Here is a 144,179-nt window from a genome sequence, read left to right on the forward strand (position 1 = left end):
GCTGTCCCAGACCATCCTTCTCCAAGCCATGGGAGAGTTTCCATCGCCTTTACCACTTCCCACCCACAGGGCAGCCCAGTCCTGACTCAGCAGGGAGATAGTAAGGGAAAGTTGAAGGAAGAGAAATATAAACAGGAGGGGTCATCTGGACCCACCCACAGACACCCGCTTCCCAACTACCACAGGGATAACGGGCACAGGAAGCTGGGAGCTGTGGCCCTTGGGAAGAGTTGCGCAAACAAAGTTGGCACCAAATACTGCCTTTGTTCAGAGATTTTTGTTGTTGTTGTTGTTAAAGTCAACCCTCTTATAAACAATTCAGAATGTTTTCACCCTTGGGAAACCATGTGGCTGCTTTCCTGGTTTATCCCATTACAATGAGCTCATTTTAGAGAGGCAGTTTCTGAATCCATCCGCTAGAGCAGGACCACCATGCTAGCGCGGGTGGTTTGCAACTTGCTCAATGAAAGCATGAATGGACCAAGGTCTCTGTATTTAAAAAAAAAAAAAAATAGTACCCCCAACTTAAAATAGTCTTCTAGACCTCATTTAATAGAGTCCCTGTCCATTCAGGGACTTTAATAAATAACCCCACAATTAATGACGTGTTTATCGGCAAAGCCACTTACCTGAAATACACAGTGGTTGATGTTCTCTCTGGGCATTAAGTTTATTTATGAGAGAGAAACACTTGGCCTAAGGATAGAAATAGAGCAGCAGTATTCAACTAAATTTGCAACTGTTCTCCCCCAGGAACCTCAGGTATAACCTATTTTGGGAAGAGTTCAATTTGAGGTGATATGGAAATCTAGCCCAGCATGGAGCTTGCAACTATTTAAAAAAATTTTTTTTAAAAAAGCCCCTCTCCCTTACAATGCTACTGTTGGGAGACAGTTATACTGTTATAGCATTTAGTAAGTGGATGCCCTTATCTATTTTTATGTGGAGTTATATTCAGAGAATAGTATGTAATTATTACACATCCATAGTCTTACATCAGATCCGGTCACATCTTGCTGGAGACTTTCCAGTTATTTTCCATTTGCAATTTGAATGGAATCCAAATGTCTCTATAGGGCCAACCAGGCCTCAGTGGGCCTGACCCAGTCCCCACCAACCTTGCCACCTCGCTTAGGCATACATGTTTTCTTTCACATCCTCCATATCCAGAGATCTTTTCATGGGTCATGCTCTTTCTTCTTGTCCCTGTTCTTCTCAAGGCCAACTCTTCTCCTCTCCTGGTTCTGGGCTGCAATGTCATCTACAAGGCCCTTTCCTTTCAGTCCCCTTGTCACTCTCCACCTGTTTAACTCTTCCACAACACATAGCTAACTAAACTTCAGAGCCTAGAGTTTTGTTTTGTTTGGGATACAAACGATTGAACTCAGGGGCACTCAACCACGGAGCCACATCCCCAGCCCTATTTTGTATTTTATTTAGAGACAGGGTCTCACTGAATTGCTGAGTGCCTTGCTTTTGCTAAGGCTGGCTTTGAACTCGAGATCTTCCTGTCTCAGCCTCTGGAGCCGCTGGGATTATAGGTGTGCTCTACCTGCCTGGCTAGAACCTGGAGTTTTAATAGGATCTTTTTCTTTCATTAAAGAGTAACCAGCATCAGGTCAGGAAATATTTATTTTATTCACCTGTTTTATAGGCACTGACATATAGTAGATACTGGATAAATCACTGTTGAATACTGAATGGATAATGAACCATATTCCAAGTCTTTTTTACCTTTCTTTAACCCTACCCCAAACTCCAAAATCCAATTGAAACATTCTTCCTCATCCACATGCCCATTTTTCCCTTTATAAAATCTTCCCTGGGGCTGGGGATGTAGCTCAAGCGGTAGCACGCTCGCCTGGCATGCGTGCAGCCCGGGTTCGATCCTCAGCACCAAATACAAACAAAAATGTTGTGTCCGCCGAAAAACTAAAAAATAAATATTAAAAAAATTCTCTCTCTCTCTCTCTCTCAAAAAAAAAAAAAATCTTCCCTGAGCTTCCCATTTTTTCCTGATTAGAGACAAGGCTTATTGAGTGCCAAAGATATTCCTAGACTACAGTGGGTACTAAATAAATGTTGCTATCATTAGTAATACTATGACCACTTCTTCCAATCTATTGCTAGAGCTATGTTTCTCAAACATCAGTTTTTCTCTCACCACCTTCACAAGCATTCACATATTCCCAGTACCATCTTCCTACTTTTGATGTCATGATTTTTTTATTTACGCAACGTCTTCCTTCTTAAATTAACATATTTTAAAGGAAAATTTATAGAAATTAAAAACTCCTTTCATTTATCATAAAAAGGAGCAATTATAAAAATTAACATATTGAAAATAAACAATATACTCTTCTTTTTTCTTCCTAAAGGGAGATGAGCAACTGTTAGAAAAGTAACAACCCTAATATATTAGTGACAACACTGATACGAAAACTATAATCGTTCTCCATGATAGTCAAAAAGACTGAAAATTTTTGAACGTCTTCCTCACTCCATACATCAGTTATTATTTAAAGCCAAAATTATGTCCTTCTAAAATCACCCTATATACTATTCAGCCTCTCTGTCATATTGTACTGTTACACTGTTCACTTGGCATTTAGCATTCTCCACTTTGGGTAGTTACATGCTCATGTCTATATTTCAACTCACTGTTTTGTTTCTTTTTATATCTACTATGGTTCTTAGGTTGAAACCTTGCACAGAATATAAATGCAATTTCAACTGAGTCTAATTCTTTGAGTTTTGAACCAACTTGATAAAAAAGACAATTCTTCCAATGTTCAGAATATTTTTTTAAAAGGTAGCTTTGGACGGGGTATTCAGGTATTCTCTCTTCCTTTTCCCTCTGCTCTTCTGATTTCTCACAGATATGTACCTCAACCATCTCATCCAACCCCTGTATTTACATACCAAGGGAACAACTAGGAAGAGGGACCATATAAATGTGTTCCTTATATGCATGAGTATACCTGAAGCAAGCCCTCTAATTTATTAGTAAAATAAAGGCCAAACAAAATGAGGAAAAAAACTGAATGTGTGATTTATTATATTTAAGATTGGTCTATAAGGCTTAAATATGTCTGTCATAGTTAACAGCAAATGAATGTAACTTTACAAAATCAGAATTTTGATACAGTACAGGACTAAATGTGGCAACTATGCATCGGAAAATTAATATTTCCTCAATGCAAATATCAAATCTGCAGCACCATTTAGAAGCTTCCACTAAAAACTCAAGCTGCAGTATTTATTACAAGCTCTACTCGGAACACAAGACTACCTAAATCAAGCATTAGAGAAAAACAGTGGAGTCATTCACACTTAATATGTCAGATTTGGTACAGGATTAAAATACTAAGCTTTTTTAAATGTCCTGGTTTCAAATTAATAAATATAAACACAATATAAAAATATACACCAGTTGATAAGGCTATACTGCAGATGATCAGGAAGTTAAATCTCGCTCTCATATGTATGCAGGTATGTCTTAAGTGTCAGAATTTCAGGGTAGCTGCGGCTGGTCTTTCGGAAGAAATCCAAACTGGTGAGATGTTCAATGTCCCGCACTCGAGCTGTGTGCATCTTTATGAGTTCTTCTACCCATTTTGACTCATCCTCTGAGCTCTGTAATGGAAATAAAGCAATCAGAGTCAGAATGTTCCAGAGGTGGTTCTCTAAAGGGTCATTCTACTCCAAGTCCACAAATGACCTCTACACACTCCTGCACACAGCGCTAAAGCATGTCGCTCCTTCTTGACCTTCCTGTCACTCGGCAGCATTCCTGTTGGTAATGCACCACAAATACCTGGCCTTGGCTGTAAACATTTTCAACAGCAATTAGCTGTACCAAATAAATGAGACATGCGGTATGAGAGGCACTCTTCTCAATAGGTTCTCAGAATGTAAATCAAAATTAGGAAAACCATAGACTCTGGAGAATTCAATAACTTGGTTCTTTTCCCGGCTGAAAAATGCAATGCTGACTACAGCGCACAGGTAATCTGAATACTGTCCTGCTTCCAAAGGAAAATGCAGAGCTGGTACCCAATGTACAAAATTGTGTGTGTTTGCATTCTTAGATTGTTCAAAAGAAGCCACTATATCAACTACATCATCTATTAGACTGCAACTAGTTGATATTTGAATAGTGAATTCAACTTGACACAGCTCAGTTGATGCACTTGGCACTTTGGGGCTTGAGAGGCCTGAGCTACAAATGTGGTACTGCCACTTCCTGGCTGTGTGAACTTGGTCATGATGCTTGACTTTAAGACCACATTTCTTTATCAACTCAAAGGTTAATACACTTACTTCAGCAGCTCCCTGGGAAGTAGAAAAAAAAGGAGAGGGAGAAAGAGGGGGAAATAAGGTAAAGAAACATCATGAAGGAAAGGAAATCTCTTTCTGTCTCAGCTACTTGCCAAAAACTGCCTTGCTGTCTCAAATTCCAGATGAAAGACAGTCAGATGTCCCACATCAAACAATTTATCTCAAGTCTAACTTAAAACCAAAAGGTAATTCAGGTGAAGCAGTACTTTGCTTCTCAAAAGTACTTCCAAAATTATTTTGGAGGCAATTGGGGGAAAGAACAAGGTCTGAAAGCCCTGTCAATTCCAAGAGTTTGCCTTCATCAGTAGACTTGGGACAGGAGGGCTTTACAAGTGCTCTCATCTCCTAATTCCCTTGGGACTGAAATGACCCTCCCCCAAAAGAGTCTTTCTAGAAGTTGAAGTGTGGCTGCATGTCCCAGGGTTAAAAATGTTCAGATTTGCCCTCATCCAACTCTTGACCACTAGTGGTCTCAGTGAACTATCCACCAGAGCCTGAGAACCTGCAAAGATTTTCTCAGAAAGCTCCAACCCACACAGACCTGGACAGGGAGCTACAGAAACTTGTGCCAGGACTAAATAAGTAGCATGACAGGGTAGGATCAGGAAACTGATGCCTGGCCATCCCAGGAAAATTAAGAAATGGGAAGAAATTGCTTTACAGCCTGGAGAAGTAAGGATTTTAGCCTTCCCTGCCCCACCCTCCTAGCCAACCTAACCAAGATCTCTACGACTCACAGGAAAGACCTAAATATAACTCTACCCACAACGGTACTGACCAATCCTCAGTGTGACCATATAATTAACGAAGTAGGAGGTCTCAGATGGGTCAGGACCCCCTCAGAGTGAGCAGAGTAAGTATGAGGTTGTGCTTTGGGAGACTTTTCATATTTATCTCATTGGTTCGATTTTTCAATGGTAAGTCAGTCCTGCTTTCCCTTTGTAAATGCAATTATTTGAATATGTGGACAGAGGTGAAAGGGTTCTCCTAATTTAAATCATGGCAAACTGGGATTATAAGAATTCAAGGGAAAAAAAATATGTCTTTTGCAACTTCTTTTCCTGGGAAGTGATTTGCCATTTTCTTTGGAAGGGCATTCTCTGCTGGTTTTCACATGCTAAAATCTGGTCTCTAATTTGTCAGTAGGAAAACCAGGCTGCGCTGCACATGAAGAATGTCGTGCAAGATGAAAAACTAATAAATTTAAATAAAAGTCCATGCACCAAGGTCAGAGTAGGAAAGGAGAAACTTTAAAAGTAAATAGCAGATTATTAAAGCAAACAATAGCACAGTCCATGAACTTGCCTCCTGTCTTTGTGCTATGGGTATTTTTTCTTCACCTGCCTTTTCTCTCTGACTTTCCCCTAAGCAGATTTGTGAATTCAAGCTGGGGCTTTGAAATAATCTTCAAAGCATGGACAGGTTTCTCTGTGGACAGAGGATTCTTTAGTACGAAGGATAGTGGCTGTGAACTCTACAAAAAAAAAAAAAGACCTCTAAACTCTGCAGGTCAGCAACCAGTAGGCAGAGGAAAACCTGTGGGGACAGTATTGAATTACACTTTCCAGATAGAAAAAGTGGATCAACTAGAGAACTATCCCTTCCACTTAGTCTGAAACAGTGCTTTTCAAACTCTCCCTTCACCCAACTCCCCTAATGACATTAGAACTTGAACATGTATTTTCAAGAACTTTATATATACACCTTAAATGCCCAACTCTATGTATGAAATGTCTTTGCAATCTTTATCTAAAAAAAAAAAAAAAATGCAAGACAACTTTGATTTCACTCCACAGTATGTGTTTTTGTTTTTTTGCAAAACTTTTACTTCCCAAGAAGTTCTTAGTAAAACTGAAGCTCAAAGAAAGTATTGTAATGTTGCACGGAGGCATTACATCCCCCATTACTCCATTAGCTACTCTTATGGTTTTGAACAATCAAAATAAAGGTCAACTGTGAAGTCTGTGATATCTCACCTCTCAGTGCAGTTGCCTCACTTCTCCACCGCCCATCCGATCATGCAGAGAGCCCCACTGATCCTTCAGGTATACTATTAGTGCTTTCCACTGTTCTTTTTAAATGTCCTGGATCCTACTCCAGTTTAAGGTTTGCTACCTCACTCCTGTGAATCTCTCCCTGTGAACACCATGCCCAGCCTCCTCCAATTCAAGTTCACCTCCATAAAGCCTAAATGTTGCTCTTCTGATCAGACATTTTTCTTGGTTGATCTAATGACTGTGCAGAAAGAAAAGCTCCCAAGTGCCCAGGTTCTAACACAGAAATCTGGTAAATGGAAAAGAAAACAGGTTTCTATACATTCTGCCCTCCTACTAAGTCACCAGGCAGCATGTTTCCTTTATTATCTATAGGTTCCTCAGCAGCTGATAAAAAGGCGCGTGTGTGTGTGTGTGTGTCTATGTAAGCATACATATATGGAGAGAGAGAGATGCCTCATAGGGTGATTTGATGATTAGAAATAATACATGTAGAAGACCTGCACAGTACCTGGATCACAATATGTACTCAATAAATGGTAAAAACTACTAGAACTGTTACTAAGACTATTATTACTATTACTACTATTACAATATTTTTAATTTGTTTCTAAGCAACTTTTAAAATCTTATCTCCCACTATTGGCCATAATCACAATATCCTAGACAAGCTTAACTCGATTTCTACACAGCATTTCAAATATGTATGTTTTCCTGCATCCTTTGTTTGAATATTCATAGCTCCAACTTTCAACCATAATTGAAGCCATAGCCCAAGAACTGCATTACCCATGAAGCTGATAATCTCTGTTGTCTTTTAGTATGGCAATGACTTAGCCAGGCATGTTGGCACACACCTGTAATCCTAGCAACTCAGGAGGCTGAAATAGCAGAATCACAAATTCAAAGCCAACCTTAGCAATTTAGTGAGACTCTATTTATAAAGTAAAAAGCTAGAAAAAAAAAGGGTTAAGGATGTAGCTCAGTGGCAAAATGCCCCTGGGTTCAATCCCCAGCACCGTAAAAACAAAAAAACAAACAAAAAAAAAAAAGGAAAGCATTTTTTTTTAATCTCTTGGCTGCCTGAGAGTAGTGATTATGTCTAACACAGTATTATAAAGGGAGAGATTCACAGGAGATTCACTGGAGTAGGATCCAGGACATTTATATCTTATATTGTATATCTTATACAATTTAGGGATTTGAATATGACTTGTTTACTAACATTCTCTTCTGCAGATTACTTCCCTGCTTCTTCTACCAAGTGAAACAAATGCATAGACTATTACTTGTAGCAGGGACTTTGTATTACATTAAAGACATCTAAAGAGATTAGATGATTTTCCCCTTGTGCTTAATTAGTGCAGGATCAGGAGATAGCAAGGCTCCTGTCTTCCTGCCAGGGTTTGCTAAATGTACCCACTCACACACAGACACACACAGAAAAATAAAAATCCATTAGAACACCAAGCCTTTATGTGTTAAATAATATTCTACCTGGGTCCTTCCTTTTTTTCACTTTGTTGGATAATCCAAATGCTTTGCAATAAGTGTGTTCTAGTTCAATGATAGTATAAATTATAAAACAAAAATTAATTATGAAAGCAAATCCTGAAGGACTCTGTCTTTGAACTCACATTACAGCTCTCATCATTGTCTGGTCTATGAGGAAGGATGAATGAGGATACAGAGAGGGGGCCATCGCACTTGTCGGCTGGCTGAGTGAAATCCAGGCAGCTGGTGATGATACTGTAGTAGTGAGTTGGAACAGGAATGGAACTGCCTTCCACATACCTGAAACAGGAAGGTGATATAAAATTGAGATACGGAAGCTTTCTTTTTTAAATGGTGACCAAAGGTTTTTGCTGAAGTCACTCATTAATTCTCATTAATTCCCACTCAGTTGAGTTATTTTTTCGCTTCTTAGCACTGGCCCACTTCTATAGCTCTGAAAATAATGTCTGCCTGGCATGTTCTCCTTCCATCTGAAGAGGGAGAAAAATATTCCAGGTAAAGAAAATGGTCTGATCCAAGAGTTGGAGGCAGGAAATGGCAAATAGATCCAATTTGTAGAAATGAAAGTCTGGAGAGCTAACAAAAGACAAATTACAGTGAGTTGTCAGCCACGATGTGGTGTTCGGATACTACTATTTAGGAAATAATGTTCCATTAAAGATGTTTATGGTAGAGCGTCATTACTACACCCACATTTTAGGAAGGTAACTCTCATAGAGTTGTAGAAAATGGACCAAAGTCATGAGACACTGGACTTCGGGAAATAATAGCCCTTTCAAGCTGCAATGAGACCCTGTCTTGGTACACAGAATTCATTTACCAAAGAAAGCATTAAGGACCAAATGCTGGGGATGAGCCTAGAGGTATAAAAAAATCATTTCCAGTACAGCAAAGTATAGAAACTTACAATTTCTTACCTGTTTTTATAGTATCTTAATTTTAATCATTTTCCAAATATCAAAATTATAATTGAACTAAAAACTTAATATTGGTTAAAAACTATGTATTTTGTGCTGGGGTTGTGGCTCAATGGTAGAGCACTTGTCTATCATGTGTGAGGCACTGGGTTCGATTCTCAGCACTGCATATAAATAAATAAAATAAATAGCAATAAATAAAATAAGTAAATTTTTTTAAAAAACAATATGTATATGTATATAAATATATACATACATATATTATATACATACTGTATATACTATACTCATAAACTATGTATGCATAAATATTATTATAAAGTATATATATATATATATATATATATATATATATATATATAACAATGGTCATCAATAAAATAAGTGTATAACTAAGATGAAATTTCTCTCATAAATGACTGGAAAAGGAGTAAGATGATTTCTATTTTAATAGTTCTCTGTTACTTTAAAATAGCATTTTATTCCCTAAAAATCTGTAATACAAAATTACGTATGTCTTACATGCCATGCTGCTCCCTGATTGTTTCCTGGGGGTATAAAATTAAATGATAACTCATTCTGAAGTGTCATCTCTGTGTCTTCTTGCCTCCTCCCCTAAACTCTTGAGTTCCTTATGAAATCAACATTTAATTTATCCCCAATAGCATCAAAGAGAGAAAATTAGATTCAACCAAAATTCTTGCAATTTCCTAATGATATATAATGACTCAGAAAGTATAAAAGCTTCCAGAAGTCTCTCAAAATAATGGAGGAAAGTGAATACTATGATCTTTCCATTGAAGAGTTGTTACATAGAAGAACCAATGGTAATTTTTTAAATATTTGATATATTTTCTTTCATGGAATAGAAAACTGCATTTATTTCACACAAAATGAAAATTTTCCTTTGAACCACCAATGCCACATTTAATCAAAGGTTCAAAAGAACTGAAGAATTCAAAAAGAGGTTCAATGAAAGAAGAGACTTAGGGGTATTGACTCTTCTCTAGTACATGAATATTTGAAAAATAACCTTGGCTGATATCTTGGAACTTAAACATCCCATACTGAATGAAAACGAAAAGCTTACTGTTTGATTTTGTCTTCTGTGTCATGTAAGCCATCAAAGTCATAGTCAAATATTGGTCCACTTATCACATTTACTCCATTTCTTTCTGAGGCATATTTCTTCACCAATACCCTTTGGAAATAATTCCAGACCCCTGTGCAAAAACAAAAATCAAATCTTCTTAAACAAAACTCCTTGCTCTGGCCAAATTCTCTCTAGGATGCATTCTACAAGCCAAATGTCACAAGCCAAGAAACAATAGTACTGTTGTGGTTCGTGAGAGGAATCTATGCTAAACCATTATCTCTGTGTTTCATTTATAAAGCAGCCAAAGAAAAGATATGGAGCTATGAGATAATGGTAGGATTTAATTAAGTCAGGGAAGGGTTCCCAGAAAAAGTTATTGAGCTGAAATCTGAAGGATGGATTAGTAGGTGAGACAAAAAGATGGAGGTAGAATGTGCCAGGTAGTGTGTGCACATACTAACTTTGCAGTATGCACAAAAGTAGAAGTGTGGTCTTTCTGGGTGATTGAAAAGAAAGCATAGCTAGCTCACGAGTTTGTCCTTAGCTCCGACCTTTCCACGGAGCCCAAGCAAGTTATCCAACCATCCTTCTCATAATCCACTTGAATATCTAATCATCATATCAAACAAAACATTACCCAAAGAGAATTCTTGATTTTCCTTCCAATCCTGCTCTGCCCCTTGTCTTCTCCATCACAGTTAATGGCACTCTCACCCAGAGAATTTGTTCAGGACAAATTCTAGGAGGCATCCCTGACTTCTCTCCTCACTCCTATGAGCAAATGCTCTCAAAGCTGTCTCAAAAATGCATCCCAGTCACCCTAAATCAGACCACCTGTCACCCTATTCATTGCTTCCATCTTGATCTAAGTTTCCATGCCCTGTGAACTACCACAGAAGACTACTTCCTGGGCTCCCTGTGCAAAACTCTTACTTCTTGATAGTAACCATATGGATCCTTTTACACCACAAATCAGAATCAATCAATCCCCTCACCCATTTCTAATACTGAAGAAGATTTTTCATTGTAACAATAAAAATCCAAACCCAATTCGCATCCACAGCCCTGCCTACACCTGTGATTCTACTTCCAACCCCTATCCTCCCCTGGGTGCAAGGCTTTCTTCCTGTCCCCCAACCTTATCAAGTTTGTTCAAGCCTAAGCTTTTGCTTTTGCTCATTCCTTTGCCTGGAAAATTCATTCCATGGTCTCTTTTTGTCTGGTTTCGCTTCTATTACTCATTTCTCACTTCCAGTGTCACCCCCTGCATGGGACTCCCTTGTCCATTCTAATTCCAGTTTACATTATGGTCAACCAAAGGAACAGGGGAGGAGTGGAATGGAAGGCAGATAAGAGAAAAGACTAGCAGGAGCAGGGAAGGCAAGCAATGAGTTGTTTCCCTAATATTAGGTCCAACTCACCACTATTTTACATGAGGATTAGAGGTTCAGGATGCTACCACTTCTTTCCTGTCCTTATTAAAAAGCACTTGGCCATCTTTCCCATAGGGCTTCCACTCCTCTTTCTATCTTCTGACTCTCTACTCTGAATAAAAATAGCAGAGCAGCCCAAAAGAGCCAAAAACCTTGGATAATTATTTGTACCAAAGAAAGAAGGAGGACAGTAAGAGGAAAGGTTCAATGTTAACTTAAGCCAAAAGAGCGAGAGCGAGAGAGTGAAAGAGAGAGAGAGAGAGAGAAGAAATAACAATGGGAACAGTCAAAAGGCCAAACCCACAGAAATGTGGCATGAGAAAAAAACCATCCCCCTAGTGAAGAACAGCAAGCCTTCTGTCAAAGGCCTTGCCACACCAGCCTCAGGGTGGTACCGTGTGTTTCCTTTATTTCTGTTTGGTCCAAATTACATCAATGAAGAATAGAGAAATCCAGGAAATCCCAATTCATGGCAATTAAAAGAAGCTATGCCCCCATTGTGAGAAATGTACCTATGTGAGTTTCTGAAATGTTTCTCAACTGAGTCTGAGAACAAACTAGGAAATCTTCCTTTAAAACCCGACTTTAAATTTTCATTCATAAGCAACAGATTCTAGCTTTGAGAACACCTTCATTTACTAACCAGGACATCAAATAAACATATTTTTCTCTAAACCATGCAGCCATTTCACCAAAGTTAAGCAGGGAGGCCTGCCACTGTAGCTGACATACCGCAATTCCTCTTTCCTAATTTGAGACTCTATTTCAGCCCTGAGAGTCCTCACACAGAACCCGATCCTCCACTGCCAACTCAAATTAGAGAGAAGTACTCCTTTTTCCTACTTGTCCCATAAGCATATAAGTTCTTTCACTGTAAATGAACTAAAAGGGAGTAAAATCTATTCCATACTGCCTTCTCTGTCTCCAGATAAATGGATGGTTGGATAGATGGAGAGATGGAGAAATTGATTAATTATTTAATATGAGAAAAAGAAAATGGATTATCTTTACCACTGAATAGATAAGTCATAAATCTATATGAGTCTTAGAGGTCATGCAATAAAATCTTTTAATTTTACAAATGAGAAATCGAATATCACTTTTACAATCACACAGCCCGTGGTCACACTTCAGAGATGAGAACTTGATTTGGGGGGCCAGAACTTTCTGTGCCTATAAAATTCATAAAATCCTTACCATCCAAAACTATTGTTGTCATGTACAAATCAATTATGTATTCAATGAAATGCAAACAATAGTCTGCACAGCCCTAAAGCCAACTGAAAATAATATTCTGATGAATGAAGACCCCTGAGGCTCTTGATGGGTTTCAGAGTCAGCACGGTATATGCACGAGTACCCCACAGGGGACAGTGATTTCATGGCAATGTTCAGTAAGTAAATGTAGATGCTGTTAAGTGTCAAGTGACTTCCAAAATTCAGTGGAAACCTTTTTAACCACCAAAAGAATGAGCATTAAAATTGCAAGAACTGAAAGAAAAACACAGACGTGGTTAATTCAGCTTCTACCACTTATGACCTCTGTCACTTATGATGTCAACTTCTTAAATATAAACAAGGGATAAAGTAAGTACCTGCTAACCTTCCTCACAGATTCAAATTTGGGGTTCACAGTAGAAAATTTATATGAAAGTTTTTCAAAAATGTATGAAGGCTAAACACATGAAAGGTATTGTCATTATTAAAATCAACATAGTGGTAGAAAAGGTAAGTGGTAAATTTAGAAATATTTACTTTCATAAATAACAGTTTATTAGGTAAATATTGGACTTACTTTTGAAAGCAGGATACATTGGGACCATATTGGTTACAAGGAATGCATCATATTTAGCCTCCGGCGAAGAGCTCAGATCTAAACATCAAGAGAGCAAATAGTGTACATGACTTACCAAAATCTACATCAAAAGAAAAATAGTCTTCCAAAATGGTCCCATGGCAAGCAGGTATAGATCTCCTCCTTTATTCCCACTCATTGCCTCCTTTAGACATTTCTCCCCCTCCCCCACTCAATCTTTTCCCTTCATTCAGTCTCTCTCAAAAATTGTTTTTCATTCTACCTAGTTCTTAAACTTAAGTACTTTGTAAAAGAATTCCTTGATTTCATTAGTGTAACTCAGACGTTTAAAAATAGCATCAAGACAATGAAAGGGTTCCACTTATTTTTAAGAGATCACCTTAAAATCACCAAAAGATTAATGTTTTCATTTTTTCAGATTCTCATGAAACAATGTAAGGAGGAACACAGAAGATTCCCTTGTACTTTAAAATTCTCCTGGAAAGTTGGAATTTTGAAAGTTGGTCATTGGCTAATTTTGGAAGGATCACATAAAGTTCATCTCTACAATCTCTTGAGTGGCCCCTCTTAAAGAAAATCAGCCACCGAAACCCTAACTTCCTAGTTTCACACTCCAGAATGTACAGTATATCCCTGCCCCCAGCCAAGTGATCAGATCCAGACACTCTATGACTTACAGGGAGGAAAGAGGAATCCGTAGGACATCTGCTTATCATTCTTGTAGGCCAAACAATTCTGACTGAAGCCTGGAGAAACACGGACGTCAGGGCGGACACAATTGGTCAGATGCTCAGGGATGCCAGAAACCTCAGCCTGCATGAGAGTCAAAGTTACTCAGTAATGCCATCGCAGAGAGAAGGCCAAATGACAGGGACACAGTAATGCTGTCATGAGCAGCCCAAACTAAAACCCTACTGGCTTTTACTATAGCTCATATTCTGATATTCTGATTCCTTTAAATATCATTAGTTTTAAAAACAACAAGCCAGTAATTTTCAAACGCTTATTTTTTAGCAACAGAAGTCTTTTGTCAAAGTCTTAAGGATAACAATATATAAAGCAGAAATCCCACTGCTGGAAAATGAATAAGCTTTCACAGATCATTTAAAAACTAACACATTTAGCAATAAAAGACATCCTTTCCAAAAAAAAAAGTGTGTGTACTCTTTATATGTGTGGGTATATATATTCATATATTTACACACATAAAGAACATATAATATATATAATATACGTATATAAGTAGAAGTATTCTTTTCATTTATATTCAGAAATTTAAAACACTTCAAGTGCCAAATAAATTTTTCCACTTCATGATATAACCTATGTATCTCATCCTCATCACATTGAAGCTCCAACACAAAACTTTTAATAAATAAAAACAGGATGCCAATTTGTGGGAAAGGCTGTGCATTCGCAGAGAATATAAGGAAACTCTGTACTTTCCACTAAATCTTGAGGCTGAAAACTGTTCTTAAAAAAATAAAGTTCATTAAAACAAACAAAAAAATACACAAATCTTAGTGGTTTCTGTAATTACTGGGCAATAATTTATGCACAGTTAAAAACAAACAAACAAAAACAAAAGAATTAGCATGCCCCTTTCAATATTTAACATATTATCATGGAACTATTAGAACCCTGAATAAAGACTAGTTCAAAATATCTTACAATAGATCCAACAGGGAATTTCTTCCACCAGAAAAAAAAGATATTTTCTAAGTCAAGTAATCATTATATTGATCAAGGAATGTAACGAAATGAAGAATACAAAACCCAATTTTTCCAATGACCTGTTTGGAAACAGTGTATGATGTCCAGAGTGGCATTAGGAATATTTCACTATAACCGCTTTCAAAGTCAGTGTGATATAAGATATTATATCTAGTTCGATAAAGCACGGCAGGTCGCCCATAGAGGAGATGTCTCTCTAGGAAAGAAAAAAGTTAAACTATGTTAAATGCACATTGAACTTTACACCAAAAGTTAAAGAAATATTGGAAGAGCTGAGTTGTCTAAAATGTGCTAGCTTACTTATTAATAATGTAGTGCCTTCTCCTTAATTTAAATGTGAGTCTTCCTAACATTTTTGTAGTTTCTGATCACCTGTGCATGCATCAAGGCTTGCAGTTATCAAAACTGTAATGTAAATGCCATATTTATGTTAATGCTCTTTATGGTTGTAAGTAATTTAAATCTATATAGAAAGGAAATATTATATAACAAAATTAGAAATGATTCCACTGAATGGAAAACCAAGGATTGGACTTCAGTAGAATAACAGGCTAAACAATGACTTAATTAAGAAGAAGGCTCTCTCATCATTATTTGCAAACTGCAACTCAAATATACATTATTTCAGCATAAAATGTGAGTGGTAATGAGAATTTAAAGGAAGCAGCTTTGTCACATGGAGGTAAACTCTTTAGGTAAGAACTTAAAGGAACATGTATAGATAAAATAAGTGGGCATTCAAGAGAGTCTTTTAAATACCGAAAAGAGGTGTTCATCAGTTACCCAAGAGCTCAGTGAAGACTCCCAAAAGCAGAGACAAATCCCTCAAGGGAAACCTCTCTTCTTAAGGAAAAAGGTTTGAAACCTTACTTTTTGAGGAAGAAGAAATTAAGTTTACTAGTTCCATACTAGTGCCTACAGCCTGATCTGACCACTTTGGACAGGCCAAAACTTCCATAGATTCTTAGAAATCAGGGTCACTCCAGTCCAAAATATTTAGAGATTGAGGCTTAGGCAATTCATAATTCCTTAAGTGATATATATTTTTAAGGGGGAAAAACTTTTTTTTACTAGTATTTTATTAGAGAAAATAAGTTCTGGCAATCACTTATTAAATTATGTATACATGTTGCTTTAATTAAAGTGTTACCATTCTATGCGAGTAATGGAGAAACCCCTTCATAGAATACTTTGCAAGACCCCCCCAAGTAGAACTGATGATTTGAGGCAAAGAGGCCCACACTGTTACAACATAAGCCTGTTCTGCATAGTTTGGCTTTGGCAGCATGGCAGTAAATATAGGGTTGCCTAAGCTTCCAAATTTGGGGACCCACCCCTAAGAATTAGAACATTACATGATAATATTAAATAAGTGAAGTATAATAAACAAAGTAAAAGCCAGCAAATCATAACAGTAGTACTTGGGGGGGGGCAGTAAACCAACCCAGACTTTCTTTGAAACTCAAACCAAACCTTTTCTAGGTTCAAAATTTCCATTAATGATTTCCTTGTTTTCATTTTTGCTGCCTCTGAATTTCCTGGTTTCAGCTGGAAGCAGAAGTATCAAAATTTTTTGAGAAGCTATTCTCTTTTAATCATTCAAGTGTTAATGCTTACCATGCACATTTCTCCAAACCAGAATTCAAGCCTAGCCTCCCATCTGTTCCATGAAGGGACAACAAAAGAGCAATCACATGTAACACCCCTCCTTGACCAGCCACCAGACAATAGTTTGGGTGATCTACAGTCTCCACCAACTCTGGCTCTTCCTTTCTCCAGGGGCCCTCATTTCTTGGCATTTCTCAATTTGCAGCACCCACACATGATAGTGGTGAACACCTCTTTGATATTACACATGTGATTGCTTTTCTCTCTACTAACAATAACTTCTCCAGTCTTCTCCACCAGTCTGTCACTTATCTCCTTCCCAATTCATCCATTATGTATTCCTCATCAAACACTGATTGAAAACCTACATTGGACCAGGTGCTGGGCTGTAGAAGAAAAGTAACTGAGCAAAGAATATTAGGATAGAACTCTTACCCTCAAAGAGCACAGAGTTCAATGGGAAAGACAAACGTGGCACAAATAACTCACAAATAACATAGTCTGCACCACATTAGAGCTATCCATAAGAATATGGAAGGAACACAGAGGAGGATGAATGTCACAATGGGGGTAAGATGGCATCAGCAAAGCCCTCCACAGAGTATATGACATTAAACCAGGGTGAAGCCACATCCCAGCTTATGTCTGCTATTCTGACATATTATTAAAACACTCTTTTTCACACTCAAGGTGTAAGACAAATAATATGGTCATAGAATTCAACCATCATGGGAGAGACATGAGTTAAAAAGGAAAAAGTACAAGATCAACCAAATATCCAAGATTCACTTTCTACAATTTCCCAACGCACCTTCTCCATATCTACTCATTCTTCTGCTCTGAATATATAGACTTCAGTTTGCTTCAAAAATTTGGGCTTCACAGTTTCGAAGCATGGACACAACTGCATTATGAAACACAGCTGAAGCACAAATGTTTCATTATCTGATCAATTCTTTTTCAGTTATTACTGAGCATCAGGAAAAAGAAAAAGAAAAAAAAAAAAACACCCAGTGGTTTCAACAACCTTCCAAAATCCAACCAATCAAGATTCTTAACTGACCCCCACACCCACAAAACAATGTACCTGGGTCTTCCTAAAACTTAGCAGTTTTGTCCAAGAAAGAAGTGAAATAATCTTTGCAGTAAAAAACACAGATTTTAAAGTTCTGATTCAAATTTGGATTTTACTTTTTCAATTTATCAAAGTATCAATGAATCACAGGATCTTCATCATATCCTGACTTTGTGGGTCTTTATAATTTCTTAGGCGAGCCACATATTGAGTTTCTGCTGAACAAAATGCTCCTACCCAGGCCACAAAATGTACTTGATTCTGTCCTTACACGTTAAGATCTTCGCCTCAAGACTAAGCCACAAGCTTCTGCTTTGACAACATGTTCCTGTGATTTCTTTTTTTATTTTTTCCTACAGTAAGTGACTCCAATAAGTAATTGAAGTATTCATGCTTTTAAAGTATTTACTTTCAAAATATTTAAAAATTTTTAACTGTCACAGCATTTGCACATATTTATGGGTTACAGTATGATATTCTAACACATATGTACCATGTGTACATATCAGGGTAAATGGATCAGTGTAATTGGTATGTTTATTACCTCAAACACTTATCATTTCTTTGCATTGAGAACATTTAAAATCCTCTCTATAAGTTACTTTGAAATTTATAGTTAATTTTGGTCATGTAGTTACTCCATTATGCCATATAGAAGTTATTCCTGCTGTCCAACTGCACTTCTGTACCCATTAACCATCCTTCTCCTGTGATTTTTTTTCTGTGGCTGTGCCTTCCCAGACTGGGATCCTGCTCCATAGAATTCTAGACAGAGCCTTTATTCCACACCCTGATTCCTGTTTACAATAGTGTCTCTGGCATTTTGGTACACGCCAAGGTTCTCCTCCAGATACCACATTTGGCAAGATGCTGTGAGACAAATCTTTTTAAGTGGTGTGGACTCCCCAGCATTTACTGTTTTTCCCTTCCAAAGTTTGGTCATGCAGACCTGAGTTTGTGTTTCTCTTCCCTCCTCAGCTTCCTGATTCACATTCCCACAGATTGGCTGGCTAACTTGCAGCCACATGAAAATCTCTCCTCCCCTTTTGTTTTTTAAACATTCACTCCCACAATAATATGCTCTTAAATTTGACCACAAAAACCTCTACACAAGACCTTTCCTTTTCCTGTATTCTTTCTCCTTCTTTGCTTTATAAGTGTCTATTATCATTCACTGACATTTCAATCTCCTTTGGGATTCTACTGGACGTCTCTATTAGTGCTCTGTTCTTACCTCAACCCTTGAAACAGTATGCTGTAATTCATCTACTTCCTACGTCCTTCCATAGATCAATAACTGTATGAGGACAGGGACTTTATCTGTGTTTTTTACTACCAGATCCTTCTTCTCTACCACCAATCACATAATATCTACTTGGTAAAGACTTATTGATGAATCAATAAAAAATACATAAAAATAAAAAGCTGGGTTTTACATATGACCTGCCTAACATAATGCTGAGAGACAGATTGGGCAGATCAGTTCCCCCTCCATTTTACTGATGGAGAAATTGGGGGTTTATTATTTATACTAGATAATTCGGCTACATAGCAGCACCAAGACTCTAGGCCTCAAACCTCTTGACATCATTTGTCACTTTAGCCTTTGGGGCAATCTCCAGCCGGATGCTGCCTGCTGGGTTGTTCTAATGGAGAACATATTGGAATGAAGGTCCATCTGCTCCTGTGCATCAGTTCTGTCCAAGTGATATATGCTGAGACAACATTAGTAAGCCCTAACAAGGACAATCATTTGTATCAAAGCCTTTAGTATTTCATAACAACTTGCAAATCTTGACATGAACTGAAATTCTCTCCTGACATATTCGCTTTGTGCCAACACTTAGAATAAAAAGCATTTTCAGAGGAAATCACATAGGCTTAAGTGTCACTAGAACTGGAGTCAAATCTCATCTCAGCTCTTCATAACTCTGCAACTCCGAAACTTAACATCCTAAAGGCTTCTGCTTCCCTGGGATGTTGTACTGTCAAAGAGCAAAACATGTAATACACCAAGGTCAGTCTTCACCCAAACTAGCTTTGGTCATAGTGGTTGTAGTTGTCACAGCTTAGTATCAGCAAACAATATTGGTAGTTAAAGATGATTAGAATTCAGTGTCTATATCAAATCTACTATAAATCACAAGCAATTATACTGTGTAATGATTTCTTCCAAGTCTTCCTTAAAACACACACATGGACACACATACAGAGAAACACAAGTACATCTTCTTCTTTAAGACAACTAGCAACTCCAAAATATAATAAAACTAAGAAACATTTTTAGAATCAAAAAGAGAGACAAGAGATTCCCTCTCTAAAATATTCAAAATACTACTTTAAAGTTAGTAAGTCTTATCACTCCTTAAGTCACTCTTCTCTCATTGTGTGTGAGAAGGAGCTAAACATATACATACAAAACCATATCATTTAAAAATGATTTTCAATTCCTTTTTATATAAAGATGATAGTGAATTCTAACTTAAGAAAATATAAAACATTTTATAACCATGTAAATAAAGACTAAGGTGAAACTAAATATTGTAATAATTCTTACCACAAAAATTATAGCCAGCTTCAGTGCTAGAATCGCCTGCTATGAGAGTTTTTAAATTTTCCATTTTATTCATGCATTCATCCATTGATTCAATGTCACAAGGAAATGAGTTTTCATTGCATAGTAAGTCCATCAAGATGTTAGCTACATGTGACCCAGAAAGAGCAACCAGCGTACAATTAAGATCTGGAATTTATCACTTATCTAGAAATACAATTGCAGTGTAGATCACCATCTTGGAAGACTACATTTTCTTCCTTTTCATTTTGGCAAATGACTTCATTCTATAACAGTTTAAATATTTATAGCAAACTATTTCCTATGATTAATTTAATATACCTCTTTTTTTTAAATCTCCAAATATCCCCTGGGTTATTTCATTACTGGAATGTGCAGCCTTTACATGTGTGCTTTATACAGATATATGAGTGATTTTACAGCATATGACATTAAAACAGCCACATATGAATATTTCAAGTGGGTTATGTGTAACATATGGCTTATTCTGAAATATATCAACTACCTATATCTGTGTTTAAAACAACTAATAACAAAAATTGTACAATTTTACCTTTGTATAGAAATGTAGGTTTACAAATTACAAGCTTCAACACATACTCAAAGGTATCCAGAAAAGGGAAGTAATTACTCTGAATAGATTCATGTGCTCACACACACAGAGATTTGCATTCACAAGGTTCTGCTCCAGTGGAGCAAGCATTCAATATTTTAAATGGGAGACTAGGATTTATGACACAGGAAACATCACAGAGGCCTGAAAGGACTTGGACTAAGAAAATGTTGCTTTGCTGCCAAAGAAATGACCAAAAGAGAGCCTATAAGAAGACAGAAAAAAGACCAAGAGATGAAGAAAAAAATAGAGTATTGAGGTGTATGCATATTCCAGAATCTAAACAAGAAAATGCTTTACCCATAATACAACCATGACATATAATTATTTTTACTTCACAAAATTCTTTTAAAGGCTGGTCCCATTAGGACATGAGCAGACCAAGGGCATGTGCCACTATGAGTCTCCTCTAATATTTTATGCTGCCACTTTTTATAGGTGCAGCTGTCTCAGAGAAACCAGAACCAGGCCAGGGTGAGCATCCTACAAACATTGAATGAATCCACAAATGTTAAGCTTTTATGCTTGAAAAGACCCTTTGGTGGTAGGTGTAAGAGACTTTTGTTCAACTGAGCAAACCACACAGAGATGACAATATTACCTGCAAATTCTATCCCTGAGAGTCACAAATTCATTAAGAAGATGCCTCTTATGTTCATGTTTGGAGATTTGAGGCTATTTCGTGCTCAGTTGTCAGAAAGATTTTGTCACAATGTCACCGAGAATTATTTCTGAGATCAAAATGTTTTAGTACCATGAACAACCAGAGTTTGAATCAGCAAAAACATGGGATCTTATCATCAACATAAGATAACTGTAGTTATGTGGGTTAGTCTCTGTGTCCTCTATTCTGTACCATTGGTCTACAGGTACAGTTATCGTATATTAGACAAAGGCACCAAAAACATACATTAGAGAAAAGACAGCCTCTTCAACATATGGTGCTGGGAAAACTGGAAATCCACATGGAACAAAATGAAATTAAACCCCTATCTCTCACCATTCACAAAACTCAACTCAAAGTGGATCAAGGACCTAATAATTAAACCAGAGACCTTGCATTTAATGGAAGAAAAAGTAGGCCCAAACTTTTATCATGTGGGATTAGGCCCTGACTTCCTTAATAAAACACCTATAGCACAAGAATTAAAACCCAGAATCAATAAATGGGATGGATTCAAACTAAAAAGCTTCTGCACAGCAAAAGAAACAATCAATGAGGTGAACAGAGAGCCTATTCTGGGAGCAAATTTTTACCACTTGCACATCAGATAGAGCACTAATCTCCAGAGTATATAAAGAACTCAAAAATCTAAACACCAAAAAAAAACCCAAATAACCCAGTTAATAAATGGGCCAAGGAAATAAACAAACACTTCTCAAAAGAAGCTATACAATCAGTCAACAAATATATGAAAAATGTTCAACATCTCTAGCAATTAGAGAAATGCAAATCAAAACTACTGTAAGATTTCACCTCACTCTAGTCAGAATGGCAGCTATTATGAAGACAAACAACAATAAGTGTTGGTGAGGATGTGGGGGAAAAGGCACACTCATACATTGCTGGTGGGACTGCAAATTGGTGCAGCCAATCTGGAAAGCAGTATGGAGATTCCTTGGAAAACTTGGAATGGAACCACCATTTGACACAGCTATCCCACCCCTCAGTCTATACCTAAAAGACTTAAAAAACAGCATACTACAGGGACACAGCCATATCAATGTTTATAGCAGCACAATTCACAATAGCTAAATTGTGTAACCAACCCAGATATTCTTCAATAGATGAATGTACAGAGAAACTTGGGTATATATACTCAATGGAACATTACTCAGCATTAAAAGAGAACAAAATCATAGTATTTGCAAGTAAATGGATGAAGCTGGAGAATATAATGCTAAGTGAAGTAAGCCAATCCTGAAAAAAAAAAAAAAAACAAAGGCCAAATGTTTTCTTTGATATGAGGATGCTGACTCATAATGGCAATGGGAGGGGAGCAGGGGGGGAATGTAGGAACTTTAGACAGGACAAAGGGGAGGGAGGGGAAAGGAAGGGGCAAGGGGGTAGAAATGACAATGGAATGAGTTAGACATCATTACCCTAAGTTCATGTGTGAAGACATGAATGGTGTGAAAATACTTTGTGCACAACCAGTGACTTGAAAAATTGTGCTCCATGTGTGTAATATGAAATGAATTGCATTCTGCCATCATGTATAACAAATTAGAATAAATAAATAATTTAATAAAAAATCATCATCAACAAACCAGTGGCTTTTAGAAGAGAAGCTTCTCGGTACTATTTCTTTGCTTTGTGATTGAATATTTGAAAAACTCAAATCATGAGACTATCTATCCTTGACCCTGGCAGCATCCCAATTCTTGTAATTATTATGACACCATAGTCCACATGGTTTACGGAGGTCAAACATTTCAAATCACTCAGATTTTGTACAGGATATGTGTAGCTTTCACCAATGAATTCCACCTTTAAAAATGGATTTACCCAATTATATGCCTGAGTCTACATCCTCTGTGATCAAAGGAAGGAGGAGGAGGAGGAGGATGGAGAAAAGGAAGAAGGGCAGATGAAGATCTTTATAAAGGAGAAAAATAAGTCAAGTAAATAAAAAGTCTTCTACTGCTTTCTTCAACTTCTGCTTAGTAAGATTGGAAACAGCACATATGATAAATGAACCATAAATAAGCTAATAACTCCAGCGATGGTCTCAGGAAAACTTGACCTTGTGCATCTTTGCTGCATGGCTTGGGGGTGCTATGCTTGTGTCCTATATGGTTCCTTACTCTCAGTTATTCCCCTGCTGTTTCAACAAGCTGTCCCATCTACTATATTAACCCATACAGTAGCCTCCACACCCTCTTCTATTTTCTTCTAAAGTTTGGAATTTCAAAGTTAGAAGGAAGAAGGTAAATTGCATTTTTATTCCTAATTATTTATTGTCTCCACCCATTGCCATGTGACTTGTGAGACAAGGTCCTAGTGGAAAGAATATATTTCCCTGCACCATTGGTGCCAGTGATAAGGCTTTGGCCAGTGAATTGTGAATGGAAGTGAAGTGCCTCATGATAGAAATGCTGAGTTACAATATGCATTTCTTTGTGCTGCCCTAGACAGGATATGTCACATACAGGGGCTACTCTGTCAACCCAGACTCTAGAATTAAGAATAAAGCAAGTAGGGACCCACTGAACCTAAAGTCAGCATAGTAAAATGTGAGCAGATCATGTCTCTCTCTCTCTCTCTCTCTCTTTCTCCTTGGTAGTGGGGATTGAACCCAGGGGTACTTTACGACTGAGCCACATCCATCCTTCACCCTTTTTATTTTTTATTTTTTATTCTGAGACAGGGTTTTGCTAAGTTGCCAAGGCAGGCTTTGAATTTGCAATCCTTCTGCCTCAGTCTTCCCAGTTGCTGGGATTATAGGCATACACCACTGCTCCCAATCTTGTGTGTCTTTCCTGACAAAAATCACTGAGTTGTTTTTTTTTTTCTTGTCATATCTCAAGTTTGAAAAAGTTTATTAATACATGTTTGTTATCGATGTATGTTATACATGATGGCAGGATAAGATAGGAGGGGATTGAAATCAGGCCTCAAGATAATCCTTTATTTGAAGGGGGAGTTCTGATTTGATTCCCCTGTGTCTCTTTCCCTACAACATATACACTGACACTCCAGGTAGGTGAGCTTCAGCATAGGAACCAGCTACTCATTTATAATTATGACTACCATTCCTTGTATAGGAGTCTCCATTAGCATCTTCCCTTGAAACCCATCAGATACACAGTGGATTATCTGGTTGGGGCGGGGGGGCTTGGAAGCAACTGAAGAAAATGAAAAATCAAGTCACAGTTTTCTATCTCACAGCTGGCATCTTGGGCACACAGAATAAACCAACACCCTTCATCAGATGGATATAAAAATCACTTTGCAATACAAGTAGGAATTTTTTAAATAGTATTCTTATACTATGAAGCAAATAGAAGTCTCCAATTTTTTCATACTAGAAAATAAACCTTATATAATTTTTTTTAACCAACCCCTTACCTTCTGTGGACCCTTTTGTATGAAGGCGTTTATTGAGTTCATCCAGCTTGTTCTTCATGAGTGAATACCAGAAAAGCAGGGGGGGAAAAAAGCAAGTCAGAAATGTTCATTCTTTCCTGTACCCTCTCTCTATTTGATACTGCCTGAATCTTAAACTCTGTTAATATCATAAACTATTCTGAGGAATTTCTGTTTTGACATTCTAATCTCCACTTCCTAGTTGTTCTGTGTCTATGAGCACCTTCTTTAATCTCTCCATGACTGTTTCCTTTCCTTAAAGCTGTGGGAAATCATGTACCAACTTCCCATGTTGGTAATGATGTTTACCTGGGCATGCAAAAATATATATAATTAATTATAATAGTGCCTCAGTATTTCAGATAAATCCTTAGGTACACTAAAATAATTTCCAAACTAATGGATGAAATTGCTTTTTCCAGAACTAAAAATTAATAAGTCAACAATTCTAAAACATAATTGGTCAGTGACTCTATCTGCCACTACATACATCCTAGAGACATTTTAGCTTAAATGTATAAAATACATTTACAATAACATTTGTTGCAGCATCATTCATAAGAGTAACATTTGAAATTACCAAGCATTCTCAAATAGGAAAATCAATGAAATCAGTATGATACATTTTTACAATTAAATACAACTATAAGTAGTAAAAATGAGTGAGCTAACAATATATTAACACACATAAATGTATCTCAAAATCATAATGATAACATTTGAAAGGCATTTCATGTACAGTGGATTATAAATAAATGTTCACTGATTCTTTATGAAAACAACAATGATAAATAAAATAATTGCAGGGTTCAAATAGTATAATAGCATTCATATAAAAATTTATACTATGCAAAATACACATAAATCATCTTTGGAAACATACTAAAGATTACATCATATATTACTTGAGCTATAAATATATAAAATAAATGTACAGACACATGCATTGGAAATATACACACTACATTCAGGACACCAGTAAACTCTGGGCAGGAAGGAGTTAGGATGGGGAGGGAAGTATGGAACTTCCACTGAACCTGTAAAGTTTTCTCTCTTATTATTTGTGTACTTAGGTATTCACTTTTTTAATTCTTTACTTTTTTTTTTTAATATGTCTGGATGTCTTAGAGGAAGAAGGTAGTCTTTTGGAGAAAGCCATAGACTAAGACAAAGCAGAATTTTTCTGAAACAGTTTGAAAAGATATCCAACAGTCTCCTTCTTCTCGGAAGACAGATAATTCAGAAAACAAGAGGCAACCAATTGATTCCTGTAAACCTATTATCTGGCCTCCACCCCACCTCACGAGATGACTTCCTGTTGACTTTGGCAATTCGACTCCTCTAAACTGACCTCTGAGATTTCCTGCCTTGTTATAACTAGTCCCTTTGGTTCTTGTCAAGAGAAAAAAAAATGGGAAGAAGATTAAAATGGGGAAATGAGGAAGACAAGCAAACTGAACTCCTACAGTAGGGAACCTCCAAATGTAGCTCCTTGGACCCCCAGGAATCCTGGAAGGAAGCAAGCAGAAGGAGATGGAGACTAGGCAATAGAAGAAATATTTTACATTTTTCTAAAGCTGAAAAAAAAATCACACATATAGTTACCAACACACCACACATACAAATATGCCAGATTGCCTTGCTTTGGGCTGGCATTGTGTCAGTTGCATGTGGTAGCATTGGTTCATTCCTGCTGCTAGAAGCACTGGTTGGCTGCTATATTGGTCTTTGATCAATATAAATGTCAATAAGCAAATTATTGCCTAGCATTTTAGTTTGTTTGGTTTTCAAAAACTGTTCAAACATGGAATGATGGTAGTCTCTGTAGCAACAATACTGCCTCATTGGTGTTGTACCTTTCCCCACCCTACTCTGTGTCCTGGGAGGCTGACCTCTGGGGACTGTATCAAAAGGCAAACTTGCCCTCTGGTTTCCTGTTGGACTCTACCAATGGGAGACATCTGTAGGGGAGTAAAGGAGAGGGAAAGGAGGGTATTATTCCCTGTCTCCCTCCCAACCAAGATGCAATGTACTACCTGGTCTCAGCTAATAAATCTAATAATTCCTTCCTACCCAGGTCTCTGTGTTCTGATAACTTGCCCCCACCCCTCACTTTTCAGGGTCTGGATCTATCCTCCTACCCCGGAGCACCTTACCATTCCTCATTGACTTCCATCTCCCCTGCCCAGCCTCTGTAAATAGTTATCTCATTAAACACGATTGAAACAATCTTTTCAAAGTGTCTTTCAAAACCTCTTTATCTTGGCCACCTGTTTCCTGCCAGGACCATGACTGATCGATATGCAATCCATGGTTGAAGAAAAGAAAGCTTTTGGTTGGGATTTATGCATAGAATGACATTTTTTATCTTTCAATTTCTATGTCTGTGTTATGGTAGTAATGAGCCACTGCTGGATCCCTAAATTTAAATTTTAAATAAGAAAATTAAAATCCCTTGATCACACCATCCAGCGGCTCCACTTTGGACAGCAAAGAGAGAAACTACTTCATCATCAAAGAAAGTTCCACTGAACATGCTGTTACAAACAAACCCCACAAGCTCCTCAGTGATAAATATAAAGATTATTTCTACCTTTGGCTCTACCTTATCATCACAGGTGCAGCCCAGGTCAAAATCAGACTGAAGGTACATAATCCCTGGATAATTTGGTCGGGTAACTTCCTCTGGCATGGTTGGTCTGAAGGTATTAACACGCAGGAGGTGATTCAAACTCCCATGAGTTCCATTGTTAGGAGCTGGCTTCAATCCCAGGAGATCTGATTCAAAGAGAGAAAAGGAACCAGGTTCTTCTTAAATGTTTTTTGATGATATATGATAAGAATCAAAACCTTTCACCTCCAATGGTATGTAAACTCCCAAACACAAATCAAAATTAGGTAACACCAAATTTAGGTAGCAAGCATCCCTGACATACCCCCAAAACCATTCTGTCCTCACCATGTCTTGCCACAGCTTCCTGAAATAGCCATGCTCCTCACTTGACCATGAATAGAGAGAGGCACTGCTCAAAACAAGAGTGGAGGAAGAGGGTCTTACACAGCTATTGCCTGTGTGTGCGATAGTGACATCTCAAGGACTCTCAGCTTCCATATCACTGCCTTTCTGCACTTCTCTGGGACTTTTTCATCCAAAATAAGACTTATAGTCAATAAATAACCATAGGCCTGTCCTCTAATACACTCCACACAAATGTGGGGACAAGAGGAGGCTCTGGCCTGGTGCCTTGAAGTGCCACTATTACACCAACAGGCTGATTTCACAGCAAGTGAATGGTTGCCAAGTGGGCACACAGTGACTGACTTGCCTAAGCTGGGAGGCAGGACAGGGAAGAGTGAGCAGCCAAGATGGGAAAAGAACCCAGGAGACCCGACTTACAGACTCCCCCTCTAACCACCAGACTGGCACTCCCTTACTAAATAGGAAAAGTTGTCCTCATTCAGCAACTAGAAGCTCAAGGAAGAAAAATAATTAGGAGCACATAAATAGCTGGCCAGGATGCAAGCTGGCAAAATTTTAGCTGGGCTGCAATGTGAGAGAGAGAGAGAGGTGGGAAAAGCTCCATGCCCAACTCTTGCTTCATCAGGTCTCTGACCAGCAGTGTCAAACTGTAATGCTATGTTGGATCAGCCAGAGGCTGCCAACAGCAACACTGTGAAAACTCCCTGCTAGTCAACTGTTGAAGGGAGACAAAGACGCCTTAGAAGGGATGACATTCTGTCCTTTGAACCAATGAGCAAGTTACAACATTTTTTTTGCAAAAAGCAGAGATGGTCTTAGAAGAGACATCTCATTTCTTTCTCTGACATTCAGGAAGTTCATACATGAACTAAAGATGGTGTCCCTGGTTTTGATTTAATGAGTGACTTACCACACATGACATTGTAAAGTTCAATGTTTTCAAACGGAGGCACTTTAGTCTTGTACTTAAATGTTGGGCCATAACCTACAAAAACGGTCTTCCAAAAGAAAAGAAAACAAACAGAAACAATTAACCAACCATTCCTGACATCCAGTAGCAAGCCTTGCTCTATGTATGAATGCCACAACAAGATGTCAATTCACCCCTCCACTCCCATCCCTTCCAACAATGGCTAAAACAAAACGCAATGTCAGCGCACAGTTCTGGGATCGTACCTGCATGCTGTTGACTTTGTTATCAAATCCATGGTCCCCCTGGAAAAAACATTTTCCTGATGGTTTCTTATAAACATCCAAAGGTTTCCTATATTGAAACAATTTTATCATCAGTCAGGATTTCTCCTGAAATCGCTCTGATAAAAAGCCAGTTTCAGGATACAGAGGATCTCTGAGAAGGGGCTTTTGAAAGCCCGTTTGTCTCTGTTTCGATTGCATCATTCCTGTGGTGATGACAAGATACTTCTCTCCATTTCTCCAAGCATCCTTGCCTTGACAGTCACATAACAATCAATGGAGACCTTTGAACTGAATCAGTACCCTTCTCGTAGATCCTCGCAGAACACTTATCCTGGGTAATGCTCTGCCTCTCCACGTGCCTCACTAGCCTTAAGAGTGCTAAGACTTTCCCTGTGGGACCACATACCACCACACAGTAGGCTCTTCAAAAATATGAGATATTTCATCAATGCTTAGAGTTCTGGATTCTGTAAAAGGCTTGTATGCAAATTTGCCTCTAAGTACACTACAACTAGAGTATAATTGTATAATTGAGAGTCAAATGAACTCTGATGGTGACATATCTAACAAAATCCTACACAATATCTCTTCTTAGAAATAGAAAATGGGGGAGCTGGGGCTGTAGCTCAGTGGCAGAGTACTTGCCTAGCATGTGTGAGGCACCGGGTTCTATCCTTAGCACCACATAAAAAGTAAACAAATAGAATAAAGGCACGCTGTCTATCTACAACTAAAAAAAAAAAAAAAAAATTTAAAGAAAAAAAAGAAATAGAAAATGAAAACACTGCTCTCAAGACGTCAAGCTCTTTAGTCTTTCCCCTTATAACAGGAATTCACCTTTTACATAAGTGTCATAAGATCCTTTTCCAAATAAAGTTTATGTTTATTAATATGAGTATTCCTAATACATACAGGGCACATAGCAATGAAGTAAAGTACTTGGGGAAAATAAAGAAATCTATCAAAAGTGTTTCCACCCTTACCAAACAGCATCTTGAAGTTGGGATGATAATAACATATGTGCATATGTAACCCAGCCATGAAAGAGTTAATATTAAAAAGATTTACTGCTAATTAAAATGCCTGGCTTGGGTCTATGCTAATTTGAACAGCTGTCATCATCTTTCACATAACATCTGCTCAACCCCCATGTGCTCTTCTTCATATAAACCTGACAACTGCATCAAATTTTCTCTCTTCCCCCAAGTCACCCCATACATAAAAGGTCCTGCACAGGGTATAACCAAGCCATTTTGGTCACATCTCTGTAATGCTTCTAACTCCTCATGTCTGTTCTACATGATTTCAATAATTTCTGGCCTTCACATATATCTCTTAATAACCCCACATATTTAACTCTATCAACCCCTTCAGATTACAGTAGGATCTTTATGTGTTTGCCACACGTCTTTCTAAGCATTCTCTATTGATACAAGTTCCTAGGGAACCAATTTGTCATTATCTAGTCTCCCTTGTAAATGGAGTAGGGAACCTAGGTAGGATGCATGTCATAGCTATTTTGTCATTGCTGAAGACAGATTCACAGCCCTGTTCTTAAGGGAAAAGTTAAAGGGAAAGGGTGTGGAATATGGCTGCCTCCAGGGCAGGTTGAAAATGAACCAACTTTTAGCAATTAATTCTTTAAAACTGTCTGAGCCTCCAGATGTCCTACACAGATTCAAAAGCAAGACTTCATTAATATTTGAAAGAAGGCAAACATGGGAACTAAAGCAATGTAAAACACATTCACAATTATAGGTTTTTAGACTCATATTTCCTGAAGTCCTCCATAAACACTGCTACAGGCGAAGTCTCATCAACCAAGACCACATCCACCCTGGGTCCAAGGACAAGGTCCAAGTTATAATTTTGACTGGTTCAAGTAATAAAAACAAAGGCTAAAATATCAATTCAAAATTGGATACAAGCATACACACACGCACATACGTGCATGAAGACACTCCAAAGGGACACAAACACACCGACACCCAGAAAGAGGAGATGCGTCATCTCAGCACTTAACTGAGATGAGTCCAACTATTTCTTTTAATAATGACCAAGAACCTTAAATTATTTCCAGTTGCCAAAGAGATGGCTACAACGATAAGAAACAGAGATAGCCAGCGCCCCCAAGTTACCTTGCAACATGCCACCTGCGGTCCACTAAGAGATGGATATCCTCAATTCTTCGGTTGTTGGCATAATGCAAGCGTTTGGGAAGGTGCTGTTTCATATAAGGCTTAAAGTGCTGATCTGGTTTTTTACACTGAAATAAAAATGAACATTGGTCTTTTTCTTCTAGAAGAAGTCCTAGGTGTTCTCTCCCTTAAAAGTTGAAGGCAGTGAAAATGATAACAATAAAAGAGTGGTTCGTGAATAAGTGGAATTTGTTATCCCCTATCAAATAATATACACTGAAAATAAATAAGTTTAAAGGGGGTTGGTTAGCTTTGGAGATAGTACAGCAGGCTATCAGAGGGGAGGGAGGAATTTGGAAGACACATTCCTGACTCTGGATGACCCTAACTGAGAGCAGCTCATACCCTAAGGCCTTTCCCAACTGCTTCAAGTCAAGGGGTAGAGAAAGGGAGGTGTGATACACACAATTCTATCTGAGGAAAGTTGCTAGTGCTTTAAGGGTCTCTGCCCTGAATCAGGGAACAATGGATCCAGATGGTGGGCAGATCTGCTTCAGAGAAAGTAAAGATTTGATTAATGGTGAATGAAGACTTATCAGTTCTAATGGAAGGATCCAACAGTCTCAGTTTTCATCATTGCCAAGACCATTCTGGGGCCTGCAGTTGACCCCAGGCCAGAAGTTTTGAAGGCTCTCAGGGCAACAAATACAGAAGATGGCAGGAAAGTGAGGAAGATGTTCCTCCAACCTGCAGTGGGGGATGATCATGGAAGAAAAGCACTTGAAGAGCAGAGCCCTGGTGGCTTCCAACACTTACCGTGAGGTTAGCAATAATGACTTTGGGGTCATCTGTGCAAAGAGAGAGGGAGAAAGATTTCAAAAAACATGACAATATTTACTTGCAGGATATTCAATTCTTTATCCCAGAAGGACTATCACTTTAATATTTTATTTTAAACATATATATAATTATGTGGGGCTTCATATTTCAGTAAGTAAAATGCAATTAAACAAATGAAACAAATCCTATAGCAAACTTGTCTGTTGGTCCAGGTCTCCTCTTCTGGAAGGAAATTCCTCCTTTCATAGCATCAGGATACTACTAGGTAAATTTCTCCCAAGTTGCCCAAAATGGTTCCTCTGAAGCAGAGACTTAGTTTATTTTCAATTTAATGTCAGGAACTAAACTGGGCATTGGGGCTTTCAACACAACTTCCTATTTATCTGCAGGTCTTTGAAACAAGTCATCACTCTGTTTAAAATGAATCTTCTGATCCATTGAGTTATATATTTAAAGGGAATTTTGTTTTCATGGTAATATTATGAGCCTAATTACATAGGGGCTGTTTCTTTCCGGTTATGGGCACACACATACGCATCTTCTTGTTTTTCATTACCAGCAAACAAAGGCTATTTTAGTCAATACTCTGAACCAGCTAAAAGCAAAACTATGTAAATGATGGCTGTGTATAAACAGGATTATATTATCTGAATGTCCTCTTTTGGGGGGATTGTGGGGAGAAAGAGGAGATTGTAGGTTGTTTGGATTTTGTTTTGTTTTCCAAAAATTTGGTGTAGTATGTCATTATAGAATCAGCAAAAAAAGGAAGGCAGCATTCAGGAGAGATACCCACTGTCACGGTGTAGCTATCCCTGCCATCTAAATGTCAGTGTGTGTATCACTTGCTGCTGCAATCCCTAGAGCCTGGTACACAGTAGGCACTCAGTAAATATTTATTAATAAATATTAATATATGTCTGTTCATATTGCCGGAAATACATGTTGCCTTGAAGTATAAATATACACACTTCAAAAACCACTTTCGGAATCTTTGTTCTAAAGCTATGAATCCAAAACTAAAATGTGCTGTCCATCCTATTTAAATCGGGGTTAAATTTTAGTTGCATCTTTTAATGGAAAGTGAAAATGATAACAATAATGGCTAACCCAACTTGAGTTCATACCACGTGCCTGTCACTCTAGAAGAGCTTTGGAAGGGCTTTCTTTCTCTCTGGTTGTCCATAATCACCCCAGGAGGGAGATGCTTTCAGATCCTCACTAAGCCAACCAGCTTTGGAAGGTAGAGAAGGCTGCACACTCGGATGCCCAGGCAGCCAGATTGACAAAGCCATCCTTAAACCTCTACACTTTTGAGCCTCACAAACCATAGTCCTCAAAGAGGCCAGAGAAAGTTCATGTTCTTTGATAATGAAGAGAAATAAATAGCATGGGGCAATATTGTACTCAGATACATTCCAGAGAATTACTAGAAAATAACAAATGCCCAAGTCCATGTTTGAGACACCAGTCCTTCAATCCTGACCTCCTCATCTTTGTATGCCACCAAGTCCCACTTGTGTGAACAAAGAGTAGTGATTAAGAATAGGCAAATCTGGGTTTCTGTCACAGCTTGCCACTAACTGTCCTCTGAGCCAGCTCCTTCACCCCTCTCTGATCATTCACTTGTACTGCCTACAAAGAAGATAATAATACATATCACACAGGACTATTAAAAGGATTAAATAAAATTGTGTACATATTCAGCTAAAATAAGGATGCAATCAAACCACCATCATGATTAACCCTTCCTTAGCTTTGACAATTTGCTAGTGCACGTTACACCAGTGTCAGTTATATATACATAATGTCTCATTTAGTCTTTCCCACAATCTGTAATTTACAGATCAGAAAGCCAAGGCACAGAGTGTTAAAGGAGCTTGTCCGACATTACCCAGTGAGTTCCTGGCAGAGCTAAGGTTTGAACCTGGACATGTGGACACCATTTTTGCCTTTTGCTACTCTGCTTTCCTGTCTCTCCCAATGAAGTCACATATGATAATGTTTTGTAGAGTGTAAAGCATTTCATTTTGGATAGTTATGATTTCACACTTCCCAAGGAAAGTCCCTCCTTCCCCTAAACAACCTCCCTATTACATTTTCAGATATTAAAAATATCTTTTAAAACAGACATACTCTTTCTTACCTAAGCAAAATGCAAATACTAAATTCAAGAGGTACTCGAACTGCTTGCATCTAGTCTATACCAACAGCCCACCTATCTCAAGTGAGCAAAGACAGGAGGCTGTGTGGGACAGGAAAGGACAAGGAAAGAAGAAGCAAGAAACACCAATGAGTTGTTTATTTCACAACCTTGCTTGGAACTGACCTTGGAAATTTCCCAAATGTGTTGACTCAGGAACATAATTTGGGAAAAAAACATTTAATTTTCTAAAACTTTAACCTTGGTGTCAGTGGTTTCTTATTACCAAGGCTTAAAAACTCCAAAAATGTTCTTTTTTCAAAATGAGCCATGTCTCCAATAAAACTATAGACTTCTCAAAACCTAGGTGGGCAGCACCTAAATGTCTTAGTGCACAAATTTAAAAGTCTTTAGTGGCATATCATCACTTGACATGTAAAGCCCACGTGACAAGATTATTCCTGTTAATTTCACTGCCAATCTTTCAAAACAGTTGCCAATTCCGAGGGCTTAATATTCTTCCCTCCTGGGTACCACCAATCAATTTGACAAAGGGGAAGAGCCCCTTTCCACGTGGCTAGAAACTTTCAGTGTCCAAAAGTGATTCTCTTTAGACTCTAGTTTTAGCAAAGGAACTAGCCTGAACTTAATGCTGAAAAACTCTTCTCTTGTAAACAGAAAGTTATGGTTATAAACATGCCTCAAATTAAGTTACATTTCTACATGATAAAAATAAGAGTAAATATTTACATAATACTAGTCTGTGCCAGGAACTACTCTGGACAATATACATAGATTAATTACCACAACTCTGTAAATAGCTACTGTCATTTATCATCCCCATTTTCCCCATATCAGAGGAAAAAAAACTGAGGTTCAGGGTTTAAATGACTTACTCAAGGTCACTCAGCTAAGCAGGAGCAGAGCTAGGATTTTTGCCAAAGTGTTCCAGCTCCAGAAAACAAACCTTTACCCAGTCCACTGTATTATCACTCTAACCACGGATTTTAAGAATCAACTTACATTTAGCATTGTTGCTAAATTTGGATCGAATTCTTCCTAGAGTTCCAGGCACTAGAGTAATATCATCCACATTGGTCAGGTAATTACTCAGGAACTCAGTTCTATCACATGTAACATCTTCCATACCTATAAGCAAGGGGGGAAAAGCATTTTCAGGCAATATTAAAACTAAAATCTTAAAAGTGTCACACAAGACTCACAAGATGACATCCAAGCCTCACTTTATTTAGTTCTTAATGGGAGGAACCCTCACAGTTGAGATCCTGAAGCTGACTTTCAACTTTTCAATGGCTCTCTGTGTAACCTTTCACTGGACTTTGATTTAGCCATATCATCTTGCAAGCACCAGAAGGTTGAAAATGCATCATCTCAGTAATCATTTAAGTCATTGAGCAAGAACATCAAGACAAAGGAACTAATCATGTTTTTAAAAAACAAACAATTTAAAGTCATTATGAAAAAGATCTGTTCTTAAAATATATACATAGATTTCTTCAAACTCTTCCCAGCTGGGGGTGGTATAAATAACTGGAATACACAGTTCTGTGTCTCTTTTACCAAATGTCTTTCTCCAGCTCACTCCCCACCCCTCACCCCCCTCAGTCTCCCTTCCTCCCCCCCTCCCCCTCCCCCCTCTCTCTGCCTCACCCTCCCCATCCCCCTCTCTCATGCATCTGCTATCTTAAGCACATAATCACCAGCCCTCACTCTGTCTCCCTTGGATGTTACTGACAAAACAATACTGGCAACAAGAGATGAGAAAGGAAAATGTCAGCTCAAATGACCACCCAAACTGAAAAACAAAATAATGCTGAAAACAAGTTGTAAACAGTGTAATTAGAACCGAAAACTAGCAACTAGGGCACAGAAAGGGTCTAGATAAGGAATTGTTTTTAACCAAACAATGTTCTTTCTCCCACCTCAAAATTTCTTTTCGTCCCTCCATCAAGGAAAGATTCTTGATCAATATTTTAAAAATAATAAAAACAAACGTGGAATCATAAGCTGAAGGCATCTAGTAGAGACCTTTATTTGTCTTTTGGGAATTTATAAGATGACATGGAAATTTCATGAAGGTTTAATAGACAGTAGTCCCTCCACATCCAGTTTTGCTTTCCATGGTTTCTGTTACCCATGGTAAATAATAGTCCAAAAATATTAATGGAAAATTCCAAAAGTAAACAATTTGTAAATTTTAAATTGCCATTCTGAATGCAATGATGAAATCTCATGCCTTCCTGCTCTAAACTGCCCAGGACACGAATCATCCCTTTGTCCGAGCGTATCCACATTGTATATGCTCTCCACCCCATACTAGTTGAAAGAAAGAGGCAACATTCATATAAATTTTATTACAGTGTATTCTCCTAGTTGTTGTATTTTATTACTAGTTTTTATTGTTAATTTCTTATTGTGTCTAATATATAAACTAAACTTTATTGTAATTATATATGTATCACTGGCTGCTACAAAGCATGACATATACAGGGTTTTGTACTATTCACAGTCTTAGATATCCACTTGGGGTCTTGGAACATACTTTCCTTGGATAAGGGGAGACTACTTGATTGCTTTACACAATCCATGAAATGCATATTCTCTAAGAGGGAAATAGGTGATTCCGTAAAGGCTTCCTAAGGTTTTATTTTATTTATTTTTATTTTTGAATTTTTTTTAGTTATAGATGGACACAATACCTTTATTTTATTTATTTATTTTTATGTGATGCTGAGAATCAAACGTAGTGCCTCATATGTGCTAGGCGAGCCCTCTACCACTGAGCTACAACCCCAGCCCCTCTCTAAGGTTTTAAACTAAAGAAATAAAGCCCAGTGTGGCCCAAACCTGGTAAATTTCAAATGAAAACCTCCTGTAATTCCAGATCCGTATCCTGTATCCTTTCTTAAATATAAATTGGAAGGAAGAAAGAGAGAAAAACAAATCTCAACATAGCACAAGGGTTATATATCATTTCCTTTAACACTCAAAACTCTCAGGAAGAAAATTTTAAAGCAAACAAGCAAAAAATCCTCAACTACCTCAATCTTAGCCCAGGGAAGGAAAGTCTCCAAATAAGATATTAATGGAGGACTGGAGGGGTCTTCCACTTGTTACATTCTAGGGAGTCACTGATGCCGCTCCCAGGGTGCATGACCTCCTTTGCTTTCAAAGTTCAGAGGGCAAGTTTGCTTCTCTGGCATTGCCACACGTTCCACCTCCAGACCAACTTGGCATGGGTAGAGTCAGTGTTCTCCATCTTCAGATGACGAGCTCACACTTCAAGAGGCCCCAGAACTTGTATAGCATCAAATAGTGGCAAGATGAAATTTGAGCTTTGCTGAAATTCATTCTGACCTCAAAGCTCACACCCCACAACACTAAACCATACTCCCTTTTTGGAGAGAGAGAGAGACTATTGCTTCCCCAAACCAAATGGATCTACTCATCTTAGAAGCCTGCACACTGAGAAAAAGTTTTAATCTGTCCATGACTTTTATAGTGCTTCAGCATGTGATTCACTGGGACAATCTACTTCTTAGACACCTGCCTCCAGCATGTGAGCAAATACTCTTGACACATCTGGGCGACTCAGTTGAATCAGCTGTGTTACATGCTCCAGATTCTCTGTCCTATCCTCCCCACTAAGCCAAACTCACAAAATATAATTTTACAGGGGGTAACAGTTAGCCCCCTCAGGGGAGCAAGTTAGTCCCCACAGTCTGTCAGAGATCTTCTAGAACATTTCAGGCCTAGCTTTGACCAGGAAGATTCACCAGCTATTCTCAACAGAACTGCCAAAGAGTCAATGAAGTTTTTCATCTTCCAAACTCTATTAAAAGGGAGCAGTTAGGAATTCCAAGGTCATTATTTCAATTGGGTAGTTCAGGAAAGAAAGAGGTACTCTTTCGAACTCAATGTGCATGTCTGTGAAATAAAAATGTCCCATAGGCCCTGTCATCATACTGTGTTTATAAGGTTCCACCTCAGAGTGAAGCTGTCATGAGTTTTACTACTTTATAAAATGTTTAGAAAACTGCTCCTTGAGCTGCTGCTGCTGCAACAGAGCGTGCTGGTTTTGGCTTTGAATTCTTCAGTGAGTTAGGGAAATGGCTGAACTTGTAGTACATGGCTTCTTTGACAAGACCCTGTCTCTCTGCCTCCTTATCATATTCCCATGCACATTTCAACCACCCAAAATCTGTGGGCTCCTTTGGGGGATGTGGTTCACAGGGATGGGAGATTATCACCTGATGTGCCAGATTCACAGAGCAAGTCCTTAATATCACAAGTGAATCACCTGCCTTAAGAGACAGATTTTGAAGAGAGGCCTCTCCTGCAAAGAATAGAAAGATATAGAAGACCCTGATTTTGATTTAAAAGAACCCAGGGTCATCTCAGGTTGTTTGGAATCATGACCTGATTTTTTTCCCTATCCTGAAGAAAAGGAAAAGGCGGTGAAGAATAGAAACTTGGATTCTGGGGGGGTGCCAGTGTTCCTTTCCTTAACACCCTCAGAAGCATCTATTTATCTATCTTATTAGCAAAGAAAAACAAAGCTTTACCGTGATCTCCAACAAAGATGACATTCACACACCGATGCAGCTTGAGCTGTTTCAGTCCATCCATTAACTGTCCCACAGTTTTGTCAATTTCCCTCAGAGGATTTGTCATCTGGAAAAAAGAGCAAGTTAGTTCTCACAGGTTTTGTTTTTGTTGTTTCGGTTTTTAACCTTTCAGTTTCCATAGATCGTCTACCCTTAGAACATTCTGGAAGGAAAACTTCAGGCCCAGTGGCAGAGCTTTGTCTAAAGGGGAGATTTTCCTGCCATTTTTAATGGAAATCTGGTCTAAGGACTTCATATTTTTTTCAAGATAATTAATAACTCTCTTCATCCAATTCTTTTCAAGATTCTTTGATATAAAAATAGAAATATTAAATTCCTTTTAGAGAAAAGGAAATTTTTTGTAAAATGCCTTTTCTAGAATGTAACAACAGCATCTTTTAAGTTCAAGAGTTTTGAGAGTGAACAGAAAGTTGGGTGGATGGTTTAAGCCCCTTGTCTCCTGTGTAAAATCGCATTAGGCTTCAAACTTAGGCAAGAACAGAGTGGCTACATGAAATTATAAGCTCCCATAGGGTAACAAATAAGAACATCACTAATGGGACCCATCACATGTCCCAAAGATATCCACTATCAGCTTCTAAAAGCAATAGATTAATGGAAGAAGTTTTCTAAGAAACAAGCTACTGTTCCTCCAATTAGTTCTTTTCAAGCGGGTTTTGAGTGAAATGAGAACTTACAAGATCCCTAACTGAAAAAAAATGAACCAGATTTTGTTCTAGAACGTTTCTTATTTAGTCTAATACAAAAACTCACTTCTTCTCTGAAGAACATTTACAAAGCCTAGGAAACATAATCATCTCATATTTTTCTTCAGATGGAAGTCTAACAACTCAAGCACTCCCACACACTACAGGTCTCCCTTCTCAATCTCATCTCTATGCAATGAAAAGATTCTTATATGAAACTTCACATCAGACAAACCCTTGAGAGTACTCTAGATGAAGTTTGCAGTTTAGCTGGCAATCACACACATCTACCTAAGATAACCAGGATAAGATCAGAATAGATCTGAATATCATTATTACTCAAACACATAATGTTATCTTCCACTGGCACCTTCACAGATGATTCAAGAACTTTCCTCCTATTGTTTCATCAGTGAAATTAGGTATAGACCTTTTTCCTTCATAGGAGGCATTAGTATTTCAAATCCTATCCCAAGGAATAAGTTAGAACTGAAAGTTTCAGAAAGAGATGAGCAATGGAATGTGAAGGGACTAACAGATGGGGGGCTAAGTGGCACTTGCTTCTGAGAAAAGCACACTCTCCTCCAAGATCCTTGTCTGGATAAAGAAATACCAAATGCATAACATATGTCAGTCCTTGGCAATGTCTTGTTTTCCTTGAGTCATCAAGACAATTCAGGTAAAATCCAGAGACTACTTCTTAGTTTCTGATCTGTTCAGACAACTATAAATAAGAGATTGCCTCATAAGTATTTGAAGGTTTCAGGTAAGTAGTAACCATAGGCTCTTCTGAGTGTACCAGGACAAGTAAATATTACTCACGTCATTATGAGAAAACACACGACTCTGCCCATTGTTTTTTTCTTTCATTCTATCTCAGTTTTTGCCTTGCCCATACTGTAAGATTGTTTCTGATCTCTGAGAGTACAGACCACGAATCTAAGTCAACTTTCTATTGAATTCTAATCTACATAGTTTTTGCCAACTCCTCCTGCTACCTTGTGGGGTCATTCTCAAGAACCAAGGTCACAAACCATTGACTAATTCTGTGCATAAGTGCAAGCAAAACCAATAGCCCTCTGGACAGTCACTCCAGCCTCAATGTTAATGCCAGTTTAGGGACAATGAACCCTAAATAAAGTAAAAGACTCCTTTTTTTTTTTCTGTCATGCAAAAGTTCAGGAAGTCTTCATATCAGTGTTCACCTTTGAAGTACCAGATTCTTCTGGACTCCAAGCCAAGGACATTGCACCAGAGTTTTTCTAAAACGTGTATCCAGCCAATTTTCGAACCGAAGCACTGGAGGAAACCTTCAACTCAGACGTGCCCGCCACAAAGCTTTGGAACAATAGATAAACTTACTTTGTCCTGACGAGTTTCCGCTGCATAATGATCCATCCTATGTAATTTTCTTCTTCTTTTCTTTGGAGGAGCAACGGGTCTTTCCTGTCTCCTCTTAGGGGCAACTTTCCTCTTAGGTCTCTTAGCCGGAGTAAGAGATGGGCCATAACTACTCTCCTGTACTGGCGGATAGAGATGTCTGCACTCAGAGGCCGTCTGTCCCTCTGGGTCAGATGATAAAGCTCACCTTTTCCGTCTGGGGTCAGCAGAGACTTAGAAAGACTAAGGCTGCTTAAGTGAGAACACATGGGTAGGACAGGTGATTCAAGGACCTCTCTGGAGAGAAGCCTCCTAAGCGGGTCTTGAAGCTGTTGTCTCAGCTTCTTTGCTGGGAACAAGAATGTAATTTAAGACAATCTAGTCACATGGGCTTCTTTTAGCTGACAAGCTTGCTCATAGATACACCCAAAGGTGACATTAGAGAAGTCCTGTAACGCAGCACTCCTGCATTAGGGAGAGGCTGATCCTTGGTTACAAAAAGCTCTACATTAATAAAGTACTAGTTTACCACCAGAGAGAAGACTAGTCACTTGGCCATCTCAAGATGGGAATACAATTCATGTAGGTGGTTCCAGTTCAGAGAAGCATGAGTATCTAACTGTCATGCCACTAAATTGGTCACAGCACTGTCACCTTCATTGGCAAGGATCATGGAAATTTTTTAACCCAAGGATGGAATGAAGCATGAACAACTCCTTGGTCCTGAATACATCTGACACATCGGGACTTCCGGCAGGAGAGAGAACCTCTCACTGACAACCAAAGTTTCCGGTACAGAGGAACTTGACATGAATAATACTGTATTTTTAGAAATGCTCTTTGAAAATTAGATAAAATGTGACAATTCATCAAGATTTCCTCGTCTTGGTCTACAGAGCCAGAATGGCTTTATTTACATCTTTGCTGTCCCTTACCTCCTCCCCTGATTGGGAGGGTGGCAGTGCTACAGATTTTGTTTCAAACTCCAGAGAACAGTGAAGTCTGATACTTAAACTGAGTAAACCTTTTGGGACCTCCAAATGCTGGAGAAAAATAGGCCCCTGATTTGCTGATGGTGCAAAGGTGAATTAAAGCAGCAAGCTCTGCTGTCTACGTAGCTAACTTCTCTCCTGGCAGGACTGTTCCAAGAGCCATTCAGATGCAGGAAGGGGCAGGAGGAGGAACAGTGTTAGTGTATCCAAGAAGGAGAACATCTGCCATGCGCTCTCACGGTTTCCAGGGCAAGCGACTGCAAGGGCTCTTCTGTTTCTGTCTCAACCTCTTTCTCCGGCAAAGCGATCTAAAGACACAGCCCCAGAGACTTGGATTTGGTTTGGTTTAATGCCTCTAATTTTAGGCAAATCTCCACAAGAAGAGCAAGAAAAGGAAAAGAAGGATTTTCCATTTCATGATCACCAAGTACATTCTGCTAGCACTCAAATCTGCCCATCAAACACCAGGCCACTTGCAAGAGACTTCAACATTCCAAAGACTCCCAAGGTGAGCCCTTCCGATTGCAGCAGGTTAGAGGAGCAGGAGAAGTAGGGTTTAGTCAAACTGAGTTTTCATCCAGGGATTACAGTGCATGTATTTCCTTCTTCAAATGTTAGAGGGAGATGAAAGCTAAGTTTTCACTCACCAGCCATACTGTAGCCTGATTTAGAAGTTTTAGCCTGAGGTTATTAGGAGGATGGGAAGGAGAGGGGCAAATTTCCCTGCTTTTCAGAAGGATATGTTGCCATCTGAAGGTAGGGACTAGCCAGCCAAAGCTCTGCCTCTAGGTCTGGAGGAGCAGCCCAACGAGAGGTCACAGAAAAGGCATACAAGATTTAAGAGAAAAAGGTTGCGCCAATAATCCAAAGCAAGCTTATGTTTGAACATTCACCATTACACTATGAAACCAGGAGCAATACACCATTTCTGAATGCCATTAGCCCAGTGTTTGGTCATCTTAATAATACCTTTGAGAATCATCCTGAAAAGGGTACTCAAGCACAAACTCCAATTGAGTTCATCTTATTGTAGCATACAACATTCTGTTAGAATCATTTCAATTAAATTTCAAATGCAAGTTATTTTCTCATATGTCAAGGATAGCATGCTATTGGTTTGAAAAGTAGTCTTTCAAGTGTATAGTCTTTTCATGTCCCATAAAAGTATACAATGATATATAGGGATATCTATGTATTAATCTGCATATAGGACACATAGGAATATAAGCCAATTAGTCCATGCCCAAAGAAAGATTTTGCTCACTTGCTTTGGTTTTGTGTTTAAAAGTGTAAACTGTTTTGTTTCGTCTTGTTTTTAGTTAGAATAAGATTCCTAGAACCATATGAGAAATAGTTGAAACCTGAAAATACTCCCTCCTTTATCAGAAAAATCAACCAGGTGATCAGATTACCATTACTGAAGAGATCATCTAAATTATCCAATTAAGAGTATTTACTCAGTAGGTATATGAGGAAACACCCATCTGCAAATATTAGTGCTAAAAAGAACATAACATGAAGAGTTCTAACTTTTAATTCAAAAATACTTTAGGAAAAGATCCATTTGTATATTAATGAGCACTCCTGGACATAGAAACCATCTTTACAGCAAATTAAAGCATTCTGTATCACACTTCATTCATTCATTGCTCAGAACTTAAAATGTTTGTTTCTTAATTAAAACACAGACATATCTACTTTCAATAGGTAATTGTAACTGAAGTACATGTTAGAATTCTAAAGATATTCATGGGTAAAGAACAGTTCTTGTTAAACTACACAACCTAAAGTATAAAATGAGTGATACCTCATCTGTACTGTTAAAAGCCAACATCTGAATTAAAGAAAATACCCTGTGTGATTTGAACACACTTATTAACAGACCACTTTGCTGGTTCCCTGGACTGAAAGAGCATTAAATGTTTCCATGAAGCTGGGCACGGTGGCGCACACCTGTAATCCCAGCAGCTCAGGAGGCTGAGACAGGAGGATCGCAAGTTCAAAGCCAGCCTCATCAAAAGCAAGGCACTAAGCAACTTAGTGACACCCTGTCCCTAAATAAAATACAAAATTGGGCTGGGGATATGGCTCAGTGGTCGAGTGCCCCTGAGTTCAATCCCCAGTACAAAAAAAAAAAGTTTCCACAGGAAGGTCGTGGTATGGGAGCCAGAAGTTCTGAGGATCTGTCTCCAGGTTCTCCACTTACCTGTGAAGCCACTTGAGCAGCCCAAAGTTCTTCCAATACCAGTCTCCTACTTTTAAAAGAGTAGCTATACCCAAATCTCTGTTCTACCTACCCTTGGGGTCTTTTAAGGGATAATATTCAAGCAAAGTTGAACTTTACATAGAGCACATGGAACTGCTTAGGTGTTTCGTAAGGGTTTTTTTTTTTAACATTTTAATAAAATGTGGTTCCTTTTATTCACTTTAGATTAATCTCAAAGAAACTCATCCTAAAGATAAAACAACCATTCTTTTTCTTTCCTTGCAAAATAAGATTTGTGTTTCATGTATGCAGATGTTTATCTTGTTTTATCAGTTGTGTTTCATAATCATGCAAAACTGATTAAACATCAAAGGAACAGAAAAAGAACACCAGATTTATATGACTTCTGTGATTTAAGACAAAGAATGGTTTCACATAGCAGTTAGTTTCTAATGTTTAAAGAAAAAAAAAAAATCACTGACCACTGAACTGATGGATAATTGAACATTCAAACATACTTATAACTTCTTGGTATTTACTGCCTTTATTTAGACAGGCTGCAATTTGTTCGAAACTACTTAAGCTAAGATACATCTATCTGTATCTCCAACTCAGCCTTATACTGAACCCAGTGAATTTAATTATAGGCAACAGTTGTCATAGGCTAGTAGAGAATTAGAGGCAGTTTCCTTCAAAGAGTTTTTAAAACAATTTTTCAGCTGGAATCAAATTTTACTATGTTCATGTAGACATATCACCCCTGTTAGGAAAGAAATGCTAAAGACATTTAAAATATGAAAAGGTTTAGATTTGCAGACTTCGTGTTTTAAAATGATCTTTGCTGAAATATTGGGAGGATTCCAGCCTGGATGAAAAAGGAACATAACAAAACAAAGCTATTCCTCTTCCCCATCTTCTGAATTTGAAGTTTTACTGGCTCCTACCTTACAAACAGACTGTCTTCTAAGATGACTGAGCACTTGATAAAGGGTACCTCACAGCTCTGCTGAACAGATTCATTGGGTAGCATGTTCCTCTCATTTAAGAATTAATTTAACCTTCGGGGGATGATGGATATGTACACACCCTTGAATGTGGTGATGGATTCACAGTATAAATACCAATTGTCAAAATGTACCAAATAAAAAGCATCCAACACTATAAACTACCAGGATGGCTATACTTGCTAAAGCTATCAGAGCTACTTAACTGACCTACCCTCTTTGAACAGCATACTCATTTTAAAGGTGTTAAAATTCAGTTGTAATGTTGCATACTGGAGGTTTCATCCCCATATGCCTTTCCACTCCTTTCCGATGGTGGCTGGTGCCAACCCTTCCCAATTCTTCACATGGTAACTGATACCTGCAAGCTTGCAATACACCCCATTCCCATTAGCATCAAGTTTAGGATATGTTTCAATATCAAAGGAATCTGAAATGTAGTTCCTGTAAGAGAAACAAGTATATTTAAGATTTTTTAAAATGTTTTAGTCTTGTAATTCTGAATAAACCTTGTAGATTACAAACGCTCCCAAAGACTGTACAAATCCTGAAATACGGTCAGTAGGTCAAGTAGCCCAGGGGCACAGACTCCCCTCAAGCAGATGATAAACTACTAACCTCAGGGCCAAAAGGGCCGTATTTGTGTCCAGAGAAATCAGGTTGTTCAGAGTAGAAGGCATAGACCGAAGGCCTACGAGAAGATTGGAAGGTTTATAATTTCCCCAAACCACACACAACAAAGAATATCAAATATCCCTACTCACTTTAAAAAATAAAAATCCTTCAAGTTTCGTTAATCTCTCAACCACTGTCAGTATTACCATGGAAAAACTTTTTTTTTTCCCCTAATGCTCCAACACCCGCCACCCCACTACACCACCCTCACTGTGGTAACTGCCTGGTACCACTTTCAGAAATTAAAAGTCACAAAGGAAACCCTGAGCATGTACTCAGAATCTCAAGATAATAGAGCCCAGTGGTAATTCACATGGGCCATGCAATCTGCAGCCAAAAAGATTTATTCCTCTGTTCAAGTGCAAAGTTGGTCTTAGTGCTTCTCGGTCTTTGAGAAGCTGATAGTTCATTTATCAAAGCCAGAAACTCCCTTCGGTTCTGCTGTAGTGGCCAGGATTAAGAGCTGTAGTAATCCATGTAATTAAATGGTCCCCAATCACCAAATCCTTCTTAGGGAAATAACGCTTAAGGCTAATAACCACAAAACTTTTAATAATACCAATCTTTGGCTGCACTTCTATTTCACAGTCCATCTAGTATTTCACCCAAGTCTAACCAAAGATGGAAATGTACTGAAGAAAGAAGAGAGAAGGGCAGAGGAAAGCAAATACCTCTCGTCATCTGGCAGGGTGAGCCACTGCAGGATGGTCAATATTCTCCGCTCATGGGGGATGGCCCTGTAGGGGATAACCAGCAAAACATGTTGGTAGGTGTCTTTCCACAGACTCAAGTCTGTGAGCCCTGGCTCTTGCACCCAGGCCAAATGCTCTCTATTTGCCACCATCTGTTTTCACTTCGTTGTAGTAAAAAGGCCCTCTTTGGAATTAGCATTTAAACTTCCATTTCCATTTGTAACATATTACATTGCTCAACCTCTTCCACAGAAGACTAGACTGGAAATTCTGATTCATGGTCACAATGAGGAACCTGTCTTGCTGATGAAAAACTCGGCTACAAGTAGAAAAGACCATGGCTTCAGAATCATTGTTGTTCAGTGGGTTTGGCATCAGCAGTGACCGAGGAGGGAACAGGACTTCCATGCGCACTTTGCCTCTTTCCAGCAGGATGACCTCTCCTGTCCTCTGTGCCACTTGACCTCTCTCAGCCTCAGTTAACTCATCAGTAAAACAAAGATAACAGCAAAGCACACCACACAGCTTGTTTCTATGAATGAAGTGATACGAGGCAACTAAAAGACACAGGGTCCCTGGTACACAGTTAAGTGCTAAAATCATTCTTTTATTAATGATCATAATTAGTCATCATTCTGCCTCTAAATAGTTACATAACTTTAAAAACATTATCTAACCTGAAACTTTAAATTCCTCCTTTATAAAATAATGGGTTAGGGAAGGTATTCTTGAAATTCTCTTCCATCTCTATAAAAATCTATCAGGAATAGGCACATATAATTATGAGACTGACAAAAAGGGTATAATCTTCATCCACAATGACTTTTGTGTTTAAGTCTCATTCCTCTTTTGAAATATAATTAACCTAAGCCTGGCACCAACTTTAAGAGCTCTTGGCTACCATGATAGCACTGCATCTTGAGCCGAGTTCCATTAGGATATTCATGTCTGAGCCATCCCTTCGCTTCTGGGGAAATTTGCTTACTTTCTTAACCTGGAGCACAAAATGCTTTTCACTCCCCTACCAAGACCAGGCATTAGAAGCATGTTCATGATGAATTCAGATGAAAACTAAAGTTTGATTGTGGTAAGGAAAATTTGTTATGGAACATTGGGTGAACCATTGAAACTTCACTCCTGGTAGACATGAGCAAGAAAGCTAGGAGAAAGACAACTCTTCAGAGCCATGGTGGAAGGCAGAGTTGGCAGAGGCTGTGGGCCAGCAGCCGCTCCCTGTCCCCACGATCACCACACTCCCCCACCGGCTCCACCCATCTCTCCTCTGGGTATTTGTCATTCTTCTGGCATCCTCTCTGTCTAGAGCTATCATATACACCAGAAAATCATGTTTATCATAAAATGAATCCTGCTTTAAATATATCACAGTGCTGTTCAATAAATGTGACCCTGTTTATTATATCTTATAATTGAATTAGAAATAGGCATAGCAAAGCCAGGTTAATCACTTAAGGAATTTAATTCTTCAGCTTTAGAAATCCTTTTTATCTGAACAAAATAATTATGATTACATATTTTGAATTCTTTCCTAACTTAAAAAGAAAAAAGCCAGTGTCATAGCTTTTTCATTTTTCCTGATTTCACTTTCTACCTAAAAGCTGCTTTATTTTATGTGATGGGTGTTAAGCCACAAATATGGACTCCGATGAACCCACTTCCAATGCTAATGGAAAAATACCAGCTTACTAGAAATTTTTTGTCAAGTTCAGAATGCTTACCCTATAACACCCTTGTTGGACAGGGTACTTGAACAACAATAGATTGAAAATTAAAAACACCAGCTCAGAAGCCAAAATGTGTGAGTTTAAATCCTGACTCCTACAAGTTAAGATGTCAGTGGGTTACCTAATCTTTGGGTGCCTCTGTAAAATGATAGTAGCAGTACCTACTCATAAGGGTATTGTAAAGACTAAAAGACAAGAAAAGTGCTTAAAATGATGTCTGGGGCATAGAAAGTGTTTAGAGAAATGTTAGCTTTTATCATTACATACTGGTTTTATAGGTCCACAGAGATGATACATTCATCTGTGAAATGTTTGTTAAAGGAATACTATGGCCCAGGTGTGTGTGTAAACATAATAAAGATATAGACACTCCCACAAAAATCCTATTATGGAGGTGTCATTGTCCTCTTCTTGGGGAAAATAAGCTAATAGTTATCAACTCTGTGTGTGTGTGTGTGTGTGTGTGTGTGTGTTAGGAGCATTCGATGAAAACTCTGGAGGTCTGAGTATCCACCCCAGGTATGACTTTGGGGATAACATTTAACGACTTTAGGCTTTACTTTGTATTCTAACCTCTTAAATGAGTTGGACAAAGTGGCTTCCTGTGAGTTTTAGATGATCACTTTGAAATAACCTCACAGACCAAAGAGACATGATCCTTAGCCATTAACTGTGTTTCAAATACAATGCAGAGGCAGCAAATAAATTAGACCAAGGGAAGCAAAAAACCAAGCCGAAAGCAAAACAGGGTACATATCCCTATCTTCACATCCCTGATAGATTCAGAATGTGTTGTGAAACCAAGTGCATGAGACATGATCAGACAAGGGAGAAAAATGAAAATGGAGCATTGGAGGACTAGAAGAAGTATTTAGGGGTAAAGGGAAACAAAATACCTCAGGGTATGTACAGACATTGTCTGGTCAATGTTGAAAGAGATAATGCAAATAAGTAAACAAATACTGCTTATTGGTTGTTCTCTCTATACTTTAAATATATTGATTCATTTTATCTTCACAATATGCTGTGATGAAAGTACTACAACACCCATTTAGAGATGAGAACATTGAAAAAAAAAAAAAAAAGATGAGAACATTGATTAGTTGAGAGATTAACACCATTTGTCCCAGGTCAGCAATCTCAGTAAGTAACAGAGCTGGGATTAGACCCAATCTACACACACATACATAATGGGAATTACTCCCTTTAAATATGAATTGACATAAAAGAATATGATGGAACTTCTACTGAGGATGATTTTGGAATGAAATGTTATCATTTAAAAAGCAAGAATATACATCTAGCCTGCAGTAGAACAACATATTAAAAAGATGGCCTCAAAGTCTAAACCTGTGATTTGAATCTGGTTTTAAATTTTAAATTTTGCAGAATGTACTTTGTGTAGATTTCCTTGACCTGTGTTTCCTTAAATAATTGGAAGTATGATCAGATTTTTTTAAGGTTATAAAAAACTTCAAAAATGAGGAGAAAAAAAGTAAATCCAAGTCACTTCCAGGATACAGAGATAAAAGAATTGTCTGAGAGGCAAAGCAAAACTACAGATGTCTTTCAAAGAAGCACACAACAGCCACCTTCTCATGAGTGGTTTCAAATGGGTGGAGAAAATTGTCATTCAAAACCAGAACACTGGGCCTTTTCAAGGAAGCTGTGTAACATTTCCAGGGGGGCAGGGTGGGACCAAGTATTAATTATGTTGTTGGCTCCCCCTCCATTCTGACAGGCCAAGGAGTTGAAGAGCAAAAGAAACCACTTCTATAAGCATCAGTGATAGTCAAGGGTTAAAAAAAATGTAATGTGTATGATTAAATTGGTAAATCAACATCCCACCTACATTCAGCAGTGTCTTTTCTAACATATCCATGCTTATTTCTCAACTCAGAAACCTCTTAAAAAAAAAAAAAACTTTTAGAGACACTCTGTCTTAGCTTTAAATCACCCAACTCAATTTCAATTTAGCCCTTCAAATCTGAAAAAGCTACTTTTATTCCTGACTTGGAGAATATATATGGTACCATTCTGGATTAATATGAACCTGTGATTGCTCTTAGCACACTACTATTATATAATAGTCAGATTTTTGTTGAAGTATAAGAGGCAAATACGAAAATAGCTTTAGGAGGTTAAAAAAAAAAAAAAAAAAGATGGAAAGAACATCTCAGTGGGAACAAAATCCCCATGAAAGTTGAAACAGATTTCTCTTTTTACTAAGAAGCCTTTGAAAATAATCAACATGTTGACAATTTTATTAGGTAAGTTTCATCTTAAGGCTTACAAACTTCAACTACTAATCCCGTCACCTCTGCAGGGATGAGAAGTACTTTCTTATTAGAGAAATCTTGGAGTTCAGTGGAAAAGTGGGGTGAAACAAAGGGTTCCCCTATCTCTTGTTTGGAATCCCCAATCTCTAGATCACTTCATCAACTCCCTAGCTGTCTGAGACCACACCAGAGTTTTAAAGTTGTGAACCAAAATAAATATAGCACGTTGAAATATGTTTATAGAAAATGATAGTGCAGACCACAGCAATAAATATTCTAAGAGAAATATACATTCCCTAGGTGGCAAGTTACCAAAAACCTCTAAAGACGGGGTAGAAAGAGCAAATGGATGGCTAGAAGAAGAGAAAATCTTCTCTCCTTCAATGATAGGGAAAAGGAGGAATACGGAAGAGAGGTTAGAGAAGGAGGAGAGAAGAGGAACAAAAAAAAGGACCTCAGGAAAAGATATTGAGGTATATTTCTAGGTATCAACAAATATGTAAAATTTTGACGTTTTTATATTTTATGGAAATAAAATCAAGACTAAATTAATGTTTCGTAAACTGAATCATAACTATAATTTTATAAACATTGACAAAATAAAGGTAACTTACACAGACCAAAAGAATGTTCCAGCTTTCACCCCTTGCTTGGTGGCTGTAATCCATAGCTAATGAGGAAAATATAAGAGGCTTATAATATGATCTGGGTTTTGGTTAAAGAAAAACACTTTTAAAATATATTAGATCTGATATCTTATACTCTACTCACACCCCACCATAAATTTCACATTATTTGCAACCATCTTTTTTTCACATCTGGAAGTCAGAACCATTATTTCCATAAATGTTATTCAATACATTCTCTGTGAAAACTCTCAAAAGCTCTGCTATGATGCTAGTGACATTTTTTTTAAACTTTTATTTCAACTCAAAAGTCTCTCTCTTCTGTACCTGTCTTTTTCAATAATTGTTTTTGAATATTTCTCTCATACATCTGAATTCTGCTCATCAAAGGACTCAGGAGTGAACCATATGTTTCCTTTACTATTGAAATCCTTACAGAGGAGAGCCCCAATTTGGCACCCAGATGTCAGAATCTTGGAACCTAGTTTGTCTTGTTTGACTTTAAAGTGGATGAAATAGAAGGGGAAGAAAGGCTAATTTTTAATTTGGATTTTTCTTATATCTTTTACCTAGCCTTTTAATAAACGGGGATTTAGGGAGAAGTTCCTAGGATACGTTAGATGAACTAAACCTTTCATTAAGGCTTTGAAAATATTTATAACTCGTGCTGTTGAGAGGCAAAAGATGGAATTCAGAACCCAGGCTCTGCAACCAGATAGCCAAGATTTTAAACCTAGCTTCTGTGACTACCAGACCACACCACATGGCCCTCCAGCAAGTCACTTGACCTCTCTGTGCCACAGTGGAGGTGATGTTTTCTTGCACACAGGATTACTCTCCACTTTAAAGAATTAATACATTCAAAGCCCTTCAACTGGTGTTTTAGCATTTGGTAAGCACTTGATCAATTTCAGTCTTTATTATTATGCAATAATGGAAATAAACGACATCCAGTTATTTCCAGGAACATTAAAAACAGCTTAGGATGGCGACTGTCCCAATGAACAGAAGTCCGTGAGGAAAGAAAAAAAAAACAAAAACCCTCACTGAGAGGAAAAGAGTGGAGGCAAATAAGGGAGAAAACTAGTTTGTTATGAGACTAAAGCAAAAATGATGTGGGAATTACAGCCAGTCCATTTTCTGGTTTCATGACATGCAGACTTTGAGAGGATCTTAGGATACCAATAAAAACCTCCCCCGCCCCACTGTGGAAATATGTAACTAGAAGGCGTAGAACCTTTAGGAGCTAGGAGTTTGGCCACAGTTTCAAAAGAGTATGAGATACTTGAAGAGCTCTATAAGAGCTGCAAACACATTGTTAGGGGCATCTAGAAATCCCTATCACAACTAGTGCAACTGGCAAGGGAGGCCTGGGGTGGGAGAGCATATGTAGCCCTCTAGATCCACAGAGCTCTGAGTAGCTAGTGGATTTCATCTGCAGGGGAGAGGTGGGGTCCTCAGCCCATTCCCATAGTTCCTGGTTGGCAGAGACCTCTGGTTCTTTGAGATGGGTACAGAGATCAGGGTCTGAGTGCCCACTCCTCCATTTGGTCCAGATCATCCTTCCACTTTCTGAACAAGCTCTAGCATGGCCCAACCAGGGTTCTAAATGTATCCTGGACTTTCAATCATTCTTGCCCCAACACCTCTACAAACAAGAAGATGACCTCTAAGTGCTGGTCACCCTGCAGCTGCCTCAAAATTGTGCTAAGTTCCCAGAAAGTCCAGTTTTTTATATTATAGGACCACTTTCATATACTTACATTAATTTCACTGACACAAGCTTAGTATATTTATAGCCAAACCACTTTCTAGAAAATCTAGTGCCTTGCTAATTCGAAAGAAATTATACCAGGCAATTTTTGACATATATGAAATATAAGATCCATCTAGGGTTTCCTAAAGGAAAAAAATATTTTTAATACAAATTTATCAAAGATGACTGAAGCTTTTCAAAATAATATTGTAGGATACATACAGATACTGGCAATATCTGGGCAACAGTAAGCCCTAGGAATAACTTAGCTCAGGTGCTCTCAGGACAAAAAGACCACCAGAGGGGTCTTTGCTGTGTTCAAAATATGCACATGCATGTGAAGATGGCAGAATAAGTGTGCTAAAATGATTGTGATGGCCCTCACCACATATCACTGAGAAGGAAGCCATCTGTCTTCACAAGCTACATTTCATAACACCACCTACCTCCTAGTACTCCCATCTAAGAATACTCCTGAATGAACTGTCAAGCCCACTAATGAATAATATTAGGGATTTTACAAGAAATTATTTATGCTAATAAAAAGTATTCTAATGGCAAAAATCAGAATCACTTATTCTCTACACTTTTTGTACTTTGCAAAAATTGTACTGACAACATTTATAATCAGGGTTCTAAAATGTGAATTATCAAGACTATATAAGGTCAAGAATTGTCTTTCTTCTGAGAATGGTGATGCGTAACTATAATCCCAATGACTCAGGAGGCTGAGGCAGGAAGAGTGCAAGTTCAAGGCCAGCCTAAGCTGCTTAGCAAGATCCTGTCTTAAAACAAAAATAAAAATGGCTGGGGATGTAGCTAAGTGGTAAAGCACTCCTGCGTTCAACCCCCAGTAGCCACCCCCTACCAAAATTGTCTTTTTTCTGAAAAAAAGAAATAGAAAAATTCTCCCTGCTTTTTGTTGATGTCACGTTGACAATATTTTCTAACAGAAAATTGAAAGCGTGGTCAGAAGAGGACAAAAGCCAACAAATAAGAGAGAATACTTGAAATTAAAAAGTATATTTTAAAACCTCAAATAAAAGAATCCCAGCCCTGATAAACATGATCTGTCAAGATTTAGCAATTGATGCAAGGCTGAAATCTAAAGGAAGTTCTTAAGTCATATCATAAGTCTCTGTTTAAGTTCCTCTGCAGGCCAAGTGTGAGTGTATACAGACACAAGCTGTATGAAAGTATACAGAAAAAAGTATAGGTCTGTAGTAGAACGTGGAAAAGAAACAAGAAAATTTTAACAAGGAAAATATATATTTTTTTCCATTTCAGGGCTCAGAAGTTAAATCTAGAAATTACCAAGGGAAAAAGGCATTAAAACGTTGGTCCAAAAGAAGAAAAGTGAAAACAACCCTCCAGGGCTATCAAAAAGAGAAGCTTCCTTATTAATTCAGAGAAATATTAGTCAAAATTTCTCTGAACTTGAATGCAAATATAAATTCCCTCAGAAGTTGTTTAAAAAAAACACACACACAGCTAAAAACATAATCTAAGAAGGCACTGGGTGCAGGTTTCCTGCCTTTAATCTCAATGCTTCTTTCAATGCTCATTTTTTATCTGTAGTATTTGTGCCCTAGATTCTATATTCTGAAAAGGGGACAAATGGGAATAATACCATATCTTCTTGCTATGTTATCAGGAATAAATAAAGCTTCCCCACTGGAACTGAGGATGTGGGCTAAATATAAAATTCAACACTTTTTCTAATTAAGTAAAGTATGCAGCTATGGGAGGAGAAGTTTTGAAAAAGATAAGAAGCAAAAAATAATTTTTAAAAGCATAGACTTCTATTGTGGTTTTTTAGCAATGCAAGGAAATTTTCCTTCGCATTCAAAATCACAGAGCTAGAGTAACTAGAATTCTGAGAGATCAAAGGAGTGGATAGGGCTCTGGCATCAGCAAAATAGATAAGATTATTGAGAATCAGAACAAACTAAGGATGTAAGGGTCAAGGGTGCAGCAGAATAGACTATGGACTAGTGTGCTGCTCAGAAGGAAGTGCAGAACAGGTCAATCCAAAATCCAGCAGTAGAGCTCCTCAATACACCGGGCTCTGGATGAGGTCTTCAAACTAGAAAGAAAATAAACCAGGCTCTATCCCCATGGAATCCACAGTCTAAAACGGATGTAGAATTAGCCAATTTCACAAGGAGGTGGTCAAATTTATGATAGGAAAAAATATATATAAAAGCCTCAAGGAGGATCAAGTCACTTGGCCAGGGCTGAAGGAACTCAGGGAAGGCTCCTAGGGACAGATACTACAACTGAAAGTTTTAAGTAAATTAAGAGGTCGCTAGACAAAGGAACCAATCCCAACAAAATTACCTTAAGGTGAGTAACTGAGCAAAGCTCATCCTAACTAAATACCTGCCTGGGCTGCAGCTCAGTGGTAGAGCACGCTTAGCAAACACAGGGCAACAACAGCCACAAAAAAAATAAAATTTAAAATATATATATATATATAAATATATATATATATATACATATACATATATATATATATATATATATATATATATATATATATATATATTAGACAGAAAAAAGGTATAGGTCTGTAGTAGAATGTGAAAAAGAAACAAGAAAATTTTAACAAGGTAACATGTTTCTGAGCAGAATGTAAATCTTCCTCTACCCAGATAACCTGGAAGAACTGAGCACCACTGCCTCCTTCCATCAACCAACCCCTCTGGCCTGGAAATGCGCACCTGTTCTTTCATTCTTCTCTTTGCTGTCTTTTTCTAGAATATGCAACCCTTCTTCATTGCCCCAACAATGCGGGGAAAAAGCAGTTTCTAAGCCAAGCAACTTAAAAAGTATTAAGAATACACCTGCTCCTCTTAAAACACCCAGAAAATCAAGACTTTGGAGGACTCAGATCATGAATCCTCCACATTTAGTTGCTCACATCTCCACATTAAGTCAGGCCCATGGAGTCCCCTTCATTCTCCACGAGGCTGAAGGTCCAGATTTGGACTGAGCTGGGAACTATCCCACCAAGTTATCTTTATTCAGAAATTACAGGAGAGAGAATTTTCAAAGAAACAAACACAATCAATGAGCTCTATTAAGTGAGAAATGTATGTTGATGCAGCAAGTGACAACTCCTAATTGTGCATTCTGAAGATTAGCAAGTTAAAAGCAGACCAGACTTTGCTAAAGTAGCTATAACAGAGGTTTTTGTTTTGGGTGTTTTTTTTTTAAGATGAAATTAAATCATACAAATTATTTTTGGAAGAAAAATAATGAAGAGATTCAAAATCTCAGATGGACACTATATAAATGCCTCATCTCATCTTCTGGGTTTTAAACAAGGATGTCACTCTTATTCAACATTTAATCTGGTCCCTTTATTATGAAGCCAACTATCTTGCATGGTTTCATCATTCAGTAATAGTAAATTTAATTTAATTACCATTTCTAAATTTTGATGAATATTTTCTATACTCCAATTATTTTTTCACTAGTAATTCTGTGAAAGGTACAAGCATCTGAGAGGTTTATATAAATGCTTGTGGAGGAATAGTTATTCTTTCTTATAGGACTCATAGTTTCATGTAGTCATATACTTAGGCTGAAATCTCTTATAGTTCCTGTCTATACACTCCACAATAGATCAAATTTCAAGACAACAATGTGTTGTTAAATTATAACTATGATGGTCCTTAGAATTCCTGTGTTGCCCATCTTGCACAAGATGGTAGATGGAAACACAGATTGGTTTCACTGTAGCTCTCAGTCAGTCTTAGACTGAGAGTTTGAGAGTTAGGGGGGAAATGAGCAGCTAGTGCTGAGAGAGAGACTACTCCTGGGGAGAGGTTAACGGCTTCCCCTGACCTGTGTCTGCACCAGTTAACTGGACTCTTCTGCTTCTGAGTCATCGCTAACTGCAAGGAAACCTAGTGTCAACACCAAGTGTAAGGTGATCCAATTAGATAAAATTACTATTTATATCCTTTGTTATCACTCAGACAAGTTGACTTCCATGATAAAATTATTACAAGAGACCAACTAGCAACAGGTAAACAGAGCTATAATTTCCATCATTCAATTTACTCATAAACTATTGCTCTGCCATAAACTGTGGAATCCATTCTGTCAATAGATATCATTAGATCACAATATGGGTCATCACAGACTTCTGGGAGTCCAACCCCAATAAAGAGCAAGATCAGAACTTCTATTATTTCCTGCAGATAGAGAAGAAGTCTTCCAATATTAATTTAAAGCACAAAAAGTCCACATTTGTTCTTACATAGTATATATCTATTTAACAACGTGATGTTTTGATCACAGATGACTTTTTTTCAAATGACTACCTCAAGAACACAATTTCTGTTTATGCTCCATATTCTGCCAGTGGATCACAGCAAGCTTTCCAGGTTCAGTCCTCAGGGCATTGTGGACACACAGGATGAGTGCAGACCCCATCCACCCCTCATGCCTTAATAGACTGCACGAAATCTCCCAGACTCTTCCCCGGCTTGTGTTCCAGGGAGCCACTACCCCAAATGGGAGTCGGCATGAGATGGAGCCATTCTCTCCACACCAAAAAACAAAATGCAAAACTTACTGGTTGACCTCCCCACCATCTATGATTAAATTTCTCTCGTCCTCGAAGATGGAAAGTGGCATCAAATACAAGATCATGTGTCCTTGACACATCTCTGTTTGTGTACAATGCCCAGGCTTAGGTGTTGATTCCAATCCTTTTGACCAGGTACACCAGAGCCCAGTTCTGCACATTCCACAACCATGGCTTTATGTTGCTGCTTTGCCTGTGTCTGAGCAAAGCAACTTGCCCATCATATGCACTGTCACAGGGAAAACATTAGGTCAAAGCACCAACAGCCCATTTCATTTTTTGCTCAGCCACTTAATCTAAACAAGGGAACTTCTTCCAACGTTTTAATTTGCTGTCTCAGTATAAGATAGGATTCCACTTATAATTTTTCACTTCCATGATTTAAAAAATAGATTAAATAAAAGAATGCATGAATTTACAATGGGCTTCAGTGAATTCCTTTTTTTCCCATCAACTTTCCCTGATTCTGTTTATTATGGAACTGGGTTTAAAATAACAGGGAAGTCATAACCATTCATTTTTCTTTCCCATTGTATCTCCAACTCTGGTAAATCATTAAGATCTGACTATTCAGTCCTTCTTCAAAATGCTTCTGAAATTCAATTCATGGCACCATTTCCATTATTATCCTATCGAAGACTTTTCATCATTCACACTTTTAGAATCATAACTTCACACATATACATACAAATGCACATACACATGTTATATAGAAATGAATGTATATTATACTCCAAATGTATATGCATATACACATATATAAATATATGATATATACATACATGTATATACATTATACATAATATCAAAAAACAAACATTGACAAGTATGAGGACATATCTTTTTCTCAGGTAACAAATTTAGGGATGAAATAATTCCATTTGCACACACCAAAAAACAAAATGCAAAACTTACTGGTTGACCTCCCCACCATCTATGATTAAATTTCTCTCGCCCTCGAAGATGGAAAGTGGCATCAAATACAGGATCATACATTGAATTGCCAACAATTCCATGAGATTCTGGATACAGACCCTTTGTATAAAAGCAAATGTATTGTTAAAACAATAATACAATAATCTACATATATGAGTTCTATTATGAGTTTTCTTATCACAGAAGGTTTTATAACAATATTTAATTTCCAAAATCATATAAGATACACATAGCCTTTACTGTGTGTCTGCCTGAACAAACATGCATCAAGGCTAATTATTAGCCATTTGAGAAACAACATGACTACAAGAATTTTAATATCTAGAGTTTTAACTATTAGAACTTGATATAATTTCTATTACTTTATTTGAAATTTACACATGTGCCTCCAAAGAATTTCAATTTCTAAATATTCTTTTCTATTTTTCTTAGTTCTATTTCCCCCCAAGTCAACAATAAAAAAAAGCAGTAATAATAAAATAATAAGTAAATTGTATATTAAAAAAAGAGAATTTGGAGTATCTGAAAATTAGAACATCTGAAATCAAGATTTTTATTTGCAAATCCAAAAAATAAATGACCAACTCTCAGGTATTTGAGGGAAATGTAATGCTTGTATTCAGACTGAACTGTGCCTGAAGAAAGACTTTAGTTTTAAAGTTGCAATGAAGCTCAGGCCTCTACCAAGTTGTAAAAGGCATTTGCTGTGAATTACTGAGGCCGATAAGATGAAAAACAGAGAGACTGTCTTTGAACACTAAGGAACATGTTTAAAAAATCTCCCCTTGAAGTCATTCCAGGATTAAATCAGACCTTTGAATACGTATCATTCGAGAAAACACTTACGGTGGCCAAAGTGTATAAGTTAGGAAAGGTTTTTGTTGGGTACACAGGCCTCATGTAGGGAGAATGTGTCCCACAGGACCCTAGAAAGAGAATTTCAGATATTAGGATAACAGAACCAACAGGAATCACTTCATGTAAAATTCACTTTACAGACAAGACACGTGGTGTTACTTTCATTTTCTTATTTCAGATAATAAAATACATTCAAAAACAATGCGTGCATAGACCTCAAACCCCATAGCAGAACTGGTACTGCAGAGATCCTGGCTTACAGATGAGACCAGGCAGTCAGGAAATCACTTACTTAGTTTTTCAATGTTAGGCATGACCTTGCTCCCTTTCTTCATGTAGGATGCCCGGAAGCCATCCACAGAGAAAATGATTAATGGAGGACGAACAAACCTTAAACAGAAATATGTTAAAGCTTAGAAAAATTATTGCCACCAGGCATTGTATCTACTCATTTTCAATAACTGGGACCCATAACTTCCATGAAGAATCTGTACAGAGGATATCTGGATGACTCTGAGCTTCCAGCCACATAACATTTGAGGTCACTAAAGTCCAGGGTCAAATGACCAGCCTCACAAGGACCCATGGAAAGGACTTCACACCCAATTTCCCTTGATGTACTTCCCCCACTGCTCCTTCTCCCTTATAAACAGGGTTATTAATAACATAAAAATACAATTACGTACTATACATTATGAATTAAAATGCAGTTATATTTGCCTCAGATAAGTAGTCTCCCATTTGCCATGTGGAAAACTCCTATTCATTCTTTAAAACCCAGCTCAAAGTTTCCTCTTTGATAATGTTAGTTGTTCACACTTCTGAATTCCTTTAAGATTATTCATTCCTACCTCTTTCATCATTCATATATACATGCTTGTACATGATATTGCAATGATCTGTTAATATATTTCTCTTCCTTGCTAGTTCCAAAGCACAGCTGAATCTTATTCATCTTCTTATTTTGTGGGCCCAAAGCAAATATTTATTAAATACATTAATGAACAAGTGTAAAACTCAACAGGAGAAGCAGTTGTACTATTATATCTAAGCGCTTATAAAAATTCCTTTAAGTTATAATTTCAAAAATAGTTTAAATTATGAAAACCTGTAAAAGGTATCTCAGTAAAGGACTAGACTATTCATCTACCTGGGCTGTATCTTATGAAATGGCTCTTTATCAGACTTGAGAATACTAAAATATGTGCAGAATTACTGCTAATAGTTTGAAACTAGTTAGCAAGCATAAGTTTATGTTTACTTGAAACCACGTCATAAAGAGGACATAGTTCAAATGAGTCACATAGAAAGCACTTAGAATAATGCTACATAAACAGGGTTCCCTGTTATCACTACTCTTATCAGGTGCTTCTACTCTTTCTTCAAAAATAAGCAAACACATTTTAAACAGTCCAGGAACTGTTGCCATGCACTCTACAAACCTAAAGAAGTTCAAACATCTCACTAAGGTTAAGAAGGAGGAAAAATTAAAAACATCTCACTTAAATTCTGTGTCCCAGGCTATGCCACCCCAAACAAAAATACCTTTAAAAACCAAATGCATTTTAGTGCTTTTGCTGGAAGCGTATTTTCTGCTAAGCATGTAGAAGGTGTGTGAAGCCTCCACAGTTTCCTGGAAGGTGCCGGAGGAAGGGCATACTTGAGCTGGGGGGGTCACCCAGGATGGCTGTGCCCCAGCAAGACTTCACTGCTGTGGTTCATCGAATCTCTGTATCATCCGCTAGGACAACTTCCAGGGTGATCATTTTAGAGGTTGTACATTTTCCCTCTTCCTGCCCCCAGGCAAAACCAGAACTCAAGGAGAGATTATGAAAAAAATGAAATATATATATATATATATATATGTGTGTGTGTGTGTATATATGTATGTATGTATATATGTATGTATGTATATGTATATATACATATATGTGTGTGTGTGTGTGCGTGTGTGTGAGTATGCCTGACATGTTTCCTTCTTCAGTGATAGTCAGGTGACAACATAGGGGATAGTCGGACTCCACGCAAGTGACAAGAAATCTGTTAAAACTTTAAGATAGCTTTTGACTGGTAGATTACTTGTAAGTACGCACCAGTTTGTAAGGAAGGATTTCAGTTTTACATTGTAACCATTTATTCTCTGTGACGTTTTACTAATAATACGTACAATTTTATGAGACTGACGTACTGCCTGCTGCGCTAAGAAGGCACATAGTACAATTTTATAATATTCATTAAAATACACTTACCCTGCAGGACACTCTGGGGCCTTTATTTCTTCACAGTCATCATCTACCCAATGTGATTCTCCTAAAAGGAAAAGCGTTGTCTGTTTATCGTGGAGACTAATTATGTGTGACACCCAGAGCCTTGAAGCACATAATCCCAGGATCTGTGTCCTGTTGGACACTTGCTAATGGAATACCATCTAAAGTGAAATTCTGAAATAAAGTGTAGTGTCTGGTTTGGCTTTTAAAGTACACCCATACATGGTGGGAAAGCTAAGATTTAATAACCTCAAGTGGTGTTTATTTGAGCCTTGAGAGTCTAAATGGTTTGTAGATTAAAAAAAACCAGTGGCGTCAGTGAACAAAATTTCAAGTTTGTATCCCTCCAGAAATAAACTGTTTGGTCATTAGATGGAACATTCTTTTCTCTACCACTGAAGATCTCAAAGCCATAAAAAGCATGACATATTTCCCTTAAGATGGGGAAAAAGGTTTAGAATATACAGGGGTGATAAATGGGAGATGACAATATGGAGATTATTTGCCAATGGATCTGTATATGGCCTTGATTTTTAGAAATGCAAACCAACTTCACTCCTATCTTGCACCAGGATCTGACAGCATAGACCTAAGTCTTTCCTGAGTTATCTCCATCAAAATAGAGAACAGAAAAGTGTTCATATTGAAAAACAAAAAACCGCTGTTGGTCCCCAGCGGTTTGTGTGGTTTGATCTTTAGAGGGGCAGTGTTGAAGTGGTATAACCTTTCAAATGTGGAATCTAGTGGAAAGTAATTAGGTCATGGGAGCACCATCCTCAGAAGAGATTACTGCAGGTCTCTTAGGACTGGGTTAGTTCCCAAAAGAATGGGTTATCATAAGAAGCCTGGCAGCAATCTTAAATCCCTCTATTACACATGTACCTCCCACTATAATATGATCTATTCTCCATGATGTGACATAGCTAGAAAGACCCCACCAGAGACTGCCCAATCTTGAACTTTCAACCTCCAAAATTGTGAGCTAAATAAACCTCTTCTCCATATAAAGTTTCCAGCCTCAAGTAGTTTGCTATAGTAACACACTCACACACCAAAGGGAGGGGTGGAGATTGTAAAAGCTTTTCTTTGGAGAAAATGAAATTAAAAAAAAAAAAAAAAGAATTTGCCTTAAATTGTTCTATGACAAACAAAAATTGCATGCCTTAAATTTTGCAATCACTAATATGGAAAAACTTCTCCTATTTAAAGAGCATTGGAAATCTCTGTTAGTCAATAAGAATCTAACTACTTACTGGGTAAGTACTATGCTCCTTAAAATGGGGAAGATTTACTAAACACATAGTAAGTCAGGGCATCCATATGGGCTTCATAAAAGTACTAAAAATAGAATATTAAACCAGAAAAAGCTGCTTTAATATTTAATAATTCAATGAGCAATGATACCTCAGAGTTTTTTTATCTTCATTTTTCTTCTAAAAGCCTTTGTGGCTGATGCACTTACTGCATAGGAAAATTTTTAAATTTCCCTTTTGAGGAAAGGGCTGTAAGTTCTTAGTTCTTTAAAAATCTTTAAAAATAAAAGCATAATTCTTAGGTTAGTAGAAATTCATAATAGAGTAATTGCTTGGGTATGAGAAATTTGCTACATTCACTAATATAATACAATTTTCTCACAACTATACACCTAACACATTTTAGAACTGAATTGCTCTTTCCCTAAAAACTTTTAACAGAAATTCTTTATAAATGTTCCGTATAGGACACAGGGGAAAGAGTTTTGTTTAGCAACTAAAGAGTGACTTAAAAGGTATAGATAAAGAATCTTGGGTCTTTCCATTAACATCTATAAGGGCTTGGCACAGTGCCTTAAACTTCTTAAAGACAGAAACTACATCTTTTATATTTTCTGTAGTCATTGATCTTGTTAATGATTATAATAAAAGCATAATATTCCACCACCAACCATAGGAAGAAAACACACATTCACATAAGGCTCAGGTGTGCAGCATTATCAGTCTTTATCAGCTAGTACCCCCATCCCTAGGCTGTGTCCCCTCCATATAAAAGCCACACCCTCCTGCCTCAAGTCTGCAACTCTGGGATTTAATTTTCACAACCATCAGTAGAGTAGGCCATGGTGATCTTTACCTGAGACATCACCCACCCCTGCCTCCCAACCTGCTGCCCTTGCTCTTTCACATGGTTTTTCTACAAAGCCTGCCCTTAACTTCAGGTACCAAATTCCTATCTCAGGTTCTGCTTTTAGGAAACCTGACCCAAAACTAAGACAGAAAAGTGAAAAGTCTCTTCATTATTGTGGTTCTAATTATGGAATTGGGCTTTATTTCCTTGCTACTTCAGATTAAGGAAATGCAGGATAGAAAAACTAAAAAATGCATGAGAAATTAAAAAGGACAACTCCACCCCACCCCCACTGACACTCCCATGTCCAAGGTGTTTTCTAAGTTATCCCCATCAAAAACAGAAAAGGGCTCATATTGGGGAAAAAAAAATACCCTAGGGTATCACCAATTTTCATTCTTCTAGATCTCGTGCTGATCCCAAGACATGTACCTTTGCAAACTACTTGGTAATTAGTACAGCAGTCTCCCCTGAGCAAGCAGTCCTCGGAGCAGTGACACGCATTTTCCTCATTCCGTACTTCTCCACATCTGTCCTTAGTACACTCCCAGCCTCGAGCTGAAATCATCACAATAAAACACTTTCACTGCTGCATACAAACCAAATGAAAGAGGCCACAATTGCTTATGGGTTTCCAACAAAAAAAGCTCAGATCCCACATCATTTAATCTGCTTGTGAAATCTGAGTCAGCCTCAGGCCTAGAGGTATTTGGAGGATTTACAGATTGGATGAATTTCTAATGTTTCAAGGCTGGGGACAAACTCAAAGTACAATTGACCTCCTTTGGAAAAAATGGTACCTGGAAAGGCAAGCAAAATCTCTCTCCCATTCCCCTATTGTCCTAAGGGACCCAATAAAATGCATGGTTTAAAAGATTGGTGATAGGGATATCTATCATTGTAGAGATGATCTCCATAGCTCTGCTCATTTATTTTCAGAAGTAGCTTTATTTAACTTTGATCAGCTTGATTTCAATGCAAATAATAAGGATGGACATGTAACATAGTGTTAGACTTGGACTAGCATGTGTGAGGCCTGAGTGTGATCCCCAGCACTGAAAAAAATATATTTTTTAAAATAAAAGCATCCAGTGCTGAAAGGTCTGGGAGCCTTTGATAGCAATATGAAATTTCAGAGTCCAATTTTATACTGTATGTTTAAATTTTGTAAATGCACATACACTTTGACCCAGAAATTCACTGCTAGGAATTCATCTTAAGGAAATAGAAAAAAGTATTTATGTACATGAGTGGTATTCATTGATACATTATTCTCAGTCGCAAAAGTTGAAGGAATATAAATGTTGATTCATTAATGACTTAGGTCTCAACACTTTGCAGAATGTAGACATTCAAAAGAATGATGTGGAGAAAGGTTTATGGATATGGATACTCCAACACACGTTTACATATGTATATATAAGTGCATATACACACATGCATTCATACCAAACACACGCAGAGACAGAGAGTAATCAGAGTTTGCAGTGAACCATCATGCTTATTGCTAGAGTGTGCTTGTATCAGCAATGAAGAATCTCAGAGATTTTCTCCCTTGACTTTTTTTTTTAAAGAAAGAGAAAATTTTTTAATATTTATTTTTTAGTTTTCAGTGGACACAACATCTTTATTTTATTTTCATGTGGTGCTGAGGATCGAACCCAACGCCCCGTGCATGCCAGCTGAGCGCACTACCCTTGAGCCACATCGCCTCTCTCCCTTGACTTTTTATTGTTATTTGATATTTGATCCTGCCACCATCAACATTGTGTTTGAACATAGGAGAATAAACCATTTTACAAAAGGGTATTATAGTTCATCTTTATTAAGCCTGAGAGAAAGGCATGAGCTACATTTAGAAAGAGCTAAGCTAGAGTCCAGGGGATCCTTTAAACTTTTCAAGAAACTCTAAGATCAAGACTTTAGAAAATTGACATAGCATGTCAGGGACAAAATATTGAAGGTACGACAAACATAAAGCAATAATAAAATCCTTAGTGCCAAGCAAACAAAGACTGCTGACTTGAAACAATTTTTGAAGCCAAAGAACTCTCTGGAACATCTGTTCCATCCATACACTCCATTTACAATGATCTCAGCATTTAAGTTTGCAGAGTCACAACTAAGGAACATGGGGAAAGTTCCAAAGGAAGCAACAACGACAAAAAGAGGTGGCTATGTTCTTGGAAAAATATTATGAAAAGAAAGAGTCTAAAATGAAACTCTTCTTATTTTGCAGGGGCTGAGGGGCAAAAATCAGTATGAGTATGGGAGTTGATATTGAGTTTCATATAAACCAAGGGGCTATGGCTTAAGTAAAAGGGAATAGTGTCTCTATTTCTAACAATATCACTGAAAATATAATTAATAACAGAGATTTTTTAGACTTTTTAAAGAATCATCCATGCATAAAAGTCTGAAAATAAGTAATAACTGGTCAAGGGAGCTGTGGAATCCCCTTCTAGGGGTGATAAGAACAGGGTTGGCCACTGTCTTTCTTAGGCTTTGCCTGGAGGCATGATGGTGACCTCATAAAGTATCTTAAAAGTCCATCTGAAATGTTTACTTTTGAAAACAGAACAAGTATGATAGAAAAAGTCCCCAAAGGTGTTTTTTCTCAACTAATGTGCACTCATCTGAGAGCCTGTATATTCTAATGACTGTTCCACCATTCGAGAAATACAAAGAAAACCAGGAAATCTTAGAGAAGATTTGAAGCTACCCAGAGCACAAGACCCCAAATAGAATTCCATAATCAATTTCCATTTGTACAGAAAATAGGGAACGACATCAGGGCAGACCAGCAGTCACTACATAAGATGAAAGAAAACAAATGCTAGAAATAGGGCAGGTAAACAAAAAAAAAAAATTTTTTTTGAACCTAAAACTTTAAGAATGTGCACATTTTGGGCCCATGTACAACGGCAATGAACACAGGAATTTGCAAGAAAAGGCAGAAATGGTGACTATGAACCAAAGCCTATACACAAACACTTTTAAAACCAGCATATGATGACTAATGTGAAGGCCCAGTGTGGGAACAAGTCATTCACACAGGACGTGTTCATCACACGACCAACAGTCATTCAAGAAACAAAACTGAAATCCATAGTTCAGACAGGCCAAAGCAGGGGGCAACTCCAGGGCATCCAACATCAGCCTCTAGGCCATCTACTGGAAAGAGAGAGGACACCTAAGTGACATACCTGTCTTCAAACAGAGCTCATCAAAATCATGACAGCAACTGCTGTAACTCTTACACAAGTTGTCACACCGACAATCAGGAGGTCCAACCTCTTGAAGTTCAAAACATCTTCCCTTGCAAGATCCAGAGGTGTTGGTCCAAGGGGAGTCGGATAGCACTGCAAGGATCAAGAGGTAAAGGCAATGATTTAGGAAGGGGGTCATGACACTGGAAGAATGGCCCTGGGAAGCCATGCAAATGAGAGTTAAACAACCAAAGGAAAACATTTATCAGGGTATCAAACCCATAGAAAAAGTAAAATCTGTTAGCTATTGGTTTCATTATTATTTATTATTACAAATGTGTCAGGTTACTTCCCCAGTAGAAATAAGAATTTGTTTCCCTATTTAATAATGCATTGCTTTTTATAAGAAAAATTAAGCTCAAATATTCTGAAGACAGTCTGAATATATGTGATGGAATAGAAGAAGACTTTTACTATCTCTTCTAACCAAAAAATCTATGTCATAGCCAGTGTTATACAAACATAAACTCCACAATCTCATCTTGTCAAGAACAAACCCTCTTATCATTATTCTCATGTGATAAAATTATAGTCCTAGAAACCTCAAGTCATCTAAATTTGGGGAAAAGAAAGAATTCCATGAGATGAAAATTTCACAAATTCATAATTTACAGGAAATGTAAGTTTAAAAATTAAGCAGTAATTTTATTCACTGTAGTACCTAAAAGATAAAATGTCTAGGAACAAATTTAATAACATGTATAGAACCTACATAAAGAATACTTTAAAACTTTACAAAAAGACATTTCAAAAGGTCTAATTCCATCAAAATTCATACCACCTTAGATGTAAAAATATTATGAAAATATTAATTTTTCCTATATATCCCTAAAGGTTCAATGCAATCACAATAAATATATCAACAGTTCTTAAAACTTGAGAAAATAAAAAAGATGTATGTAAAAAGAAATATATGAAAATAGGAAAACATTGAAGAGGAAAAGTAATTTGGTAACTAGACAGAAAAGTGTATTCTGAAGTTAAATAATTAAAATAGCTTGGTACTAGAAAACAAGTACATCAGTGTTATATATGGTCCCAGGAATAGGAACCATATATAAATGCTAAATATATGAGAATATATTGTATAATAAAATGACATTTAAAACCAGAGAAAGAGAAAAGGATTAATCAGTAAGTTGTGACTGGAGAAAAGTAAGCTGGACCCTCACCCCAGTTAATAAGATAACTAATTTATGGTGAATATAAATATAAACTGATAACTGTTTCTAAGAATGCAAATTTTTGTAAAATAGAATACAATTTAGAAACATCTATCAACATTTTAAAACGTGCATGACTCTTCCAGAAATTTCATTACCTCTCATATATAATTGCAAAAGTTCTCCAAAATACATGCACACACACGAAAAAATGACCATTATTCACTGCTTTTTTTTTTTTTAATGTGCAGGAGGAAGGGTCCCTGAAGTCAACCAAAGGTACTTTATCCATCAAGAAAGAAAGAATCCCTATATTTATAAGTGGAATGTTGCTTGCCCTTAGAAGAGTGAGTCAGATCTGTATAGGCTAATGGAAAATCCACAAAACATATAAACAATTTTTTTTTTAAAGAACAAAGTACCAGTAAATGGATGGAACTGGAGATGATCATGCTAAGTGAAATAAGCCAACCCCCTCCCCCAAAACAAAGGTCAAATGTTCTCTCTGATATGTGGATGCTAACACACAATAAGGGGTGGGGGTAGAAGAATAGAAGTTCATTGGAATACAAAAGGGGAATGAAGGGAAGGGAGTCGGGATGGGAATAGGAAATACAGAATGAATTACACCTAACTTTCCTATGGTCCTTTATAAATATACAACCAGTGACACTCCACATCATGTACAACCACAAGAGTGGGATCCTAATTAGAATAAGTTATACTCCATGTGTGTATAATATGTCAAAATATATTGTATCGTTGTGTATATCTGAAAAGAACAAAGTAGCCTGGCAAGGTGGCACACGCCTGTAATCCCAGTGGCTCAGGAGGCTGAGGAAGAAGGATCTTGAATTCAAAGCCAGCCTCAGCAAAAGCAAGGTGCTATGCAACTCAGTGAGACCCTGTCTCTTAAAAAAAAAAAAAAAAAGAAAAAGAAAAAAGGAAAGAAAATACAACCTAGGGCTGGGGATGTGGCTCAGAGTTCTGTGCCCCTGAGTGCAATCCCCATTACCAAAAAAATAAAAAAAAGAACAAAGTACATAATAGTGTTACAGTATTAAGGATTATGTATTAGATTTTGTGCTAAAAAAGAGAGATAAAGAGAGCATTAAGGACAAGAGATAAGGATGGAAATAACAGAGTCAGAGCTGGAGAGGGGAGACAGAGACAGAGAGGGAGGGAGAGACTGAGAGTAAAGGGATTAAGAAAATGTGCAGGTGTGAATTAACCTTTTTCTTCCCTGTAAGAAACTGTTTACAGGAATTATATCTCTGGAAAATGACTGAGAAAATTAATTTCTGTAATTTGAAATTACTGGCGTTTTACAAATTTGTGGGTAGTTCTCTGGATTTTTTTTTAATCGCTTGATTACTTTCTTCTATATATCACATATGTATATATGCATGTGTGTGTATAAAACATGTCATACAATATATAGTACATGTAAATACATTAACAAGTATTATTTATAACATGCTATTTTTAATTTTATTTCCATGTTTATGAATTTCATTTTTTTAATAATCCACATGTATCACTTTTAAAAATCAAGAAAAAGTGAAGAACAGGAGAAAAGATGTTAAGTGACATTTCCCAGTTCATCCACACCATGTAATTGAACATCCTGCTCATCCCTGAGTCCTTTGTCTTCTTTATAATCAGAACCACCCAGTGCTAACCTTTATGGCATCAGATCAGTTGAACTAAAGCAAACAGATTCACTAGACCATGAAATGTGAAATGCTTTCGCATGGTTGATTCTGTGATGTTGAAATACATACAAACCACATCAGTTCAGTTTAGGAAATAATGTCAGTTTCCACTGCAGTGCCTTACCTCTGGTCTAAAACCCACATTTTTTCTATTGACTTTGGCCAACCTAAGAACAGTGTATGCTGAACCACAGGAAACCATGGCAAGGAGAAGGAATTGAAAAGATGGTCCTATAGTAAAAACAAAGATAAGGAAAAACTTATAGTTGAATATTCCTTTTTTAAGGCTAGTGGTTAGATAGAATCACTGCATTAGCAGCTAATAAATGGTGAGCAGTTCTCACTCCAATGAGCTGCATACAGAAGCCTGCTCAGCTCTGCTGAGCGAGGAGGAGACCTACAGGCATGTCATTCACAGGTTTTTTTGTTTGTTTGTTTGTTTGTTTTTGACCTGCCTTGTCTCCTTTAGGGGTCCCAGAAAGCATTTGAAATTTTCCTGCACTTATGCCAGTCATATTCTCCTTATCTTAATCTATTCCCTATATCTTTTTTACTTTCAAACTATCCGTATAGGCCAGGAGTAGTGGTGCACACCTGTAATCCCAGCAGCTCAGGAGGCTGAGACAGGAGTATCATAAGTTCAAAGCCAGCCTCAGCAATTTAGCAAGGCCCTAAGCAACTCAGCAAAACCCTGTCTCTAAATATAATATCTTAAAAAGGGCTGGGGATGTGGCTCAATGGCTAAGCACCCCTAGGTTCAATCCCTAGTACAAACAAACAAACAAAATCTGTTGCAAATGCTTCGTCATTTTGTGCTCTTTTTTCATGCATAGTATCAAAATGATTTTTACTATTAATCATTCTTTCACTTTGTGCCTTGCTTTGTTTTTCAATATAATTGACTCTCACTCAAGGGTTGACCCTTATCACAGCCCTCCTGACCAAGCTTTAGACTGAAGACAGCTTTGTTAGAGCTGCATTTACATTCATAAAGCAAAGATACATCTCATAAAAAATACTCAAGATTGTGTTATCCACAGCTTCAAACAGGAGTGAATTCCTGAGCCTGTGGGGATTAGGGGATATCTATGCCCAAATTCGCTCGGTGCTGACAGGAATCACAGGGGCAGAAAAATGCAAAGATAGTTTGAGCCATACAAAGCCTCTTCTAACCTTAAGAAATTTGAGCTGCCATTGCTTTTTCAGTAAAAGAGAACAGCAGAGAGTAGGAGAATGTTCACTTTGCCTTTCCAGGTCCTGATGCATCTTGGCTACCTGCTTTCATGACAAGTTTGGGGTCCTATTCATTTTCTAGGAATTCTGTATCTCATCCTCTTCATTCTAGCTTGCTTTTATTTATTTATTTATTTATTTGTGTGTGTGTTTGTTGAATTCCTGGCCCAGGTTCCATGTCTTTCTTCCTACACCAGAGAACAGCTTTGGGGGGACTTTTCTTTTCATTGTGCCCGATTCAACACCAAATGTGGAAAGATTAGTTGATTATACATCTGAGTTTTAAATTCCAAGCCCCCCTTTACTTGACCTAAATCAAGAGAACATGGACCTGAGCACCTTAGTTATTTAGCTCAATGAGAGGATGGCAAAAAAAAAAAAAAAAAAAACCACACAAGGAACCATGAACTTGTGGCCTCCCATGATTTTCCTGAGAGCCCCACAAAAGCTTGAAACTAAAAAAGAAGACAAACTCTATCTAAAGAGCAAGCAAACAAAAAGTACTCAGAAGTATTAAGTTAGAAATACGTAGTAAGGGGGCTGGGATGTGGCTCAAGCGGTAGCGCGCTCGCCTGGCATGCGTGCGGCCCGGGTTCGATCCTCAGCACCACATACAAACAAAGATGTTGTGTCCGCCAAATACTAAAAAATAAATATTAAAAAAATTCTCTCTCTCTCTACCTCTATCTCTCTCACTCTCTCTTTAAAAAAAAAAAAAAAAAAAAAAAAAAAAAAAGAAATACGTAGTAAGTGTGATAGGGCCTTCAAATTAGATCTTAGGAGGCACTTGCCAATATTTTTATGTAATTCAAATTACATTGCTGCCTTTAAAATCATATATTTAAATGATGTTATTTTACTTCAATGATAAAGTCAGTCCTAGAATCATGAATAACAAATGTTACAGAACCTTACAAATATATTTTGTTATTTTTTCAAAAGGACATTGGATTTTAAAATTAAATATATACCTGATATGCATACCAACAGTGCCATACACTCCTTATTTTTCACAGAAGTATAATTTCATGACTTAAAGAAATACCAATATAAATCATAATTTATTATTTCATTCAAAAACCTTTTTTTTAGAATATCCCATCTCACTGTCCACATACACAGAGAGGGTCGGAGAATTCTGGTGTCATTTATTCCACAGATATACAGGAAAAAAAAATAATGAAAATGTATAGCCTCTTGGGAAAAGGCGTAATTGATATAAGAGTCGTGATCAAAATATAAATCCATCCCGGGCACCCCATCATATTTCCCTCGAAATTCTCCCACACAGAAAAATTTTCAAATTTGGGTAATGACCAATAAGGGAGAGAGTCTTTAAATTGAAAACATGAAGCCCAGCCCAAAGTTGGAAGGTTTTTTTCTTTCAAACTTCTTCTAACAGGCTGCTCCTGTTTTCAGACTTTGGGACACTGCTCCCTATCTGTCCCTCCCATTCATTCTGGTTCTCAGCCCAGGTGTTTCCTGAAAGTGAGAAGAAAGCTCTGAATTGGATTTCAAGTTGTGGTTGTGCCTTTTCTCAAAAGCATTAAAACAGAAAGGGTTCCCCCTGGGTTGCCCTGTTTGAAGTAAACCCAGGGAAACCCCAAGGGCAGCATGGATGCCACTCAAGATTCCACTCAGCTCTAGAATTTAATACTGTCTTATGCCTCTTCTGGAGTATCTGATTCATCTTTTTAGGTAATACTTTCTTGTTTTGAAGTTGCTTTTATTTTTCTGATGGTTCTGACTTCACCCTTCAGCAAGCAGCTCTATATACAGGCCTGCTCTCCACCTCTCTGCTTCCTAACATCACTTTCTATAAATACCCACTCATGGGTATCACTGTTTCCTCATCTTCAGAGCTGCTAGGCCAGATTTCATAAGGTTTTTTTTTTTCTTTTTTTTTTTAATATAAATAGGTCCACCTGGGATAATATAAATAGGTGTTTTCAAACACCTGTACTTTCAAAGAATTTATCAATAAAATGTCCTCCTATGGAAGACCTCACAAACTACAAGAAAATAGATTTCTTTGTGATTTAAATCAAAAGTTAAAAACTTAATTAAACGTCTAACCTATTCAGAGAGCCTTAAAGGTAAGGAGTAGCATGAATCTGAATGATTTGCAAATCTGCTAGCAAACAATGAAACATTGTCACCTTAAATCATGGTTTTATTAGCCCTACGAATACATGTAGAAACTGGCCTTACAAGTGAAGATAAATTCAATGTATTATCCTATTTTAATAAGACTTCTAAAATTTTCAAATGAAAATGAACCTTCTCACCCCAATACCATTTCTGTTGTCTCTGTGATTCACAAAAAAAAAAAAAATGTTTTTCCTCATAAAATTATTTATGATACTTTACATTTCATATTTATCCATAAATTTCAGTTGTATATTTTGAAAGTTTCTTGTTAAACCAATGAAAAGGACAATAAATTGGACTGAGCTTTCAGGTTTCTAATAGCCAGGTATTCATGAGCTCACAAGTTTCCCTTTGTCTTTCAAGTATTAAGTTGCATATATTTCAAATATACAGGTGGCTATTCCATTTCCACCTTGGAACTGAAAGAATATGTATGTCATAAGCTTCAATAAAGTAGACTCCCCCATACCATCATAATCCCACACAAATACAGGTGTACATGAGAACATGAACACCTGTGCACACATAAATTCTCTTGCAGTCTTTTTAAAACCAAATCAAGAGATCTGCATTAGATGTTCAGGACAAAGATGTCAAACTGGATTGCAGTTGTTACTCACATTTTCTTTGAAAATTGATACCTGCCATCTTGCTTACCTGAGTGCCCTTTATGTTTACCCAAAAGAATTATAATTTGCTCTGCTCATTTTATACCTTCTAATAAGTCTTTATGTGTCTGGTAAAATAAATTTTATTCCACCCTTACTTCCAATAGATGACTAGTTCCTAACAATAAACCCAGCTAACAAGTATGCTAGTTAATTAATTATAAGTTTGTTTACTCTGCCACAACCTTGAAACCAATGCCTCAGTCCATAGTACAACAGTAAGGGTCTACATGTGTGTAGAACATTCTCCACTGTTGCTGCATAAAAAACAAGAGGCTGCATGCTTTTGAACAGTGGATCTTGCTTTAATCAGTCCAGAGCTAGCCATATATGAATACCCTTTGTGTTCCTTGTGTTTGTTAAAAAAAAAAAAACAACAACTTGAAGCACTAAACTTTGTAGGATTTCTTTGGAATCTTTGAAAATGGGAAAGCAGGAGTGCTTTCCTTCCTGGTGTCTTATCTTACTCCACATATAAAATTTACCCAGTGTTTTCTAATGTGAAGGCTTTACTAACAGAATGATCAATCACATATTATTTGAAAAATGTCCCTTCTAGGCACATGTGGCATTTAAAAAGACATAAAAACTCTGCACTATGCTTTCCCAGTTTCCATCTTTGGTCTTTCCTCTGGAGGAATCAACCACAGCACCTAAACAATAGGTAAGCTACATCAGAAGAAAAATTAAAAATAAAAAGTGTGCAGACCTAACAAAACACTTCAACTCAGACTTAAATTGTATTGTACCTTAAGACAAAGCTTCTCACTCATAGGTGGAAGTTTAACTAATAAATTATTTTAGATGCTATCATAAAGCCTGAAACAATCAGTAATTTAAATTATTTAATAATCAAATGTTTTGTAATGTATTTAAAATTATATAATTTATAGATTATAATGTAGACCATACTACTTTTCCAAAAGTAACATCGATTTGTTAGTTCTTTTAGTTGTTGCTTATAACATTTGGAAATAATTTAACATATACAAAGTATTTTTGAAGATTACTAAAGCCGACCTACATTTTCTAGTGGAGAACACTCAAGACAAGAAAGCAAGATGGAAATCAGGATTTTTTTTTTTTTAATCCAGAAGGAAATTAGAGATCACCCAGGTCAGCTTCTCAGTGGGCAGCTAGGGAAGAGACTTCACACATGACTTGCCCAAGACCTCACTGCCTACTATATGAACAGAGAGTATTAGTCTAAGACTTTTAAGACTATCTCCCAAAAGAGTCAACTTCAAAAATAATGAATATCTTAATTTTATACATGTATTAAGGAACTAGCATTTAATTTCTCAATATCAGTTTTAACCAAAAGTAATATATGAAGAGGAAACAAGAGCAAGAAAGTCCCATTTTGAATGCATTGGAAAGAACCAGCTGTTTGCTGTCAAGTTGCAAGCTGGTCCACGTGACCTTACTAAGGGTTGGATCCCCCTGGCTGTTAGTGGCACTCGAAGAGGCCTTTGAAGAGAGCATTTGCTACCAATAAAAAACAGCATTCTCTTCTAGCCCAGAGACCCTTCACCTCCCTCCCCAACAGAAGACAGCTCCTTCTGTCCATTTGGCTTCCTGGGGCTGCAATTTTTATGATCTATTTTCTCAGTCTTGGCCCAAACCACACCCCACTTCAATTCACTAACCCACTGCTAATATTATTCTTTCAACCTTCTGGCATGACTCAAAAGCAACTTACTTGATGTAAGGAAGATTTAGTATTCCATCAAGGCATGTATCACAACTTGGTTAATAACAAAAGTTCACGCTGGCTAAACAGAGACAGGTGAGAATCTTTCACTGTGGTCAGATCAAGAAATACAGAGAAACACAAAATTTACAGAAAGACAGACAAACACTCTGGGATCTCAGAAAAAGTCAAGAAAATATTGCCCCCTAGAGTACCCATTACTTAAAATGTAATTTTTATTTCTAAAACTATCAGCGGCTCCAATTTCCAGGAAATTAACCAACTCATTGCTTAAGACCTGGTCAGTTAAGTCCCCTCCGGCTGCACAAGGAGCTCCTTCATGAGAATTCCCACTCCGCTGATGGTTCAGCATATTGTAAAAGGAAACTCTTTCACTTTGGTTCGATTAGCTAAGTCAGGGTACACTTTTAAAACTCACCTTTCCTTATGCAAAAGAAAAAACACAATGAGAAAAATCCATCCCATAAGCTCTTTGAAGTACCTCCTCTGTCTTATGTTTTTCCTGTTTGGGGTAAATCTTGATCTTAAAATTTTAAATCTCTAGAGTTTCATAGAGACAGATCACTGCCCTTTTTACTTTCATTCCTCTTTTTCCTGGATCAGAATTATCTGGTAGCAAACACTCTATTTTACATCACATGACAACAAATTGCATTTGTATAACTCCAGTCCTAACCCAACACCTGTTCTCTCACCACATCTGCTTTTGCCTTGGCTATGAAAAAATGTTTTAATTTTATCTCAACATTTATAAATTTCAAAGTACACAGACTTAAAAGTACAGTTGTTATGAAGCAACCATCAATGTGCTCTAAATAAAACCACATTTTTTTCACCTGAATTTACATATATAGCTGGTTTCATCCCAGAGGAATCTAGGACTAAATTAGTTATCCTGCAAGATTACCTTAAAGATGGATTTCTTAAGGACTTTATGTTGATAACTAGTGAATAATATTTTTTAAAAGAACTGAAATGCAAATAGTTGTTACTCTTACCTGTCAGAGGGCCTTCATCCCATCCTTCTGCCCTCTTAATTCGACTTGCCGTGAATCCACAGCAGATATTGACACCAACAGCAAAAGTGAACAAGGATATTACCTAAGGGAATAGAGAGACTGAGTTGTCAAAGACAGCTAGACAGGACTAAATCAAATTACATGAAGCAATTCCAGTCCCTGCAACATCCCCAATCCTACAACTTCCAAAATGCATCCTAAGGTGCTGTCTCAATCTGAACAACAAACAGAAAAACTCAGATTCAAAAGGAACTGGTTCTGAGGAGCAAGCCTTTTCCCCTGCGGTTCCATCCTTCTCCTACCTGGTAAGACTGGAAGGAGCCTCTTCTTGCCATGTCAGGATTCTTGGAAAGCTTTCTGCAGCGTGTTCTCTGCCTACATGGAATGCCCTGCTCCGGGGCTCCGCGTTCAGTCTATTAACTACAAGCAATCCCACCTGGGAAGTTGACAGGCTCATCTGATTTGTCCAGAGCTTGATTTCATCACGGTTTGTTCAAATTGCAGCTCTGAGCACAAGAGGCTTAAAGCATCATCCTCCTTGTCCCCACCCCCTTATCGGTCCCTCCCCTAACACAAACCCTTTCATGTGGTATCCTCTGGCAACGTGAAGATTTCTTATGTAGCTGTGGCCAATAACAGCGCACGTTCGTTTTCCTTCCCTCACAAAAACATGGTTTGTCAAAAAGAAACCAAATGTATTTCATCCGATAAAAATGAAACAGAGCCGCACAGAGCTTTCTACCAGCTTCAAGCTTTTAAGGTTTACAATGTAGTTATTCAGTGTCGACAACCCCGGCTTTATTTTTCTTTTCTTTCCCTTTTTTTTTTTTTTAGAAGGAAAGTTTTACAATTTGTAAGCATAATAACTCTCCCTGTCTTTTCCATTTATTTATTTGCTGGCAGTTTGAAAGACCCTGTCCCTATTACGACATTCTCTGCTACTTCTGATGCCTCTGATATTTCTCACGATGAAATCTCCCGAAATTGCAACTCGCACAAGAGACAGCATTCTTTTCCCCATGTCATTGTTATATTTTAGAGAAGTAACTTTTATCAAAATACTGAGAATGCCAGCTAAGCAGCGTGCAGTCCTCCTGCCCTGTGAGGAAAGACAAAATAACTCCAGGCTCGGTCCATTCCTGCCAAAAGTCAGCTGGCTTTGAGGCATTTGGGAGGTAAGGAGCAGAAAGAAGAGGTGGAGAGGAAAGGGAGGGTAAGCTTTATTAGCAAGTGAATTGAGGATGGAAATCTCAATGGCAGCAAGAATTTAGATTTCAAGAATTGTTTTTCTAGTTATTTTTCACTTCAGTTATCATCTAGCTCCCATCTAGGACCATCTAGTGTCCTCTGAGGCTCTTGTGAGTGTAAAAGTTCCTTTACTGAGCACTTTGGAAATCACAGCACGTTTAGAGGAGAAATTGAGGCCTCTAAATCTGAAAGTTGTTTAAATATTGTGTGCCTTTAAGATTCAAATGAGGGGAGGTTTGTTTGTGGCTTTTCCGGCCAGGCCCAGGGACTGTCTTTTCTAGCACAGTGCATATGCGCATACGTAAACAAACAGGGACTCACAGCTCAACCAATTACTAACGGAGCAGAGCCTCTGTGCAAATAAAACATGATAGCACAAAAGCAAGAACTTGTTTATAGTGGATTGTATAGTAGGCCTGGGTTTCATTATAAATTCTAGAGTTTAGTAACAGCTAATTGAGAATACACTGCCAAACTTTGAGTTGCCTTTCTAGAATTCTTTTAGTTTGCCCTCTTAAAAGAGATGACAGGCTTATGAATTTTTCTATGTAAATCTCTTGCTTTAGTCTGTCTGCCATACTGAATTGATTTAGAGCTGGGTATTTAGCGAGGCTTATAAAAGATGTTAACCCCATGTAATATTTTTCTACTATTTATGTTAAATTTCAAGATGCAAGCCCGTCATTTTAGGGGGAAACTATCAACCAAAAAGGAGAACATCAAGGCCATCCTGTTATTTCACTGTATGCTGCAGTGCTCCCCATGTTCTAAAAACCAAGCCCCCTCTACTCTCCAGCCTCTCCAGGCTTCGCCAGAGTCCAACAACTTGAGCCTCTGTCTGACATTTGATTGCAGAAACCCAGCGAAGGGACAATGACTATTGTCCTTGGGGGAAAAAATGGAGTTCGGAAGCAGAACATCAGCCATTATTTCATTCTATTTTAGACAGGATGACTAGCCGTATGGGAAAGAAAAGCTGGTAAGTATAAAAGCCAAGTTTAGGCATAGTTGACTTCTGCACATCACTTGGTACCATTTCCAAAAGAAGTGAGCTTAGTCCCTCTTGCTGCTAACTATTCTGCTAAATTCACTTTATCTTCTACCGGGTCGTAGAGCGTCAGGAAATTTTTCACACACATACATCATCACCACCTAAGTATTGATAAACAGAACTTTACTAAAAAGATTATCATTATAAATCAACTTCCAGGAAGATGGCCAAAGTCCCTCTGTTGGGCACCAAATCAACTGCACAATCCTATTACCCCCTCATTATGCAAAGCTGAGAAAAAAAAACAAAAAACCTGGGAATGCAAAGTAAGTTAAGAAATTCCACCAAAATGACTGGAATATAGTTCAAAACCTTCTTTTATAAGAAATCCCAATTAAGAAAGTTCACCTGCTGTGGTGTCTAAGATTTTGGTAGAAATTGACACATGGCTGGCTCAGGAAACAAGAAAGAGTAACTTTTTGCGAGACTGAAAAACTAAACTTCCAGCTTGGTTTATTCACCTAGCCACGTTTCAGAGAACACTGCCCCCTGGCAGAAGGAAACCTAGAACTCTAAATACATCTTTCATCAGTCTCAGCCCCTAAAAATCACTCCATGGTTCTCAATCTTTATTAGGCATAACAGCCACCCTGGGGTTTGTTTGAAATGTTGTTTATGCCCTGTTCCCTGAGATTCTGATTCCATGGTCTGCGGGGTGGGGGAGGAGAAAGGGGTGCTTAGGGGCCAGACAAGAATGGAACAATAGGTTATTCTGATGCAAGTCATACAAGGACTACATTTAGAAAAACAGAACATGAGAATAAATTACTCTGAATTAATTTACTTATGCCCTCATATTGAATTGCTTGGCTTAAATCATAATGTAATTTTTAATACATTCACTATTAATTGAACTTTAAGTTTCCATCTCTACAAGACAAGCAAGCTATGGCTGTCCCTCCAGGGGAATCATCTCCAAACTGTAAGCACAGATCAGCATTTTATTTACTTTGCTGATGGTACACAGCAGCAGTGTGTATGTTGCTTAATTGCAATACAGTAGTTGCATTTATACAAATGCACAGTCTATCTTTTCATGAAATAATTCTATGAATCCTTGTTCCCAAGTCCTGATTAAGATAAGAGGGCTTGAGGTGAACAGTGAGATTTGAAAGATATGAAACTGAGTGCTGTTATTCTTGCTTCCCGCAGTAATTATGAAATTGTCATGAAATGATTAAAACTTTATCTACATCCAGTTTCTCACTATGCAGAACTGACATGACTTGACTTGGCTTAACATTATTCCCAGAATAATTATAAGATAATGTATGATGTTAGACAATTACTAACCACATGATTTTCAGAACTATCATTTTGCAATAACTACAGCATGTACACTGTGGAAGTAATAAAACAGCACCACTGAATATTCTTCCTATTCTATTTTCAAATTCTTTTTTTGATTTTTTTTAGTTGTAGATGAACACAATATCTTTATTTTGTTAATTCATTTTTATGTGGTGCTGAGGATCGAACCCAGTGCCCCACACGTGCAAGACAAGCGCTGCACCGCTAAGCCACAACCCTAGCCCCTCTATTTTCAAATTCTTTAAGCCTTGTATTTACATTCTGCTGTGGAAGAGCAGTATTAGAAAATTAAGAAGAAAGTTGGACAACAATCATAGCCAAAGGGACATACCAATCTAAATCCAGCTGAAAATTCTGACAGTTAATTGGGGAACAAGCTGGCTCAATTGCTCCCACAATCCAGAACTGCAGATATTTATATAAAGTAGATGCCACTTAAAATGCTAAACCAAAGAAGCAAAGTTTTATGGGTAATGTATGGTCCCTGGGGGTTCTCCAGTGGAAAAATAGCACATGCCTTTTCAAATGTAAACAGGACTTGTTCTATTAGTTATTACATAATTGAAAGCTGAAATCAACACTGTCACATCTTACGGTGACTTCAACTTATATTATAAACTCACATGCATTACATTTACTCCCAATGGCAGCTAAGTATGAATCCCTCACTGGAACAATCTCTGCCCTTTATGAATATTCATTCATTCATTGCACAGATATTCATTAGCTCCTACCAGGTACCAAGCACTGTTCTGGGTACTAGCAGTACTACCCAGGAAGCTAAACCAGAGATTGCCCTGCCCTCCACATTAATCACATAGACACAGAAATGAATGTGCACTTGCAACTGTGAAAATGCAGATGTGTGGAGGTAAATGATGCTAGGAGAAACATATTATCCAGATTTGGCCTAATCAGGGAGGTCATAGACGATTTTGTGGGTTAGATGTTAAGTGAGCTGTGATTTGAGGGGTGGATGGGAGCAATTAGATTCAGAGAAGAGGAAAGAATTCTAGGCAGAGAGAAGAATGTGCGGACGTTTTGTTTAGGATTGAGGCACAACACCCTCAGGAGATAAAAAGATAGCCAGTTTGATTGGTGTAAGAAGAGCAAAAGTGAATGCAGAGTGAAGTGGGACAGGGGAGGGTAGGAGAGACTGGGCACATGGCTTCCCACAGTTCATCTTAGGGGTATTGTCCTTATCCTGAAAGTAGTGAAATGTCGTTAGAAGACTTAAGACAGGTAGAGTTTAATCAGATTGTGAAGAATTCATATCTTTACAGTATAGATATGAATTAGAGGGACTTAAGAATGAGTACAGTGGTCAGTTTGGAAATCATAGCAATAATTCTGAAAAAAAGATAATGGCAGTTTGTATCCAAGAGGGTCTGGTGGTGGTGGAGAGGAAGAAAAGCACAAGAGTTAGGGAAAAGATTTGCTAATGACCTGGGTAGAGGAGGCAAGGGGCAGGCGGGGACTTCTGAGTTAAGAAACACTTAGACATTACAACATTTAAATATATGCTCAGTAAAATCACTTCTTGTGTTTTAATGGGACCATAAGGAAAATATAGAGACATCTGCAAACACCCTAATACTAAAGTTAAAATAAAGGACATAGCTAACAGTTTTAGAACATTTGTCAATCGTTTTAAAGATCATCTAAGACAGTTGATTTAAAGTAATGTTATATTTGGCTTTGAACATGAAAAATACATTTATTCATAAATGAGGTTTTAAAAGAATTTCCCCCAGGAAATAGCTCAGCTTTGTTCCTAACTCTAGCTTATAATAAAACATTTTAAAATGCAAAACTCAATTTAACTATTTCATTCTAGTTACTCCGAAGCCTGCATGCTAAATATCTAAGCAAACAGATATAGATCCTATCAGTTTGGAGGGATGGGTCACCTACATGCCCATGAAGCCCGCATGCTAAATATCTAAGCAAACAGATATAGATCCTATCAGTTTGGAGGGATGGGTCACCTGCATTCCCATGAGCCTTAGGAACGTTTGCATCATTTGTGTCTACTTTGTAATGTAATTGTGTAATAGATGACCATGAACAGGTGGGTAGATCACTAGAGATAATTATTTTATCACAGGACTGAAGGCACCCATTCTTTCTCTCCAGTGTCATATAGGCAGACTAAGATGTTATTGTCACCTCCTCTTGCAGTTGAAGTAATGGAAGTTACTTCTGAAACCTAGGTCTCCTAAGCCAGCCTAGTCCACTGTCCACTAGAGCATGATGTCTCTTATGCCACCTGAGGGTCTGAACTCAACAGGTCCAAAATGCTGCTACCTACACAACTAGTTCACCCTCCCAACTTCATTTCTTTTGGTGAAAACCTTAAAACCACTTTTTGTTCTACTATAATCCTTTCACCTCTTGCTTTTCATCAGATACCATGTTATACATTAGCCTTATTAAATACAACTATCTCCATAATTTATCAGAGCTTGTTGAGTGCTGTCAGTTCCTAAATTATCTTCCCATGTGATGATTTTCTTTTATCCCTATGTCTTCGTTCTTCTAGACAAAAGTTGAAGGTCCTCTCCGACAGTTCTTCCTATGTGCGTTCTACCCTCTCTATACACTGCGCCACTGAGACCTCTTTTATTCAACCTGTGATTCATTCCCATAATTACCCAGAGAGCCCTACACACAATGCACAACTGCTGACTTTCCTCCCCAAATTAAAATCTTTCGGTGGTTCCCATCATAACAGATCTCAAAGTGTGATTTTTGGACCCCGAGAGTCAGAAACACCTAGAAATGTATTAGAAATGCACATCCTTGGAGACTACCGGAGACCAGCTGAATCAAAAACTCTGAGGAGTGAAACCCATGATTAGTGTGGCAAGACGCCCACCAGGTGATTCTGATACAAGTTTGAAAACCACTGACCTCAAGAATAAATACTAAACTGCTTAACAGGGCATGTAGGACCCAGATCCAAAACTAAGCTCTCTGGATTCAAATCCCAGCTCTGCCACTGTTTAACTGTGAGACCTTACATGACCCTCCTCAGAAAATTACTTCTCCATCTCAAGACTCAGTTTTCTCATCTGTAACCACCTTGGGATTCTTAAGACTATTACATGAAAATAATCCATGCAAGTCACCAAGCACGGTGGCTGGCACAGAATAATGCTTAATAATTGGTGGTTTTCTTAATTAGAGAAACATTTGCTGTTGCTTAAGTCGTGCTCTTTTACATTTTCATTCCTCCATATATGTTGGAGCTTAAGCCTAGAATGCCCTCTTCACATAATCTCCCTAGAAAACTCCAACATATTTATGAAAATTCAAGTCACGTGTTAGTTCACTGTGATGCCTCCACTGGTTTTGCCTTCCCAGTGCACAGCAATGGGCTGCCTTTGTTCTGTTCGTATGTTGTCTGTATCCTCTTAGCTTGACTCCTTGTGATCTCTTCCAATGCAGAGACCAGTTATCCCTACATTTTACAGAGCTTTGCAACTTGCCGGGAACATAGCAGGCAGATGATAAATGTTTGCTGAATGAACCACTTGGTACCAAGAACCTTGAATTGCAGTCTTGCTCTGTTATTAACTAGATGTGCTGTATTTCTTCATCTGCAAAACAGGGTTATTGGGCTAACTCAGCAGATTTAAGCCACCTTTTAAACATTTTTTTTATTGAAATGAGGCAATTTTTATTTATTTATTTATTTATTTATTTATTTTAGTTATACATTGGCACAATATCTTTATTTTTTATTTATTTATCTATCTATTTATTTATTTATTTTTTAGTTTTCAGCAGACACAACATCATTGTTTGTATGTGGTGCTGAGGATCGAACCCGGGCCGCACGCATGCCAGGAGAGCGCGCTACCGCTTGAGCCACATCCCCAGCCCAACAATATCTTTATTTTTGTTTACTAATTTTTATGTGGTGCTAAGGATCGAACCAAGTGCCTCACATTTGTGAGACAAGGGCTCTGCCATTGAGCCACAACCCCAGCCCACCTTTTAAACATTTAAACTTTGTTTTCAAATAAAACCTTAAAGTGAATACTAACATCTAAATTTGGAATTGCTCTTCTTGTAGTTGAGATGAAGATCTAGAATCACATCTAACCTCTTCCCTATGAACCTTCTCAGAAATGTAGAGATTCAAGGCAAATAATTTGCAAAAACTAAACAAGCAAATATCAATAACTAAGTTAATTCTCATTATTTAAATAATGTTACTAACATAATTTTTTCCCTGTGATATTCTGATACTCATACATGTGTACACACACACCCCAAAAATCTGATGCCCAGGCCAGATCTTTCATTGACAATGACAGAAACTCTCACTCTGGGCAGGTCCTTCTGCAAGGAGTCCAAGTTCATTCCTGCATCCACATTCTTGCTTGTACGTTTCCCAGCCCTGAGGTCCTCCCCTTCCTGTGGTGTTCCTCCAAATGTTAGTCAGTTTATAATCTTTCTCAAGTCTCAGCAACTTCACAAGTAACCCTTTCACAATTGCAAAACCCACTGTACCATCTTCATTTCAAGAACTTACAGATCTACTCAAGACATTTGTCTCTCTTCTGTCTAGAGTTCCCTGTTTAGTTTTGTTGTTAGTTTGATCATTTCTTATTTCAACAATAAAAGCATAAACTCCTAGAGAGTAGGAGAAGTAAACAACAAGGTGTAGAGGCTAAGAGTTTGGATTCTGAGGTCCAACAGACTTGGTTCTGCTCCTTTTGAACGTGAGACTTCACTTAACTTCTCTGAAATAAGGGTTTCTTTTTAAATTGGCTTTTATTACACAGGATTTATATGAAGAACAAGTTATATAATGTACGTTAGGCAAATAGCTCAAAGCTCAAGCCAAAGAAACAAAGTATTAGATATAATATATATAGGAGGAGAACAAGATCTGCATCATCTTCTATCATGTTCTCAGCACCTTACAAAATGTTGAACATAAAATAGGAGTAACATATGTTCCAGGAAAATCCCTTTGAAAGTACAGATTACCAAAGTAACACTGACCCTCTTCTTAGACTTGAAAGCCCCCAGAAGGTGAGCTTCAACCCAAGAAATGTGTTGAGCTCAAAACTAACAGGAAGTTTATAATTGCTCTTAGAGTGTTATCATCACATAATTACCAGCACCACGGTATTCTCTCAGGGAGGAAGCAAAACTATCCTTTCTGTGATTCCCCTTTCAAACTAACAGCAGTTAGTGATACTGATGCAAATTGGGACAGAAGGGAACATCCTCTTCCTGATCAAAAGCTCCCACTAACAACTCACAGCTGACATCATCAGACCTGACAGAGAAAGACTGAATGCCTTCCCCCTAAGTTCAAAAGCAAGAGAAGGATGTCTGCTCTTGCCATTTCTATTCAACATTGTATGTCTAGCCAGAGCAATCAGGTCAATAAATAAATAAATGGCATCCAAATCAGAACAGAAAGAAAGAAATAAAACTGTCTGTATTTACAGGTAATATGATTCTATATGTGGAAAAACTAATAAAATTACACACATTAAAAAAAAAACACAATTGGTACTAAAAAATTAGTTCAGAAAAGTGGCTTGATACAATACAAATATACAAAGTCTATATTCTATTTTAATGCATTACAATGACAATGTAATGTGAAATTAAGAAAAATTGCATTTACGATAGTATTGAAAAGTCTAATATACTTAGGAATCAAAGTAATAAAAGAAGTGTGAGATTAATACACCAAAAGCTAAAGAGAATCATTAAAATACATTAAAGAAGACCTAAATAACTGGAAACACATTTACATTCTTGGATTGGAGGGCATTATTGTTAAGATAGCAAGAAAGCAATGAAATTGAATGCAAGAAAATATTTTCAAATCATATATGTGATAAGAATCTTGTATTCAGAATATGTAAAGAATATATAAACAACCCCTAAATCCATCTATAAGGAGACATACAATCCAATTATTAAAAACAGTCAAATAATTGGAATAGTCATTTTTCCAAAGAAGATATACAAATGGACCATAAACACATCACTAGTAACTAGGGAAATGCAAATCAAAACTACTAACACAACTTCATATCCACTAGGATGGCTAAATTAAAAAGGCAGATAATAACAAGTTCAAGAAATGACATGGTGAAAAATAAATAAATACATAGTAATCTTGGTGAAGAGAAAAAAAGAAGTGATGTGGGAAAATTGAAACTCTTTTAATTTTTTTGTTTTTTTTTTTAGACAGAGAGAGAGAGAGAATTTTTTTAATATTTATTTTTTAGTTATCGGCGGTCACAACATCTTTGTTTGTATGTGGTGCTGAGGATCGAACCCGGACCACACGCATGCCAGGCGAGCGCGCTACCGCTTAAGCCACATCCCCAGCCCCTCTCATAATTTTTTGATAGGATTGTGTCGTCACTTCGGAAAACAGTTGGCAGTTCCACGAAATGTTAGATATAAGATTATCTATATTGCCCCCACCTATGAACACACAAGAGAAATTAAACATACGTCTGCACAATACTTACACACAAATGTTCACAGCCAGAATTACCAATTGATGAATAGATAAACAAAGAAGTTGTATCCATACAATGGAATATTATTCATAATAAATGGGATTGAATCCTGATACATGCCACAGTATGAATGAATCATGAAAACACATTAAATGAACAAAGCAGTTACAAAAACCACACATTGTATGAATCCATTGGTAAATTCCATTAGGTAAATATGAAACCTCTAGAATAAACAAACTTAAGGAAAGAAAGTAGATTAGTTGTTGGGCAATGGGGGAGTGACTGCCATTAGATGTGAATTTTTGAGTGTTGAAATATTCTAAAATTATGTAACTGCAATTTTTGCATGTCTCTAAGAATATATTAAAAACCACTGAAATGTATAGCTCAAGATTAAATTTCATAGTATACAAATTACATCTCATTAAAGCTGATTTTTTTTTAAAAAGAGGTGGGCTGAACAGACACTTCTCAGAAGGTGATATACTATCAATCAACAAATATATGAAATAATGTTAAATATCTCTAGCTATAAGAGAAATGCAAATCAAAACTACTCTAAGATTTCATATCACTCTAGTCAGAATGGCAGCTATTATGAAGACAAACAACAATAAGTGTTGGTGAGGATGTGGGCAAAAAGGCACATTCATACATTGCTGGTGGGATGCAAAATGGTGCAGCCAATCTGGAAAGCAGTATGGAGATTCCTCGGAAAACTTGGAATGGAACCACCATTTGACTCAGCCATCCCCCTCCTCGGTCTACACCCAGAGGACTTAAAAACAGCATACTACAGGGACACAGCCACATCAATGTTTATTTCAGTACAATTCACAATAGCTAAATTGTGAAACCAAACTAGATGCCCATCAGTAGATGAATGGATAAAGAAAATGTGGCATATATACACAATGGAATATTACTCAGCAATAAAAGAGAATAAAATCATGACATTTGCAGGTAAATAGATAGAGTTGAAGAATATAATGCTAAGTGAAGTTAGCCAATCCCAAAAAAACAAAGCTGAATGTTTTCTCTGATATAAGATGGCTGATTCATAGTGGGGTTGGGAGGGGAAGCATGGGAGGATTAGATAAACTCTAGATAAGGCAAAGAGGAGGGAGGAGAAGGGAGAGAACAAGGGATGTAAAAAAGATGGAATGAGATGGACATCATTACCCTAAGTACATGTATGAAGACACAAATGGTGTGAATATACTTTGTATGCAACCAGAGATATGAAAAAAAATGTGCCCCATATGTGTATTATGAATTGTAATTCATTCTGCTATCAAACAAATTAGAATAAAAAATGAAATTAAAAAAAGAGAGAGAGAGAGATGGAGAGATTGCGCCTGTAGAGAGGCGAATTCCAAAACATCTGGATTCCCATGAAAAGAGGTTAACCTTGATCTTCAGTTCTCAGGCCTGTGCATTTCCAGAGCCACTCCAGTTATTCTCTGAATTTGACAATGCAGAGAAGGAATTTCAGTCACTGTGTGGGCCTCTTTCACCATCCCCAGTGGGTAATCAAACTCTTCACCCTTCCACATTGCAGTCAATAAAACTGAAGGGCTGTGCCTAGGCAGAGTCCCACAGCTGAAGTTCTCAGATTGAAAGATCAGAATAGCTGCTGTGGCAGACAGGCATTTGATATAGTGGTTAAACTAAAGATAAATTTTTTATGTAGATAAATAGGAAAATAATATTATAGGCAGGTGAAATTCCAAAAGCAAAGACTCAAAGCAAAGACTTTGCCAGACAATATACTGGAGACATTCACATATATTTCCTCATTTAACATTTATAAAACTTTTACAGTATTATCATTGTCAATATATGTGAAAACAATCTCAAATATATCAGACAACTTTCCCAAGATCATTTATATTAAATCGAGGAATTCTCTTTTCTCTGATTTCCCAGTGAGGATTACAAACTGGCAAGATCTAGAAGAAATGGGAATTTCTATTATCTATAGCAGAAACCCGAGTCTATAAAAAGACTCTGATAAATGTTTAATGTCCTTGATAATGCTACCTGATTCAGAAGATAATAGAAGCGAGAGATTGACCCATGTTATAGGCTGACCTTGTTGTGCCAACAACAACAAAATCTGTGCTGAAAAGGGTACTAGAAAACATTCCTCAAAAAACTAGAAATGTAACCACCATATTATCCAGCTGTCCCACTCCTTTGTATATATCCAAAGGATTTTAAATCAGCATAATACAGTGTCACAGCCACATCAATGTTTATACCAGTTCAATTCACAACAGCCATGCTATAGAATCAACCTAAGTGCGTTCAACAAATGAATGGATAAAGAAAATGTGGTATATATACACAATAGAATATTACTCAGCCATAAAGAAGAATGGCTTTATGATATTTGCTGATAAATGGATAGAACTGGAGACTACCATACTAAGTGAAATAAGCCAGTCCCCAAAAGTCAAAAGTTGAATGTTTTCTCTGATATGTGAAAACTAATCCAAATAAGTGGTGGTGGGGGGTTAAAAAAAAAGAATAGAAGAAAGATCAATGGAGTAGACCAAGGAGGATGAAGGGAAGGAAAAAGGATTGGGATAGGGAAAGACAGTGGGATGAATCTGACCTAAATTTCCTATGTACATATAAGAATATACCACAGTGAATCTCAGTATCATATATATCCACAAGACACTAATTTTAAAAACTATAAGAGAAGAAAGATCAGTAGAGTAGAGGAAATGGGATGGGGGAGGGAGTGGGAGAAGGAAAGGCTAAGTACTAGTGCTAGGGACTGAAGTAGAACAAATTATATTCCATGCTTTTATAATTATATTAAAGTGAATCCTAATGTTATGTATAACTAAAAAAGAACCAATCCCCCCCCAAAAAAAAACAGTAAACAAGTACTCCATGTGTATATAATATGTCCAAATACATTCTACTGTCATGTATAACTAAAAGGAACAAATTCTTAAAAAAAATTAAAAATCTGCACTTTTATATGGTTACGAATCCATTCATGGCCAGAACCTTGGGCATCCTAGCCACATCATTTCTCTTATGTACTTACAGAAAATGCTGGTCATTGTCAGACAATTCCCCTAACTTTAGAAGACCAGAGTTTTACAAATTCATGTAATAGTGGCACAACACAAATTTAGTGAACACCCACCATATATTAGCTAATGGTTATCAAAAGTTTTATCTGTACCAAGTACGACTTGATATCTGAGATAGTGAGGCAAAAGGCACACTTTAATTGGAAGATCAAGTGTATTAGTCTATTCAGAGTGCCACAGCAAAGTACCATTATGTGGGTGATTTATGTATGAAAGAAGTATATTGCTCACAGTTCTGGGGGTCCACAATCAATACTCTAGCAGACTCAGTGTAAGAGCCACACTTCTTTATATAAAACTGCCTTCTTACTCTACCTCATATTACAGAAGGGGTAACTCTCTCTGGCTTTCTTTTAAAAGGGTACTAATCCATTCATGACAAATCCACCCTCATAAACTAATCACCTCCCCCTTCCTAATATCATTGCCTTGAGGGTTAGGATAGTGGTGTCTCGGTTTGGGAGAAGATAAACATTCAGACCATAGCAGGAAGTCGACCGTTTGTTTAAACACACTACCAGAGAGGTATTCAATAGGCATGAGCAGGAGGTACTGCCAATTGCCTTCCTCTGTTGAGAGCCACAGCCGAAGGGGCCCCAGCAATCTTCCAGCTGCTGGCTGATGATTGGCTCACAGCGGCCCCAGCAACATCTAGCTGATTGGCTCCTCTGCGGTGATGCTCATTGGGCTGTTTCCCTGCCCTTTCAGACCACGGAGCTGCTCATTGGGGGACTTTTTTGGCTCCGCCCACATGACCCAGCCAATCGGCCTCAAGAGCAGGAGGATTGTGGGAGGTGGAGAGAAGTTGTGTGGGAGAGAGAGGCTTGTGGAAAGCCGGTGGTGGCAGTTGAGGCTCTGAGGGTTTTTCCTGAGAGGCTGTTTTGTTTGGCGTGTGTGGTTCTAAAAATAAAGTTAGTTTCTTTTGACAAGTGGCTCCTGATTGTGCCCAGCCAGACTGCGGCATTTGGTGGCCCGTACGGGGAGCGACTGAGGGTAAGTGAACTGCTTGCCCCTGAGGGCAGGGCGAGAGGATGGGTAGCCATTTTAAGATTCTTCTTTTGTTATTTTGTTTAACTTTTGTTTTAAGTTGCCTGTCCCTGGAGATGTGTAAGATGGAAGAAAAACCGCTCACATCTGAGGAACAGATAGGGAGAAAGGACGGATGGACATTTCAGGAGGCTATTATAATGATTTTGTGTTGTTCCAATTTTGTTTCACTCAGTTTCAGTTTTGTTAGGCGTTATCTTGTTGGGTTGTATTATAGTAGAAATACGGGATCAGAAATTAGTAAAAAACAAACTGAAAGAGTGTTAAGTAAATTGTTAGAGGAAGGAGGCATCTCAGTAAAATCAAGAACAATCAGGGCATATGTTGATACAATACAAAAATGTAGCCCATGGCTTTTTAAGGAGGAGTTGTTAAATACATCACAATGGAACCATCATGGTGAAGATTTAAAAAGAATAGAAAAGAAAAGCCCAGGGACTCTGCCAGTTGGCACATTGCCATTGTGGACATTCATATCTTGTTTGCTTAGTCCAAAGCCTTCAGTTCAGACAATGGTAGAGGAAGAAGAAGACATAATGATTCAAGTAAAAGAGAAGGTCTCTCAAGTTAGTCAGACAGAGGAAAAGATTCAAGTAAAAGAGAAGGCCTCTCAAGCTAGTCAGACAGAGAAAGAAAGTGTAAAACAGAAAAAGCCATCAGGGGGAAAGTTGCAACAGGAGACTGCTACTAACACCTTTCTATCACCAGAGGGCGTAAGTGTCCAACCAACAGCACCACCTCTACAGGAGACTGCTACTAACACCTTTCTATCACCAGAGGACGTAAGTGCCCAACTAACAAGGCCACCTCCATATGCTGGGAGGTCCCCAACCCCCGCAGTTGATAGTTGGGATCCTCAGACAAGATCTCAAATATTAACATGCCCTGTATTTGAGGCAGGAGGGCAGCGATTTTACCAAGTTTTAAATTTCAAAACAGTGAAGCAGCTAAAAGAGGCTGTAACAACCTATGGTCCTCAAGCACCCTTCACTGTAAGCATGGTCGAATCCATTAACAACTTGAACATGACGCCAGCAGATTGGGCTAATATGTGTAAAGCTGTGCTAAATGGAGGACAATACCTGTTATGGAAGGTTGCCAATGAGGAATTTTGCAAGGAGACGGCTAGGCGAAATGCAGCAGCTGGTTATCCTCAGAGAAATCTAGATATGTTGTTAGGAAAGGGACCTTATGAGGATCAGCAGCAACAAATTGCATATGATCCTGGCGTATACGCACAAATTGCTGCAGATGCAATTAAGGCATGGAAGACTTTACAAGGACATGGAGGTTTACAAGGTCAATTATCTAAGGTAATACAAGGAGCTAATGAACCTTATGCTGAATTTGTAGATAGGCTTATTCAAACAGCTACCAGAGTTTTTGGGAATACAGAACAAGCAATGCCATTACTAAAACACCTGGCTTATGAGCAAGCGAATCGTTGGTGCAGAGATATCATTAGACCATGGAAACATGAAGATTTAAACACATATATTAAATTATGTAGAGACATTAATGAACAAGAGCAAGTCGTGGCAGCTGCAGTAAAACAGGCTTTAGATGCCAGGCCAAGAACATGCTACAATTGTGAACAAACAGGACATTTTAAGAGGAATTGCCCCATTGGAGGAGGGTTTAACAAAACTAGGTATCAAAGGAGTAGAATACCAGGTATTTGCCCACGATGCCGTAGAGGGAGACATTGGGCTAATGAATGCCGTTCTCAAACCACCATAGAGGGTACTCCATTATCAAAAAACGAACAAGGACCAGGTGTTTATCCACGATATCGTGGAGAAAGGCATCGGGCTCCATTGCCAAAAAATGGACAGGGGGGCCCAATGCTCCGGGGCCCAAAACCACAAATATACGGAGCACTGGAGGAACCCAGCAACCCCATCAGGGTAGTGCCCAGGACACACTGTCCATCAGATCCCTCATCAGACAAACCAGAGGGAGCGCAGGGTTGGACATCTGCGCCTCCTCCAGAGCAGTACTAACTCCAGAGATGGGAGTTCAAATCATTCCCACAGGGGTGAAAGGACCTCTTCCCAAAGGAACAGTAGGCTTATTATTGGGACGCAGCTCTTCTACTCTAAAAGGACTTATGATAAGTCCTGGGGTAATTGATCCCGATTATGAAGGTGAAATAAAAATTATAGCCAGTTCTCCAAAGGGTATATCAGTAATTTCACCAGGAGATAGAATAGCACAGTTACTAATAATACCCAGCCTACATGATAAATTTTCCAGTCTTACTGTAGAAAGAGGTTCCAAGGGATTAGGCTCCACAGGTGTAGATTGGGCTATGCTTTCTTTAAATTTAGATTCTCGCCCCATGCTAAAACTAAATATTCAAGGACATGAATTTAATGGACTACTGGATACAGGTGCAGACCTTAGCATCATCTCTCGTCAAGAATGGCCAAAACATTGGCCATTACAACAAGCCACTCAAACGCTTCGAGGCCTAGGAGTGGCGACTAATCCCCATAGAAGTGCAATGGTATTAGATTGGAAGGATCCTGAAGGATGTGAAGGAACTATACAGCCATATGTATTGGATCATCTTCCCGTAAATTTATGGGGACGAGATGTCCTAGATCAATTAGGTTTGACATTAACAAATAACATCAACCAAAATGCACCCACTATTATGACTAGACAAGGTTTTAGGAAAGGAAAAAGATTAGAAAAACAAGAACAAGGTATAGCAGCACCAATACAAATAGATCAAGGAACAGAAAGACATGGGTTGGATTTTCAGAAAGGGCCACTGAGACAATAAAAATTACTTGGAAATCAGAAAGACCAGTATGGGTTCCTCAGTGGCCCCTGACTAAAGAAAAGATACAAGCAGCCCATGACCTGGTCAAACAACAATTAGCGGAAGGACATATACAACCTTCTGTATCTCCCCATAATACTCCCATTTTTGTCATCAAAAAGAAATCTGGTAAATGGAGATTATTGCAAGATTTAAGAGCCATTAATAATGAGATGGTTATTATGGGACCTGCTCAATCAGGGATTCCTCAGTTGTCTGCTTTGCCAAAAACCTGGTATGTTTTAGTTATAGATATTAAAGATTGTTTTTTTTTCAATTCCAATTCATCCTGAGGATAGTCCACGTTTTGCATTTACTATCCCTGCACTGAATCATGAAAGTCCTGATCAGAGATATGAATGGAAAGTACTCCTTCAAGGGATGGCTAACAGCCCAACTATGTGTCAAATTTATGTTAACAAAGTAATCCAGCCACTTAGAAATCAAAATCCTGAACTACAAATATTTCACTATATGGATGATGTATTATTAGCACACAAAGATAAAAACACATTGCTAGAATGTTATGCCACACTTACAAACTTATTAAAAAATTATAATCTAGAGATAGCAATAGATAAAGTACAATTAAATTTTCCAATTAATTATTTAGGAGTTCTATTATCCTCAACCATGGTCCGTCCACCAAAAATTCAAATACGAGTAGATCAACTCAAATCACTTAATGACTTTCAAAAGTTATTAGGAGACATAAATTGGATAAGGCCTTATTTAGGTATACCAACAGGAGAGTTGGGACCTTTATTTGATATCCTAAAAGGTCCATCAGATCCAAATTCACCCTGAATGTTAACGCCTGAAGCAAGAAAGGCATTAAAAATCATTGAATCATATATGGAAAATATGCATTTGGATAGAATTTATATAAGTTTGCCTTTATTATTTATTGTACTACCAACAAAAAATATTCCTACAGGAGTATTTTGGCAAGAAGGTCCATTATTATGGATACATTTATCTTATTCTCCTAACACTATTCTTACTAGGTATCCTGAGGCTGTAGGACAATTAATACTCAAAGGAATAAAAGCAGCAAAAGGAGTGTTTGGAATTTCTCCCAATAAAATTATTACTATGAATCAAATTGATGAGTTAGCTAATGAGTTAAATACTTGGGCAATAATCATGTGCAAATCTAATGTTTCATTTGATAACCACTTACCATCTAATCCTTTATTGTCTTTTTGGTCATTGCATCCTGTAATTTTTCCAAAAATGACAAGAAAAACACCTATCATGAATGCTCCAAATATATTCACTGATGGGTCAAATAATGGTACAGCAGCAGTAGTTACCCCTGATCAAACTTTTACATTTTTAGTACCCAAACAATCAGCTCAAAAGGTAGAGCTTAATGCAGTTTTACAAGCTTTTGTGATGTTTAAAGATTCTGTATTTAATTTATTTTCTGATAGTCAGTATGTAGTTAATGCTATAGTATCTCTTGAAGATGCTGGTAGGATTTGCCCTTCTTCTACTGTTTTCTCTTTGCTTTCCACTATACAAAGTCTAATCTGGGACAGAAAAGATCCATTCTTTATAGGACATATCAGGGCACATACAGGATTGCCTGGAGCCCTTACTTTGGGCAATGATTTAGCAGATAAAACTACACATGACATACATATTTTCTCTACACTAGAAGAAGCTATAAATTTTCATAAAAAGTTCCATGTCAATGCTAATACTTTACAAAAGCGTTTTAAAATAACTAAGGAACAAGCGAGACAAATAATAAAACAATGTCAAAATTGTGTGACCTTTTTACCACAAGTTAATCTTGGAGTCAATCCTAGAGGATTGATACCTAACCATATTTGGCAGATGGACGTCACACACTTGCCAGAATTTGGAAAATTAAAATATTTGCATGTTACAGTTGATACTTCTTCTGGATTTTTGATGGGCTCCCTTCATGCCGGAGAAAAAACTAAAGATGTTATAGCTCATTGCTTACAAAATTTTGCCACTGTGGGTGTTCCAAAACAGTTAAAAACAGATAATGCCCCTGGTTATACTTCTACCTCTTTTAAACAATTTTGCTCAACATTTGGCATTACTCATATAACAGGAATCCCATACAATCCACAGGGACAAGGCATAGTTGAAAGAGCTCATCAAACTATTAAAATGTACTTATTAAAGCAAAAAGAAGGAATTGGGAAGGGGTATATATTCCCCAAAGATAAACTTAAAATAACCCTTTTTACTCTAAACTTTTTAAATTTGGATTCATCAGGACTTAGTGCTGCAGAAAGGCATATGTGTCCAAAAAATGTGCATAAGCCCAAGGTACTTTGGAAGGATATTCTAACAGGACAATGGAAAGGTCCTGACCCAGTAATTGTCTGGAGTCGGGGGTCTGTTTGTGTGTTTCCACAGGGAGAACAGCAGCCGATTTGGATTCCAGAGAGATTAACCAAGGTCCTGACCCAGTGATTGTCTGGAGTCGGGGGTCTGTTTATGTGTTTCCACAGGGAGAACAGCAGCCGATTTGGATTCCAGAAAGATTAACTAAAGCCATTTCTACAGACCAAAAAGAAGATGATTTGGCTCAAATCCATAACAACTGATATCCAAAACTCCAGTTTGGCTATTCTTACATCTGCAACAGAACCAGGATGCTTTTTTCAATATCTATTTTATTATTGCCCTTTGCCATATCATGAAGTTCTATTTTGTTTTTTGAGCTCATACAGACCTAGGTTAATGTTTTGCTGATCAGTTCTATTTTTTGACTATAGAGTTTTTAAACATTGCAATGGAGATTTCACCTGTAAAAAGTTATAAGGCCTTTACTATAATGTTATGTGTTGTATGTATTATATTATGTGTGCACACTTGTGTTTTGTGTTATATGTTTGAATGTATGTATGTCCATATATCATATATGATGAGCGCTCATGATAAAATGGATCCAAATATTTTTTTTTCACGTGATTTATATGGTTTAATTTAAATTGGGTAAACAACTGTTCAGGATTGTTTTAATATGTAAACAAAAAAGAAGGTTAACAGATCTGTTTGTTTACTTTCACCTTTCCTTTTCATTATATTTAATAATTCTCTTAAAGATAATGTAAATTGTTAAGAAAATTGTTTTCTTTTAGTGCCTTCTGTAATGTTACATAATTTTTTCTTTAGCCATTATTGCCAGAATTCCTATCTTCATCCCAGTGCTGGTGAAGTCAAAGATAAAACCAATCTACAGCTTCTACAATAGCCATCACTGAACTGCTTGCAGAACTTGCCTGGACACATTGTGAGCTCACCTGTATGCATTGTGAACTATCTGTTGGTGCAGCGACTTGTGGTAGTGTTAGGGTATTTTTGCTGATGATGTCATTGGTGGTACAATTTTTCCAAAAGGAGCCGTCAATTGGCTTGGTGTATCTTCCTCCCTTCTGCTTGTCATGATCGTCCAGCTAAAATTTGGGGGCCAACAGAGGTGAGGCAAAGAACCTCACCCCCCCCCCCCCGCTGGTACAAAGACCTCTCCACAGGTGTGGCTGTATACTGGACCGGTAGTCAGTGACGGGTAAGATCCAATTGCAATGGTACCAACCTAAGGACCATATGTACTATTGGACAACCTAAGGCAGGCACGGTCCCTAAGCCACATGCTTGTTGTTTAAACAGAGAGGGGGAGATGTTGAGAGCCACAGCCGAAGGGGCCCCAGCAATCTTCCAGCTGCCGGCTGATGATTGGCTCACAGCGGCCCCAGCAACATCTATCTGATTGGCTCCTCGGCCCCAGCAACATCTAGCTGATTGGCTCCTCTGCGGTGATGCTCATTGGGCTGTTTCCCTGCCCTTTCAGACCACGGAGCTGCTCATTGGGGGACTTTTTTGGCTCCACCCACATGACCCAGCCAATCGGCCTCAAGAGCAGGAGGATTGTGGGAGGTGGAGAGAAGCTTGTGTGGGAGAGAGAGGCTTGTGGAAAGCCGGTGGTGGCAGATGAGGCTCTGAGGGTTTTTCCTGAGAGGCTGTTTTGTTTGGCGTGTGTGGTTCTAAAAATAAAGTTAGTTTCTTTTGACAAGTGGCTCCTGATTGTGCCCAGCCAGACTGCGGCATTCCTCAATCTCCATTCCAACTTGCTCCCGTGATGCTCTCCTGCCCTGCAGATTTTCCTTTTCTTCTTTTAGAATGGTGTTATGGTTTGAATATGGGTGTCACCCAAAAGCTCCCATGTTAACTCAGGAATCTTTTGAGGTGAACTGATTGGATTGTAAGAGTTATATGCATGAACTAGCTAGCTGGGTGCTAACTGTAAGCAAGTGGGGTGTGGTTAGAGGGGGTGTGTCACTGGAAGCATGCCCTGGAAAGGTGTGACTTCTCTCCATCTTCTCCTCTCTCTGATTCCTAGCTGCCATGAATAGAGCAGTATTCCTCCACAATGTCCTTCTGCCATGACTTTCTTCCTCACCTAGGTCCTAGAGCAATGGGATCATCCGACTATGGACTAAATCTCTGAAACCTGAATCAGAATAAACTCTTCCTTCTCTAAATTGTTCTTGTCAGCTGTTTTGGTCACAGCAACACAACGCTGACTAATACAGAAATTGGTACTGAAAGTGGGTCATTGCTGTGACTAACCTGACCATGTTGCTCAGAAGCTTTTAGAGCTGGTTTGTGGGAGGAGTTTAAAAACTTTTGGAGATGCAGGCAGGAGAAATTTTAAAATGATGTAAGTAGAGCTTAATGGATGATTTGGGTGGGAGTTCAGAAGACCTTAATGCAGAGAGTAATGATTGTGCTTGTGTGGTTTCAGAGGGAAACGATGACTATAGGAATTGGATTATAGGCCATTTGTGTTACATTCTGTCAAAGAAATTGTCTATGTTTTGCCATGCCCTGAGATTTTTTGTGTGAAGCTGAATTTAAAGATAATAGACTAATTAATTTGTAGAGAAAATTTCAAGGCAGCACAGCATTCAGTCAGTGGCATTAATTTTGATGGCAGCTTCTAGCCAGGTTTACTATGAAGAAACAGAAAGTAGAGATGAAGAATTTTACAAATATACAGTTTGGTCAGAATAGTGCCTATAAAATTGGGGCCAAGAGAGGTGTGGTTGTTGAAGATATTACTACTACCAAAAAGATGCTAAGTACTTTGCACAGAGACAACAGAAAAAATGGCTTGAGGGCATCCATTATAGGCTTAAGTGTGGAGAAGGGAAGATTCCTTTGAGAAGAGATCATGGGAGCACCCTTCTTGCACAGGGGTCCTAGGAAGTTGTTTCACCATGCTCATCTACCCAGGCACTCAAAAGCTGCTACAGGCATGATCCTAGTGGGCCCAATTACTGAAAGAGCTGGTGGCAGATCTTGGCATCGTACCCATGATGAGAGTTCTGCAGGAATACAGGATGCTAGAGTTAGGGGGATCATGTAGGCTTCCACCAAGATTTCAAAAGAAGGCCTGGGAGGTCAGAAAAAGTGTCACAGTGTTGGAGTCCTGCAGGCTGCCCCTTAGAGGGCAGGAAGCTATAATGCCAAAGAATGTGATGCCAAATCTGAAATGGAGCCCCTAGGAATTATGAGATGCCAGTGATATAGACAGTCTTCTGAGAATATATCCTGGCTGCAGAAAGAGCCAGGCTAAGAGATCCTGAGCACTGAAACCAACAATACCAAAGGGGCAGGGTTGTGCAAGCCCTTTGAAGAGAACATCTCACCACCATGTGCCTCAGATGTTGGAGGAGGAGTTATAAGAAATGTTTGCCCATCTGGGTTTAGGCCCTGTTTTGGTCCCATCCTTTCTTTCTATGCCTGTATTTCTCCCTTTTGAAATAGGGAGAAATTACCACTGTATATTGGATATATGTAACTTGCTTTTGATTTTTACGAGGACTCACAGTAAAGAGTCTGCCTTGAGTCTCAGAGACTCTAGACTTGGACTTTTGAGCAATGTTGGAACTGTTAAAACTAGGGGGACTCTTAGAAATGAATTAATGCATTTTTGTACTATAAGATGATGGACATGAGCTTTTGGGGACCAGGAGCAGAATGTTTGGGTTTGGGTATAAGGTATCCTTCCAAAAGCTCCTATATTAATGCAGGAATAATCAGAAGTGCAGTGTAATCTAATCAGTCCATTATAATTTGAATGGCCTAACTGGATAGTAAATGTAGGCAGGTGGGGCATGACTGAAAAGATGGGTCACTGGAGGCATGCTGTGGAAGGGTTCATCTTTCCTGTAGACCCTTCCCCTCTGTGTTTCCTGGCCACCATGAGTTGAGCAGTTTTCTTTACCACACCCTTTCATTCTGCTTCACTTTGGGCCCAGAGCAATGGAATGGCCTACCATGGACTGAACCTCTGAAACTGTGAGCCAAAATAAACTTTTCCTCCTTTTTCTTATTTTCTTATAAAAATATTTCGTATTTTTGTCATATGACACACACACACAAAAAAACCATGTACTGTGTACTCATCAAAATTCAAAATATTTCTTGACAAGCTGTAATCAAATGTTAATAAAGGAAACAGAGAGAGAAAAAGACACATCAATCAATCTAATCAGTGTGTCTGGGATAACATTCTTTTTAAATTTTTTTTTTTTTTTTTAATATTTATTTTTCAAGTATTGGCGGACACAACATCTTTGTTTGTATGTGGTGCTGAGGATCGAACCCGGGCCGCACGCATGCCAGGCGAGCACGCTACCACTTGAGCCACATCCCCAGCCCCCCTAACATTCTTGAATAGAATACAGAAATTAGTTACACAACTTCACACCAGGAGAGACAAGCATTAACAATTCTTGTAAACAAAACCTGGGAGTTTTTGCTACCTGCAAGCTCTGTAGGAGTTCATGCTTGATCATAGCACTAAGTGACCTCATTGAATATTAGGCTCCTTTAATAAAGGATTACTGCTCGGCTCCCAGAGAGAAACTTCCCGTGGAGCCTGGACCTGCCCCAGCTCCATCTGGATTGTGTTCACCTCTGGATATCTCATTTTAGGAGGTCACCACAAAACCGGAATTACCGAGAGAGGCATGAAGAGGATGATGAGGGGTCTTATCACCCAGTCCATTCATAACTTATTCATTTCCTTGTTCACTCAACAAACTTTTATTGAGCACTTGTTACGTGTCAGGCATTGAGGATGCAGCCTGCCCTGGGATCCCACGGGATTCTTTTAGGGGAGAAGAAATATAATGTCAAGTCATTGGTAGGTGATAAGAAAAATAGAGCAGAGTAGAAAAGAGGAGTGGTGGGAGGAGCTATAGTCAATTAACTTGCAGCACAGATCTCTCCGAACAGATGACATTTGAACAGAAATCTGGATGAAGTAAGAGAGGATCAGGTATCTCCTGGAAAGAATAGCAAATGAAGAGGCCCCCAGGCAGAAGCAGCCTGGTGTGTTCATAGAGGCCAGGGAGGCTGGGTGGAGTGAGAAGTGGCCGGGAAGCAGCAAGAATCAATGCAAAGAAGCAATTGGGTACAGGTCCACCTAAGACTCCTAGGTCATTGGGTCGGCTTCACATTTCATGTTGGTTGTGATATTTTAAGCCACCATAGAAATTTGAGTCAGGTGACTATATGATCTTGTTTACATTTGGAAAGGCTCCCTGTGACTGCTCTCAGTGTCTGCATATCAAATGAGCAGCCCTGTGATGGTGCAGCCTGGATATCCCCAGAGGTGAGGGGTGGGTGGGTGTGGCTGTCTTCCTCAGACATTCAAAGGGCAACTTAGGATGGACAAGCTTTCTTTTGCCTGTTTCCTTAGGCAAAACTAGACATTGAAGAAAAGCACAGTTTCAACTCAGAATAAGAGGAAATGTCATGCAATCAGTCTTGCTACTAGACAGGGAAATGAGCTCACTTACAAAAATGAGCTCATAGGCAATATTCAGGAGAGGCCAGGTGATGTCAAGCAAGAATTCTTGTACAGTATCTGAAGTCAAAGGAAGGTTGACTACACAACATCTACGGTACAAAACTTTCTTGGGAGGAAATGTCTTTCCCTGTAATGACCAGCAAAGAGATATTCAAATTAAATAACCAGAACTTGGTTTTGTTTTCTCCAGATAAGTAAAAGGAAAACTAAAGATCCCTGTAAACACTGCATTCTTTCTCTTTCATCTCCTGAAGGAAAACAGAGGAAGTGTAGCTAGGTATAAACAGCTATTTGCCTGGTATATGCAATTTAATCTTTGCCAATTAAAGGGAATGTTTGTTGGGATTAGGCAAAGAAAAGCAGAAAGAAACACCCTTCACAAAATCCTTTGAGGGACTTGAGCAAGAAGTGAAGCAACATACTTCTGAATTGATCTAGAAGACAGGCATAAGACAACTGACCTGACATTGCCTATCCCAACCTTTGAGGTCTCTCATTACCCCTTGTAAACAGAGCCACTGCAATTTTGGAATTCAAAAACGTCAGATTGCCACCTATTATGCAAGAAAGAGATTGCAGAAATTCTGAACCCTACTCTGTCTGCTAAACTTCTGTTGCTCTTGAGAGAGGTTATACAACTTGTTAATCCCTCAAATCCAGGACTCTCAGGTTTGGTTAGAATCACAACTCAGGTGCTCACTAGCTATGTGGGCATGAGTGAGTTGGGAAACCTCTCTGGACCTCCAATTCCTCACAGAAAAATGGCAATAATCTCAATGCCTTCTTCATAGGTTATTGTGGGGATAAAATAAAATAATCCAAGTAGTGTTAATGGTTTATAACATTACCTACCATTTATTGAGCATTAGAATGTGCCAGACATTGTACAGAAAGGATCTTACCGAGTTCTCTCAGTGATGTTGCAAAGTACATAGTGGTTCATCTTTTTTATAAAGGCTCACAAGAATTTGAATACCTTGCCCCATTTTATACACTCAGCAAGACAAAGCTGTCTTTCAAATTCAGATATTCAGTCCTGCCTAACTCCAGTGCAGCTTCTAAGTATTTCTTGCTATAGTAAACTATGCTATGGTACATCTCGTTGTATTGTCTTTAAAAGAAATTCCTCCAGGTTTTCATTTGGGAGCAGTTGAGGGGTAATTCTCTAGTGCTTCTCACAGTTTAGAAAGCAGGACAGATTCCATAAAAGACAGTGTCTCGTTTTGCCACCAGAAGCAGGTTGAAGTTGTTACACCAACATGCTCTTTTTTCATCTGGTATATGGCAGCTGGTTTATAGGCCTTCTAAGTTTGGGCTGGGTAAATCTCCATCATAGACTGGCAGGCTACAGCCTCATGCAACCACACATTTTACAAAAGATGCTGTTTCTCTCTTTTTCCAGTCTCCCCCTTCCTCTCTGCAGCTATTTCCCTTTCTTCCTGAAAATGGATAAAAATTCTGACACCCTGATTTCTGCAGTTAATATCATGTGACCTTACTATTTTTTTTAATTAGCTATTCATGATATTACAGTGATCTTGGCAATTCATACATTTGAATCTTTGGGGTACAATTTCTCATTTTTCTAATTGTACAAATTGCAGAATTACACTTGTGACCTTACTATTGACAATGACCTGGTTGTTTCACTCAGCGACAGCACAGTTGATAAGATGACAGTGCTAAGGACAAGGATCTCCAGCAGACAGAGCTGGGAGCCATCTCTCAGTATTGGTTCCTCTCATGGCATACATCATATTCTCAACACCACAGTGACACTAAACTGTAACAACCAACATGTGCCAGGAAACTACTACTTGCTCTTAGGTTAATTTAGGATTTAGAATTCATTCGTGTGTTCACTCCCCATTTATAGAGCAAATACCTTATTGAGAATCTACCATGTTCTAGGTACTGTACTGTATCAGTGACTCAAAAAGAACCCAACTACTTGGTCATGGAGCATGAAAAAAGGCAGTAAATATATATATATATATATATATATATCAGTGATAAAATTGTGAATAAAGAATAAGACATGTGATAAGAGTGATGAGAGACTGCAGTTAGCTTTTAAACCCCATCAATAGGCAGTTCAAATTATCTTATTTTGCAGATGCAGAGTTTGAATAATCTGCCCAAAGACACCCAGTGATAGAACAGGAATATTTATTCTCGTAATAACAATAATAAATACAGCAACAATGATTATAATAGTTGCCATTTATTAAGGATATTGTTTGCATGAAGGAGTCATATAATCCCATTTTATGAGTGAAGAAACCAAGACACATAAAGATGATATCATTTGATTAAGGCCACACAGTCAGTGGTAGAATAAGGATCTAAACTGTGCCTGAATGGTTCAAAGTCCAAGATCTTTCCATATCACCATGTCTGCTCTGATGAATTTGCTATGTTGGAAATTCTTCCTGAAGAAGTTCTCTAAGAGTAGGGACTGTTGTCTTCATTATCTCTCAAAAGTTCTAAAGTATTGAATTTTTGTGTCCAGACCAGCCTCATTTCCTGATAGAAATTTAAACAGGAAAAAAAAAAAAAAAAAAGATGGCTGCCAATTCTCACTTTCGAATCTTCTCATCTTTCCTTGGCAGTGGGGTTGGGGCATGTAACTAGCACTGCAGCCAATACTACTCTCAAACAGCAGAGTGCTGAATGATTTCCCAAACTCACAACACAATGGCAACTTGCTAGAAGCATCAACCTAACCTCCCTGACATACCCACATTCCCAAGAAACTTGTGACCTGGGCAGACATGTTTGCCTTTTTATTAGACTTGTGTTTGTCTAGGAATGAAAGGAATCAACAAGTGGGATGTGCATGCCCTGCATTTTAATGAGTGCTGTAATCTTCTGGAGTAAAGGGGGGCATTGTGAAGAATTTGAAGGGCATTTGGACCCCTGCATTACCCCAACTCCAGTTTAACAATGCTTTTCTCAATGTTCCTCAGCCCTGATGCTCACAGCTGCGCTAGACTTTGCATTTTACATTTGCATGCAGAGCCTGGCTAACCCATAATAAATGATGAGAACTGGTGAATGATTTTTTTTCTTACCATTTTTGATGAAGTAATTGTACAGCTAAACATAAATATATGAGAGTATAATTGCTTAAGATTTAATCAAAAGTAGATACTTCTTAGACAAATCTAGGTTCACACTTCAGTGGTGCTAACTTGGACCTGACTAAACTTGGAAACTACTTTGTTGGGCATCTCTTCCCCTGGTCTCATTGAGCCCTCAGTTCTCAGCTCGGAGAAAAGCCTTCCCTCACCACACTGACCCCTCTGTCCCATCATTGTTCTCTTTCTCTTCCCCTCTGTTCATGTGGTGCAGCTCTTACCTAACTCCTAACATGAGTGAACTCTAAAGACCAAGTGTCTGTCCTTCCTCTGTGTCCCCAGAGCCTGGCCCAAGGACATTCAACTAACATCGATTGAATGAAGTAAGGAAAGAAGTACACGCTAAACAAAGAGCAAGGAAGATAAACCCAAGTGTGAAAGGTTGAGGCAGAGGAGAAAAGGGATCAGGCAACTAACTGCCTGAAGCTTTGCTCCCTGGAAATGGCTGCAGGGGGGCTTAGGCCTTCACCCTCCATAACTTCCCAGCCGGGGACCCCCAAGATCAGAGCTCTCAAGAAGTTTCTAGATTCTGGAGGACTGCTTATCTCCAGTCTTGAAAAAATAATGCCATTTTCTCACTCCTATGCCTAGGCATCTAAGGCATGCTGGGAAAATTGCAAAACCCTGCTGATGAGGGGTTTTGCACACACTCCTGCTGCATCACTTCAGCAAAGCCGCTAGACGTCACCACTGTGGTTCGATTTGCTCCTATTAGCTACCATGGAAATGTTCATAGACACTTTCCCACACCTCCTATTGCCATCTCACCAGAAGATCAAGGTCATTTCAATGACTTAATGCTCACTACTATTCCTAGGACTTTGGAGGGTGAGGAATACTAGTAAAAACTGATTATTGTTCTTGTTTTTCCCTAAAGATCAAATTACAGATTGAGGTGCTTCTGAGGGAAATTGCTAGTTTTGTATTAAATTCAGGAAGGTCAATCTCAGGCAGCCCAGATGATATTTTGAGATCCGTGGGGAGCTGTTTCCATTGATATTAGGACTATAAATATCAAGGGTAATAGCAATGAGAGATCTAGACCCAGTGAGTGGATGAATGTCTGGGAGCTTCTCACAATAGGCCACCAAGGGACTAGGAAATGGCTCAGGTCAAAGTCATCCTTGATAAACAGGCAGCAAAAGCTTCTTTTTTAGCTGGTATCTGACAAGTAGGAGCCACCATGCTCAGTGAGCTCCCAGGCTGAGATGCTGTGACAGCCAGCTTTGCATGGCACCCTCTCCACACACCTTGTTTCTATTCCCACAGACTCTCTACTTTGAAATACTAGTTATTTCATATAAAAATAACAAATGTCTTGCAGACCACATGTCCAGTGCTCATGTAATTTCTTTACAGACATGATCTCATTTAATCATGCTAATAGGTACTATCATTATCTGTAATTTATGGGGGTGGAAAGTAGGAACAGAGAAATGAAGTGATTGAGCTGGGACTTTAAACAGTGTTGCTCCAGAGCTTGAGCGCTCAACCCTTTACTCCGTGCCATCCATCCCATCATTGGGATGGACGGATATGGAACCGAAATCACAAGTGCATTTCCCCATTGTTAAATCCATTGAGGACAAATGCAATTAACAATCAGCCTCTCAGGTCAGCTGAGCATGAGTTGAAGCTTTGGAATTCAGCAGACCTTGGTTTGGATTACAAGAGTTGTTGAGAACTTTCAAAAGTCACTCAGCTTCTTTAGGCCTCCATTTTGTTATCTAAAAACAGAAATAACAGTAACTCCTTCCCAGGGTGACTTTGGGCACATGTAACAAACTTTCTGTAAAAGTCCAGAAAATAAATATGTTGGGTCTTTTGAGCCATAGGAGGATCTCTGTCACAATGACTCAACTTGCTGCTAGTACTATGAAAGCAGTCACATGCCACATTGCGGAGGGGGGAGGGGTTGAAACAAATGGGAGGTTGGCTGTGTTCTAATAAAATTTTATTTACAAAAACACATAGATACGGTACAGAAACAGAAACAAGAGAATGCAGAGACAATTTACAGAAGTATCCACGGAGAATACCTGCAAACCATACATCTGATAAGGGGTTAATATCCAAAATATATAAGGAACTCAACTCAATAGCACAAAAATCAACAATCTTATCTAAAAATAAGAAAATAACCTGAATTAACATTTCTCAAAAGAACACATACAAAAGATCAACAAGCATAGAAAAAAACAGTCAACATCACTGCTCATGACAGAAATGAAAATTAAAACCATGATGAGATGTCACCTCACACTGTTGGAATATGAAAGATAAGTATTGGTGAAGATGTAGGGGAAAAAAGAGAACATTTTAATGCTGTTGGTGGCAATGTACATGGGCATAATCATTATGGAAACTAGTACAGAGACTCCTCAAAATATTAAAAACAGAACTAACATATGATCTAGAAATCTCACCACTAGGTATATATCCAAAGGAAATGAAATCAGGTCAGAGAGGTATCTACACTTCCACATATATCACTTACAAGAGCCAATATCTGGAATCAACCTAAGAGTCCATCACCAGATGGATGGATAAAGAAAATATGGTGTATACACACAATAGAATACTATTCAGTTTTAAGTGAGCTCTTATAGTTTCCAAAAACATGGATAAAACTGAATGGCATTATGCTTAGTGAAATAAGCCAGGCACAGAAAGGCAAATATGCATGATCTCACTCATATGTGGAATATGTATATTCTGCATATGTTAATTTATATATATATATAAATTGAACCCACAGAATCAGAGAGCAGAATGGTGGATACTGGGGGCTGAGGTAGGAGATAATGGCACATGTTAATAAAAAAGTTTCAGTTAGGAGGAATAGGTTCTAGAGACCTGTTGTACAACAGGGGACTAATTAATCATAACACACATATTATACACTTGAAAATGACAATTCAAATAGGCAATCTATGAAATCAGTCCAGGTGTCAATCAATAGAGGAATAGATAAGGAAAATGTATCTATACACAATGACGTTTTATCCAGTCATGGAGAAGAACAAGATTATACCATTTGCAGGAAAATGAACGGAGTTGGAGTACATAATTTTGAGTAAAACAAATCACATTTAGAAAGAGAAATTGTATGTGTTTTATCTTACATGTGAAAGCTAGAGGGAAAAAAAAAACAGAAAAAAAAAGAAAAAGAATGCCATGAAAGAAAAAGGAAGGCCATTAGGGTACAGGAGGAATCAGTGGAAGAAAGGAGGGAAAGGGGTGGGAATTAGGGTGTGAAATTGATCAAATTGCACTTTTATGTGGGTGCAAATATGCCATGATGAAAGCCACTAATGTGCATCATTAATATGCATGAGTAAAAAATAAATAAAGTAAGCACTAAGGAAAAGAAAATTTCTAAGACTAGTTTTAAATGTTCTCAGTACAAATGATAACTATATGAGGTGGTGGATATGTTAACTAGCTTGTTTTAATCATTCCAAAATATATACCCATATTGAAACATCATGTTTACAAAATCAATACATGTGATTTCACATTTGTCATCTAGACAAATAATAAAATAAATTGCATAAGTATGCAGATAAACAGCTTTCTTTAGAATCTGTACCAATGGTTTTTGAAGTATGATCCCCAGACCACAGTGTGAGCACCACCTGAGAACTACTTAGAAATGTGAATTCTCAGCCTCATAGTGGAACCACTGAGTCAGAAGTTCTATGTGGAGCACCCAGCACTGGGTCCTCCAGGGGACTATGTGGCAGCCAACACATGAGACCCACTGATCTAGACATTCCTTTCTCCTTCTGAAGGAATCCTTTCCTGATTATGAACAAGCTTTTTCCTTTTGTTGTCTTTTGTTCTGCAATTATAAAATAAAACTTTGGCATGTTCTCAAGAAAACAAAACAAACAAACATAAGACAAGCGGGATAAGGTTTGACCTGCACATTATAGTTTGCCCCCTATAGTTTTTGAGGATTGCATGAGATAATTTTAAATGTTTTACCCAATCCCCAGAGTATGTCATCAAAAATGGTAGTACAGTTGTGGATTCAACAGGAGATGATATTAAAGAGATAAATTTAAAAAAAAATAGTTTTAACCAAAATCAAAGAAATTTAACATTTTCAATAACCTCTGAAAGCTTACTTGAATAATGCACAATGTTCACAGACTTCTGAAATATTAAAAATATTATCAGCACTCATTTCCATATCTCTGCATACAATAATTTGCAGTTTTTCAGCATTAAGGAAATATTTATACTAAAATGATATTCATTGTTTAGACTGAAATTTAACTGGGGCATCCTGAGATTTTGTTGTTATTGTTGTTGTCCATTTGGTTCGGTTCGGTTCGGTTTTGCTCAGTCTGACAATCCTACCTGTAGATCACTATGGCTTCACAATTTGGGAACCACTGGTTTTATCGCCTAACAAGGATAACCCAACACAAGCAATATTTTGTTCTTTCAGGGAGGAAAAGAATTGCATTCTTGTGGAATTATCCCCAAGGTTCAAAACTAATAACTCCCCTGGGTAGAGGCCACTGAAACACTCAGACAACCCAGTGCTCTGTGCTCACGGGTGCCAAGAACAAGCTTAGGTCACCCAAGGAAAAAGTGCAATAATCTTACATTTGTTCCCGCTGATTAAAGTCAAGCAGTTTCCAGGAAAATGTTAGGCGCCCCTCATGTTACTATGTTGAATTAATATCTGAACAATATTAATGATGGAAAAACTCAATTATATCCAACATGTCCAAAGTTTTGCAGTTGAATTTGTCAGTGATCAAACAGTGTACTAAGAAAGCCTATTTTGTCAGTAAACAAAGCTTCTGAGTGGAGGAGACATATTCAATGCACATAAACAGAGAGGCCTAAATCAAGGATTCCTGGTAAACATTTGATAATGAAGATGTGGGCGGAGTAGGTTCCTTCAGGCTTCTGATACATTCCAGCAAGTGGGCTAATAAAACCATTCTCCAGGGAGTTGTAACAAAAGAGGAAATGTGGCTCCACATGCCACAATCCATGTTCTTTCACTTTAAAGAAGGGAGACGATAGGTGATGTGTCCACTAATAATGCTTTTTATTGAAAAAGCACAGTATTTAGTGTCAGAAGACCCATGCTTGGATTTCAGCTCCACCGCTTCCAAACTGTGCAAACTCGAGCAATTCACTTAGTCTCTTCACTTCATTTCCTATCTCTAAAACAGAGATGATAATAACTCTCATTTCACATACTTTGGTCAGGGCCAAAGGGGATCACAGATATGAAAATGCTTGATAAATTGTAAACTGCAAAACACTGTCACCTAATGTTCCTATGAGCAATAGCAGAACCTCTGGTGACAAGAGAATAACACAATGTTATGTTGAGTGTTACCAGATGAAGCCATGCTAAGGGTATTATGATCTCAAGAAATTTGTGTCAGCCCTCTCAGGCTACCATAACACAGTGCCACAGACAGGAGTTTAACCAACAAAGATGTATTGGCTCACAATCACAGAAGTCCAAGATGTCAGTCAGTGGGGTTGGTTTCTTCTGAGGCCTCCCACCTTGGCTCATAGATAGCCACCATTTCCCTTTGTCACTCCACATCATCTTTCCTTCATGCATGTCTCTGTACCCAAATTTCCTATTTTTATAAGAACTCCAGTCATATGGGTCAGGACCCATTCTGCTTTAATTTGATTACTTCTGTGAAGATCTTATCTCCAAATAAAGTCACATTCTAAGGTCTCAGGGCTTAAGACTTCAAATTTGGAGGGGGATACAATTCAAGCAATACCAACATCTTTAACTTTTTTCTGTTGAAAAGTGACTAAACAGATTTCACAGTGTTTCCCAATCAATGCCTGGTTTCTCACCAGACAAAAACATTCTACTCCACGATGGAGACCTTCCTGCTCATTGATATCTAAGATGATAAACTATTTAGTTTAGAATAAGGATCCAAGTCCATGGCCTCACACCTTCACTGAACAGCAAAACACTAGGCAGATTCCTCTTTTCAGAGGACTATCCTTGTTTTGTAGCAAGTGTGTCCTCACTTTCCTGTATATTGGGCTTATAAACAACAATTTGTCTCACATTGATAGGAAGACACTAAAATTTTTAGATTTTAAACTTGATTCTTTGTTGGGCTAATATGTTATCAATTATCAATCATTTCTTTGCTGAGCCTACAGGTTGTTCACACATTTTTCAAATCAGACACCTTCATTAAATCATAGGACTAAAATTATATTAAATAAAACTCATACATAATATTCATAGCATAGAATAAAAATAAAACTTTTAAACATAAAAGTATACCTTTTTTTTAAAAAAGTATGTCTTTTTAGCATGATTGCCATCTTAGAAAATGTAAATGTTCCATACAGAGGCATGAATGTATATATCAGAAGGCCAGTTATCACAGCACTGTGTAACATCAAAAAAGTGGAAACAGCTTATTGTCCAGCAATAGAACTTCACTAAAGAAGTCATCATGTTTGTGAAAAGTATATAACAACATGCAGTCATACTTTAGGTGTGTTATTAAGTGAAGACAGGTTACAGAAAAATAGAATTTTAAGAATACATGTGCAAGCTGGGCACAATGGCACATAACTGTAATCCCAGTGGCTTGGGAATCTGAGACAGGAGAATCGCGAGTTCAAAACCAGCCTCAGCAATGGTGAGGCTCTAAGCAACTCAGTGAGGTGAGGCTCTAAGCAATTCAGTGAGACCCTGTCTCTAAACAAAATACAATATAGGGCTGGGGATGTGGCTCAGTGGTCAAGTACCCCTGAGTTCAATATCTGGCACAAAAAAAAATTTAAAAAGAATACATGTGCAGAAGAAATACAAATGATCAATAAATATATGAAAAGTATTCAACATCTCTAGCAATTAGAAATTTACAAATTAAAACTACACTGAAATTCCATTTCACTCCAGTCAGTGGTCAAGTACCCCTGAGTTCAATATCTGTCACAAAAAAAAATTTAAAAAGAATACATGTGCAGAAGAAATACAAATGATCAATAAATATATGAAAAGTATTCAACATCTCTAGCAATTAGAAATTTACAAATTAAAACTACACTGAAATTCCATTTCACTCCAGTCAGAATGGCAATTATCAAGAATACAAGAAACAATTAATGTTGGTGAGGATGTAGGGGAAAAGATTCACTTGTACACTGTTGGTGGGTCTGAAAATTGGCTCAACCACTATGGAAAGCAGTATGGAGATTCCTCAGAAAACTTGGTATGGAACCACCATTTGACCCAGTTATCCCATTCCTCGGTATATACCCAAAGGACTTTACATCAGAATACTACAGTGATGCAGCCACATACGTGTTCATAGCAGCCTAATACACAATAGCTAAACTATGGAACTAACCTAGGTGCCCTTCAACAGATGAATGGATAAAGAAAAAGTGACACATATACACCATGGAATATTATTCAGCCATAAAAAAAGAATGACATCATGAGTTTTGTCTGTAAATGGATGGAACTGGAGACTATGATGCTAAGTAAAATAAACCAATCCCCAAAAAACCAAAGGTCAAATGTTCTCTCTGATATGCAGATGCTACCACATAACAAGGGGTGGGGGAGAAGTTCAGTGGATTAGACAAAGGGGAATGGAGGGAAGGAAGAGGGAACAGGAATAAGAAAGACAGTAGAATAATCAGACATAACTTTCCTATGTTTATATATGAATACACCACATGTGAATCTCCACATCATGTACAACCACAAGAATGGGATCCTCATTGGAATAAGTTTACTCCTGTATGTATAACATGTCAAAATATACTCTATTGTCGTGTATATCTGAAAAGAACAAACAAACAAAAGAATACATGTGAATAAAAGAATATACAAGGAGGATTCACCCAGGTGTTAATATGCTTATCTCTAGGTAGTGAGATAGTAGACAACTTTTGTTTCTTCTTTGTGCTTTTCCATATTTAATATTTTCTACAAAATGCATGTATCACATAATAAAAATGATTTTTCTTAAAAAAAATAAAATAAAAACTCTCTGAAGGGCGACATTGCCTTAGACAAAGCAGCGTTCAGTCCACTGAGTTACTATGGAAATTTTCACAGATCCTATTACAGGACTAATAGCAAATGGTCCCTTACCAAAGAGGTTCAAATGAGAATAAAAATAGTAATTTACTCAGCATTATAATGCAAACTATCATGTTGCAAAGAAGCTTAATTTCTTTAAAGACAAAATGAGGGACAAGGACTCATTGCTGGCTGAGCTTAGGACTTGAGAAATGGTATGTTTTTCAGTAAGGTTTTAGAATGTGTGGGGGAGTCTTGCTGGTGTAGGAAATGGCACAAGTAAACAAAACTTGCAGTCCAATGCTGGGTCTGCCTGAGGGCAACAAAGCCTTTCGCAGGAGAAGTTCATGATGTTTCTAAAGAGGCAGGAAAGTGAAGTCGAGGGAATCAATGGCTACAAAATTTATTGCTCAAACTGGGGCCCTCTTGAGTGTGAAAGAGGATGATGCTCTCACAGCTATTTTGACATAACAGGCATAACCTAACCCTGCACCAGGAAGCCAGGACACAGGGCTGCCTACAAAGCTGCCTCACACTGGGCCTTAAACACCAAGCTCAGATACTTGAACTTCATACACTGAAGCCTGGAATCTTAGAGCTGAAAGGCAATGTCAATGCCCTCCAGTCTGGCCAGTCCCACCTCTGCCTCTCCAGCTTTTCAAAGAACAGTTATCAAGACAACGCTTAAATTTCTGTGGCAAAGAACTCACTGCCTTGGAACAGCTGTTAGAACACTCTTCATTGTATTGATCGGAAATTGATCTCCCTGCGTTCCCCACCCGTGGCCGGGTCCTGCCATCTGAGAGATGGCAAACACAACACTAACCTCCCTTCCAGGTCAGCATGAAAGTTATAAAGATAGATGTCATGACTTCCTAAAATCTTATCTTTTTCACAATAAGAGTCTGTGCCCATCCTTTTTGTAGCATTCCGGCAGCTGTCACTCTTCACTTCGCATCTCCTGATTTATGACCTTTGAATGAATGCACTCTTGTCACCTTCCCTGCCACCCTTCTGGTTGGGGCCACCATCTTTTCTTGGTTATATCACCACAGCGCCTCCTGAGTGGTCTCTCTCATCCTTCCTCCCTCCAGCACACTGTCCATAGTGCAGCTGGAATGATCTTTCCCTAACACCAACTGCTTATGACACATCCCTGCTAGGCTTTTCCCCATTCTCCTAAGGATTAATTACAGCACCATAATTACTAAGCACCACTTCAGTCTCATCTCTTTCATCCCCTGCTCTCTGAATTGTTTTTTTTTTTTTCCGGTTTCTTGAGCAGCCCTCTTGCCCTCGGCCTACTGAAGGGACTGTCATCTCTGCTCGGAAACCTCTTCCCTCTACCATCTTGATCTTTCTCATTCCTACTCAGCCTCTGAGTCTAAAAATTTAGAAATTAATTTCACTAGAAAGTTTACCTTGTACCCACTAGGTCTGGATTAAACACCCCTTCTTAAGTGTTCCATGGGGCCTAAGCTTCTCAGATCAAAGCAAGTATAACCTTAAGGTCACCTGGTTCCTTGTCTAGCCCCACGATTATACTAAGCTCCATGGGATCAGGACTTTTTGAGCTTTGTTTTCTTCAACATCTAGCACCGTGGTTGGCACATAATTATAATTGCTATTAAGTTAACATGTAGCACCCAGATCTAGATAAAATTGTTTTAAAGTTGGTCTGAACGATACTGATAAGAATGGCTCTTTCCTTCCATGTTGCATACTACAGACCTCTTTTTATAAAACCAAACTTTATTTGAGAAGAAATCACTCACTTTTGATTTTATTGTCTGTTTAAACCCCTAAACCTTAACCCTTGGAAACTATCACATCTCTTTAACTTTTCTTCTGTCTCTTCTTTTCTCAATTTCCCTCTCCCAGTCTTTCTCCCTCTCCCTTTCCCTCTCAATCTTGCTCTCTCTCCCCTTCCCACCTACTTCTCTCACCACATAAATACACACCCAAGAATTTGCAACTGATGTTAAAGGCCCATGCATACAGCATTTTATATGTGTCTCTGCACACACACACTGCAAAAATAAAAAGTCAAATAGACTACAATATATTGATAACATTTGGACTCCTAATTCTCATACCTTTTTCCTGAACCAATGTGATCCATTCACAGATATCAGTGATAAATAATCAGGAGTGAGCACAGGGCCCAGTAGCATGCTAGTAAAGAAGTCCATCTGTCAATGCATCTGTCAATCAGTTCTCCTTTAACAAATGCACTCCATTATTAATGCAGCCCATATGCACCCTTTTGATCTGAAGGAATGTCAAAAGATTTGGGCCTTTGTAAAAATCAAGGTTTTAAATTAATGTTTATTAAATGTAACTATATTACATTTAATAATACTCATTATCCAACACTCATTATCCCTTTTTTATAGACAATGAAATAATCACTCAGAGAGAAAATCACTAACAGAGTGATTGCCAGAGCAGGGACATGAGCCCAGGTCCCATGGCCTCAAGTTCATGGTCATTAGCACTCATTAAACTGTGATCCTCTCAAAAGAGAAAACATGCACAATTTGACTTATGCTTACTCCTAATCACCATCTACTTCCTTTCTAGAACATCTTCTTAATTAATTAAGCCTTTGATTAGAAATTCTTAACTGGACATTCATAACTCAAGGGAACCCAAATGGTACACTGGTAGGAACCCCTTGGAAGTTAAAGTGCTATGTTGTATAGTGGTTGTTTTCTTGTTTGTTTTGATTTTTGTTTGTTTGTTTTTGTTGTTCTTGTTTTTTTTCTTAAAAGAATAGCATGCATCCAAATTGCAAAATGACCATGATCACAAACAGTTTAAGAACAACTTGAAGTTTAACTAATTCCCTGTAGAATACAATCATCATTCACTTCTCTGTCTAGAGTTTCAGAATGCACACAGTGTCTCTCTTTACAAAATCAGAAATGCACTTTCTCATTGGTAGTCTTGCAAAGGTTCTATCACTCTCTAGAGAGTCTTAGAGATTTCACTCGCTGGTCTATTCTGAGACCCTGGATGCCTTGTCTGAGCCAACTTCGTAAGAGTCTTTTTAAACCTTCAATGTCCTATGCCAAACTCCAGTTTGAAGAGGATTCCTTTGCCTTCACGAAGTCATCAGAGGCAAAATTGCAAAGGACTTTCATACAGTACTTCTTGGACTTGGATAAGGTTAAGATAGATGCTGGCAGCAATAAAAGAAACTGGAAGCAACAGGAAGAAACCCCCAGTAGATTATAGGGCAAGTTGGTAGAACCAGAGACTAGGATCATTTTCTCAAACACCCAAAAAAGTCTAAACCCTTCCTGTTTTAAGTAAGTGGAAGAGTGAGCCTTTTCTTGATTAATCATAGTTGATCTTTATTCTTTGCTATATTGTAGCATAGATATTTCCAGATTCCCTTTTGTATCTCAGTCATCTAATTCAATACCTGAACATAATACTCATTCACAAGAATTGCATAAAATTCATGAAAATTCACGGAGCATCCCAATTGAATACCGGTAATAAGCTCTAAAGACATTAAGACAAAGAGTGGATCTCTGTCCGTCAGGAGTTACAGTCCAATAGGGGATAGACAAATAGATAGTTGCAGTAAACAATAAGTGCTCTGGTAGCAGAAGTAGAGGAAGTTTGGGGAGAGTATGGGAGGGTTGCCTAACCCATTCTGGACAATGGGATGCAGATGGTCTGGGAAGTTTCCAAGAGAAAGTGGCTTTCAGTTGAATGTTGAAAGAAAAATAAAGGTCAGGCACTGACCTAGGAGAAGTACAAGGTGCAAAGTCATATTTAGTAAGAGTTTAATATGCCTAAATTTATATACAATGTGTGTAAATGTACAAAAATGGTACATCAGATGTACAGAGTGATAAACTATGAGACTGAAGAGGAAGGTAAAGGGGGACTTATGGAGAACTTTTATACATCGATGGAATTTTCCAAAGAATAAAATAGGAATCCGTTAAAGACATTTTACAAAGGATATGCATGATCATATTGCATTTTTAGGCAGACCGTGTAACCCAGCATGGAGATAAGTTGGGGTCAGAGAGTGAGCAGAACTGGTCCCAAGTGAAACTAATGGGAAGTTCTGATCAGAATGGCCTGAATCAAAAGAGTGACAAGAGAGGAGACAAAGGGGTCTGTATGAACTAGGTTCTGCAAGTAGACAAAACTTGCTGACATTGTTGTGAATAAAAAAGAGGAAGTCACCTAGGCGGATTCTGGTGTGTCTGGCTTGAACAACTGGAAATGCCATTTGGTTAGCACAAAATAGAAGAAAACCAGGCGTGGGAGAAGGAGAGAGAAACAAGCATGTTGATTTCGATAGGTTCAAAGCATGTCTATGGAATATCCAAGTGGAGCTGGTGTTTAGTGCTAGTGTTTAGGGAAAATGATTGACATAAGCTACAGATCTGGCATGACACCATATCATGGATTTATGGTTGAAGCCATTGAAATGAATGAGATTATCTGGGGGGCCTGCAGGACAACCAACTAAGGACAGAGAGTCCAGGAGGAAATGGCAGGACACACTAAGGGGTATGAAGCGAGGCCTTAAGGCATTAAACAGTAACTCAAAAGGGCAGATGGGAACCTGGGACGTGTGGTATCCCAGAATCCAGGACAGAGTCCAAAAAATAGAGAGGGAGTTGACCAACTGTTTCAAATGACACAGAGACTGGGTGGAAAGCCTATAAAATGCTCTAAGATTTGCCTTCAAAGAACCCTTGGGTGGCCCTGTCAGAGACTGGTCTTCAGAGGTGAGGGGTAGATGCCAGTGTCCTGGGTGTGAAAGGGTAAGTGGGTAGCAAGGACTCTGAGATAGTGAATGTCACCCCTCTTTCAAGAAGTTTAGGGGGAAAGAAGAGAAAACCAGGTGGCAGCTGGAGGTGGCCCCAAAGGAGAAGAGCAGAAGCTCAATAAATACCTGGTGAACACAAGTGTTAGAAAACTATCCTCCAAGGAACTGGGTATGTGATAAATAAACAAATACCAGAAGCGGGTTCCCTCTCCATCCCGCTGAGCACTAGAAAGACTTTTGTTTTCATTGCCGTTATCAGTGAGCAATGGCTCCATGTTTAACCTGTTAAAATAAAACCAGAGCGTGGAAGCCCAGCAATCCCCAAACCCTTTAACCCTTTGCTCCACACCTGAAGACTGGGGGCCCGTCAATGCTCCCCATCTGCTCCATTTGCTCTTGGAGACTTCCAAGTCCAGATCAAAAGCACCCATAATCAGTTGAGACCCCAAGCTCCCTCTATTCTTAGCCAAAGTGAGCCATGTCCATTTGAAAAGCTTGTTCAAATAGGAAAGTACAAAAGGCCAGAGCCTGGCTGCTCCGGATCCGTGCAGTCAATCAACATCTTTCCTTTGTGGAGCAGGCGAGGGGATCCAAGGGATCGAGGGGATCAGTGGTAGGGTAGGGGCTCCCTCCATCAGGAATATGCTTCTATTTCTTTGGGACACGTGTAGGAGACCAGAGAACGTTACTGAAATAGGTGGCTTTACAAATCCTTATCCTTCTTGCCAAGCCCTGGCCCAACAGGTAATAAACAAGGAGCCTAGCGATCTCGCTGCCACAGGCGGGCAAAGCTCACAGTCCCCTCTGTGGCTGGTAATGGCCAAAGGGGCTCACCCATTTGCACGGGCTGGAGCGGTGGTGAGCCGACATCCCCAGCCCCTCTGCAAGTCCTACCGGCTCGTTTTCCAGAAACAAGATACGTGTTTACAAATCCAAACATTCTCTGGCAAAGACAACTCGAAATTAGTTAAGCTCCGCGTTTGCGCGCCTGGAAATCTCTCCAGCTGAGTGCAAGCGAACGCAGCCCAACAGGAACCGGTTTCCGGCAAATCGGGAGGCCCTTTGCTAGGTTTTTTCTGCTTGACAGAACAGCAGCTTTGACCGGGGAGCCCAAGCAATGGAGGACGTGCAGAGAGAAGCGCCTACCGTACCCGATCGGCGTGGCGGGCCATGCTGCGGGCGTCGGTGACTGCTCCAGGCTGCGGCCGGGGACCTGGGAGCGGTGCCCAGGACGGCTGCTCCGGACTGCTCTTGTTTGCGCTGGGCCGTTTGCTTTTGGGATTTCTCCAATGCAGATGTAGTCAGGGGGCCGCTATCCCGGGGGACAGTGATTCCATTGGAAGCTGGCCTTTGACAAGACACACACATGACCTTTGACTAAAATGGCTTTGGGGAAGGAAAAGTGTCCGGAGGCTGAAGACGGGGCGACCGGTACAGCCATTCCATTCCAACCCCCAACAGTGCCTAGTTAATTTTTCATCTTTCAAGGAGAGTGTGTGAGGTTTGGTTTTCCATCTCCTTCATTCTGCCGGGTTCATTCCCTGTTTCCATAAGAATTTTGCTGCAGAAGTTTCCTGCCCCGTGGTTGTTCCCAGAACTAGCATTTTCAGGTTAAGCCGGGGCAAGGGGACACTGTATACAATTTCCTCTAACATTCTCAGGAATACTACCACCATTTTTTCCCTAGAACATGCTACAGCTTACAAAGAGCTTTCCCGCAGTAATGCTGTCATCTGGCCTCCCAAACAATGCCTGGGGAGCTCTCCTATTACTATTTTACACATAAGGAAATAGAAGCTGGGGGAAAAAAAAATGTGCCCAATCACCCAAGCAGAAGGTGAAATCTACTAGGTCCTCCTAATCGGAGTCCACTCCACATTCACTACAACAGCCATCTCCCTGGTGGGTGAACCCCTTGACATAATGATAATGCAACTCACAAACAACAGATAATTAATTTTTCATTATAAAATTATTAGAAATTATTTATACTGTAATAGTTGTTTTGGTCATTGATCTTTGAATACTTTGAATTTATTGACCTCATTTTTTTTACATTATTATTATCATCTGCATTTCTTCTCTTTGCCAGCTGTTGCAGGTATGTTATCAGAACCAGTCTGGATCCCCACACCTTTTTCTCCTCTTTTTCTGGGTCTTTCCAGATTTCCAAGTGGAAAATCACTAACCCAAAGAGAAAGGAACTATGGAACTGTGAAGGGAGCTCTAGACAGGCAGCTGGAATCACAGAACTTCAGGGTTATGAGGAGAGCTATGGCGGAGGCCTGTAGAGATGAAATGGCCCATCGCACCCCTCCCCCAGCCTTTTTCCCCTCCAGCTTACAGAAGGAGATACTCACTCTCAGTTTTGAAGGGCTTGAAGGAGTCAGCCAGGAGAAGAGGAAGAAGGACATCACCAGCCCAGACAACACCATCCACAAAAGCTGTTGTGGTGCCCCCAACAAACTGAAAAGAGTCAGGGCTGGCAGGAGCGTGTGGGAGCCTGCGTCCAGAGAAGATGGTGTGGGATTGGACTATGACCTCCCTCATGTGTCACTGGAGGAAATCTGGACTTCATCCTGCAGTGTCCAATGAGTTAATAGAACAAGCACTGGGTTATCAGTTCACAAGAAAAGGATGCAGAGGTCACATGGTATTCTTACAACATGGGAAAAAGAAAACATCAACATAGCTTGGAGGTTATGGGTATTAGCTTCACCAGAGAGATTCAGTTTCTTCTTTCTAACTACAAAATGTGAGCAATATATTTAACCCCACAAAGCCTCAGTTTTCTCATCAGTAAAATGGGGATTGTGATATATGCTGTGAAGATCAAATGAAATTATGTAAGTGAAACCCTAAGCTGTTCTTTGGGGATAGTCGTACTCAGTAAAATGTAGCTATCATTTGCTTTAAAGTGCTTTCATGTATGTAATGCCTCCAGTGGAGTAACAGGAACTTCCTTTTCTTTCATTTTTCTCACTCCCTTCTTCCCATCATACTTTTGGCTTCTGCCTCATTAGAAGTTGGTCCCTTCCTCTTCTCTTCCTCTTATCTTTGAATTCCTTCTTGACATTACTTTCTTTTTGTCCCAGTCTAGACTTAATATCAGTTTTAGTCTTTTTCTCCTTCCATCTCCGTTTGTTCATTTCCTTGTCTTACCACTGCCTGCCATTTTGATCTGTGAAAGCCCCACCCAGGGTGCTATCTGTGAGAACTAGGCCTCATCCCACCTCCATGTCCCCTGGTACTGCTGTGGCTGTGTGGTCTGCCTCTGCCCTGGGCCCTCAATACCTCTGTGATCCCTGCAAGTATGCCTTGTGATCCTTGCAAGCAAGGTCTCCCTGATTATGCAGAGCCACTCCCCCCACTCTTCAGGCTTCCCTTCAGCAAACAGCCCTTCCCGCAAACAAGAATACCAGAGAAGGGGAGGGATAGGGGAACTACTGGAGACTGAAGTGGAGCAAATCATATTCCAGGTTCCTATGGTTGTATCAAAATGAACCCCAATATTATGTATAGTTGTAAGGCACTTCTAAAAATATTTTTAAAAAGGAAGAACACAGTGGGTATCAGGAGGAGTCTCCACTTCCTTTTTCTGCACCAGAGGGACAAACCTCTACTCTTAACCCCCACATGGGAGGTGCTTCTTCTGTGTGCTATAGATTTCCTGTCTGGAATATTCTTTCTTCAAACACTCCCTTTCACTTTCTTCTCTACTGATTTCATTAGTTCCTTTATTCTGTGGATATTTATAAAACAACTCATATGCCACTCGGCATGCTTGGTTCTGGTCATACAGGGATTAATAAAATACCACAGCCTAGAAACACATTCATTATGTGCCCTCCACAATATTGAACATTGTTTTTTTTTAAATGTGGTCTAAATATGCCTGCTCCTTGCAATAACAACAAAACACACACACACACACACACACACACACAAACAGCCAAGAATATTCTTCCCATGGACGTCCAAGGCCAGTTCCTGCTCAAACTGTAGGTTTTAACTTACTGTCATCTCCTTGAAGAGACTTCGCCTGGCCAGTTAAGCGAGGTAGCTTCTTCCTGATAGTCTGTTAACCTTCACTGTTTCCTTTGTATCTTTTATCCCAGGTCAAAATGAGAGATTCCTTGGTCCACTTCCTTGTTTAAGTTCTATTGCTTCTACTAGTTGGAAACTTCATGATGCCTGGGACTCTCATCTTACTTGAGGTTGTATCTCCAGTATCTCCAGTACCCTGGTACGACTAGAAAGTTCTCTAAGAACATATGTTGATTGTATTCTTCAAAACACCAGGACCACTTTGCCTGTTTTTCTCCCCTCTTTCTTCAAGTCCATCATAAAACCTATGGATTTTTTTAAAATATATTTTTAGATGTTGATGGACCTTTATTTTATTCATTAATTTGTAGGCAGTGCTGAGCATTGAACCCAGTGCCTCACACTTGCTAAGCAAGTGCTCTTCCACTGAGGCATAACCCCAGTCCCATACTGATTTTTGATGTTGACAGCAATTAGAATCTCCAAAAATTCCTAATGCCCAAAGTACACTGAGACCAATTGTTTCTGGAGAAGATTTAGGTAATTCCAAAAGCCATGTTTGAGCAGCAATGACTTAACCTCCGCATGACACTGGTGACTCAATGAAGGAATAAATGAGTAGATAAATAATTCAAAGAACACAGTAATTAGCTCCTGCTTATCTTGCAAACCCCCAATGAGTTTTGCCTTTTCATTTCTCTAAGCTTTTACCTGCTGCTATCTCTACCAAAAACCCTCATACCCCATCTTGGCTACCTAAGGGGTTTCCTGCTGGACCCCCCAGTAAACTCTGGATTTGAGCTCAACAAAACCTCCTCTGGCCTCTTCTCTGCTTGCACACAACATGCTGTGAGAGCATCCTGGCTGCTTCGCACTGCTGTGTCATGATTTTCTTGACCCGGAGCTCTCTTCTCACTGTATCCCATGTGTAAGCAACTGCTTAGCCAGAAAAGGTATTCCAAAGATGCTGTGGAATTAATTAATGAGTTAATGGACCAACACACTGAATGAATTTTTAAAGAGATGCTCTACTTTTTTTTTTTTTAGTTTTTCGTTTGTTTTAACAGCTTTATTGAAATGTAGTCATGCGACATATAATTACTAATTTACATTGTATAACTCAATGTTTTTAGTAGATCCAAAGAGCTATATAACCATCACATAATCAATTTTAGAACATTTCATCACTCCAAAAAAGAAGCCCCATACCCATTAATCATACATCCTCCCAGCCTCCCAGCCCTAAGTAATCACCAGTAGAGACAGAATTATGTCTCCATAGGGGCTGAGATTGTGGCTTAGCGGTGGAGCGCTTGCCTAGCATGGGTGGGACCCGGGTTTGATCCACATAAAAAATAATAAAGGCATTGTGTTATGTCCATCTACACCAAAAAATAAATATTAAAAAAGGATTATGTCTCTATAGATTTGCCTATTGTAGTTATTTCCTACAAATGGAATTATCCAATGCCTGATCTTTTGTGATTCGCATCTACTTCCACATGTGAAGATCCATCCATTTTGCCATGAACATGCATTTCATATAGAGTGTATGTGACAGAATACAGCTTCTGGTAGAGATCTGGGAGGAAAAATCAAGGCAGTAGTTTTTAGACAGTGTTATTACACAGAAGCCTGATGAATTATCCAAATTCCTGAGCTCCAAAGGTAAGGGGGAGAGGGGAGAAAGAAACTCAGCTATACCTGATACCACAGAAGAACAGGAAACAGGGTGTGGAGGCCAGCATGGTTCAGCTCTGCCTCACCAGCCCTGTTCCAGCGAAAGCCTTTTGGGCAGGACCACCTGAATCATCAGGACACCACATTGAGGGAAAACTTCCTGGGTCTAGCTTTACCATACATTAGCTATAACTCTTCATGTCCCATGTCCTCAAATCCAAAATGGAGATAAGAAAAATTCCTACCTTATAGGCATAGCATCATAGAATTGTTGCAAGAATTATACATATAAGTGCACAGCAGAGTACCTGGGATGCTGTAAATGTTTCAAGTATGTTTATGTTTTTTCTTGTTTTTGCTTAACCCTGGCTCTTTGTATATCGACCTTCTAAGCAAAATTTAATATAAAAAAGGAATCCTGGTCCTTTAAAAAAAATGCAAACCATTATCTTGGGAAAACTTCACGCACCATACAGATATCCACTGCTGGATGGTCAATGAGTCTCCTCTCCCTTTCTATTAACGATGCCTCTTTGGCTTCAGCTAAATCTTACTAAATCTGACAAATATTCAGCTGATTTAGTTGAAGCCAGAGAGCAATTATTAATAGAAAGTGAGAGGAGAGGTGTGTTAGGTCCATTTTTAGCACAAAGTTGATGGAAAGAACCTAGTTGTCTCCACCAACTATTCATCAGCACCACTAGCAGGCAGAGTATGTCGGCTTCATGGACCTTTGGTCTTATCCTTTCACCTGCTCTCCTCTCCTACAATTTCTTTATTTTCCTTTTACTACTCTGAGGTGTCAGACCTGCATATGGCACCTTCTGCTAAGCCTTTCTGGGCATCTCTTAAAGACAACTGGAATCAGACATTGGGCGGCTAGCCTTCAGTAGGCAATTCAATGCTTGGACAAGACCATCCATCTGTACTGAGGCAGGTGGCCAGAGGATACATACACTGATTTTGCCACCATCTTGTTGGACAATTACCCTGCAAGACCCCAAAGAGCTGCCCTTGAAAGCAAGCGTCTATCTTGAGTTAGGGAAGAAATCACAGACCTTCTGGTTTCCACAGCTTTGAAGGATCTTTCCTGCACGTCTGGCAAACCTTTGTTCAGTTTCAGCTCTGCTGTTCCTCTTGCCTTTCTCTCTCCTGTGATTCACCAAACTAGGATAGCACTGAGCATAGTCTCCAGTTACCACCCATGTGGTGTATGACCATCTCTGCTGTTGCACTGTGAATGACTGTACAATAGGCACTTTTTCATTTATTTTTATGTCTCCCCTTTGATCCCTAGGACAATGCATGCTCGTTCTTCTATTTGACAGCTATCCATGGAGAGCCTCTGTGTGTGCCGACACTTCAAAAAGCAAATAGAAACATGACATTGCAATTCTGAAATGAATTTTGAGAGGAGGAAATGAGGCCCAAGAAGGGAGTTTCTTGTTAAGTGTCCCAAAGAACCAGTAGGGAAAACTTCAGTGATTAACCTTGTGGTAACCTTTTATGGTAAGAATTTATCCTTTGGTTAAAATAATAGATTGATTTAAACTCCACTAGAAAACTAGAGACAATCTGAATGATTATTTTGTTGGTTATTGGTTTTCCCAGCTCAAATACTAACCTAAATAAGAGGTTAAAGATATCCACACAGACCAATGCAAATTTACAGTGTGGCTAATTCCACTATTGTCTTACTCTCTGTGTTTCTTACACCCCCACTCTGTTGGCTCATGTCTCACGCCCACCAGGCCAGGCCCACCAAGGGCCTGTGAAAATTTAACCTGGTAGGATTGCACAACTTTGAGAGTTTGAATTGCTTTTGGGGGGTAATGAATGAGATTCTTCAATAGCCCTGTGAAAATGTTTCTAGTAGGAGGAAAAATGGAACAAATTGCCACAATCTGTTCCTCGTCAGGCTTGGGTGAGGTTATTATACAACTAAAGGAGGCTGAGACACTCATCCAGGCCATCCTGGGGACTCATGGCATCTTGTTCTGTGTCCTTCTTATTTGTTGTGGAATTTCTATTGTTTAGGATCTACTTCCCTTTTGGAGAAGATAAATGTGTTTTTAACTTGATTGTCAGATGGTTTCCTAGGTATCTGCATATGTCCAAACTTTTTTAAAGTATTGATTATATCTCAATAAAGCTTTTATAAAAAAATAAAAACCTATTTCCTCACTGAGTCAAATCATGGTCCATCAAATCCACTGTTGTGTCTTGCACCCAGGCAAGTTTTGGTAAGGAAGAACAAGACTAATTTCTACCATGTTCCTTGAAGGCTGCTGCTGAATCTCCTTTAACTAGTCATGATGGCTGTAATGCCAACGAATGTCACTACTTTAGATGAAACCACCATCATCTCTCCTCTAGACCACTGAGCATATCTCCTAACTACCTTCCTTCACTTCAATTCAAAGTGGTCTAGCAAAGTTTCCATGCTGCAGTCTGAAAAATCTAAAATTCTAATCTGACTGCTTAATTCCTCTGCTTAATGCCCTGCAAGATTTCCCATTGACCTGAGGACAAAGCACCAACTCCTCCATACAGGTTAGCAGTCACCTGGTCAAGGTTGCTGTGTATAGATAGGGGCCTCCAGCTAAGGGTAGAGTGAGGCTGGAACCCAGTCCATGTTCCACATGCCAAGCCATGAGCCCAAGCCTAAGACCCAGGGAGGGCTAGAGGTGCCTCTGAAAAGGCCTGTCACCTCCTGCTAGCCACCCACCTCCTGCTTCTATCCTAACTTCAGCATCATAATCCTACTATATTAGCCCACAGAACTCTGCTTTCTCTTCCCTCTGACCCTCTGCCTACATTCCCCTCTGCTTGAACTTCTTTTCCTTCCTGTTTGTTTTTAAATTAATTTTATTATTTTTTTAAGTGCAAGACAACAGTGGTCCTTCCTGTTTTCAGCTAGGTAAATCACATTCTTCTACCTGCTCTCCACTTAAGCATCACCCTTCCTGAGTCTCTTGGACTGGGTTGGGTGCCCCCAAAGTACGTTCCCAAAGCACAGTGTGGTTTTCATAATGGAGCACTCATCCTAGTGTCTTATAATTGCCTATTATCTGTCTCCCCTTGAAAACAGGACTGCCCTACGTTACTTTGTAATCTCTTTGTCTAGATATTCAATAGATACCTGCTGATCAAAGAAGCGAATGAGTAAATGGATGGATACGTAAATATGTTAAGAACTTGGAACTCATGTTTCTTATTACCTACTCCCTGTTTTTATCTTAAGTGGTTTTTTATCTGCCTTCACAGAATGCACTTGAAGAGGTAAAGTTCTAGGAATTAGTAATTTATCTTAGTTCTTCCAAAACCACAGTCTTTTAGATTTTATAGACTAAAAATGCCAGATTTCTTTCCTTTGAGTCTTCGTGTTTCCAAATGAAGAGATGCTGGTCTCTCTCAGGTGTCTTTGCTCACGGTGGGAGGCCATGGCTGTCTTGTTGAGAAGTTTAGTATTCAGCCTGTGGTAAAGAGTCCATGGAGAATGTTAACAAGCGAGTGACATGTTCAAAATTGCATTTTGTGTAATCTCTCTGGTACTATAAGGAATATGAGAACTTGGGACCAGAGAAATCAGAGAGAAGACCAATGGTCCAGGAAAGAAATGATGAAAGCCTGGGGCAAAGAAGGGATTATGGCAAGGCAGATGGAGATGCAGAATCAAGAGACATTCAGGAGGTCAAAATACCTCTGACTTGATTCAACATGGATGGAGATTACTGGAGGGAAAGAAATCAGGGATGATTCCAGAGTTTCTAGTTTCAGCAAGTAGGTCCCTGGTGGTACCATCATCTGAGCTCAGGGCTGTGGAGGAGGCAGTGGGTTTGCTTTAAGATGTATTCAGCACAAGAAATAAAGGTACTAAACACATCTATTAACCCAGCTTCCATATGCCTTACACAAAGAAGGTGCTCAAAATGTTTCTTGAATCAAAGGTGCAATGCATCCTAATTAGAGGATTTTTCAATATCTCCAATTTACACTGTCAGTGGTGTATCTTTTGTAAGATTCCATCCAATCCATCCAACCATACTGCTCTAATATAATATAATATTTATCCATATGACAAGCTAAGAAATTTCAACCCCCTGGAAAGTATGACTAAGAAATTTTACAGCAATAATAATTTTCACCAAGTGGTTGAAGGAATGGGGAAAAGGGATAGTTATTATAACAGCCACAAATTGGTTCAGACCTACATTTGGCTTCCAATTTCGCTACAAATTTCGGAGAAGCCATAAAAGATTCAAGTGAAATCTGGTTGGTTGATTAGAAACATGTGAAGGAACCCCAAACAGGCACGTGTTTCACATTCCCACTTCCAAGTTCGCCAAGAATTAATCATCATCTGCCCTGTGATATTCCAGAAAACAGAATCACCCCAGCTGGCCCTTGGAAGGAGAGGGCCTGGGTCAGCAGAATGCCTAACACATCCAGGATGTCCTGGGCAGGAAGTTAACAAATCCTATACAAAATGGAGGTGCCATACTCAACTTGCTCCATTGTCCCTTCCCAACTGTTACCATTGCCCCGCATGCCCCACCCTTGGCCTTCTCCATACTCACCTCTGTATCAGAAGAGGAGAAGTTTTGGGGAGTAGCCTCTCCTATGAAAGCACTGTTGCCTCATCCTGAACCTCCCTCCCTCCCTGTCCAGAACACAAATTCCAGAACAGAACAAGCACACACTTTGGAGCCAGAAAATCCCAAACTTGAAACCAAACTCCACCATTTACTTTGAAGAATTCACTTTAACCCCTTTGAGCCTGAGTTTTCCTCACTTATCAACAAGGGAAGGCCTACTTTGAAAGGGTGTTATGAAGACTGAATTCAATAAGTTCTGTGCAATACATGCATGCATATGATGCTAACAAAAGCATTTGGACCTTTTTTTTTTTTTTTGCCCTCTCCCTTCTGATGAGGCAAGCTGGAGCACAATTGTCACAAACACAGGACCCCATCAAGGAAACACCCAGGGAATGTTCACAGCATATGCACTATGGAGACCTGAATTGGATCTAGTCCTCCTTTGACTAAGACTGAGCAAGGGGACAACAAATCCGGCCTGTCTCTGGTTATAGTGCTATGAGAACAAGGAAGTGGGGTAATTTGAATTAGTCAGGTCAGACCTCATAGATGAGGCCACATTTTAATTTGGACTTAATGGATGAGTAACATTTTCTGGGACATTTCACACATAAGGGGTGGATAAATAAAGACATTGAGACCATGGTGTGCTCAAGAAACCGATTATGTTCGGCTGGAGGTGAGGTTAAGCAGGAGAGGTGCTGAGAAGTAAGACTTTACTCAATGACTTTATCAAGAGCTTACCATGCTGAGGCAGAGACTCTTGATTTAATACTATAAATAATGCAAGCTTATTAAAGAGATTTGAGAATTTCTCCTTTGAATTTTATTGTATTTTTCCTAGCATTTTCTATCTGCATTATGAAAATCATACAGATGGTAATATATATATATATATATATATATATATATATATATATATATTTGAACAGTACAAAAGGATGCAATAATTTTTAAAATCTCTTTTTTCCAACCATGAGTCTACTGCTCAGAAATAACTAGTGTGAAGTCTTTATTCTCTTCTTGCAAAAATGTTCTATGTTTAAATGCTCTTGTAAGACTTTCTGTGAATGAATAAATAGCCCCTTTACTGCACTTTCTTCTTTTTCCCTTTATAATGTCTAATGAAATCTTTCCATTTCAGCATATATAATTTCGCCTCATTATTTTAACTAGCTAGATGGTATTTCACACATTACATTGTTGCATCATCTTGTGTTTTACTAGTCCCTGGTGACAGATTTTTAGACTGTTCCCAATTGTTTATTATTAAAACTTGGCAAGTATCTGAGAGTATCCCTGTAGAAAAAACTACTCAGCACAGAATTGCTGGAAGAAAGGGTATGTGCTTTTAAACTCTGAAAGCTATTTTCAACTTTCCCATTAAAAAAGTACCTATTTATACTCCAGTCTCTAGAGGATGACTATATTTGTTTCCACATACCCTTTATATCATTCTGCTATCAAACTTTTAAATTTTGGCCAATCTGATAAGTGAACATTATTTCCTTGTTTAAACTTGCATCTCTTTAACTGAATAAAGATGAGCTGGTACTCATCTGTTTACCAACCATTTTTATTGTTTTCTTTTAGAGCAGCATTTTTTAATGTTCATTGCCAACTTTTCTATTTGTTTGTGCTTTTTAATGATTTATAAGAGCTCTTTATATATTTAGAAAATGGGCAAATGGACCACTGTTTTGTTTATGCTTTCTGAGCTCTATCCAAAACTTAGAAAAGTCTTTACCACTCCAATATTATTTTAAAATTCACTCATATTTTCCTTTTCACATTTTTATTACTTCCTATTTCATGTTTACGTTTTTGACATATTGAGAATTTGTTTTGCTATAGGGTATGTTATACAGGCTTCATGATTCATCCGTTTTCTTTTAAAAGATGACTTTAGGGCTGGCGATATAGCTCAGTTGGTAGAGAACTTGCCTCACATGCACAAGGCCCTGGGTTCAATCCCTAGCACCAATAAATAAATAAATAATAAAAGATGGTTTTATTCCCAGGTAAATTTATTGATACTTCCTTTATCTTTGATGTCTGGTCTGCCTTTATCTTCTCTGAAATCCCCCTTTACAGAGAACTGTTTGATGGAAGAGCAAGGAGATCTACCTGAGACACAATGGAATCTCATATGTCAAAAGTGCTTTGTGTGTGTGTGTGTGTGTGTGCGCTATGTTAATCAGTTGACTCTATATGATTTCACACACCCTCTGATAGGGTATGTGATCACTCTGAGAATTCCTGTAAAGTGGGCATTTTGCAGGTTTCTCTTTGCCCTTCCTTTCCCATGGTGCGCCATGGGAAACAAGGATGTGGATGTTCACCTAGTCTGTTGCTATTTGGGGCACAATTGGCTCCTATGATTTTCTGCCTCCTTTTGGAGTCCTCTATTAAAAAAAAATGGACTTACTGTCAATGTCTTCCTCCAATTAGATCCAAATTTTACTATGTTTATTAAATATTCTTTAGAGTTTGGGGAGGGTAGTTTCTTTCTTTCTTTCTTTCTTTCCTTCCTCCTTTCTTTCTTCTTCCTTCCTTTCTTTCTTTCTTTCTTTTCAGTTTTGGAAGATAGACTAGGAGTAGAAATGGCTTTAAACTGTTTTCAACCAGAATTTTTCCATTTAAGATAGTTAAACAGGGGAAACTATATTGATTGTGATTTTGAAAGAAGGACTGGGGGAAAAAAAAAACGGAGGTGGAAAAATCAATAGGAAGCCAGTGTGGACATCAAAAATAGAACAGAGGTGAAACGAATCTAGTGGAAATAATAATAGGGAGGAAGAAAAGTCTGCAGGCCAAACTGACAGAATTTTGTGAATTATTTAAAAAAAACTTAGTTCAAGAGAAAAAAAAAGAGGTGACTTGCTAGATAGTCCTAAATTAATTGAGGCAAGAAATATAGCAGAGGGAACGAGTTAACTTTAATATGTTTTGGTGCCTGTAATATTCAGAGGACACTATCAAGTGGACTGTTGGAAATATTGAACTGAGATTCAGGAAAGAGCCGAGGCAATGAGTATAAATGTAAGTCACTATTAGATTGAAAGTTGTGGTATCTGGACCCATGACATAGATTAATTTGCCAAGACTGCAGTATAAAGTAAGATGAGGGTGGAGACAGAACCCAAAGAACGCCAGTCTAAAGGGCTGGTGGGGGAAGTGGAACCCACAAAGTTAGAACTGTAAAGGTGGGAAGGAGACACTGAGGCAGAGACATCATGGAAAAACATGAGGGAGAGTGTAGCAAGAAAGGAGTCGGCAAGTTCAATGGGCAATAAAACAAGCACTGAACATCATCCTCTGAATTTGGCAATTGACCAGACAACTTTGGTAAAAAAGGAAGCAGAGCAAAGGAGATCTAATACATACCTGGCAACACATTAGCATTGGCCTATCATTTCCACTTTTTCTGCATAAAAATCCCCCAGAAGAGGAATCAGTGGCTACCAGATATTAACTAATCCTCTGAGGATCATTCAGAGGCTCAGGGAAGCTGTTGAATTTATATACAGGCCTGCCCCATTTTCAAAGCGCTATCTTATTTCCACTACCTTATCTTTCAAGTAAGATGATATTGAATTAACTAATGTCTTTAGCCTCGAAAACGTAATATACTTTCATATCACAGTTTCCTAAGTTACTCCTAGTAGAAAAAGTTTGCTTGATTGCTTTTACAAATTCTGATAGCCAAGACAATCACTAGGACTGGTGGCAAAATGTGGGCTAATCTGCCTTCCTCCTGCAAACTAGCCCAACTGCATTGGCTTCATTCCTGGCAACGAAGTGCGCAATAGATGGTGACTAAATCAACAGCACCACAAAATTAGTGGCAAAAGGATAACAATAATAAACAAGGCAAATCCCGTATGTTTTCCCTGCTTTTTTTTTTGGGGGGGGGGGACGCGGTACTGGGGAGTGAACCCAGGGGCACTTAACCATTGAGCCATATTCCCAACCATTTTTACTTTTTATTTGGGAACAGGGTCTCACTAAATTGATTAGGGCCTCACTAAATTGCTGAGGCTGGCTTTGAACTTGGGATCCTCCTGTGTTAGCTTCCTGAGTCACTGGGATTACAGGCATGCACTACCCTTCCCAGATCCCTTCATGTTTCTTTTTTTTTTTTTCTTTTTCATAGGATATCTTTTTTTTTAAAATTCTAATTTGTTATATATGAAAGCAGAATGCATACAACTCATATTACACTTATAGAGCACAATTTTTCATATCTCTGGTTGTATACAAAGTATATTCACACCATTCATGTCTTCATACATTACTTAGGGTTCCTGAATGTTTCTTTAATAGAAATTTTTCCCTAATTGATTGTTCATCTCCAACTATGTTGGAGAGAGATGAATATACACAAACTTTCTTGGCCTGGAAATGACACTCTCACCTCTTGTATTCCCTTTTCACGTTTCTGTCTCTCTCACAAGACACCAGCGTCTTCTTTGCTCAATGCAGTGCACACTATAAAGGAGGTGCTCAACAAATGTTTCTTCTTCTGAGCTGTTTCCTCTCCATCCCCAGGCTGAAGACAGTGCTGGTGGTTCTGTAACCAACTTGCCTTCCTTAAGAGAGAAACTAAAAAACACATCAACATCAGAGTACATGATTAGTCTCAACTTCATTACTCAACTGTTTCAAAACATATCAACTGATGATATTGGCTGAAGGAAGTATCAGTAATTTTATAGTCTTCCTGAGTAGGGGGGAAAGATAAGTTGTATGAACAAGTTTATAATGGGAAAATAAATAAAGATTCTAGAATTCCCCCTTATCATTTCTATCCAGAGAAATTCGCCCCCAAACAGAGAATACTATGAGAAGTGAGATTTTCAATAGGGCCATAGGACCAGGATTTGTGTACTATATATAATATTCATAGCAATTGATTTTCAAACCAACTTAACTAGAAGAAAAGAAAAACTCCTTGCCTTGGCACTGTGGTGACTGTACTTGGTAAGACTGTCTCCTATAGCTAATTGGATAATACATCTTTTAGTGGAAATGTTTTAAGGTACACATTTTCTCAATAGGGAATTTAACCATGTACCATAATTTTCTGCATACTTATACATTTTCCAGGGACTGTGGCTTAATTCTTTAAATAATCCTATATGTCAAGGATCTTAACCTAAGTAACACATTTGAAGTCATTGGAAAAGCCAGGGTATAACCAGATCTGTTTATTATAGAATCTGTTATCTTAATTATAAGACTAAAGACTGGTGACCCTCCTTTTAATTAAAAAATACATTTTAATAACAACAGATCCCTTGATATTTAGATGGTCCTATAGCCCCCCAGAAAAAAAAACAGCCTTTCTTGCAGTTAGTTAAGGTCATGACTAGGTTTTGACTAATGTGATAGAGGCAGATGTGATATATGCAATTTCTGAAATTTATTCTAAAGGAAAGAAGCATACCAGTCTTCATCAAATCCTCCTTCCTACTGGCTAGAGTTTACATGTAACTGCCATAGTTCCTATAGTCATTTTGGTATGGAAACTGTTTTTGTCCATTCTGTGTTGCTATAACAGCATACCTGAGACTGGGTAATATGGTTTTTTAAAAAAGAAATTTATTTCTCATAGTTCTGGAGTCCAGGAAACCTAATACACCAAGATGCAGGCTTCTGTTGGGGGTCTTCTTCCTGTGTCATAACATGGGCAAGAACATCACATGAGGAGAGTACAAGAATATCATCTCAAGTCCCTCTTCCTTTTCATATAGTCACTAATCTAATCACGGGGCCCCACCCTCATGACATCATTTAATTCTTTTTACCTGCAAAGGTAATTAATTTTCAAATACCATCAACATGTGAATTTGGGGATTAAGTTTCCATCACATGAGGACTTGGGAGACAAATCCAAACCATAGCAGAATAGGGAATTGCAATAGGGAAGAAAGTGTCTGGGCCACGTGCACCATGGAGTACTAGCTACTGCCCACGGACATCTTGAACCTGGGGATATCATTCCTATTTGCTTAAGCAACTGTGTTTATTTCTTGTTACCCACAGTTGGGTCTAATTCCAACCCATACAGGAACCTTATGGTATCTCATGTATTACGATATACTAACATTGAATGCGAGTTTACTGTTAAAAGTTAGTATTGGAAGTGCTAAGTCCTAATGATAACAATGACTTAGATACAGGCTTTCTTCAAGGAGGTTTTAATCTAGAAGAGGAGAGGAGGTAAACCAATGGGACCACAATAAAGGGATTACCTGGTATGTGAGTAGAATATTTCTACACACCATTTATTTTTAGGTATGTTTTGAAATTTTTAAATTTGGTTTCATACATGGACAAGGGAGAAGGCGCTGTGAAAGTCTTAATTTGGGGGGAATGTTTCAGTTTCTGACCTTCCTGGGCCTCAAGTCTTTAATTACAGTTAATGAATTATGAGGGTTGGACTCCATGGCCTTCAAGGTCTCATGTAGCACAAATGTTCCCTGACTATGTGGCTGGAAGCCCAAAACAGGGATTTAGGGAATCTTGGAAGATGTACAATGGACTGAATGTTTATATCCTCCCAAATTCACATGTTGAAACCTTACTCCCCAGTGTTATGGTATTTGGAGATTACCTTTGGGAGGTAATTACGTCATGAAGATGGGCCCTTTATGATGAGGTTAGTGCCTTTATAAGAAGAGATAGGAGAAAAGGAGAGACCTTGTTCTCTCTCTCTCTCTCTCTCTCTCTCTCTCTCTCTCTCTCCTTTTTGCCAAAAATGGCTATCTCATACCAAAGAGATAGCCATTTGCAAAACCAGGAAGGATGTCTTCACAAGAACTCAACCATGTTGGCACCCTGTTCTCAGATTTCCTATGTCCAGAACTTTAAGAAATATATTTCTGTTGTTTTAGCCCCCAATTTATGGTATTTTTGTTATAACAGAATTAATTAAGATATGGGCTGGGGTCCTAGCTCAGTGGTAGAGTGCTTGCCTAGCACACGGAAGACCCTGGGTTCGATCCTCAGCACCACATAAAAATAAATAAAATAATAGGTAATAATAAATAATAAATAAAATAAAAGGTATTCTGTCCATCTACAACTAAAAATAAATATTAAAAAAAGAATTAATTAAGGTAGGTTGAATTTGGTTCTTCCACTAATTCACATGATGATCTTGAAATAGATATGCAAATCTGCTAACCCATAAAACAAGGCTGGTGAATAGTATAAGATGCCTTATACTATGTCAGAGAGTTCATTTATTCTATGAATACCTTTTGAAAAATTATTCTTTCCTGATGGAAAACAATCAAGTTAGTATTTTAAAATGTATGGTTGTAGCATTTAAAATAACTCTAACCTAGTATTCCCCACATAAACCAGGGATTATTTTTTAATTACCACCCTGTGATAATACCAAAATTGGAAGAGAAATGGAATTTTACATTATCTTTTATCATTTTACATGGGCTTATACAGATCACAGCTGAGGTCAGAAATGAAAATGTTCTCTATGGAAAAAGTCATGTAGGTCCATGTGGATGACCATGACCAACAATCTTAATGTCCTGTTATTCCCCTTGATCCCAAATCAGTTTCCTTTTATCCAGGTCCAAGCAATTCATCTATGTCCATTAGAAAAAAATCATTCAGCATCATCCATCCCCTTTTTAATACCCTTCAAATCCTCCCTTACAATAAATCTTAGCCTAAGGCCAGCAAAGTATTGTGTTTTTTCCTTTTAGAGCTTGTACAATGTGTACACATTTCCAGAGCAAGACATTCTACGTCAACTCCAGGCTGTAACTAAGGACTTAGTAAACAAAACAGTTAGGGGTAGTTAACATAGCTTAGTGCCAAAAAATTGAAAAGTCACTATCTTCATCAAACAACAAAATCCTGAGTGAATGGAAAATTTTATTGCTTTTTTTTTTTTAAATTTTGGGGGTAATTTTCAATTTGTCAGAAGAACATCAGTTTATTTACCTATTAGAACTAGAAAAAAACAACTTGAGTAAAATAAATATACCAATCTCCTCTTCCTAAATTGAGGCTCAAATTTTGAAACTTTGCATTATGGACTGAATTTGTTCCCCAAAAGCTCATATGTTGGATTTCTAACTCCCAGTATCTCAGAATGTGACCATATTTAAAATAAGGTAAAATGAGGTCACATTAGGTGGGCCCTAATCCAAGATGACTGATGTCCTTATAAGAAAGAACACAGATACCACACTGAGAAAGTGTTTGTGAGGAAGGAAGAAGAAAATCCTCTATAAACCAAAGAGACAAAGGCCTCAGAAAAAAACAACACTGTGGATATCTTGATGTCAGAGTTCTAGCTTTAAGAATGGTGGAAAAATAAACTGCTATTGTTTAAGCCACCCAGTCTGTGATACTTTGTTATTGCAGCTCTAGCAAACTTATACAGGTTGCATATTCTGTGTCAGATTGACACAAATGGTGAGTCTCTGAGAGTTTATCCCAGTGCCTTGGACATCATAAGCACCACAAATGAAAAGATAATTTTGTAATGGAATCATAACTCACCTAGACTTCTAGAGCTTAAATTGTTTTGAAGTGATAAATAACCAGCCCATTTTTCTTTAAGCCTCTCTCTCATTTCACCTCAGGCCAGCATTTCTGTAATAGTTCTTACTGCATTTGTGATGGAAACCAATGCTCTTATTGCACTGCTTGTATATATGTTCTGCATTCTTCTAGAATTAGATACAACTCTCTCCATAAGTGAGGAAGTGATCTTAGTGTCTCTTTATATAGCCTTTAAAAATGCCAGAACAATGGAGAACATTTAAGAGACAACACCTGAAGTCTAGGAAAATTGATCCACCTTGAGAACTGAGGAACAGATAGGACAAAAACAATTCATCTGGGTATTTGGGATTGTATTTGCCCATTCTGTCTTCTCTTTGAGGATTTATGGAATTGTAAAGTTACTTGAACTCTTTTATCTGGTCTTTCCAAATGAGCAGAGTGTCACTTAAAAATTTCTCTTGAATCATTCTTCCCTTTGTACTTTGCATGTCAGATATTTATGAATGGGTCTATAGAGCAGTAAGATAAGCCAACAAAGCTTCAATCTTTACATGTAATACTTAACCTTCAAAGTGTTCAATAGAGTTATTCTGGTGTTGCAGTCTTGGTTTTGAGTGTGGGAGTGTTTTTGTGGTGCTGGGGTTTGAACCCAGGGCCTTGTGCATGCTACCTTTGAGGTATATTCTCAACCCTTGTGGGTTTTTTTTTTTAATAAATGAATAAACATCTCCAAACTATGGCAAATTTATTCAGCCAATTATTTATTTAGTGCATCATCAATGCAGGCACCCTACCAAGAATGGAGATACAGGAGTGCAGATAAGGAACTTTAAGACCAAATGAAAGGACCATAAATGAATAGTGATGATACAGTGTAATGTTACATACCGTCTGTGTGAAATGGTAATGGGAACACAGCAAAGTGAAAACTATCCTATTCTAGAGTAAGGGCTTCCCTGTAAACCTTTGCTCCCGTTGTCCCCCTGAATATCCTAGCTATCTTTCAATTTCGTATATTCCTACAGTTCTTGACTTATTAAAAAAAGCAAGACATTCTATGTCATTCTATGTCAACTCCAGGCTGTAACTAAAGACAAAGAGCTCATACTCATATTAAATTTTTTTGTAAGTCCAATGGGACTTTTAGAAAGCCCAGCTTAAGTTTTAACCCTTGGGAAAATCTTTTCTGATTTTCCATCATCTTCCTCACAGTTAAAATCCATTTAGCAGTGACTCTAAAACCATGTTAAGAAATACTTCATCTTTTCTTCCTGCTCTTCCTCCCTGCTCTGTTCTTAGTTGCTCTCATTATATCAAAGAAGACATTTGGTATTTGTTTTTTAGGGATTGGCTAGCTTCACTAAGCATAATCTGCTCTAGTGCCATCCATTTCCCTGCAAATTCTATGATTTTGTCATTTTTTAGTGCTGCGTAATACTCCATGGTGTATAAATGCCACATTTTTTTTATCCATTCATCTATTGAAGGGCATCTGGGTTGGTTCCACAGTCTAGCAATTGTGAATTGTGCTGCTATGAACATCGATGTAGCAGTATCCCTGTAGTACGCTCTTTTAAGGTCTTCAGGGAATAGTCCAAGAAGGGCAATAGCTGGGTCAAATGGTGGTTCCATTCCCAGCTTTCCCAGGAATCTCCATACTGCTTTCCAGATTGGTCGCACCAGTTTGCAGTCCCACCAGCAATGTACAAGAGTACCCTTTTCCCCACATCCTCGCCAGCACTTGTTGTTGTTTGACTTCATAATGGCTGCCAATCTTACTGGAGTGAGATGGTATCTTAGGGTGGTTTTGATTTGCATTTCTCTGACTGCTAGAGATGGTGAGCATTTTTTCATGTACTTGTTGATTGATTGTATGTCCAAAAAAAGAAATACTTCAATTGTTCACTTGTGTCATACATTGCTAGTACCTGTTTGATGCTGAAAGCTTCTTGGAGGTGAGAACCACCAATACTAATATGATGTTAAAAACTCAATGAATTTTATGGCCATTTAATCTAACCTCATCTTTTACAGGTGAGACAACCCAGAGTCACAGACATTGTCACTTACTCATAAGAATACAAAGTTAGTGGAAGAACAAAATTAAATTGCAAAGTTAAAATGATTTGAAAATAGGTTCAGAATACTAAGAGTCCTGTCCATCTTTTCAAGTGCCAGCGTCTTTTGGGGCTTTAACTTCCTTCTTCTAACATCTTCTCTCTTGAATTTAGTCCCTATAGAATGAATGAAGGGCATATTGTGTCCCTAAGGAGAATGAATGCAAGGTGAGGGATTGTGTTAACACCATAGATTTTGAAATGAGATGGTTTTGTTTCAAATCACAAATCTTTCTTTTTCTTTTTTTTCTTTGTGTATCTCCAAATCTGTTTCTGTGTCTATAAAATAAAAATAAGGCTGAGGGTATAGCTCAATTAGCATGTGCAAGGCAGTGGGTTCAATTCCCAGTACCAAACAAATAAAAATTAGAATACTTACCTTTTTTGTTCTCTTACAAGATCAGACTTGTGAAGTGATATCATAATACCCAACAAAGAGTGAGTGCTCAAAACACTTCTGATTATTATGAAATTAAATGCACATTTTAAAAATATGTTCTTGATTTGATTAAAATGAAATGTCCAGGTAAAAGCTGTAGAAAAGGCTCACAATGCATAAAAATAGCACGTAAATTATTTATAAGCAGTTACACACTTCAAACCTCAGCATGTAAAGATTACCATTTTTCTAAAAAAAAAAAAAAAAATTCTTTCCTTTCCAAACAGAAAAAGAGATCACCAAAGATGCCCCCTACATTTAGTTAAACTACTTCCCTCAGAAAACAATCAGGCACTCATTTTTATTGCAGGTTGGAGGACAAGTGTCAAGGTCAATGTGGCTATTCATTATTTGTAATCCCTTTTCCACTGTCAAACGAAAACAGCAATCAATTAATTTCCTTCAGATGCCTATTCAGTTGAGTCCCACCGGCATTCTGGCTGTTTCTAAGGACTTTCCTCAATGATACCATCAAGGGCCTTGAGAATTTCCTTCCTCTCTGCTTGTGTCTCTCCTAAAAGAATATTCAATTTACTACTACTTTTTTTTTCCTGGTGGATAATTAACAATTTATGGTAAAAGTATGGAAAATTACCCCCATTGTAGTTTCCCTTCAGCTCTGCCAAAACAAAATGAAACAAAACAAAACAGAAGGTTTCTACAGAACTTACAGAATATCTAAACCATTCCTACAAAATTGGAAAGGGATTTAGTGAGTTTCTGACACTACAGCAGATTGGGTTAATGCTCTAGCTGGAGGTCTTTTTGACCTCTACTGATAACCTTGTAGGAAACTGTAAATGCCTTTGCTCTCCTCCTTGAATCTAAAAAAAAAAAAAAAAAAAAAAAATCAGATCTACTGAACACAATTGAGATTTAAAGACACGTGCATTTCTATCTGGTAGTAATTAATATCTTTGTGAAGATAGACTAAGAAGTGGGTGCAGAGGAAATAAAAAAGGCCACCCTCCCTCTGCTCCTGGTTCTCAATCTGTCAGTTGCTGTGGGCACTCCTAACAAGTAGCAGGGGATGTCTCTACCAGAATGGAGAAGTCCAATTCATGAGTTTTGTTTTCAGAGCCAACCATATAAACAAATCTGTCATATATCTGTCTGCTTAAAACTGCACGTGATACACTCCACTCTTAGGATGTCTATACTAGGGATTCAAAATTACTGAAGAGCTTCCTCCCTGCACTTTGGAACTAATAATTAAATCCAGGGATGCTTTACCACTGAGCCTCATCCCCAGCTCTTTTTACTTTTTGGTTTGAGACATGATCTCACTAAGTTGCCCAGGCTGGTCTTTGAACTTCCCATCTTCCTGCTTCAGCCTCCCAAGTCACTGGGATTACAGGTGTGTGCTACCATACTGTGCCTAAAGAGTTTTTTAAACATGCAAATTCCCAGATCTTACATCCCTGAAAGACTGGTGGAACAATGGTGATACCCAGAAATTTGAATTTTTAGTAAGAGGCTCAGGCAGAATTGTGATGTAGATGCTTAGATCACATTTTTAAAATTATTTTGGCAGTTCTGGGGATCAAACCCAGGGCCTCCTGCATGCTATGCAAGTGCTGTACCCCCGAGGTGCATTCTCAGCCCAGACAGTACTTATTGAAAGATTTCTCAGGCAAGCGTATCAGGCACCAGATGGTTACTCTTCCAGAGCTCACTAGCTCCCTGTCCTAGTCACCACCCTCAACTAGCTGTCTCACTGGAAACCAGAAACCTGACACAGCAAAGGTAACTAGAAAACTTTTCTCTCCCAGAAACATTTTTTTTTTATTTTAATGAGGGAGAAAGAGAAGGGGTGGCTGGTTTAGAAAAACACTTTTACATGAAGGAAAGATGGATGCTCAAAGCATCTGCCCAGTAAACCTGGCCCTGTGGCATTTCCACTTATCCATGCAGAAATTCTCAAACTCCTCTTTCTTAATTCTCATGACATGTAAGCCCACCCCGAAGTCATATTCTGTCTGACTTTCTCTCTGCTATCTTTGTGAACCAAGCCTGACATTTTTGGCATCACCAATTATGGAATTCTTTTGCAGTTTTCTTTTACTTTTTAATTTTGCCCTCTTCTAATTATCATTGATCATCAAAAAGCCTGCGAAGTTAAAAAGGCAATATCCTCAGTTCTCTATTGAATTTGCTCCCCAGCTCTGCCGTGTCATAGGAAAATTAATGAAGACTGTTCCTTCTGCACTGAAGAACCTAAAGCATGCTTTGCTGATTCAGTCTGCATGAATGTTATTTGTTATTTTTGTTCATCGGGGTGTTAGTAAAGAATAGTGACATGGTGTTCAGAACATCTACTAAATCCTAGATACTGAACTAGGTCCTCAACATCCATTAGGAAGTTTAAACGTCCTATCAGCCCTGCCCTGGAAGATGCTATCATGACCATTTAACAGATTAAGAGAGATTGAAGTGATTTGTCAAAGTCACACACCTGGAGAGCTGGAATTTGTCCTTCTGACTTCAACCCCATACTCTTCTCATTACATCACAACTGCTTCCCTCTATTAAACATGTTGCAATTATTTAATTATAAGCGATTAATTGTAAGCACCAATGTGCCAGGGACAACATTTCGCTAGAATTGTGAATATAATTCAATTAAAATCATATTGTACTCAAATAGCCAACAGATATCCACAAAGCGTTTCACACTCTAGAGAAGCTATGCTACAACATAAAACATATCCAGGCAATATGGTTAGCACTGACTGCATCTGCAAATTGCCTTCTCTATTCAGAGACAGGATGGCTTTTTAATTTCAGGGCATTAGTTCAAATCTGTTCTAGATTTGAATTGATGGAAAATTGTTCCCTCCTGACAGCCATTCGGCAGTCCATGCTCATTCTCAATAAATTGGTGTTCCCAGAGGGCAGAGTTGCTTGTGCACAAACTCTGAATGCCATTGTCTTCTGCTAAACCACATGGTAGAGTTGGGGAAAACCTGAGGAAAAGATCAACTTCCTTTAAAAACATTTCCTAAAGGGACCCTGTGTTTAAGGCAAAACAGATGCTCCTGAGAAACAACATCAACTGAAGGGGGCCTTGTGCTCTGCCAGGAACCATCCCAAAATTCAGATCAGCCCTTGATCATGGCTCCTCTTTTTCCAATCCTCTTCTTTTTTATGTCTTTGCAGCACATTCACACATGTGCACACACAGTGGTCAGAAGTCAGGTTGTAGACTTCCTCAATGTAAAATCTCAGGACAATGGAGAATCACCCAGCTTTGCAACAAACTATCTGGGGATGACCCTAGTCAACAGTGGTGCAAATACCTACAAATTTACGGAGCTCTTAATGTACCAGACCCTGGGCCAAGTGATTCTTGTGGATGTGCAGATGAGGAAATTGGGGATTATAGAAGCTGTTATTTCCAAGATCATGCATCTAACCAATAGTGGTTCTGGGATGCATACCAGCTCAATCTGACTCTGAAATCCAAGCTCTAAATTCCCAAATTGCACACATTCTCAGTCATCCCTATAAAGCTCATCTGTTAAATGGGTATGCTGGACAAATTTTAGATTTTCAGAAGATCAAAAAAGGAGCTCACAGGAGTTGTGGAACGTTTTTATTTCTTTGAGTTATTGTAATTTTTTGCCACAGGTTTTTTTTTTTTTCCAGTCTTAACTTGGTTGCTTTTAGTCAGGATATTCACACCCCTGTTCATCCAGGGCCCATCTATCTTCCCACTTTAGGCTCTACTCTTTGCCTACTACGGCTTGTCTTCTGAAGGCATTAACATTTTCAACTCCTGAATGCTCTGTACGTATTTCTTTAGCTTGACCATCTATAATCTCTTCATGTCTGAAAGTTCGGAGCTCTGAAAGTGGGGTAGATACAAAGTAGATGCTAGTGAAGTCAGAGTGAGAGATGTTGAAATTAACAATGGCTATGTGACAAGATGCTTACACGAGAAATGGAAGACATTATTTATCTAACATGTCAATTCTGATTGGTTTTTAGTAGAAGAATGGAATTAGATGTTGAGAAGGATTCTGAGGCTGTATCCAGACACAACAGAAGAGAGTACCAAGTTTGATTCTTGAAATGTTTTAGCCACAGAACATTTTCCTTGAACAAAAGCTTGTTAGACTTCATTAACAAAGCACAAGTGGAGTTGTTTGAGCTTCATGAAACAGAGATAAGACTTAAGCACCATTCTTCAAGTTTCCTTTAATCCTTTGTAATTATGGACTTAACTACCTTCATAGAGATCCTTTGGCTCCTAAGAGATAATTTAAAAATCATTGGCAAAACCGTTCTCAAAGTATCCTTCATACTCAGAGATATATGGATTCCTTGAGACATCAAGAGCCTCTAGATAGGAAAATTCTAAGGAAAATGGAGGTTCTCACTTAAATACCTTTAATCAACCTAAACACAGGGTCAACCTCTTCAGGCAGAGATAGGTTGCCATTTACGTCATTTCCATGAGTGCTTATCTGACAAGCCAAACCATTTCCATCATGTCCTCCGTGTTCCAGAAGGTCATGGTCTCTGCACTGCCTCCTGGATGGCCTCTCTGCCTCACCCCTCCCATCTAACTTATTCACCACTAATGCAAAGAGCAGACTTTTAAACATTAGATCACCTCATGTCTCCACTCAGGCCTACAAATCCTTCCCAGTCAACCTAGGGAAAATCCCCAAGTTATCACCACCTGAAGGTTGCTCCATGTATTCCCCAGTGACATCTCCACCGATCCTTTCCTTACTGTGCTCTAGGGCAGCGGCTCTCAAATCCAGTTTCTGACACTCTTTCAGAGGCCTGAGAGGTCAAAATTACTTTTATTGTAATGCTAAGATATTGTTTCCTTGTTCATTTTCTCATAGCCCAAATAGTTTATTGATATGGATTAAGATTCCACATTGTGTCTACCTTTTAAAAGACTAGCACTTGTTGAGTATTGATGTAATGTTAAAGAAGAAGAACTACAAGTATCTAAAAAGCCTATTAAAATACTTTCCCACTGTCTGGTCACAGATCTCTCCGAGGCCAGATTCTCTTCACATTGGTAAGCCTGGAATGGGCAGGCCTGGTCAGACTCATCTTCCCAGAGAGATGTATATAAGTGGTACAAGAGAATACCCCTTTGTCCTGGGGCTGCTAAGCTGGGAATTAATGAATCAAGGGCCATTGACATTCTCTTGCTTCAGTTTCATGAAATAAGATCTATCTGCAATAGGAGGGTGAACAAGGTCAACATACAAAGACAAGCAGATCCACAGTAAGAGGAGAC

General features: G+C 38.4%; 1 protein-coding gene across 20 annotated transcripts; it reads right to left on the reverse strand.

The window, feature by feature from the left end:
- Positions 1-3,028: 3,028 nt before the first annotated feature.
- Positions 3,029-120,012, reverse strand: Enpp2 (ectonucleotide pyrophosphatase/phosphodiesterase 2). Of its 20 annotated transcripts, none has more exons than XM_046464680.1 (28): positions 119,843-120,012; positions 76,465-76,567; positions 66,760-66,915; positions 63,986-64,111; positions 61,433-61,493; positions 59,476-59,573; positions 59,172-59,251; positions 58,305-58,424; positions 51,022-51,077; positions 46,366-46,431; positions 45,638-45,710; positions 40,800-40,955; positions 38,689-38,797; positions 35,126-35,251; positions 31,939-31,970; positions 31,123-31,250; positions 28,964-29,051; positions 28,698-28,785; positions 27,413-27,585; positions 24,790-24,841; positions 20,087-20,230; positions 16,320-16,394; positions 14,906-15,042; positions 13,790-13,925; positions 13,092-13,169; positions 9,858-9,990; positions 7,973-8,129; positions 3,029-3,636 (listed from the first exon to the last, which is right to left on the reverse strand). In XM_046464680.1, exons 1-28 carry the CDS (start codon positions 119,915-119,917, stop codon positions 3,466-3,468), a joined length of 2,997 nt encoding a protein of 998 aa, XP_046320636.1. In that variant the 5' UTR covers positions 119,918-120,012; the 3' UTR covers positions 3,029-3,465. The 20 variants fall into 20 exon arrangements, with proteins under 20 accessions (XP_046320636.1, XP_046320635.1, XP_046320639.1 ...); XM_046464679.1 differs by having other exon boundaries at positions 27,401-27,585; XM_046464683.2 differs by lacking the exon at positions 119,843-120,012 and adding an exon at positions 118,634-118,808 and having other exon boundaries at positions 27,401-27,585.
- Positions 120,013-144,179: the final 24,167 nt, after the last annotated feature.

Source organism: Marmota monax, unplaced genomic scaffold (assembly GCF_021218885.2).
Source record: "Marmota monax isolate L192 unplaced genomic scaffold, Marmota_monax_Labrador192_F-V1.1 WCK01_AAM20220418_F8-fsc00003, whole genome shotgun sequence".
NCBI lineage: Eukaryota > Metazoa > Chordata > Mammalia > Rodentia > Sciuridae > Marmota > Marmota monax.

Bases quoted from the DNA above. Each gene is read 5' to 3' on its own strand.
- Enpp2 (XM_046464679.1), bottom strand. From the start codon at position 119,917: ATGGTGTTGTCTGGGCTGGTGATGTCCTTCTTCCTCTTCTCCTGGCTG. The intron at 24,842-27,400 runs GTAGAAATAATC...TCACTCATGAAG, and splicing joins ATGATAAGGTAGAGCCAAAG to AACAAGCTGGATGAACTCAA. The intron at 8,130-9,857 runs GTAAGCTTTTCG...TTCCTGTTTCAG, and splicing joins ACAGAAGACAAAATCAAACA to GTATGTGGAAGGCAGTTCCA.